Source organism: Mirounga angustirostris, unplaced genomic scaffold (assembly GCF_029215605.1).
Source record: "Mirounga angustirostris isolate CCGP_5_RB_7025 unplaced genomic scaffold, mMirAng1.0.hap1 SCAF_1, whole genome shotgun sequence".
Taxonomy (NCBI): domain Eukaryota; kingdom Metazoa; phylum Chordata; class Mammalia; order Carnivora; family Phocidae; genus Mirounga; species Mirounga angustirostris.
The window spans coordinates 95,626,220-95,770,398 of NW_026991709.1; the positions used below are offsets into that span (position 1 = coordinate 95,626,220).

A 144,179-nucleotide genomic window follows, 5' to 3' on the forward strand; every position below is an offset into this window, starting at 1 on the left:
TTTGTTCTCTCATTCATCTATTCTCCTCTGGACAAAATGACAAGATGGAAAAAATCACCTCAACAAAAAGAACAAGAGGCAGAACCAACTGCCAGGGACCTAATCAATATGGACATTAGTAAGATGTCAGAACTAGAGTTCAGAATGATGATTTTAAAGATACTAGCTGGGCTTGAAAAAAGCATGAAAGATATTAGAGAAACGTTTTCTGGAGAAATAAAAGAACTAAAATCTCACCAAGTCAAAATCAAAAAGGCTATTAAGGAGGTGCAATCAAAAATGGAGGCTCTAGCTGCTAGGATAAATGAGGCAGAAGAGAGAATTAGTGATATAGAAGACCAAATGATGGAAAATAAAGAAGCTGAGAAAAAGAGAGATAAACAACTATTGGATAATGAGGGCAGAATTCGAGAGATAAGTGATACCATAAGACGAAATAATATTAGAATAATTGGGATCCCAGATGAAGAAGAAAGAGAGAGGGGGGCAGAAGGTATATTGGAGCAAAGTATAGCAGAGAACTTCCCTAATTTGGGGAAGGAAACAGGCATCAAAATCCAGGAGGCACAGAGAACCCCCCTCAAAATCAATAAAAATAGGTCAACACCCCGACATCTAATAGTAAAACTTACCAGTCTCAGAGACAAAAAGAAAATCCTGAAAGCAGCTCAGGAGAAGAGATCTGTAACCTACAATGGTAGAAACATTAGATTGGCAACAGACATATCCACAGACACCTGGCAGGCCAGAAAGGACGGGCATGATATATTCAGAGCACTAAATGAGAAAAATATGCACCCAAGAATACTATATCTAGCTAGGCTGTCATTGAAAATAGAAGGAGAGATAAAAAGCTTCCAGGACAAACAAAAACTAAAGGAATTTGCAAACATGAAACCAGCCCTACAAGAAATACTGAAAGGGGTCCTCTAAGCAAAGAGAGAGTCTAAAAGGAACATAGACCAGAAAGGAACACAGACAATATATGGTAACAGTCACCTTATAGGCAATACAATGGCACTAAATTCCTATCTTTCAATAGTTACCCTGAATGTAAATGGGCTAAATGCCCCAATCAAAAGACACAGGCTATCAGATTGGATAAAAAAACAAGACCCATTGATATGCTGTCTGCAAGAGACTCATTTTAGACCAAAAGACACCCCCAGATTGAAAGTGAGGGGGTGGAAAACAATTTACCATGCTAATGGACACCAAAAGAAAGCTGGGGTGGCAATCCTTACATCAGACAAATTAGATTTTCAACCAAAGACTATAATAAGAGATGAGGAAGGACACTATATCCTACTTAAAGGGTCTATCCAACAAGAAGATCTAACAATTTTAAATTTCATAGCCATCTATGAAAACCCACAGTGAATATCATTCTCATTGGGGAAAAAATGAGAGCTTTCCCCCTAAGGTCAGGAACATGGCAGGTGTGTCCACTATCACCACTGCTATTCAACACAGTATTAGAAGTCCTAGCCACAGCAATCAGACAACAAAAAGAAATAAAAGGCATCCGAATCGGCAAAGAAGTCAAACTCTCACTGTTTGCAGATGATATGATACTTTATGTGGAAAACCCAAAAGACTCCACCCCAAAACTGCTAGAACTCATACAGGAATTCAGTAAAGTGGCTGGATATAGAATCAATGCACAGAAATCAGTGGCATTCTTATACACCAACAATAAGACAGAAGAAAGAGAAATTAAGAGTCGATCCCATTTACAATTGCACCCAAAACCATAAGATACCTAGGAATAAATCTAACCAAAGAGGCAAAGAATCTGTACTCAGAAAACTATAAAATACTCATGAAAGAAATTGAGGAAGACGCAAAGAAATGGAAAAACGTTCCATGCTCATGGATTGGAAGAACAAATATTGTGAAGATGTCAATGCTACCTAGAGCAATCTACACATTCGATGCAATCCTTATCAAAATACCATCAACTTTATTCAAAGAAATGGAGCAAATAATCCTGAAATTTGTATGGAACCAGAAAAGACCCGCATAGCCAGGGGAATGTTGAAAAAGAAAAGCAAAGCTGGTGGCATCACAATTCCAGATTTCAAGCTCTATTACAAAGCTGTAGTCATCAAGACAGTATGGTACTGGCACAAAACAGACACATAGATCAATGGAACAGAATAGAGAGCCCAGAAATGGACCCTCAACTCTATGGTCAACTAATCTTTGACAAAGCAGGAAAGAATGTCCAATGGAAAAAAGACAGTCTCTTCAATGAACGGTGTTGGGAAAATTGGACAGCCACATTCAGAAGAATGAAACTGGACCATTTCCTTACACCACACACAAAAATAGACTCAAAATGGTTGAAAGACCTAAATGTGAGACAGGAGTCCATCAAAATCCTAAAGGAGAACACAGGCAGGAACCTCTTTGACCTCAGCCGCAGCAACTTCTTCCTATAAACATCACCAAAGGCAAGGGAAGCAAGGGCAAAAATGAACTATTGGGACTTCATCAGGATAAAAAGCTTTTGCACAGCAAAAGAAATAGTCAACAAAACCAAAAGACAACCGACAGAATGGGAGAAGATATTTGCAAAGGACATATCAGATAAAGGGCTAGTATCCAAAATCTATAAAGAACTTATCAAACTCAACACCCAAAGAACAAATGATCCAATCAAGAAATGGGCAGAAGACATGAACAGACATTTTTCCAAAGAAGACATCCAAATGGCCAACAGACACATGAAAAAGTGCTCAACATCGCTCGGCATCAGGGAAATCCAAATCAAAACCTCAATGAGATACCACCTCACACCAGTCAGAATGGCTAAAATTAACAAGTCAGGACAAGTCAAGAAACGACAGATGTTGGCAGGGATGCGGAGAAAGGGGAACCCTCCTACATGTTGGTGGGAATGCAAGCTGGTGCAGCCACTCTGGAAAACAGTATGGAGGTTCCTCAAAAAGTTGAAAATAGAGCTGCCATACGACCTAGCAATTGCACTACTGGGTATTTACCCCAAAGATACAAATGTAATGATCCGAAGGGGTACATGCACCCCAATGTTTATAGTAGCACTGTCCACAATAGCCAAACTATGGAAAGAGCCAAGATGTCCATTGACAGAGGAATGGATAAAGAAGATGTGGTATATCTATACAATGGAATTTTATGCAGCCATCAAAAGGAATGAAATCTTGCCATTTGCCATGATGTGGATGGAAATGGAGGATTATGCTGAGTGAATTAAGTCAATCAGAGAAAGACATGTATCATATGATCTCACTGATATGAGGAATTCTTAATCTCAGGAAACCCACTGAGGGTTGCTGGAGTGGTGGGGGGTGGGAGGGATGGGGTGGCTGGGTGATAGACATTGGGGAGGGTATGTGCTATGGTAAGCACTGTGAATTGTGTAAGACTGTTGAATCATAGACCTGTACCTCTGAAGCAAATAATACATTATATGTTAAAAAATAAAAAGAAGAAGATACCAGGAAGGGAAGAATGAAGGGGGGGAAATCGGAGGGGGAGACGAACCATGAGAGACTATGGACCCTGAGAAACAAACTGAGGTTTCTAGAGGGGAGGGGGGTGGGGGATGGGTTAGCCTGGTGATGGGTATTAAAGAGGGCACATAACTGCACGGAGCACTGGGTGTTATGCGCAAACAATGAATCATGGAACACTACATCAAAAACTAATGATGTAATGTACGGTGATTAACATAACATAATAAAAAAAATTAAATAAAAAAGAATAGAAGCAAGAAAAGGAGCAAAAACAGTTTATCATGGGGTTGCTTTAGCTTCCCTGTCCCAGTCACTCAGTGAGACAGTTCACTTAATTCATTACTGATAATGGAAGAGAGAGAAGGAAGACGTGTGTGAAATAATGCCTGCCCAGGGCTGAGTATTTTACTCTCCTTTTTCATTGTGTGATATCAACTCACTCCTTATAGAAAAACAGATCTTATGATCAGGGATATATTCAACAATTTTAAAACCAGCAAATGAGTAGAAAGCATCATTATCCTGAAGAGAAAAGATTTTCATGAGTTATTGAAAATATCCACCTTTTCCCCGTCTTAATCTAATTACTTAAAAGTAGCAATATATAACAAATTATTTTTTCCTTAAGCATTTTAAGATGATTGCAATAATATTGTTTATGCAATTTCACATTTTCCTTTTTTCATTTAATGTTATGAAGCATTTGTAAAAGTCATAAACTACTAAGTAAACATATCTAACAGTTATACATAAAAGGTTTTAAATGGACCAATTACTGTTATTCAAAGCGGAGTCCATTTTTCTTTTTAAATAAATACATACTGTTTTACAGATTCTCTATTTGGGATATTATCATACAACAGTGCCCATTTTGGGGGGTGTGCACATTTAATCAGAGTGAATTAATACAAGTACACACCACCTTAGGCCCTCAAACAAATTTCTTTTTCAATTAGCCAGGCAATCTTTTCAATTCTCTTCCTCTTAGTGACTCTTAAGACCATTCATTCCATAATTTATTGAGCCTCTAAAATGGAAAATGAACTATAATAGGGCACTGCCTTAAGAAGTAACGTTCCAGACATTCCAATGTATTTAATGTGACACTTCAAATCTTTAACCTATCCCTCTCTACTAGCTCCTTGAAGAAATTCTTGTGTGTGCTAATCCAAAAACAAAAGCCCCCACAGCAAACTTTCCCTCAACCCCATTGTCTCCCCAAGCTCCACCCAATCTATCTTCCTTTGCAGGCAAACTATCAAAAGCAGAGTTCACCCTCCTACTCCTCTTCCCTTATTTACCTGTCACCCATTTATTCCCCAGCCCACTGTAATCTTCCACCCCACCCCAATCAGTTCCTTCTACAGCCTCCTTGTAGTCTTTATCCCAACTTCCTTTTGGTAATTCTACCAATAATGCTCAAAGTTCTCTTCTTAATACCTTTGGTTTCCCTGTTACTTCTTTCACATACCTTTTCTTGATCACCAGTTCTTCCTTTTACCTCACTAGTCATTTCAACGTATGGTAGAAGCCCTTAATTCCACTTAACCAACTCACTGGATGACAGGAGGCCTTCCCCCCTGCGCACTTCAGGGCTGAGGACTCCTGGCACTTAAACTAATCTCCGCTTGGCCTGTGTTTGCCCCCTTTATTGAATGCTTCATAGAAACTAGTGGTTTGTTCTAAAAGCTGTTTATGCAATTTCACTTGCTATTTTAATTATGTAATTTAATCAACTGTTATGTAAACTAATGAAATATGAGAGTGAAAAAAATGAAAGAGTTGTTTCTATGAAAATTAAGATAAGTGATTTGGAAAAGCTCCATAATGGCTGGTGTCCGAAAGAAAAATTGCGGTCAAATTAGGTGAAAAACAAAACCTTCCTTTCTCGATGTATTTCTAGAAAGAAAAAACTCCTTCCAATGTAGACGTATTTACATTGAATGAGTTTACCGTACAAATATCCTGAAGATCTTGCCCCACTCAACGAAGCTGAAACTGGAATCTGAACGATGTTCTTTGGCTTAAGTGGCTAAGCTGAGCTCCAACCAAAAACAGATCCCCACACAAAGCCAAGACCTTGCCCTTCATCAAAAGAGAATGAAAGCAAAGTAACATTTCTATGTTTGGAGGGGTCTATGCATCACTTTTCTTTTTCCCAGCTTGAACTGCCTCTACTGATTAACCGATACCATTGCTTTCTCTAACAGGCCTCCTTCTCTAGAAATCATGATTACATCATGAGGCCTCCTGTTCTCTTGCTCTGCTCTCTCCTTGCGTAATTTAATTTCCAACCAGAGCTCCAATTTAGCCTTTAAATCAACAAGTACCAAATACACAAGCTCTTCACCAAAGGGTCCATGGTTCGTTCATCATTATATCCTCCACCTTTCATTTCCCTCCCCGCATTGTGCCTTGCATACAATAACTACTTGAGAAAATTGTTGACATATAAAGCCTAATGAAAACATTAGTCCAGGGGTGCCTGGGTGGCTCAGTCGTTAAGGGTCTGCCTTCGGCTCAGGTCATGATCCCAGGGTCCTGGGATCGAGCCTCGTTTCGGGTTCCCTGCTCCGCGGGAAGCCTGCTTCTCCCTCTCCCACTCCCCCTGCTTGTGTTCCTGCTCTCTCTGTCTCTCTCTGTCAAATAAATACATTAAAAAAGAAAAAAAGAAAGAAAACATTAGTCCATAAATTATAACCCAAGAATTAGAAATCTAGCTTGAATAAGCGGATTACAAGAAAAGTCCCCTAATGTCATAATTCATCCCTTCTCAACTATTAAAGAAGCTCAATTAATAATTATGATTGGAAAATTATCATTTTAAAATGGGTAGCTGATTTTTTTTTAATCAACTGTTAGTTTTCCAGAAATGTACAAACAAATTTAGGTCGACAGTGACAGTATCACGACAACATTCAATTTTATTTCAATGAAGTCCAGAGTTTGTCTTGTTCTCTTGAATCCTGTGGGTTTATTCTCTCTGAAGCTAGCCAGCACAGATATGATTATCCCTTGCATTTTACAGATGAGAGAATTAAGGTCCTAACAGTTCCTGACTTACTGTTGACCTCATAGATAGTTTGTAACTTAAATGGGATTTGTATCCTGGCAGTAGGCATCTTGAGTCACCTTTGAATGTTCCTGAATCCCTTTTCAATTGGGCAGGAGAATCAGGGACTAAGTAGCAAAAAGTGAAACTCTTCTATCCATAATTATGACTCATCTGCTCACCAGCCTGTCTAGGATTATGCCATTAGAGTTCAGTCCTTTGGCTTGATATATTTTCTCACAAAATTCTTGAAAGCAATAATAAGTTAATAATTCATCTGTTAATATCTCCCTATTAATTAATATATTCAATTTGCTTTCCTTTGAATAACTGATTACTTGAAGGACAGTAATAGGTGTTTTGAGGAAGATTATTTTAGATTTTTATCCTTTGTCTTCAAGAAGGGAAGGACAATGTATATGTATGTGGGTGGGTAGTAGGGAGTGAGGGTCATAGTCATAGACAAGGATCCTGGGAAACAAAAGGAGATTACTGGGATGTTGGATGCCAAGATTTGAAGAGTTGCACTAGAGAGTAGAATGAGAAGGAGCAGAATGAGGGAAGACATGTGTTTTTATTTCACAATTTTAATATGAGCTGAACTTAATGCTGAGGTAACTCGACTCTTATGATCTTTTTCTTTTTTTGAAAGTTTGCTCTACTTTATTTCTGAGTAAAACCATTGATAGTCCCTTTGTTTTGACTCAAAATATTCCTGAAACTAGAGCATAAAAAATATTTATGGAGCAGTTATGATTTCCCTTAGGAATAGTTCTGAAATTGAATGTTGAATTTCTGACCCAGGACTTAGCATTGGATACATCATAAATATGATCAGCCATGTCTCATGACAATTAAGAAATTACTACACATGCCTATCATATAACATTAAAATTTTAATACCGATTCTATAAAATGGTCATGGATAAACCAAGCACATCTTTTATACAAAGCAATCCAATAAACTATACATTTTGGGGGAACATTAAAAGTGTCATGTTTCATTGACTACTGATCTTCCCACCCTTTGTTTGTCTGAAATCTCTGAGTTACTGAAGACAGTGAGCTGGTGAAAAGCAGCCTGAATGAGTCAATGGAAGATTTGGGAAGTCCAGTTTACCTGAGTCTCACATATGGTCCTTTTCCATACATTCAAATATTCTATGAAACTAAACTCTTTTCGGGGCGCCTGGGTGGCTCAGATGGTTAAGCGTCTGCCTTCGGCCCAGGTCAAGATCCCAGCATCCTGGGATCGAGTCCCACATCGGGCTCCCTGCTCCTTGGGAGCCTGCTTCTCCCTCTGCTTCTCTCTCTCTCTCTGTCTCTCATGAATAAATAAGTAAAATCTTTAAAATATATATATATGTTTAAAAATAAATAAATAAACTCTTTTCTAAAAGTAATATGCTAGCTATAATAAACATTAAGCAACAAATTCAAAATAATCTCTTATGCCACCTTAGAATTTGGAAGAGTTTATGGTATGCTAGACTGTCCTCACTTGGAAGGATGTTAAAGACATTTGAAATGAGAGTTCTTATTTCTTTAGTCTAGCTACACATCTACACATTTAGGGGCTCCTAAATAATTTTCATTTTTTAATTATGAAATAATTTTCATACTTTGTTAATCTGCTAACAATTACCAACAGGTTATTAGCAAAATTTTGTGGAAAAGGAGTTTCAAAACATTTCTCACAGAGTCCTCAAAAAAACAGAGTACCTTGAATGTAGCTTCCTTACCTCTCAAAACAGAGTATATATAAGTGGCAAGCAGGAAGCCTTGTGTTAACTAGGTGATAGCAAATGGGTGAAGTGGCAAAAAGGCAGAGATGGAGAGTGTAGTTTTCTACACAGGAAAAAGGATAGTTGATTTCTGCAAGATTTACATGAAAAGGTTAAAGCTGTGCTTTATTAATACTGAAACACCATTTACAATTTTATTTTTTTACTGATATATAATTAACATATAACACTATTATTTTTAGGTGTATGAAATAATGATTCAATATAAATATTTATTGCAAAATGATCACCACAATAATTCTAATTAACATCCATCACCACACAGCTACAAATTTTTTAAAAAATTATTTAACATTCATCACCTTTTCTTAGGTGTTGATGTCTCTTGCAAACTATTGAATTCAATTTGTAGTAAAGAGATTTAATTTAAAAATTTCACAGACAATGGAAACTACTTACTCTAGGGTGGGTCATCTATTTTTATTAATTATACACCTGCAGTATCCCTCAACTATATTTTTCTTGCCTTCCCCTATTTTGAAAATGAACAAATTTTATTGAAATGATAAATTTAGTAAAACTGGAAAGAATGCTAAGGTTTCCAAATACTACCTTAGTCCTTCTCAAATGTAAGACCTTGAATCTTTAATTTCTTCCTGCCTTAGAAATAAAATATTAAACTGGTAAAATACCTCAGGATATATAATTTTAAAATTATATATATTGTTAAATATATGGCATATAGAAATATAATTATATAATACTATTTAAAAAATGATAAATAAAAGTAAAATAGAACTAACAATGGACCTCACAAGACCAGTAGAAATAGCTCATCTATTACAAGTTCTACCCAAAGGCAATGTTATGTAAATTAAATTTATAGGCCCTGGATAGCTTCCCCAATGTTGGCCTCTCAAAAGCTTTATACTGATATTTTTAAGAAACTAGCAGCATACTTCACCTTGGAAAAGTAATTTTATAAAGACACTGCCATTAGTGATTTTATATACTTCTGCATACTCTTCCTGAATTGGAAATAATGGATAAGTCCAGGTAATAATTTTTGTTCTCTTTCAAATTTTATGACTAAAATATTGAGTTGTGTTTTATGGCCTACATTTATTATATTCTGTAGCGTCAGCCAGCAGCTTTAGGCAAAGAATACCTTTGGATTCTGAAATCAGATGCAAAGGAATCAGATTTTTAAAATGAGTAATCATGTATCCTAGAAGCATAGGATTTTCCAAAGATTCTGAAATACAACTAAATATTGCATACTGTGTAATGTAGGAGTAATAATTTTCCAATCCTCTGTACAATTTCTTCCTTCCTTTCTCTCTCTCTCTTTCTTTTTTCCTTTGTCTGTCTTTCCTTCCCTCCCTCCCTCCCTTCCTTCCTTTTCAGTTAAGGTAATTTTCTCTCCTATTATGGGCCAGGATTGTTGCTATAAAACTTCATTTCCAGAGTAGTTTTGGTAGTACTTTTGGAAGAAGTGTTTATTTAGCAAATTGTACACTGATAATACTAAGGACTTTTTATAAGGAATTTTAACAAGGTTGCAGGAATTACCCAGTCTCAATTTTTAGAAGTAAAACTGAACGAGGGAAATTTAAACAGTGGTAGATTGAATAATGAGTAAGGCTATATAATATCTGTATGACAGAACAAAATTCTAAAACTTCCTTAAATAATTTTCTTTTTAAACCAGGTTCTCATTTTAACGGAGCAGACACAGTTTGTTAATATCATTTGTTTAAAAAGAATGAGAACTTGGCTTCCACAGGAGAAAGAGATAAAAACAGCAGGATTCTAACCTAGATCTACTGCTGAACTCCTTTCTGCATGTGGAATGTAGGTCCTAGAGCTATCACAGTCCCTTTAATAAACTTTAGTTTCTTTACCAAACTGTGAGGCTAATACTTAATCTGGGTGTGATAAGTGAGATAGTGTATTTGTAAATGAAAGCATTTTGAACAATATAATTATTGTTATATTGTAAGTTATTGTTTATTAGGGAAAAGCAGATGCCAGGCAAACTTAGTTTTCATGGTAGTATAAATGTCATAGGCTTGCTAGGTTGTAATGAGGTTTATTTTATGGTTTAGCATTCTCTAATTTCAGAGTCTACCTAAAAAAGTTCTGCACCAGAGACCACCTTTATGTTTAATTGGCTATGCAGATCTACCCTCATTTTGAGCACCCATTGGCTATTATTGTGATAACTAAAGTCTGGTTAGAATATCATAAAAATTATGCAGCATAAAATAAATTCCATGACATTTCTGAGGCATTTGAGAAATAATTTACTTTCTTAGATGTCAGGTCAAGAGCAGAAACAAAATGATCATTTATGCCTAACCTCAATTTTTCCCCCTCAAGTACATAAAAAGAACAAAAGCACTGTTTTCTTTGAATTTGATTTTCTTTGAAGAGGTTTGTGGTTATTAAGTTTTACTTTGTTTTACATAGGGAACCTTTGTTGGCCTTTAAAATGTAATTTAGCAATGTAACTGATGTACAATCCAGCAAATACATATGACAAAATGTATGCATACTTATTTCAGCCTCTGAGATTTGTTTTTAAATTACTCTGTTTGGAGCCCGGGGAAGAATATGAGATCATTTCTTTCCCCTCTGCCAAAGGCAAGCTGATTTCCCCAACCCACATGGACAGTTGAGCAGTAAGTCTACCGTGTTAGCGTGGCTGACTCTCCCGACTCGCGTCCTGCCATCAGTGAGCACACACGCATTCACGCTAGCACGCGGGATGGGGCAAGAGTCCATTGGCAAAAGACATCGCCGGTTCGGCTACGCAGCTTATGCTGACTGTGTAGCTATGCTACGTGTCTGCCGCATCTGCCCAGTGGCTGGGGTAAGAAAGAGAGAAAGGGTATTTGCTAGAGTGTAAGCAGTTGCTCCCACCCACTCTCTCCCACTTATATACACTGTACTCCTCTCCCCACGTGCATTCCGAGTGCTGGGTCACGCACACACTCACTTGCACTCACACACGTGCGCACCGTAGCTCGCCCAGCCGCAAGCCGGGACACGTCGCCCGGGCACCCCAACCTCCCCGCCCCGGCTTGGCGACCTCTCCCCATCCACCCGCGCTCCACGTGGGCGCACCCCGGCGCCAGGCGGCCGCTCTGCCCACGGAGCCCCCCGCGGGCCCCCGCGGTGGGAGGGAAGGCGCGGCCCGGGGTCGGACGGACAAAGCGGGCGTCCAATCGAGCTCCGCACTGCCTCCCCGAAGGGAGGGAGCGGCGGCTCGGACGGGCCCAATGAGCGGGGAGCCCGAGTGGGACTTCCTCCCGGAATCCCGTTGGCCAGAATAGCGGGGCCGTGGGTGACACGTAAGTTGGGTGGGAGGCGGCGGCGGCCGAGGTTCGGCAGCCCCGTCAGTGACACCGGCCCGCCGTCCCCCAAACCCCGCCGGGCCCGTCGGCCCCCGCCCATCCACCTACCCCCGCAAGCCGCGCACGGAGGCGCCGCCGGGAGCCGGGTCCCTTTGTTGGGCGCGCACCCCCTCCTTTTGGTGGCAACAAAGTCGCGCAGTGGGGAGCCGCCGCGAGGGGGCGGGGAGCGGCCGGGGCGGGACTCCGAGCGCCGCCGGGGGCAGCCGAGCCAAAAAGTGGGGAGGAGGAAAAAAGGCAGGCGGCGTCTGGGGACCGGCGCGGGCACAGCCCGCTCGGAAGTATGCGGAGGGCCCACTCTCGGGCCCGTGCACTCGCGGAGAGCCAGCCTCGCAAAAGTTTGGCGGCCGCTGCCCAGGCGGCGTCGATGGCTGTGCGCCCCGCGGCGCGCGGGGGCTGAGCGGGCGCCACTTCCCCTCGGGCCCCGCTTTTGTGTCTCGCGTCTTCTCCTCATGCTGCGCCCGGCCACCTCCTGCGGCGGCCGCTGCTGAGGCGCTGCGCTCGGGCAGAGGGGAGGAAGGGACGGCGGCGGCGGGGGCGGCCGCGGCGCGGGGTCCAGGCGGGACTATGGGAAACGGGATGTGCTCCCGAAAGCAAAAGCGGATTTTCCAGACGCTGCTGCTGCTGACCGTGGTGTTCGGCTTTCTCTACGGCGCGATGCTCTACTACGAGCTGCAGACGCAGCTGCGGAAAGCCGAGGCGGTGGCGCTCAAGTACCAGCAGCACCAGGAGTCCCTTTCCGCCCAGTTACAAGGTACGGTTAACGGGACGCGCGCGGCCGGTGGCCAACTTCGCCCCGCGCCTCCCGCCCCGGCTGGAAAAGTGGCATTGGTGAAACGCTGGCACTGCGGGTGCCACTTGTGACCATCACCGACATCAGAGGCGAGCCCTGCAGGGCCGCCGGGTCCCCGAAGTGTCAGGGGAGATGACATCCCCACCTCCCACTTCCTCCGGCGGTTACGTTTGAAATGGGTAGCACCAGCGGCCGGTCGCGCCGGGCGTTGGATGGGACGGTGCCCACTGAGCGCTTTACCCCAGCACTTGTCAGTGGCCCAGCTGTAGTCTGGGCAGGCCGACCAGTAGCCCTTCCTCCGTTTCTGCCAGCCCATCCCGGGGTGGGGCGGGGGGCATGGTCTCCGTTGCTGGGTATTCGCTTTGAGTTGACTTTGTCAGTAGCATAAGAAATGGAGATTGGCCGCGATTATTCAAACTATGCTGTTTTTTCAAGGGAAATTTAGCCATGACCTAGCTGCCCAAACCATGGCCCAATCGAATGGAACCTAGACCTGCTAGTTTCTGTTAACTTAATAGGGTGACTTTAGCGATGTTGGAAGTGTTGGAAAAGCCCACACTACTACTGTTCACCATCCTGCAGGTATGTTTTTTTGGGGAAAAAAAAGTTTGTCTTCCTGAGTAACTTTTAGTTTATCGCAGAGGTAAGGGTGTCTGTGTGTTGTGTATTTTACAGTTAGCCTTGAGAAGTCCAAGGGGAGAAACACAGTTTTTCATTCTATCAGATACAGTGAACACAACTTGAGCAAGACCTGCAGAAAGATTTAAAATTCCTATCCTTCTATTTTAGAATCTCATTTAATGTAAATTTCAGAAACATAAATGATGCAGGACTGCAAACTAAGCACCATGTGGTCTTAAGAGCATAGTCATCCTATACATATTTTTTTGAAAGCTTTTACTTGTACTTGTGTCTAGTTTTCAGCAGTCATGCAGTCTTCTCCCCAACCAAAAAAAGTAATACTAGAAAGCTGTGAGTAGTGAAATGTTGACAGTCTTTGCTGATAATGCAAATATAGCTTATTTCATGTTACTGGGAAGATACAAGCTGGATGGATGTTTGTGTCAGGGTATGTGTATACAAATGGAAAACAGATGCCTTTTCGTTGCTTCAGCTATTTTGAGTGTTTTCTAGTAAAAAAAATTAAAATGAGAGAAAATGACATGCGGCTGATTGCTTGGTCTTATTTTCTCTTCCCAACTTAGAAGAAAGGGAAGTATTTTTAGCTTACTGAAGCTGCATAGCCACAGGCAGTGAAAATATGTGAGCTGGGTTTGGTTCAAAAGGAAAACCTGTTTTGATACAGACTTAGGTTAAGAAAGTTTTTCTTTAAACTTGTTGAAATTTACCCATGACTTATTGTTGGTATACAAATTTTGGGTATTTATGTATTTACTTATTTTACTTAGAAGACATTAGTGGTTTCCCTATGAAGTTCAGTACAGTTAGACAAAGGGAAAAATTTGCCATCTAATACTACAAGGGCAGGACTGGATTTTCCCATATGTGGCTGGCAGGGGCGTGTATGGTGGATGATATGAGGTTGGTGCCTTGGTGTCTTAGTTTAGGAGACCCAAGCAAACAGACACGGTCAAGTTCACCAATACATCCTCAGCAGTGCACAGTGCCTGACACTCATGAAGGAATCAATATATATTTATTCAGTCAACAAACGAGCTAGTTATCCTGAACTGTGGTGAGAAGATTAATTCTGCACTCTTTTGTCTGCTTTCTCAGGCTTCACTTCCCTGTTTCTGCTTTTTGAAAAGCAAAACAAAACAAAATAACAACGAAATATTTTGCCCAAGTAGAGCTTCTGCCTCAGCAGCCAATGCTGGAACTGACTGACTGAGGCCCTGATTTCTGAGTCATGGCCTGTATTTGCAGTATTTCATCTTGAAAATCAATCTCAATTTCTTTTCTCCTTTTATTTGCCTTCTTTTGGTGGTGGTAGTGGGGGAGACTGGTGGCAAGTGGTAATAAAAGGCCATTAAAATATACAACATTTGTTTTGTAGCAGGAGATGAAAAAATAGCTAGTTTGAGTGGACCTAACGTCCGTTTCTTAATGTATTTTGCCATTTCCTCTTGAATTGTGCTGCAACAATTATAATACGGTTATGCATGAAGAATTATTTCCTAAGCAGGCTATAGTTTCTTTTTTTAATGGATTCACGATTGACTTCTAGAGCATGTATTTTGTATTTCACATCTGCAGGCCATTTAATGAAGATTTTTCTGATGGTATGCAGCTTTTGCTTCCCTTTTCCAATGACAAATGACACTTTCCTCAGCAGCGCTATGTTGTACCATGTGCATAGATTTGTTTTGAGGGCATTAGGCTCTCCATTCTTAGGAATCGTTTAGTTAAGTGAGATCTCTTGACCTGGGTTGGATTAAGATCAGAGTTAATTATGAGTGGCCTTCTTTAAAAAAAAAAAAAATATGACTCTTGAAATGTTTAAGTAGTTTGGCCCTGTAATTTGAAGGTATACATTTGTTAAGTGAGCATATTTAGGTCATCTTCAGTTTAAGAATGGGTTGTACTCCAGAGATTATTTTGAGAGTAGGTTACGTCTAACTGCACGTGCCTTTTGTAGTAGACCCGTTCCATAAATAGGAGATGGTGAGGGGTGACCTGGGGCAAGTTCCAAGACTAAGCAACGTCCTCTCCAGTAAAAACAAATGTCTGTCTGCCAGCCAGTATGTCTCTTTCCTCCACTATCTCCCGCTTCTGCCGCACATTAATTCTACTGAGTAGTGGGGCAGAGGTTACATATAGGTGGCAGAGGCAGTGGTTACAAACCTTTGACCAGCACAGTGTTTAGTTAACCTCTTAAATTTTTTTTAAAACTGCTTTCAGGTGGGCCATGCCCCACCCTCTGTGTCTATACACAGTGGTTCTTAGCTCTGACTGCCCCTAAGAGTCACGTGGGCAGCTCCCAAACCCAATCACTCACAATCTGTGGGGGTGAAACCCACATGGTGTCTTCCCCAGGTGATTACGATATGCAGCCAAGGTTGAGAATTGCAGCCCTGTAATCTTAAAACGGAGCCACTTCACACATTTACTTTACTTGCTTGGCCGCAAAGACGTCCGAGGGTTTTATTGTTGCTTTTACCCCAGCATGTGATTCAAATTCTAGTTCTGCAACCTTCTGTGTGAACTTGGCCCTCATTTTTCTGATTTAGACGATGGAGATTAGAATGATCTATTTCGTAGGGATAATGTGAGGATAAAATAATGAATACCTATGAAGCTCCTAGCACATACCTGGCACACAGTAGGTACTGCTCATTAAACATCTTTAATGATCTGTTATTATTATCATCATGGTCCCTGTTTGAGGTAAGATAGTTCACATCTTTCTCTTCCCAGGTTTGTCATGGGTAAAAGTTTTAAAACTGACAAAATTTGTTTTTATAATTAGCTACCTCCTCTTATTGTACCTGATTGAACATCAAAGGAAACAGGTAAACGGACATGAATCCAAGTACTTTCCTCTGGAGAAGGGACCTTCATTGACAATTTAAGCTTAAAAAAATAAAGTAGGGTTACTGATTAACTCTCTTCTGTGTCATATCAGATAAGAAGAAGGTGTAACTCCTAGGGTAGGCAATAACCTTGTGTAATAGGATCTGGAATAGAGATAGAACTATTTAAATTTTTTAAAAGTAGGGGCAAATAGCCCCTCATTCCTGAAACACTGTATTACATTTTTGCAGTGCTTTTGGTCCTCCCAGTGATGGCCAGAAACCATTAAGAAAAGGTTTATATAATGTTTCCTACGCTCCTGTTCCAGATAAGTGTATTACAGCTATTTAAAGTAAAAAAAAAGTGGGCGCCTGGGTGGCTCAGTCGGTTAAGCGTCTGCCTTTGGCTCAGGTCATGATCCCAGGGTTCTGAGATAGAGCCACCTGTCAGGCTTTCTGCTCATTGAGGGGGAGGGGGTCTGCTTCTCCCTCTGTCCCTCCCCTGCTCATGCATGTGAGCTCTCTTTAAAAAAAAAAATTAAAAAGTTTGGTGCTTCTAAGGCTCATACTGTTATTTAAGTTAGTTGTCCCTTGCATTGTGTTCTCCTAACACAGGATGGCACGCTAGCCTGAGCGTGAACCTATCACATTGGAACTGGTGACTTCTTTGTTTTTAACCTACCCTGAATCTGCTTAAAAAAGAGTTAAGAGTCTCCTTCAGCTCAGGGCCAGGCTTTCTTTCATCTCCAGCGCGTGGTGCCTGGCATATAGTAGGCGCTCAGTAGAGAGTAGGTCTATAGCTTTGTGGTATTCTCTGCTTATGAATGTGCTTCTATACAGTAGGCAGGGAAGTGTAGTGGCTACAGGCTGAGGGGTCAGAATACTTGGGTTTCAAGTCTTGCTGTCTTTTTTTTTTTTTTTTTACCGTCTGTGTGATCTTGGGCAAATTACTTCTCTGTGACCCACTTTTATCATACGTAATAATCAGAATAATAATGCTTATAATAGGTTGTCATGAGGATCAATCATGTTACCCGGCATACAGTGCTTGGAATTATAAGGCTTACATTTTGGACTGTACAACAGAGTGGTTCACAAAACTCAGTGATTTAGACCCAGGAGTGTGGGCTGTATGTGGTTAGGTGTACTCATTTTCAAGTGCAAAGTTAGGCCTTAAAAACATCAACTAGATACTGTTCATTAGATGAACATTTTCATCTAAAAAATAGAATTAAATATTCTTTAACTTCAGTAGTTTTTATTTATATGTAAACCCCTGCCTTAAAATGCACTCCCTGAATAAAAGATGAAAGCTTCTAGGTACTTTGTGAAAATCTGACTCAATTAAGCGTTCTGTTAAATATATATGATTTGCACAAATTTGTAAGATTCTACATATTGTGTCTGCCTTAGTCATCTGTATAAATTGGAACATGCCCATATTGGTTGACCACATAAGAGAATTTCTCATTATTTGTGAGCCTTTAGTTTAAGTCCCAGATAAACTGGAAGACTTACCTTGACTTTATTCTCTTCTGCCTTTCCGAGGACAGTTTCTTATAGGGCTGGGGCACAAGACAGGTTTCAGCAGCTGTCAACGAATGAGTGACTTGGCGTTGGAGAACTGATATGCAACAGATTTGAGAGAAACTAAAAGAAGGGAAAGAGGGAACGAACGGGACTGCTATCAGTTTATGACTTTTCAAAGCACTGAGGAATATTCTTGCTCATGTGTTTATGTCTAAAAAGAGAGAAACGAACTAGTGAAGGGAGGTTGGTTTTGGCATCAAGTACTGTTTGAATACAGCTCTGGTGTTCACAGGAAGAGGCATTGAACAGGCAAGAAACGCCTCTGGGCTTCAGTTTCTTCATGTTGAACTGGGGATAACAATGTCTATTTTGCACACTTGTATAGATTGTAAATAATACATCCAAAATGACTAGCACGGGTCCCAGAGCACTACTACATTTATTAGGTGACCAGGACTGCTGTTGCTGGATTAGCATTGGACTGCTTTTTATTTTGCTCATTGTTTACTGCATCTAGTAGGCAATAGTGTTATTAGTTGTGGTCTAAATGTGGCTCTTTTCAGAATTAAGTGCCCAACTTGGCTGAAACTTTTATTTAAGACATTGTCACTCTGTCTTTTCTACTGTATTGACCCTTTCTTTTCTTTTTCTTTTTCTTTTTTTTTTTAAGAAAGAAAAGGCCTGTGTACACTTAGGTGGGATCAATTAAGAGTGCTCTTTTTCTTTTTGACAAATAAGTGTTTTTATTTTATCATTGAGGACAAAATGTTTTTGCTACTTTTGCCAGTCAGTGCTTTATGGATTTTGTAGCTTCGGAAGTAAAAGTTATATATAATACAACTTTATTATAAAAGAAAAGTGGCAAACTATTTTTTTTTTCCCTTTCAAGCCACTGTTATTTAAAGGGAATGTATTTTGATAGAATTTTGAAAATTTATTTGAAGAAATTAAATTATTTTATTTTTTTATTTTTATTTTTTTTAAGATTTTATTTATTTAACAGAGAAAGAGACACAGTGAGAGAGGGAACATAAGCAGGGGGAGTGGGAGAGAGATAAGCAGGCTTCCCACCGAGGAGGGAGCCCGATGCAGGGCTCGATCCCAGGACCCTGGGATCATGACCTGAGCCGAAGGCAGACGCTTAACGACTGAGCCACCCAGGTGCCCCGAAATTAAATTATTTTAAATACATAATATTTGTTGAATGTCTACCAGGTTCAGGTGCCGTGTTAAGCATGTTACATGCATTTTTTTTCTTTTAACAGTGACATAAGCACGTTAATGTGAGTGAGCATTCTGAGGCTCAGAGGGGTTAATTAACTTGCTAGTGTCAAGGTCAAATCTAATGAAACTGAGCTTAGAACCCTAATGTAACTTCCCAGCCATGTTCTTTTCACAGTACTCCATTGCCCTCAAAATTATTTTCGTGTGTCTCATGACAATATCGATGGCTTGGGAAAGTAGGTTAGGTGGGTCGTATGAAGAGTCAAGATAAAATTTAGAATCAGAAGTAACAGGGTGATTATTTGATGCAGAGTGTAGGACATTTGCTGCTGTTACAAAAGGTAATTTTGGTTGACATGGAGTTGATTTTGGTTGGTATGCAGATGCTGCATTAAATAACATTGAATCATATAATAAAAACCTTAAGCCCTTTTGATTTCCCTTTCACTGTTTTCTTGACAAGTCAAGGAGAAACTCTCAGTTTGATGCTAGAATCTCTCTCTTAGATATAGTTACTCATTTGTTTTACCAGAGAGCTGAATAAGGTCAGCCCACAGTTTGATAGCTGGAATTTAATAATTGTTTGTTGTTTTATTGCATTTTAAATTTACAGTCACTATATCCATTAATACCATGTAAATCATATTTTCCATTTACAAGGTAGTAGTGTACAGGGTTTTTTTTTTTTAGAAGTTTGTTTTAGGGGAAAAAGTGAAATTTGGCAATCCATAGTACCTGTGCAGGTTTTGCATACATAAAGTAAAAAGTCCTGTTTGAGTACCTGCATGTCTGTAGTTCAGGAATGCGTTAACTGAATCTGAAACAGACATTGAATTTTATAGCTAAAGAAACAGTTCTGAAGCGGATTAATCATTTATCATATATCTCAAGTCCACGTATCCTGACTTCCAAAACAGCATAGCATTCCTCTACTGTGCTCTGCCCTCTCTGGAGACCAGTACCCTCTTCTCAGTTCCAGCAGAAATGGGTGTTGCTATTTTTAAACAATGCTATGTATTTCTGAATGGCATATTTGAGTTCTTTGTTTTTATTGGCCAGTGAGTGCTTATTCAGAGGACATGCCAGTCATTGCCCTTCACTAATAAACCTCACTAAATAGACTCATAGCCTGGAGGGATGTGGGCATGAAATAAATTGTTCTTTAAAACAGTATGACATTTTAAAAAATATTGCCTTAACTATTTTTTTCATATATAAAATGTCACAATATGATAGATTGTGAATAGAAAAGTAAAAGATGGGCTGTCATTCTGAAAGATAAGGCATTATAGCACATTTGAATGACACTATTTCCTTTCTGTTGAGAGCGAGTTTAAGAAAAATATATAATCATTTTAGGAGAGTCGAACATTTTATTTCCCATTTCACATATCATTTAAACCCCTTCTTTAAGTGGAATTTTTATTACAAACAACAACAAAAAAATCTGCAAATCAAGATATTTAAGAGAGCTTTGACATTGCTTGTATGATCTTAACAATAGCTATGATGCTATATAGTAGATATTCTAAGCAGATTAAAATTGGGTGGCTGTTAATTACTTTTTTACTTAACTTTGTTATGTAGAATAGTTTAAGTTTTACATTAGTGAGATTAAATCTATAATCTCTCAACCTATTAACGCATTGATTTTTAAAAGAATTTTATATCCTTTTTAAAGGTTTGATGCTATAAAACACGTTAATTTGCACTGATGTCAAGCATCACTTTCATGAGAAGATGAAAAATAACTTGTCTTCACTATGTAGGTGAGCATCGGCTCTAAATCCAGAAGTCATCTAAGTTTGATCTGGGTGTGGGTGAGGCTCCTTGGGTATAGTTCCTCAAGTACAGTTCCTTGTCATCTCTATATCTGTGAAAATAGAGTCAAGATACTGACCTCAATACAACCAGCCTACAGCAATGAGGCTGGCATAAGATACCTACGTGTTCTTGTTCAAAAAAGGGTAACATGCATGGTATGTAGGAGTCACTGGTCCATAGCAATTCTGAAATCCAGCTAGGCAGATGTTCCTTGACTAAGTTTCCAGACCTGGGGATAATTCTCCATGGCTTTTGATTCTACTCCTTGGGCTTTTGGCTCTACTCTCTGAGTCATCTTTCCTTTTTTTCATGAAAGGTAGCATGTGTTCTGCAGCCGAGTTTTCTCAGCCTGCTGCCTGACAGTAGAATTGGGGGTTATATGGCCTTTTTTCATTTAGTACAGTCTCTGGTCCTTTCATTCTAAACCAGCAGGGTTTCTGCTGATCAAATCCTCTCAAAACTTTTGTCAGTCTCCTGTGAAACTTGGGGTTTACTCTATTAGACAAAAACCACACCCACATATTTCTTGGAGATAAATCCTTCTCTACCTGGGGCTTCTGCTGAGACAAGGGATAGGCAGTGACCTTTCCCTTTCCAAAGGCCTGTTGATAGGCTCTCTGTGTCATAACCTTAAGCTTTTAGGAGACTTATAGTCTGACTGAATAGCTCTTTAAGAGGCCACATTTCTGGGGCGCCTGGATGGCTCAGTCGATTGCACCTCCGATTCTTGGTTTCGACTCAGGTCATGATCTCAGGGTACTGAGATCGAGCCCTGTGTCAGGTTCCATGCTGGGTGTGGAGCCTGCTTGGGATTCTCTCTGTCCCTCTGTCCCTCTCCCCCCCCAACTTGCACATGCATGCTCTCACTCTCTCTCTGAAAAAAAGGGGGGGGGCACATTTCTAAGGTCTTAACAAGGATTTCTGAAGCCACATCTGTCTCATCTTTAGACCATGTATTCTCTGACAGTTTTCTGGAATTGATCTTTGCGTGGAAGCTGTTTCTTAATTTCAGCATTGTTTGCTGTCCAGAGACGCTGAGAATTTTCAGAACTATCAAGTCCTGCCTCCTTTTTGTTCAACAGTCCTTCCCTCAATTTATCTTCTCACAGTTTACTATAATCAGCAAGAAGAAACCAGGTAGCATCTTCAGCACTTTGCTGGGAAATCTTAGCTAAATTACCCAGTTCATTCAGCACATTTTTTTTTTTTTTTACTTCTTATATAACTGCAAGTGACTGTAGGTTATGTAACTCTGCATAAGTGTGGGTATTGTTAAACCTTTTGCCACTACATAATTTCCAGTTTCCAATAAAATTTTCCTCATTTTCATTTATGCCCTTCCTTGCAATCTCTTCAAAGTCCAAAATTCTGTGAATATGTTTAAGGCACTTTGCATGTTGACTCACACTCTTCTTAAGGCCCATTGCACAGTTCCAAAGCTGTTTACTTTTCAGATTTTTGTGATGGCAGCACCCTATTCCAAAATATGTATTGGTTATCCTATTGCAGAGCCAATTATCCCCAAACTGAATTGGCTTAGAACAACAAATGTTATCTCACAGTTACTATGGGAAAGTAATCTGGGCTTAGCTGGGTGATTTTTTTCAAGATCTCTCATGATGTTGCAGTCAAGCTGCTGACCAGGGTTTTAGTCATCTTAAAACTTGCCTGGGATTGAATGATCTGCTTCAGAATTCACTATTGTGTTTGTTGGTAGGCCTCAGAAGATCCGCTTTTAATCTCAGTTATCTGGGCCTTTCCCTAGGACTTTCTACAGTTCCACCAGGGAACTTAAAAAATCATAGTGGGCTTTCCTCAGGGCAAAAGATCCAAGGGAGAGCTAAAGAGAGAGTATGCAAGAACCTAAGATGAAAGTGAAAGTATTTTAATAACCTCAATCTTGAAAGTGATAACCCATCACTTCTGCCATGTTCTGTTCATTAGAATTGAATCACTAAGTTCAGTCCATGCTCAAGGGAAGGGGTTTGTGAGGGCCCAAATAACAGAAGGTGGAGGTCATTGGGGTCATCTTAGGAGCTGCCTACCACAAAGTGGCAGGTAATAATGTCATTATTGTCATTGTTGGCAGTATCATCACCAAGGTCATCATAAACTAACATTCACTGAGCACTTGCTCTGTAGCAGGCACTGTTCTAAATTATTTTCTTGGATGATCCAACATAATACTTTCGTAAAAATGTGTTACTACATATTTTAATGTGATTTATTATTTAATTTGAAGTGTATTAGCAAAAAGTGGCATTTGAAATCATGGCACTTTAGAGAGAAATTATCTGGTATTTAAACCATTTGACCTGTAAAGATTGAAATTAAAAGAGTCCCATGCAACGCTCTGAAATATAAACCCAACTAGTAAACTGCCAAGGGAGATCCCATAGTGGAAAGGATCATGTCCTTGAGGAATTTCAAAATCTATTGGCAATATGTGAAAAGGTCTCACTCATACAATATTTGACTGTATTTTTTTGGCAAGTACATAAGAATGCAGTGCAGTGTGTTTGTTCATATAATATTTTTACTTCTGACTGTTCCTTCTGATTTTATAGACTGCAGTCCTTGGTGAAGACCTTGTTATTTGATGGTCAGAAGATAAATTTGGAAGGGATGGGTTTTACTGGTCTTAGAAAGATAATATCTTTCTATTATCTTTAGATAATAGGGGAGGGGGAGAGGGAGAAGCAGGCTTCCCTCAGAGCAGGGAGCCCTATGCGGGATTCGATCCCAGGACCCTGGGATCATGACCTGAGCCAAAGGCAGACACTTAACGACTGAGCCACCCAGGTGCCCCAATATCTTTGATTTAAAGAAAGAACATTAATTGCATGACTGGTGATTTCAACTTGTTCATTGGTCTCTTTGAAAATCAAGTTTAAAAAACTACAATAGAAGAGTATTCTTTCATAATATTAATAAAAATAGATTATAAGAGCATATTATGAAAAAGACATTAAATGTTTTCTAAACAATTGGTATTCCAAATTCATGATATGACCTCACCCTTCTTTTTTTTTTTTTTTAAAGATTTTATTTATTTATTTGAGACAGAGAGAATGAGATACAGAGAGCATGAGAGAGAGAAGGGTCAGAGGGAGAAGCAGACTCCCTGCTGAGCAGGGAGCCTGATGCGGGACTCGATCCCGGGACTCCAGGATCATGACCTGAGCCGAAGGCAGTCGCTTAACCAACTGAGCCACCCAGGTGCCCTGACCTCACCCTTCTTAACATATTTTAGTAATTATAAGTAATTTAGAAATTACGAGTAAATACGAGATCAGTATTTCTCACAACCCTGAGATCAAGATGGGAGCTGTGATCAGGAGTGAGACAATTAACCAACCGAGCCCCAAATATTTCTGTTTTCCATTTGACTTCTGTTATACCTTCCTAAATGAATTTCTATGAGAGATAGGATTGGGAAGTGGATAGGGAATATCTTGTCAAAATGTGTTTGAGGCCATATGCCATTCAAGAATCAAGAAGAGTTCTCTCCTTGTTAGTGAAAAGTTGCTGTGAATTTCTGTGAAATTCTGTGAATTGCTTCCTTCTGCAAAGGAAGATGATTCTCTTCCTGCCCCACTGATACCTTTGTGGGTGCCAGATTGCTGCCATCATATTCACTGATACTCTGGGCTGCTGTGGACATCTTTTCCTTTGTGATATTCACATGGATACCATTAAGTCCCTTGTGATATGTGGTCATATTTCAGGATTTCTTTTCCTTTAGTCATGCCACTTTGAAGAATGAAGAGGTAGACCAGACAGAGTGGTGGGGAACAAAGCAAAGTTTGTTGAGTGATAGTACAAAGCTCCTGAAGAGGGAAGGGACACAAGAGAGTTGCCACTGGAGTTTCTAAGTCTAGGAATTTTTTTTTTTTTTTAAGATTTTATTTATTAGTGAGTGAGAGAGCACAAGCAGGGGCAGAGGGAGAGAGAGAGAGAGAGAAGCAGACTCCCCTGCTGAGCAGGGAGCCCGACGCAGGGCTGGATCCCAGGACCTTGGGATCATGACTTGAGCCAAAGGCAGATGCTTAACTGACTGAGCCACCCAGGTGCCCCAGTCTAGGGGCTTTTATGGGCTTGTTGGGCTGGTTTAATCCTGTTAACCCTCCATGAGCCTGTTACCCAATCAGGTTTTTGTCATCTATCACATGGGAAAGGGTGGAGTTCTCCTTCCAGGGTGTCATAAAATCCTTTTAAGGGTGGTTTCCTCTTAGGGTTGGGGTGGGGTGGGGCAACGGGAGGGCCTTGTTCCTGCCTGCCTTTCTTCCAGCTATCCTTCATCAGTCTTCATTCTATGTCCCCAAAACCAAAATGTAAAAAATTCTCTACATGTTCTACAATGCAGTATTAACATGTGCAGTGTGGTTCTTAGGGAGACTTAATAGGTTGCATAATTTTTTTTCTCATGTATCTTTTGCTCCATTGGTTGATTAGTACCCATTTGGATTAAGCTAGAGGATGTGCTCTGTTGTTAAACTGTCCAAGGAAGTAGTAGCTACTAACCCGGTTAGCTAGAATGATGCTTTTGTGAGTGATTATCAGACTCCTTATTTAGACCCTAAGAAGTCTTCATCTGAGGGTCCCATGGTAGCAGTACTTTGAGTAGAGGCTGAGTCTTTAAAGAAAGACTACTTTGTTTTATTGTAGGCCTCCAGCTGTTCTCAAAACTGCCTTCTACCCAGCAATAGCTCATTCCTAAGGCCATATTGTGTGTCTCATCTGTGACCCTCTCTTCTTTAAGGGTGGCATTTTCAATTTGGGATCCATGGGGGTCCATGAACTTCCTGAAAATATATGTCAGCTCCTTAAATGTGCCTTTTTCCAAGACAGAAGCCATAGCTTTTATCAGCTCCTCAAAGCATCAGTGACCTAAAATAAAAAAGGTTATGGTTTAGGGCAAATTCCTTCTTCTGAGGTCTTTTTAAGTCCATCTTGGAATTTGAGCTCCCTTGGTCCTACCCCATGAATCCTCTAGAAAGTGGCTAAATTTGTAATGGGGTAGTCAGTGGCTATTTCCCTAAAGCCCTAATCTACTCCACCCGTCTCAAATTTGAGATTCTGATTAGGGACTTAAATGGCACTTTATATACTGCATTCCTAGAATCCACTAGTAATTGCTTAGTAAATAATAAAAAATACCTTGTAATTACATGAGAAATTTATATCTCCCAAATTTATATTCATGATATCATTTGGTCCTGGAAGCAAGATATAGAGAAAAGCAATACGCTGTATTATTACCATTTTAAATTTGAGGAAACAGAAGTCACACAGCATGACAGTGACACACTTGGGATTAATGTTCAAATTGCTTGAATCCTAACTCAGGGCCCTTAGTTATCCTTGGTTTCCAAGGTCCTCTCACCCTGGAACCAAAATGAGGTTTTAACAATATTCACAAAACAGAGTTTCTGACTTCACCTCTTCAGAGGGAACTCTATCCTTTTTCGATTCTGATAAGCAGTTAAAAATATTCCCAGATGGTGACTCACCTGGCTAGAGGACTGGTCTCCTTGGAGTCCATCTGCCACGGTAACCAAACCAATGAGAGTTTGTCCACCTGATACACAGCAAGCCAGTATAAACTGACACTGGGCTTCTGCAGTGAAGAAAGATAGGCTGTTCATTGGTGTGGCACCACCCAGGAGAATGGACAACTAATGCTCAGAAGCCTGGAACTCTCTGATTGCTTGCATGTGAGGGTTTTTAAGGACAAAATTGGGGACAGAGGTCTTCTGAGAAGGTGGATGCTGTTGATTGGAGGCCCATGGGGTCATGGTAGCACATGTTCCTTAATAACTTATGGCACCACTTCAGTCTGGTCCCCCCATGGTCTGTTCTGTCTCAAGAGACTTGGAATCTGAGAAATATCTTTTGTTCCATATGTGAGAGCTTTCTTTAGTGCTGATTAATTACTTGTCCTACAGGTTCCTTTGAATGATAAGCAAGCATTCCTATCCCTTGAGCCTAGGCCTATGTGTTCCTTGGTTGTCAGGTCCATCCTGGGGGTGATAGGACCCCTAGTGTTCATTCTTACATCTGAACTGGTGAATTCCAGCTCCACTCCCTGCCCCTCCCCCCTTTGTCCGCAGAAGGTACCAGTAGCTGCCCAAGCTGCTACTTCCTGCTTCACCTCTGCAGCTTTCCAAAGTCAGTGGCAAGTTTACCTTTTTTGTTTTTTGGATCTTACATGCCCTGGAGGATCCAAGCAGGCTCCATAGGGACTGGGCCCCAGGGCAAGAAGAGTGATATTCACTGTGATAAACTTGGCTTCATTACCGGTTCCATCTATCTCTGGCACATTGCCCTTGACCCAGAAAGTAGGGTGTTAGGCTGTCCCTTACCTTAATAATAAGTAATTCTTTTTTTAGACTCCTCTGCATCCTGGGGTGTAGACAGAGCTTAAGCTCACACTGGGATCCTGCTTTCACCAGAGGCTGTCACCTCCTGCTAGCATCTGTAGCTTCACCTTGACTTCACAGGGGGCCTTTGAGTCTCACCACTCAATTGATTCTCCAGCTGTGCTTTTTAGCTTCCAGATGTAGAAGTCAGATCACTCCTAAATAAATCATAGATTGGTAGAGCAGGAAAGAATGTTTATAGAACCCAGGTTGCAAAGAGTAGCATATGGATATGTTTTGGTTTGCCCCACACAGTGCTCTGAAAAATTTCACAGTAATTGTCTACATGGAAAAAGAAAGATATTTTATGTAAACATCCAGATTTCTGACTGTATTTGAAAAGGCCAAAGATCCCTTGACACTGGTCTGCATTCCTGCATGGTGAGTGGCCCACATTTTGATTGGGGCATGTGGGCTTCGGTTGGCAGAAATTCTCACTGGGAATTCTGTATGTTGGACAATAACTTCTTTAGTTGATCAATGAAGAAAGTGAAGCTTCAAGAGATGGAATGATCTGACACTTGTGCTGTCCAATATGGTAGCCCCTGGTCATGTGTGGTACAGCATTAAAATGCAGCTGGTATGACTGAGAAACTGAATTTCAAATTTTAGCTAATTTAAATTCAGTAGTTAAAACTAAAGCATTGTTGGGGTGCCTGGGTGACTCTGTTGGTTAAGCATTAGGCTTCTGATTTCTGCTCAGGTCATGATCTCGGTCCTGAGATCAAGCCCTGTGTCAGGCTCCACTCTCAGCGTGGAGTTAGCTTGAGATTCTCTCTCCTCTGCCTGTGCCCCTCCCCCTGCTCGTGCTTGCTCGCCCTCTCTCTCTCTGAATAAATAAATAAATAAAATTTTTAAAAAATCACAAAACTAAAGCATTGTGAAATATTTTTCTGGAAAACACGACCTTATTGTTTTGGTGGCACTACATTTTGGCGAAGTGCTGTGTCGCATTCGATATTATTGGTATATTACAGTGCACATATACTTCTTACTTTTTAAAATGTGGCTACTAGAAATTTAAATATCACAAATGTGATTCACAGTGTGTTTCTATTGGACGGTGCTGATCTGACAGAGTTCACACAGACCCCCCGGTCTGGAATTTGTCAGCAGATATCCACAGTTCTAACCATACTTTTTCTCCATTACTAAAGTAGTGTCCTTTTTTTTTTTTCCATAATTCTCAAAACCTTTTTTCATTATAACATATACTCTCACAAACTCCTATGGGAATTTGTTTTTCCTAATTTTTACATGGTACATAATACAGAAGTGATTTTATGTAAAAGAAAATTTAGCTCTGTATATTAACAATTTTACAATAAAGCTAAATTTAAAGATAATAAAACTAATATTCATGACATATAAAGACTATTTTCAATTTTTTTCTCATTGTTAGTGACACATTTTCTCTGAATTATTTGTGTTAGAAAACATTTTTTTCAGAGGACAATTTTTAATACATTCAAAATAATACTGTGTTTGATTTTGGCACAGGTGTATATTAAAATGTAGTCTAAAATTAGTTACCTATTGTAACTTTAAAATAAGGCAAAATTACTTTTAGACCTATTATATTTTCTTATATTTGACATGGTAAGAAAGAATCAAATACTTTGCATATAAAACATTGGGCATGTGAATAGCTCAGTCAAATCTAACACTTTTTTTTTGACATTTTAGTTATTGAACCATGAATTTTAACTTATATACATAAAAATGCACAGATTGTAAGCATACAGCTTCGCAAACTTTCACAAACATGTTTATGTCACCAGCAACCAGATCAAAACACGTAGCAATATCAGCAGCAGGTAGTTTTGTTGAGCCCCTTCAAGTCACTAACTGCCCCTCCCTCTGTGGATAATCACCGTGGATTAATTTGCCTGTTTTTGTACTGTACGTAAATGAATTCAAACGATAGATACTCTTGTGTCTGGCCTCTTTTGTTTAGCATTGTTTGTGAGATTCATCCAAGCTGTTACATGCAGTAACAGATTGTTCATTTCTCTTAGTATGCCATTAGAATTTATTCATTCTTCTATTGATGGACATTTGGATAATATCAATTCCTGCTGCTATGAATGCTCTGGTTCTTTTGCCTTATTTAGGACTAGCAGCTTCTCGATGTGCTTGATGACTATTTTGAGTAAGATGATGCCACTTAAGGACTATTTTGAGTGTATTTGTAAAATCATTATTATTGCCCCTCTGCTAGTGCTAATTTAATATTCTTACGCATCTTGTCTACAAATGCTGGTCTATTATCAGTACAGATTTAAAAATATAACCCAAGTAAGAACAACTATAACTTAATGTTCAAGACACAAGCAGTGGTATCATTGTCCCGCCAAGTATACGCTGCCCATGGGACTGCCTGGGTATGAATTGGCCTATCGGTTCTCGTGTTAATTATCATTCATGCTCATTTGGTACATTTTTTTTTCCCGTTTGTATTGTGTAAAGGGGTCATCTAAAATTAATGAATTTTTTTTTTAAAAAAGTAGAAATTACAATAGGCCCAATTACTGCCTTTTGCTAAATTAATTTACTGAAACATAGTGGCAATCCCACTAGTTTGGAAACACTGCCTCTCACTGGAAAGGTCCAAAGTATAACCGAGCATTCCGGAGGAATGGTATGGAGTTAACTCACATTCTGGTGGGTAATTGAACTAACCTTAAAATTCCTTCTAAGTGGGGCGCCTGGGTGGCTCAGTCCTTAAGCGTCTGCCTTCGGCTGGCTCAGGTCATGATCCCAGGGTCCTGGGATTGAGCCCCACGTCGGGCTCCCCTCTCTGTGGGAAGCCTGCCTCTCCCTCTCCCACTCCCCCTGCTTGTGTTCCCTCTCTCGCTGTGTCTCTCTCTGTCAAATAAATAAATAAAATCTTTAAAAAGATTCCTTCTAAGCTAAAATTTTGTGATTTTTAAATTCTGAGATGCTAGCTTAAGTGAATAATAATGAAAATAATAATTACCTGTAGTGACTCCTACTTACTAATACACAGTTTTCACAGTATCGCCTTGCTTTATTATATATAAATGGCAGAAAGGGCAATGACATTCTTGGAATTGATCCCTGAAAATCTCATTAATATTACTTTTATAATGTGATAACTGAACTTCATTCAAATTCAAAAAATTCAAAAAAAAGAAAAAATTAATAAAATATCTGTGTAAACAAAAATCTGCCCCATTTTTTAAAACAACAGATTTCTAAATCCTTTAGGAATATGAAAAGATATCCTCCTAACCCAAGAATTAACAGATGATTCCCTTCTAGTTTCAGGCAGGCCCTGAAAGTATTAGTCCTCAAAAGTAATAAAATTGCACATACCAAAAACTTCTTCAAGACTTTTGCTAATTCATACTAGCTTCTCCTCCCAACATGAGTTAGTTTGCACATGAGGTTTTGAGAAACTGCTCAAACAAAACAAAACAAAAAACAGGCAAAAAAGTTCTAGAGTATATCAGACATTTAAGGAGGTGCTTTATGTTCAATTCACTTGGAGGACTGCTTGGTAAATTAGAGAAACATCTGAGGTTACAAAATTATAACTTGAATGTCTTAAAATATAGTTTATTCAGTTTATTAAAGTTTATTTCTGGAAATTACACTTCAGTTATAGAACAAATGTCTTTCTATGACAATGTTTTTCTTAAAAAAATTCCTTTATTAAAAAAAATCTGATTTTCTGAAATGGAAGATAGCCCAAGAAAATGACTATTTGAGATAGGTAAATCACAAAGGTGTGGTTCAGAGCAACTAATGTTACATGAGTTGTCATGTAAAGATACTGAGAGTCAGTACACTAGTTTTAGTTTTGTATTGATTGCAAAATCTTAGTGTCTTATAATAACAAACATATTCATGTTCAAGTTCTGCAGTTTGGCTGTGGTTTGGCCATCAGGGATTGGGCTTGGCTGGGCCTGACTTGTGTGAACCTAGGCCTGGGCAACAGGTTTTTGGTTAGTTTCAAGTAGACTCTGAATGCTTCCTTTCTACAGCCTGCTAAAAGGATTCCATCTACCTGGGGGTGCCTTCCTCAGTGGATTACAGGAGCACAAGAGGGTGAGTGTTAACATACAATGCCTCTTAAAGCCTGGGCGAGGAGCTGGCGAGCGGTCAGTGTTGTCCACTTCCCACTGGCCACACAAGTCACGTGGTCAATCCCAACATGAGTGGATTGGGATGCAGAAGAATCCTCTGCCTGTGGCAGTAAGTGCATAGTAGGGTGTGGATATAGTGCAGTAGTAAGGGATGAAGGATTTAGAATAATGACTCCATCTACCCCATCAGTCAATTTCAAAATTGGTACAATGTGAGATAAAGGAAGAAAGCTGCTTTTATTTGAAGAGTCATTTTGCAGTGATTTGATGTAGACTTTTTAAAAGAGTAATGTTAAATAACAATTTTAGTTATTTTTGTGTATTTCTTAGAAAAGGATATGTTTAGGGGCGCCTGGGTGGCTCAGTCGTTAAGCATCTGCCTTCCGCTCAGGTCATGATCCCAGGGTCCTGGAATCGAGCCCCGCATCGGGCTCCCTGCTTGGTAGGGAGCCTGCTTCTCCCTCTCCCACTCCCCCTGCTGTGTTTCCTCTCTCCTGTTTCTCTCTGTCAAATAAATAAATAAAAATCTTTAAAAAAGAAGAGGGAGAGATAGAATATATGACTGCTCATTCACTGACATAGAGTAAGTAGAACTTCTCTACCAAAGCATTTCAACATTTAATATAATGATTTTAGCAGCAAAAGCAGATATGATAAAACATAGAATTATTTTTATATACTAATTTATGTGGGTTAAAAAAACTAAAGCAATTTAGAACATGGGCCCATGAATAGGATTGGGCATTTCAATTTTTTTGTACACTCCTTATGAACATATGTAATACTTTTTTTTTTTTTAAGATTTTATTTATTTATTTGACAGAGAGAGACACAGCGAGAGAGGGAATACAAGCAGGGGGAATGGGAGAGGGAGAAGCAGGCTTCCCGAAGAGCAGGGAGCCCGATGCCGGGCTCGATCCCAAAACCCCGGGATCATGACCTGAGCCGAAGGCAGACGCTTAAGGACTGAGCCACCCAGGCGCCCCCATATGTAATACTTTAAAAAAAAAAAAAAAATTGGTGCATATTCACTGAGATTCTTTTGTAAAAAAAATTAAATGAAAAAATATTCAATTATTACTTATTTAAAGGTTCTAGCACCCACTGTGGTAACCATATATGTTTATACCCAAGGCCTTGGGAAAAAACTACAGAAAATTCATACATACAAATGTTCTTTTTTGTCTGTCTTTTAGAGAACTTACCTGATTTTAAACATTTCTTTTAAAAAGTTGCACATTCATGGGGTGCCTGGGTGGCTCAGTCAGCTAAGTGTCCAACTCCTGATTTTGGCTCAGGTCATGATCTCAGGGTTGTGAAATCAAGCCTTGAGTCCTGTGGGGAGCCCTGTGTCGGGCTCTGTGCTGGGCATAGATCCTGCTTAAGATTCTCTCTCCCTCTGCCCGCCCGCCTGCTTTGCTGGCGTATGCACACGTGTTCTCTCTAAAAAAAAAGTTGCACATACCTTCCATTTAATGTGAGATTGTGTGTGTGTATATGATTGTATATATGTGTGTGTGTGTGTAATTGTTAATTATATTGTCCTCTTCAGTAAGCTAATCCTAATAGCAATTTGTTTAGGTTTTTACTTTTTAAAGCTTGATTTTTCATGTCTCAGCCTAAGAATATCAGAACTCTGTACTAAAAAAGGGAAGCTGAAGGCTGGTCCCTAGGTATACAAATATGGCCTTGATTTGGAAGTGGATATTTCCTGTGAGTCGTCCTGACATGCTTTTTGTGCACATAATAGAAGAAGCAGTAAGAAGAGGCAAGGTTTTTTTCTGACAAGTTCATTTATGTACTTTTTGTGGACATTGCCCGCTCAGAAAATTTGCAGAGTAGGAACATGTAGATTCTTGTTAAGCTCTAATAAAGCTCTAAGGCTCTATGAAACCACTGAATAGTCTGCAAGTTACTAGTTTAAGTATTCTCTTACTTAAATACTTTTCGTCATTAACTTTGTTCCTTTGGAAATACGTTGATGTAGAAGGAAAATCAGGCTTTATTTTTGGTCTTCCTCATCTCTTGTTTTATTACTTTTTTTTTTTCTTTTTAACCTCACTAGTGGATTGCTTAAGCAACTTTTTTTTAACAGTCTGGTTGGCACCAATCAGAATAGACACTGAAAAGAACATTTCGATTGACTGCTTAATTCTTTCCATGTCTCACTAAATTTTAACTCCAAGAGGTTAGTTTTTAACTACCCCACCTAAAATTATTTTTTGAAATTTGAGTTATATTTCAAGTAGGTCGTATCTCTGTTACCCTTTTTCTGGGGTGGTTCTGGTTTTATCCAGGTCACTCAAAAACCAGAACCTATTGGCATGGTGTAATCTACATGGATAAGTTTTTCATATAGTTGTGTTGACTCTTCTTTCAAAATATATATCCTGAATTGTGGGGCGCCTGGGTGTCTCAGTCAGTTGAGCATCCAACTCTTGGTTTCAGCTCAGGTCACGATCTCAGAGGTTGTGGGATTGAGCCCCACATTGGGCTCTGCGCTCAGTGCAGAGTCAACTTCAAATTCTTTCTCTCTCTCCCTCTGCACTCTCCTGCTAGTGTTCTCTCTCTCAAATAAATAAATAAATAAAATAACATATATATATTATATATATATCTATATATATATATCTATATATATATAGATATATCTATCTATCTATCTATCTATCTATCTATCTATATATATATATCTATATATATATCTCCTGAATTTTACCAATCTAGACTATTTCTAACATCCTAGTCTGACCATCATCTCTTGACTGGACTAATTGTAGTAGGCTTCCACCTGGTTTTCTTGCTCCCACCCTTACGTCCCACATAGTGGTCAGTAGTTTACAAAGGTTATTTATTTATTTATTTTTTAAAAAGATTTTATTTATTTATTAGACAGAATACAAGCAGGGGGAGTGGCAGAGGGAGAGGGAGAAGCAGGCTTCCTGCTGAGGCTCCATCCTAGGACTCTGGGATCATGACCTGAGCCAAAGACAGACACTTAACCAACTGAGCCATTCAGGCGCCCCAAAGGTTATTCTTTATAAGATATAAATTATGTAATGCTATCTTCCATTTCTCTTTGGAGAAATTTCACCTCTTACTACTTTATTGTACTTTACTAACAAAATTCTAGCCACGTGGGCCTTTTAGCTATTTGAAGTGACACTGCAAGCTCACATTCTAATTCTTAGGGTCTTTATACTTGCTGTTTTCTCTGTCAGGAATATTCTTCCCTGAGATCTGTTCTTCACTAGCTCCGATTTATTTAGGCCTCAGCTCAGATATCAAATACTAGAAGGGTAGCTGTGTAATCTGTTGCTACATAACAAATTACCCCCAAACTTAGCACCGTTAAGCAACAAGCATATAAATATTAGCTATTTCACAGAGTTCCCTGAGGTCATGAATCCAGGAGCAGCTTTGCTGGATGGTCTGGCTCAGAGTCTCTCATGAGCCTATAACTAAGCTGTTGGCTGGGCTTCAGTATCTAAGAATCAGTTGGGGAGGATCTACTTTCAAGCTCACTCACATGGTTGTCGGTAGGCCTTAGTTTCTCCCTATGGAATACCCTTGCATAGATTGCCCAAGTGACCTCATAACCTGGCAGCTGGCATCCCACAGGGTGAGGGATCTAAGAGAGGACGAGCCCAACGTGGAAGCCATAGTCTTTCATAACCTAATTTTGGAAGGGAGATAACATCGCTTGTGCTGGATGCTATTAGTCACACTGACCAACCTATTACAGTGTTAGAAGGGAGTACACAGGATTTGAGTACCAGGAGGTGGGGATCACAGGAAACAGTCTGAAAGCCTGCCAACTACTGCAGCCCTGCCTCCCATTGTGATTTCCCTGGTTACTTTCAAGAAGCCTGCACCCTTCATATTTTTTTTTTTTTAAAGATTTTATTTATTTATTTGAAAGAGAGAGACACAGCGAGAGAGGGAATACAAGCAGGGGGAGTGGAAGAGGGAGAAGCAGGCTTCCTGCTGAGCAGGGAGCCTGATGTGGGGCTCGATCCCAGGACCCTGGGATCATGACCTGAGCCGAAGGCAGACGCTTAACGACTGAGCTGCCCAGGCGCCCCATGCACCCTTCATATTTTTTACCTCTGAACAATCTATAGAAGTTGTAACTACATCTCTTCCTTGATATAAGGTAATACCCCATATAAGCAGAAAAATGATAATAGTTCTTCTACCCAAGTACTCTATCCCATTCTCCATGATTTTCTTATTTGTGCTGATGACTATCTGAAATGTTGTATCTCCAAGTTGTCTGTCTTCCTCTGTGAGATTATAGGACCTTGAATTCAGAACACTGGTATTTCATGTCTGCTGTTTTAATCCTTGAGCTCAGAATAGTGTCTGAAATGTAATAGTTATTTGATAAATGAACAATAGGTTTGCCTTTTCAAGCCCTAGAAGTGTTTTTTTTTTTTTTTAAGATTTTATTTCTTTATTTGAGAAAGAAAGAGAGCAAGAGCGAGAGAGCACAAGTGGGGGAAGGGGCAGAAGGACAAGCAGACTCCCTGCTGAGCATGGAGCCCAATATGAGGCTTGATCGCAGGACTCTGAGATCATGATTGAAGTCAGATGCTTAACAGACCGAGCCCCCAGGAGCCCCTCAAGCCCAAAAGTTATGTTAACCATTTTATATGGAAATGTTTCTACATGCCTCCCTATATTCTAGAATTGAGTATATTGTATTGTGCATAAATTTCACTAGTTTAATATTTGCTGAGTTTACCTTATGTAGAAGGCACTGTGCTAGATACTCTGAAGTTACAAACACAAGTAAGACATGGTCCCTGCCCCCACAAGAGTCCCGTTAGTAAGGAAGGGCAGACTGTGGTGTGGGTCATATGAGAACAAGTAAACTAGAGGAGAGGGAAGAACTATAGGGCCCAGGGAATGATGACACTTGGAGGAGGCTACACAATGGAATGCCCTGTAGGTGTCTGAGGGTCAGTCCAGTTATTTTATGCTGTAATACTATGTTCCTTTTAGCACATTCAGAAGGTAAGAAGCAAAGAGACCATATTTTTTTTTTTAAAGGTTTTATTTATTTATTTGACAGAGACACAGCAAGAGAGGGAACACAAGCAGGGGAGTGGGAGAGGGAGAAGCAGGCTTCCCGCTGAGCAGGGAGCCCGATGCGGGGCTCGATCCCAGGACTCTGGGATCATGACCTGAGCCGAAGGCAGACGCTTAAGGACTGAGGCACCCAGGCACCCCGAGACAATGACAATTGTCATTGTCCCAATGACAAATTGAGAAATAGAAATAAATAGAAATGGTAGATTTATTTATATATTTGTAACAATCATCTTGCTGAAATGACTAAAAATATATGGAATTGTGTTTCATTCTATGTGGTCATATGTAGAGCAGTGTGCCTGTGCATCAGGTAGCTCTAGACCAGTGTATCTGTGGAATTAGTTCTCTGAATAGTGATTATTTTGATAGTGTTCTCTGCTGTTAGCGTGTTCCTGTCATCCTTCTGTCTCTGTCTTCTTAAAGTTGCTTCACCTCATTGCTGTGGATTTGAAAGCCCAGTAACCAAACTTGATAGAATTATATATAAGAAGAATAAATAACTCTCAAACTTTTCTTTTCAAAGAAGTTTTCAGGGAGGTGTTAATTTTTAGTTTAACCATTTGTGGCCCATTTTTACATCTTTCTAGTACTCTCCTCGTTCAGTCCCACTTCCCTTAATAGGAGGTTATCTTACCTTAGGTTTTCTCTTAAACTTTTTGTCTCATGTAGTATATCAGAGTTGGCTTTAAAGTCAGACTGACTCATAGTTCTGCCAGATTTTAGCTTTATGTCCTTAAGTAAGTGTTGGATCTTTCTGAGTTCCATTAAAAAAAAAAAAAAAAAGTCAGATCTTCCTCACAGGGTGAGTGTGAAGAGTAAATGAATATGGCCAGGCCCTAGAATGTGACCTAGAATGTGGCAGTCTGTTTCCTGCTTTCCTCCTTTGCCAGTTATTTCCCAGCAGGTTGAATAGGTTTCATACTCCATCACCTAGTGCCTCATGACAGATACCTTGGTAAGCAGCATCCATAATGCATGATCCCTTTCACAGGGATGTCCTGGCTTATCTCTGGCAGTGTAGGGCTGGGCCAGGAAGAGCAGGCCTGCAGGCACCTTTGTTTCCTAAGACTGGCAGCATAACTCAGGGAGTGATCCAAGGTTGAGGTTCACAGCAGAGTGGTACCAGTGACTTGGCCCTATAGAAAATCCAGTCTGAGACTGGCCATAAAAGTAAACATGCTCTTTAGGTATCCATCAGAGATTTGATCCCCATAAGCAGGTTTAACTGCTGTTTGGTATTTTATTCCCTACCCTGGGTTTACAGCAGTGGAACTCAGAGGCATCTCAGCCTTTGAGAAGAGTAATGCCATGGAGGTTTTATGGGAGGATGAATCACTCACGGTACATACTCAAAGTTAACAAAGCTTTTAGAGCAAGGAATTTTTTAATTAAAGTAAGTTCTACAATATCCTTGTAATTACTTACATTTTTCTACTCCCTCACATGTTTTCTCAGCTTACCCACCCTTGTGACTCATTCAGTAGCAAAATCAGTGAAATCAGCATTCTCTTCTAGTCATCAAGCAAAAGTGGGTCATCTCCCTGGCCTACTGGATTGTCTGGTATGCCCCAGAGAAGCTCATTTCGGCTGAGCCTCTCCTTGCTTCCATGTTTCCTTGCTTTCCGCTTGGACTGGCTTCCACCGACCATCAAGAACTCCTCATCATGGCCAGCTCCTTCACTCCAGGTTGCTCTTGCCTCAGTGTTGCATTTCTTGTATTCATTTACCTCCATGCCCTGAGAAAACTGCTAAGATTCAGCCTTTTTCTTGTTGTAAATTCAGCTGAAATTCATTGGGTACCTATTATGTGCCACACGCTGAATTAGGTCCTGATACTTACATTATGGATTAGAAGAATGAGGTTCAGAAAAGTTATGTGTCCAGAATGACAAAAGTAATAAATGGTAGAAGGAATTTGAATGCAAATCTGCTGACTCCAAAGGCAGTTTTACTTCTAATTTAGCACACCCCCTGCCCCCCTTTCCTCCAGGCCAACGTTGAGAAACACTGATGATGTGAGCTGGAAGACTTCATTAGGTCATGCTTGAGTCTGTACCACTGGCCATCACCTCCTGTCCAGCTTTGGCAACTGCTGTAAGCGGCATGTGGCAGGTGTGCAGGGGCTAGGTCTATAGAATGGAGAGAAAGATAGCGTCACCACTGATTTGAAAAAAAAAAAAGGTTGGTCTTAAAAGTAGATTTAGCAATTCAAGATAGAAAACCTCCACTCACTAAGGAGAGTAGACTTAACTAAATTTAAAGAAGTTGGGAGAACTCCTTGACTTCGATTTATTCAGAATATGGATTTAATCTTTAATCAGAAAAGTAGAAAGGTGTTACCTGTTACATTGAGTAAGCATTCCCTTTCAAGTTTTAAAGCTATATGCCTCTGTCTAGACTGGTCACAGAAATTGTTTTTTCTTTTTTCTTTTTTTTTTTAACTTCTTACATAACCTTAATGAAAATGAAGGTGGTTTCTATGAGTTGAAAAATAGGTAGTTATTGATTAATTGCATTATTAGAGGGCAATATTAAAAATAATTGATTTGGGGTTTCACAATGTGATTTTTGAGTTTACCTTAGAATCTGTATTTGATGACATAGAAGATTACATCGGAGACTTTATTTTTTATTTTTTTAAAAGATTTTATTTATTTATTCATGAGAGACAGAGAGAGAGAGAAGCAGAGGGAGAAGCAGGCTCCCCAGGAGCAGGGAGCCCGATGCGGGACTCGATCCCAGGACCCTGGGATCATGACCTGAGCCGAAGGCAGACGCTTAACCGTCTGAGCCACCCAGGCGCCCCTACATCGGAGACTTTAATGAAGCCACAGTGTGAACACCCAGCTCAGGAAGATGAGGAAACTATGCACTTCCCCAAACTTTGGAATGAATATAAACCTGGGTTGAAATTTGGACTCCATAATTAAATATTTGGATGACCCTTGGCAAGTTACCTAGCCACTTGGGCTGATTCATTTGCCTATTCAAATAAGGGCTACACCTGCTTGCTTTCTGGAGTTAGGAGTCTGATGAAGGCATCTGTCTTGTGCCTAGTACATGGTAGACATTGCAAAAGTCCACCATTTTGATTAGTTGATAAATGACAATTACTAGAAAAACAAAGTATTTGGCTTACTAATGGTGAGTTGGTAATTTCATCTTGAAGGAAAGGCTTCATAGTTCAAAATTTGCTACACTATATCAAAGGTTTTATGTAACACTAACTTAGGAAGTGAAAATAGAGACAGCCTAAAGCTCTAATGACACCCTTTTAAAATTCCCATTAAGGAAAGTAAGTTTAACATAAGACATGATGTTTTTAACAGGCATTTTTATTTTTCTCAGGAAATATATTTTGGAATGATGTTTGAAAGGCTTCCATTTCAATCGTTAATTCATTTTACTCAGAGACTTTGAACATCAAAGTCCCAAAACTCAATTAAGTGAAATAGTCAGGAACTAGAATATTCTGGTGAATTTAGTTGTCAGTGTTAAATAGAAAACTTATTACATTCTCCACCCATATGATTTCTGGTCTCTGTATTTAAATCATTCTGTTCAATTTGAGTTTATATTGAAAGGTCTGTGGCAAGTTTGTTTGTTTGTTTTTCTGGACAAAGGAAGGGAAATCAAAGAAAATCCTTTTTGTTTCAAGTTATATTACTGAAAAGCATTCCAAAATACACTGATTGCTTTACTTCATTGGTAAGAATGGTGACCATTGGAAACATCAGTTTTCTTCCAGTGCCAGAAATATAGATTAGATATAAAGAAGATTCAACTTAAATGAGCATAGCAATGAACTGACTTATCAGTGAATTTTGATCTTTCCTTTCCTTCTGGAACTTGAGTGCCAAAAAAAAAAAAAAAAAAATCCACTCAGTTAAGTTACAGTGAAATGAGCATCAGCATAATTAATCGATAGGCTATAGACTTGAAAGAGTAGCTTATGTTTGTGTAGAAATTTGGAAAGTGCAGAAAATTTTTAAGAAGCAAAAGAAAAAAGTCATTGATAATCTCAACAACCAGAGCAATCTTGTAATACTTCAGGTTTAGTCTTTTTTTTTTTTTTAAGATTTTATTTATTTACTTGAGAGAGAGAACACAAGAGCAGGGGAGAGGGGCAGAGGGAGAGGGAAAAGCAGACTCCCTGTTGAGCAGGGAGCCTGACGTGGGGATCAATCCCAGGACCCTGGGATCATGACCTGAGCCAAAGCAGGCACTTACCTGACTGAGGCACCCACGTGCTCCCAGGGTTTAGTCTTTACCTATAGAATCAAAGGCAAATGGATGTGCAGTTCTTCTTCTTTTTTCTTTTTTTTTTTTAACAAGTTTAAGTTTTTTTAAACCTCCTTAAGTTGGTGTTTTGCTTTATGTATTCTTATTTCTGAGTTTTAAAGAAATTATAAGAAAAAATGGATGAAAAGAGCAGAAATAAAGCTTTCCTTTTATGCTTAAAAAAAAAAAATATCTGTCCTTAATCAGCATTGCTGTATCTTAATGGGTATACAGAAAAAGATAAATTATTTTTAAAAGTTTTTTGTTCTGGGGCACCTGGGTGGCTCAGTCGGTTAAGTGTCTGACTCTTGGTTTCAGCTCAGGTCATGATCTCAGAGTTATGAGATGGAGCCCTGCATCAGCTCTGAGCTCTGTAGGGAGTCTGCTTAAGATTCTCTCTCTCCCTCTCCCTCTGTCCCTCCTGCTCATGCACACTCTCTCTCTCTCTCTCAAATAAATAAATGTAAAAAAGTTTTTTGTTCTACAAGAAGTTGATATGTAAGTAGTAAATCATATACTCCTTTCAGAATTCAGTGGGAAAAAAATGTTCTAAAAAATAGCATTCAGAACCCAAATTTTAAGATTTTTTGTTTTGTTTTGTTTTTTTGCCTTATTTTCTTCCTCAGAGTGTTGAATGAATTGTTTCATCATAGTAATTTTTTGTTTGTTTACTTTCAAGGTTTTTTTTTTTTGATAGTAGGAAATGTAAGCTTGACAGAAAAATGCATCCATGAATTATCAATATATCTTAACATAGATTAATTCCTGATCATTGACTTTGTGAGGAATATTTTGTGAAAGTTATTCTAATTCTATAATGCAGTATTATCAGATATGTATTTTTATCATCTATCTAGTGATATTTTATAAACTCATTTAGATTTAGAATAGAAATTAAGCTCATGGCAACCATTATTTCTTAGTTCTATAGTTAAGGAATTATAAAATTATTTTTGTATATTCCTGGTGAAATAGCAGGCCAGAAAATAATATGCTCTGTAAGATTTCATCTGTGTTCTTTTCAGATTCATGGAACTCTGGAAGAAAGATGATAGAAATACTCACTTTCTGCACTTCACATAAATATCATGTATATTTCCATATTGATAATGTAGAATTGTTCTTTCTGCCTTTTTTTTAGAGTCTTGGCCTTTTTTTCATTTCTTGAATGGCTGTGTTGTATTCTCTGGTGCATTTAGTATGGGGATGATTTACTGAATTCTGTCAGTTCCTTGGCAACTACATTTCAGATCAGAGGTTGTTTGGTTTTGGTTTTGCTATGTCACTTGTGTGTGTGTTTTGTAGCCTTGGAGGAAAAGCTAATAACTATTTAGTTCTGTTTTTTGTTTGCCTACATATACTACTAATTATATATTTATTTAGGTAACAGTTCAATGTGTATTCCTAGGTTTATTGCTTTGGATCAAAGGCTAGAATTCTTAATTAATAAATTTGTGGTGCTGAAGGGATAGGCTACTTGTAAGTACTGTAGTTTTTTCCCCCGCCATCGAGTAAGTAATAAAGTAGGCACACAATTATCTTCATTGAAAGTAGCACTCAAAAATGGGTTCTTTAAATGTTAAGCAAAAAATTTACCTAATGTGTTCTCAAGATTCTAAAGCAAAGATGAGAGAACCGAGGATGAATATTAACTAAAAATTGTCCTAATTTTTCTGTGATGATTTGTACTCAGCATAATTACAAAATTTTTTTCTTTTATCTGTATACTTCTATTCATACAGCTTGATGGGGGCCTATGTTGTATAAACGATTTTAAGGTAAATTTAAAGATAATAGTCTCTTTTCTTTCCCACAATCTCTTGAATGACACCCACAAAATTACCATAGTAAGTGGATTCCTTTTCTAATGAAGTAACTCTTAAGGAATTCAGAATAATGGAACAAGACTATACCAAATCACCAGAAAGTTTAATACTTTTTAAGTAAATCATTTTTAAATACTGTAAATGTAAGATGAACTAATGGCTAAAGAAAGGTCACTGTATCTTCTAATGAATAGATGGGAGTAATTTCTTATTAGCACCTTGTTCCCTCACAAATTACACGTGATTGGATGTAAAAGCTCTTTGTATATAAACTGTAAAGGGCTACACAAACATAATTTGTTATGATTGCTATGAAAGTAGGTTTTAAGAGACCTTTCTTCCCCCTGAATATATGAACACTCATTTACAAATATTTTTAACCTCTTAGTGACAGTTTTATTTACAAGATGATAAAGAATAGAACTGAGATCTTTAGTGAAATAACTGTTTGCTCTTCCTGAGAAATTCTGATTTACACTTTGTCAATGGAGAAATAACATAAAAATGAGAGGCGAAGTGTCTAGTATGCTAATGAGTTTTATTTTAAGGGCTGTGGTTATAATTAGTTTTGTTCTCTACTGCTTGAAAAAAACTATTATTATTTGTAATAATAAATGTCAGTTACTTAAGTCCAAAGTATTATAAATATTGAATTGGTTGAATCTGGAACTAGTGAGGTTATTCTGTGCCTGAACTTCCTGTTTTCACCTACCTCCCAATTACTTGCAGCTGTCAAAATAATTTTAATTATTTTCAGATACTTTGCAAAAGAAAAGGGTCTTAAGCCCTTCAGCCAAAAAGGTGTTGCCCCTTCTCTTCTCCTCTTCCTTTAGAGCCCTGCTGGGTCCCTCTGTTGTAGTCAGGCCAGCATTCTTTCTGAACATCACCATTACTCTCTAAGATCTTAAACATTTATCCAGGTCATTCCACAGTTCTGATCCCATGTCCTTGCCTGCTCAACCACATCAGAGAATCAGAATTTTAGAGCTAGGACAGGCCTTAGTAATCAGTTGGTAAGCCCTCTCATTTTGCCAATGATGAAACAGAAGACATTAAATAAATACTTCTCAGATTAAAAATTAAACCCAAATCTCTGGACTTCTAGCCTTTGGCCCCTTCCACCATCACCTCTTGCCTGCAGATAAATGCAAGTAGGCATGAACAAAGTAACACTTGCAATCTCCCATCTCGGTGTCCAGGCTGTCCACCAGATATGCCTGGTTATGTCCCAGTATGTATAAGAGCTATTTTGGGGATTAAAAAAAAAGTTATTGTGGGAGACCACATTGAAACATATATTGGGCAGGGGAAAAATGAGCAAGCCCACTTCTTAGATCAATTTGCGATTAGAGTAGCAGTTGTACTTTGCTGCTTTTATTATTCATTCATTATTATTCATTCAGTGTCAGAAAAGGAAAACGTGTTTGTATTTGTCACAGCCAAATCTATGAAAAAGGAGAGCTCCACTATAGGACACCTTAAGTATGGCACAGGGTCTTAGCTTGTATATATATTTTCAACTTTTTGAAAGTCGTGGGAAACAGATAAATCTGCAATTGTGTTCTTCTGTCAAAAGCTTTTTCCTAAAAAAAATCAGAGCCTTTCTCAGCATTTTGCTAAACTGGGTCCTTTCTCGCTTGTATTTAAATTTAATATATTGAAAATATACAATACCAATTTGAAATGGTTTATGTATTGTCAGTGTCACCACTCTTCTAGTAATTACTGCAAATACGCATGGTTAGAATTTTAGCACTGGAAGGACCTTGGCCACTCAACTGTCCAACTGCATTTTATTGCTGAGGAAATAGAAAGGTGAAGTTTCTTGGTTGTGAGCATAGAACTGGTTAGTGTCAGGCAGCATGGATCTCAGGAATCTTGGCTCAGGCCAGTGGTATTTTCCCTAAATTATTTGAAAAATCCTCTAAATTATCTCTTGTCTCCATCTAATTCTATTTGTCAGCCTGTCTCCTTTTTCTTTGTTGCTTTTTTCTTTCAGTAGAATTCATCTCAGTCCTCTTTATTTTCAGTGGATTTAATCTGAATTCTAACTATGGAATGAAGTTGAGAAGAAAAATCGGAAGTCTGACTCTAATTAGAATGCTGATACCATCAAAGATTTTTTCTTTTTTTCTTTCAGCATCCAGTCATGCTCCTTACTACAGATCAGGACTGTTTATTGATTTTTCTGTGCTTTCAAAAGTCCCCATGTACTTTGTTAATTTAAACAATATAGATATATTTTTTTCTACCTTTGATAGAGAAACTTTAGAGGTTGCCAGTGAATTCCCATGCTTCTTTTGGTGCAAGTCAGCTGTATCAAATTTAAAGTGTCTTAAAAGAGGGCTCTTGGAAGTCCACCATGATATGTAACCATAAGGCTTTACATACATAAATTTTATGGAACAGTTGATATGCAGAGTACATTATTAACGTCACGTGCAGCCTTTGACCCTGACATTCATTTGTCTGCATTAGTTCAATCACTTAATAAACATTTAACAGGTACCCATTTTGTACCAGACCCAGGCTAGTGTCCAAATAGTAAAGAGACCAACTCCCTCATAAGTAATCCACAGTGCAATAGAAGTGGCAAATCTATATATAAAATGATAATAAGACTGTGGGTAGAACTATGCCTAGGGCCCTGTGGGAGGGAGAAGGAAGGGCATCCATACTGCTCAGAGAGGCCTCCAGGGATCACAGTGAAGGCAGATGCTGATCATCTTGAGGGTTGGGTGTCATGTCATGCATGACCTTATTTACATGACGCAGACCAGTATGATGGAAGTATCCCAAGGACTGCTCACCAGGATATGCTTTCACAAAACCCTCTATATCCTTCTTGTATTATACCATCATCAAAAATCTCTCACTGTCACCTTCAAGCCCACAGCTCCTAGTAAGTAGTGTGCCTTTTCTTAAAGGCTGAAGAAAGGATAACACTTTTATATTTGACCTTTGAGGGTCTCACCCAGTGATCCCAGCCCTGCTCTAGTTTAAGGACTTCTACGTAGTGTTCAGTGATTAATGACTAAATGGTAACTCGCTGCCCTAAGTTGGGCAGTGCCCAACATCTCAGTGCAGAAGATATTCCTGTTTAGAGCCACATGTGTTCTTCTTAAACCACTAGGAAAATACTCATTTTCTGTAGCAGAAAGTATAAGGAAATATACTTAATTATATTTTTATCCCAAAGGAAAGCTTAAAAATGAATGGCCAAAAGTGAAAATAGAATTCAGGCTATCAGTAGGAATTCCAGTGAAACTGGTAAAGTAACTTTTAGACATTGAGTGCTGACTTTATTCCCACAGTCCCTTATTTTATTATTATTATTTAAGTTCCTTCAGTTGTAACCATAAGTACTCAGGCAGTTTGGTGGCAGTAGGACAAAGATATGTTAGGAAGAGTAGGATTGGCTGTGGGGAATAGGCTGAGGTTCGCCTCAGAGGGATCCTTGTGTTGGTCTTAGACCTGTAAGAGATGGTGAAATGGCCCTTCCCAGCAAGGGACTTCTCTCTGCCAGCAACACGGGAATTTCTTAGATTACTCTTTAAATTTCTCTGTGCTATCTGGATATTCCTGTCAAACATTAAACATGTCCAACAGGTGACACATGATTTGCCCCACCCCAGGCCTCCTTGATCCTGGACCCATCTTTCACACGGTAGCCTAAGGCAAAAATATTTGTACCATCCTTGGATCCACTCTCATGGTGCACTTTGAATCAGTCACTCAGGCATTTTGATTTGATTTCCTTAAATATATTTTGTTTCTGGGCATTCCTTTCCCTGTGTCAATGATTATTGCATATGCTTGAATATTATAACGCAAGGTTCCCTTCATCCTGCAAAATTACTCCTCAGAAAAAGAGGGAGTGTTGTTGTATTAGAGTGAACACAAAGCCTCTGCTATTTCTGGGTGCGTTCCCAACTGCTTTATTTTAAACAGCAGAGTACTGTGTGAGGAAGACACATTAGCCCAAAATGACCTCGTTTGATGTGGTTAGATATTTATGGAAGGCACCTGACCAATTTTTTTTTTTTTTTTTTTAAGGATGAAATAGCACTTAGAATGGTCTATTTATTCCCAGGACTGTGTCCTCCAATTGCAAATGCAAAATGTTTTTATAAACAAGTCTTTTTACTACCAACCCCCCAAAAGCACTGCAGTACATTCGAGTTAACGATACAGAAAGCATGAATGTACACCTATAGGACAAATGAAACTGTCATCTCTCCTAATTTTTACCAGATGTCTGCAGCTTAGGATGTTTCCTGTGATAGCATCAGACCGAGATTCCACAAACGCTGTGTCTCCAGTGAAGTTGGGTATGCTTCAGAAAACTCAGAGGACTAAAATTCTGACTTGTGATACTACAGACACGGACGTCAGACAAACGCATGAAGAGTTTGAATCATGGTGTTTGGAGAGATGTGGGTCGAAAAAAAGTGACATATCTAAATGTGTTTGATATTTCATTGTGACTTGAACTGAAAATAACAAATACCCTTACCTTATATAAACAAGTATACATTCAGAAAAGTAGAGGAATCATAAGTATAGAGCTCAGTGGATTTTCACAAAGCAGACAGTGTATCCAGCACTCAGACCAAGAACCGGAACATTTCCCTCACCCAAAAATGCTCCCTCTTGTTCTCTCCCGGTCCCTGGCTGCCCGCCTCCTCCTGCCATATGCACACTGTGAACAGCATCCCATCTCCTAGCACCACGGATTAGCTTTGCTCGTTTTTGAACTGCTTATAAGTAGAATTATTTAGTAAGTACCACTTTGCTGCCTGGCTTCTTTCCTCAACATTATGTCTGTGAAATTCATCTATGTTCTTACAGTTAGTTTGTTCACATTGCTGAGTGATACTTAATTTTTTTCAACAACCGCAACCTATTCATTCTCCTATGGTAGGTGATTGTGTTATTTCCAGTTTGGGACTGTTAGGAATAGTGCTGCTCTTAAGACTCTAGAGCTATGTGACTTCTGGTTAACTAAATTAATGTATTTGGTTGGGGACATGCCTAGGCATGGGATTTATTGGCCACAAGGTCTGTGTTTGTCAGCTCTGGCAGGCACTGTCAAACAGTTTTCTGAAGTGGTTGGACTGACTCACACATCCATCAGCAAAGTCTTGCCAACCTTTGGTATTGTCTGTCTTTTAAAATTTTAGCCATTTTGATGGGAGAATGGTGGTATTACATTATGATTTAATTTGATTTCCCTGATGATTAATTTAGTTGACCACTTTTTTGTACATTTAATCACTGTAAGAATATCTTTAATCACTTTAGAATATCTGTAAGTGTTAGAATATCTTTCACTGCTCTAAAATTTTGTATATTCCAAATGGGAAAACAATCAACTTTTTTTAATTGGATTGTCTTATTGGCATAACTGGAGATCATCTCATATTCAGGCAATATGGAATTTTAACCTTCATGTTACTTTATTTTAGGTTATTGCAATGACCTCCTAAACTAATCCATCAACCTCGACACTCTCTTGGATTCTCTATCTTCTGCACCACCCATAAACTTACTTTTTGGCAACCATGCAGATCTGATCGAGTCAATGGCAGCCCTGCCTCGCTCATTCTCTCCCCACCTGCCCACTTCCCTAACATCCCTATGCTAAACAGCATTTCCAGAACTCCCTTATAAAAGCAATGGAGTAGGGGCAGGTGGTACACACTTGCTAGATATTCAGATTCTTGGGTATCTTCCCTGGAAATTCTGATTCAGTAGATGCAGGTTGGGCCCCAGGAATCTGTGCTATTAAGAAAGTTACTCTTATTCAGTTTGAGTAATACCATAAACAGATTTTTTTTTTTTTAAATCTTATTTCTTTATTTGAAAGAGAGAGAGAAAGCAGAAGCAGGGGGAACAGCAGATGGAGAAGGAGAAGCAGGCTCCCTGCAAAGCAAGGAGCCCAATGCAGGGCTCGATCCCAGGACCCTGGGATCATGACCTGAGCCGAAGGCAGAGGCTTAACCAACTGAGCCACCCAGGCGCTCCCAGATTTTTTGTTTTTGCCTCAGTGCTCTTGCATGTTCTTTCTCCACTGTCTGTATTTTTCTGTCTTCTTTCCTCCATTGTCATCTCTCAACATCCACACAAGATGTTACTTGTAGGAGTCTTTCCTGCAGGCTGAGTAAATCACTCTGTAATCCATAAATTGCTTATTCCAGATCTTCCTCACAAACCTATTTCACTAGTAACCTTCCGCATCTCAGCTGATAACATGCACTGGTTTTATTCTCAGTATAAATGCAGAATCTGCCATAGCCTGCACATTGGTCCTATTCTCCCATTACCTCATGCCTGGATTACTGCAGAAACCTGCTAATAACTGCTTTCCCTGCTTGCATCTTGCACCCATGCGGTCAGAGTGATCATTATTTTAAGATCTAAGTCATCACTCTGTACTCCTGCTCAAACTCTCCAAAGCGTTTTAGAGTAAAAGCTAGAGTCTTCACTAGGTTCTATGAGGCCCATCCCAATTTGTCCCCTTTCCCACCTTCGCCCTTTGATCTTCCAGCTCACTCTACCTCAGCTACCCTGACTTTGTACTTTTCTTAGAACATCCCAAGTATGCTTGCCCTGTAGAGCTTTTGCCTTGCCCATTCCTTATATCTAGAACATTTTCCTCTAGATGTCTGTAGTAGTAACTTGCACTTTTATCAAGTCTTGGCTCAGATGTCTTCTCCTCAGTGAGTCATGCCTTGAATACCCGATTTAGAAATGTGACCCATCCTCCCCATACCTCCAGTCTCTTTTACCCTGTTCCCAACCCCCTCCCCTTGCCGCTGACACTCATTAGCTCCTAATCATTTATATATCTGCTGGAATATGAGCTCCCCAAAGGCAAATATTTTTTTTACTGTTGGGTTCATAACGTATTTCCCAAATATCAGAACCAGTGTCTGGTACATAATAAGTGTTCACTGAATACTTGTTTGATTTGTTGAATGAAGTATTCAGGATGCAATAGATATGTAACCTTAAATAATATCTCTGTATAAGCCAGATTTTTATGAAACCTTTTCCAAGATATATTGCATAATTTCACATCTTGAGGTGAAAATGTGACATTGGGAGTTTGGATGAAGATGGGGTTGCTTGTGTACTGTTGTGTTGATTTGAAGAAGTCCGTTGTAGCCTGGCTCATCCTGCCCTCCTCGTGCTTATGCTCTGCCATGCAGGTTTGTACAGAGTAAAAACCTCTTAGGGGTTGATACTTGAGTACTTTACTTTAGGTTGTTTCCTCTTTGCTGGTGTTGGTGGAAGTGTCCATGGAGACAGGTTCCCATGATGAAATCAGATCACTTAGGAAAATGAAATGTCTTTTCTGGTTGGTTCAAGCACATCGGTTTTGAAAAGTATATGCATAAATGCATAGTCCTTTATAAAACCAATGTGCTTTTGCATATTTTAGCCCATCTAAAGGGCATTCTTCTACATCCTTGCACCAATTTGGGATGACCAGAAGCCTCTCTCCCTCTTTCTCTTTCTCTCATTCATTATTTCCTGAAACACTGGGATGCTGTCCTGCTAAAATCTGACTGCTAGATAAGAAAAGTATTACTGTACAGGGTCTATTTATATACATCTAATTTTAGAATAATTTTGTTTCTATTAACTGTGAGTCCTTAAGTTTCTAATATATATGCATATGTATGTATAATTTATATATATAATTTTTGCTTTGTAGAGTGCAACATTTTCATGGGACAGGAGGATATTTTTCCTCTCCTCTTACAAAGAGAGTCTGTTTAAAAATCTGCTGGAACAGCAAGTCATTATGTCAGCTCACCTAACCTTTGGTGAGCTCTAATTGTCTTCTTACTGTTTTACCTGACTTTGCCTCTTCTCACAGCCCGAATTTATTGATTATAAGCTTTTTATAAGAGTCAGTCCTACACTTTTGTGTTTCCCAAGGTGCCTGGAACACTGCTGGGCTGTAATATAATAGCTCTGAGGACCTAAGAGAAGAATCCTTTCATGAGAAGTGAATAGATTTCATCTAATAATAAGAATGATTATTAGTAGCTCACCACTTGAAAGAAGACTCGTATGAAGAAATATATCTTAAGTCAGCTAATGTAATCCTTATTTGAAAAAGCCAAATCTCTGATAGTGTCATGAGGGAAAGCCTGGGTATAGTTTTATCCAAAATAGGAAAGGCAGTTAAGCACCACTCAAATCATGGTTAAAATTTCCATTTGAACGACTTCATAAACTGTATGCATTAGCAAACTTAAAAATAGACACTTGTGTGAGCTATTATAGGAACTTTATTGTGCAGCAAACAAAAAACAAAACAAAACAAAAAAACCCCCAGAAAACCTTCAATTGCCATGCAGTAGAAAAATACCTAATCAGACTGTCCTTTTTTTCTCTCAGCATTCTGAAAGCGTCTATATTCCAGGGCTATGATTTAACTAATGCTAATCTTATGGGCCTGCACATCAACAGATAAATTTATATTTAATCTCTATTCTGTTACTTCTCTCTTCTCTGCGATACATGAGTACTAATGAGCCAACAAATGTGGAAATTTAGTTTAAAAGTGCCTGGACATAAAGGATGGTAGACAAATGAGCAAAAGTATGAAGTCTCTTCTAAATGCACTCATTCATTTAACAGCTATTGAATACCACTAGATATTAGGAACTGGGGTATTGGGACGGAAGTAGTAATGAAGGTTTGGGATATAGAAGAGGAAGTTTAAGGAGATAGCCAATCCCAGCCTTCGAGGCACATATAGTTCATTCATTCATTTCTTATCTATCGAATGTCGAATCCAATGTGCCAGGGATATAGGAATGAAAGAAGGCAAACCGGCAATTCTTACCCTGACTAAACTTATATTCTAGTGGGATAGAAAGGCAATAAATAAGACAAATTAAGTAAAAAAAAAAAAAAAAAAATACCGTAGAGTGTTATGTGCTAAGGAGAAAAATAAAGTAGGAATGGAGACCAAAAGTGTTGAGGGTGGGGAGCAGGTTGCAGTTCTCGGTAGGTTGTCCAGGAAAGGACTTGGTGAGAAGGTATCCTTTTAGTAAAGATATGCAGGAAATGAGGGAGTCAGTCGTGCAGGTGCCTGGAGAAGGAGCAGTGGAGGTTCCAGCAAGAGGCAGTTCAAGGTGCTGAGGTGAGAGGGGGCCTGGCCTGTTCAAGGAGGGACAGGCTGGAGCAGGACAACAATCTGGTGAACCCTGAGAGGGGGTTGGGTTTCACTCAGAGTGTGATGGGAAGCCACTGTGAGGTTCCCCCCCCCCCCCCCCGGCGTGGAATGTGAATATGTAATTTAGTAAAGGGAGCTAACCATAGGAAAAGGTTAATTAATAATTGAATTCAGCTATAAATTGTCAAGCAGACTGGAAAGGTTAAATTGTACTAGAAGATGTAAAACTAGGATGAGTGAGAAGTAAAAGCTGGACTTAACTGTGAGAGATCATAGTGAAGTTATGAAGACAGTGCAGGAGTCGGGCTAAGCGCCGACGGCAGACTTAGGGTGCCCTTGCCTGCCCCCTGGGGGCTGGAGGGAGGATCCAGTGAGATCCTCAGAATGTCGCCACACTCTTATTTTACTTAGTTGTTTTATATGGGTTATTTTCCAAGGAGATCTCCTCTGTTCTTTCTCAGACTCCTTATGAGGTAAAATGATGAAGGAAGGAAAGATAATTGGAAAACTGTGTCTATGATTTGTCTTCTTGTTAATTACCAAGTCCTTGTTCTACAGAAGAGGGGGAGGCTGTCCTCCGTCCCATGTCTGGTGAGTTAGAACCACAACAGAAAACTGTTCTTAAAGACTGTAATAAATATCTGCTATTTTAGGCCTAAAAACAAAGACAAAACAAATCTTCAAAAGTATTATGTTCTGGCAACTAAGGTGATTTCAATTTATCTTCCTTTTTGTCATTCCTCTTGCTATCCTACTTAAAAATCTTCAACCACAGGGGCACCTGGATGGCTCAGTCAGTTAAGTGGCCGAGTCTTGATTTCATGATCAAGGTGATTGTGATCTCAGGGTTGTGAGATTGAGCCCCGCTTCCGGCCCCTCATTCAGCACAGAGTCTGAGTTTCCCTCTCCCTTTCCCTCTGTCCTTCGTCCTGCTCTCTCTCTCTAAAATAAATAAATAAAATCTTAAAAAAAAACAAACCTTCAACCACAATTGTCAAAAGCACAGATTTTTTCATTTTAATCTTTATCCTCTGTAAAGTGATAAAGGTAATTGCAATTCTTAATGTTTTCACAAGTTGAATTGTGTGACTTTCATACGGTTGTTTGTTTTTTATAAAGCTAAAACCTTTTGTTATTGTCAAGACTGAAAGCAAAATTTTATGGGCTGTTGCTTCTGCCAAAGAAACATTGCCCTCTCTTGGCTTAAGGTGTTAAAACACTTAGCAATGTTTTCTGTCTAATTTTGGAGTGTTGCTTTTTAATTCTGAATTGGAGCAGTTTGCCCTGAAATGTCATGGATTTGTATTTTGCCCATAAGTGGATGTATACAGCTAATTTCTCTTGTGACTTTCAGAGGAAGTCAGAGTTAAAATGGAAAATTGCTGTGGGAAGCTGGCATGATTTTAAACTCTTGAGTGCTTGGAGGAGGAGTAAAACCTCTTTTGACATTCTCCACTGCATGGAAAATATTAAACTCCTTTTCAGGAAGCAGGGGAGATGATGAGTATTACGCATTTTCATCTTTTTCGCATGGGTTCTTGTGATTCAAATCCTATCCCCATTGCAGTGTTACTCTGCATTAAAAATCTTGAATGCCAAGATTGAATCATTATTTTTGTCCTTAGTTTTCCTTAAACTTGTCTGGTGCTTTGAGAATATTCATTATGTACCTTTTTTGTTGTAGAGATTCTAGCAGTATTAGCTCATCTTCACTGATGCCCTTGACTTCAGAGTATAAATAGAAAAATAGAGATAGGTGACAAGGATTGATTAGCGGATCCTCCTTCTAAGTGAAACAGTAAACCTATCTAGATAAATCACTAGCTCAAAGGCCTGGAAAATGCATGTTAAAAGAATTAAGGGGAGTGTGGGTGTATGTGTGTGTGTGTGTTTAGTTGATAGGGAAGTTTTCTAGAAGAACTAAAAGGACACGAAAAATTCTATCTGGTCTGTTTTACTGTCTTTCAGTTTATATTAAAAAAAAGGCTTATGGGTTTTGGAGCTGTTGGACTGATTATTTACTTCTTTTTTTTTTTTTAAGGGAAAAATTTCTTCTAAGTAACAGGGAACCGAGATTAATATTTTATTGCCTTTTCGAGTCCCCCGCCCTCTCTCCATATTATATATATATATATATATATACACACACACACACACACATATATATATATATAATTACTTCATTATTATTAGACTTTAATTGTAGGTTTGAAAGCCTCTGATTCCTTCTCTGGCAATCTTAAGCCACCACAGATAGGAGAAAAAAGTATTTTAGGATTTTCTAGCATTTACTCTGTGCCAGGTGGTGTTCTAAGCACTTGGCACATATTAACTCATTTAACCCTGACTTCCACCCAGAGACATAGATACTGTCATTATTCCCATAGACGATGTCAGGAAACTAAAGTACAGAGAAGTTCAATAGCTTGCCCCATAGGGAATGGATCTGGGATTTGAGTCCAGACACCAGACTCCATGCTCTCAACCACTATGTTACCGCCTGCCTCTTTCTTTCTCTGCCTTTCTTTTTCGAATTTGCAATTCCAAGGGTGAATTTTCACGCCCACTTTCCCTTCCCTAATGTGGTGTCCTCAGCTTATCTTTTAAGGCTCCTTTTGGCTTTGTTTTCCTGAACTTGAGGAAGGAACGGCACTTCTCCCACCTCTCGCCTCTGCCAGTTGCTGCTGCTCCCTTTTCTCCCCTCCCCCTTGCTGGTGGTCTTCCACCCTGACACCATTTCTGCGTTCTTAAGTTATTTTACGTCAGGACTAGAAACTGGTGCTCCACTAATGGCTTGACCAGTTCTGAGTAAGAAAACATGAATAGTACGACTACCTCATGGTTTGTGTGTATATCCTCTCTTCCTGTTGACCGCATCTTTGTTCACTGCTTTTGCAAAACCATATTCTTCATGCCTTAGATGTTGCTACTAGTGATGCCATCTTATTCATCCGTGAATATCTCAAGATTTCTCAAGACCTTTGAATTTTGACTGGAATCCACAAACATGTCCTTCTCTTAGTGGACATTGTGTAGCATCTGTTTAGGTTATTGATGAAAGTTTGTAACTGTGTATCCAAGGATTTTCTGGCTTTTGAGACAACACTGCTATTAATATGTTGAGTGTGTAAATTCCCATTGAGCATAAAACTGTCAAAGACAGTTGTATGAGTCAGTATGATAAATGGGTACTTTGGACCAGCTGTTGGCACATTATCTACGTGACCGCATTGCTGGCAAGAGACTAAAGAATGGAGCACTGTCTCCCACCCTCTCATGGCATCCCCTGTACTCCCTCTCTACTTGCTGTAATCTAGTGGACCCTCCACTCTTACTGAAGATGAAATAATACTGATGAGTTTTCTGCTTCCCAGTGCAAAGACAGTCATTACCTGATTACCGAGTCCCATACAAGCCTGACTTTGCAACAGCAAGATTGTAGTGATTGCTGCTGTATCTTAAGTAAAGAATTTCACCAGATTGTGATTTGCAAATGCAGCGTTCCCCTGTATTATTTCCCATCTATCATTACCATTCCATAACAAGATTTACTACTTAGAGTCTGAGGTGCCTGGCCATAGGTGGTGAGCAGTCCTCTCCTGTTTGTCTTGTTGATTATACTGCTGTCTTTTAAAATCATGGATGTTTCTAGGCTGGAATCGCTTCCCTCTAGTGGTCCTGACTACCAAGGGGTCCTTGGGAGCCCCTAAACTTGGGCCCTCCCCACCCCCACTGCCACTTCAGTTCCATTGGAAAAAAGATCTTGACTATTCTTCCTGTTCCTTTCTTTGAAAGTGATGCATGTGCTTGCTAAAATCATCTGTGATATATCCACTTTGTGCACCACAATTCCATTTTAAGTGGCATGTTTATGTTTCCATGACCCTACCCAGACCTGGGAACTTTGGCCAGTGGATTAGAGGAGAGGGAGTATATTTCCTTCCAGCTGGGGGGCTCAGGTGTTCCTCTGCCATCCTATTCTTGCCTCTGGGATATCAGGATAGCATTGTAATAGACCTGGTTCCCTGTACATTTTTCCCACCTGACTGAAATTCTCAAAGACTGTAAGCATGCATGCAGTTTAGGGCGTGGCTTAGTGAGATCCTTAAAGTGCTAATCCTTTTTTCCTCTGCCGTGTTCCAAACATCATTCCAGATGATACTGTTCGTACCAATTCAAGGAACTTCTTGGTTTTAATAGGCTTTTAGAAATCGGCAGAGGGACTTATATACCATACAGATTGGTTTGGAAAAAAATGTAATTTCTCAACAGTGGACTTACAACCAAGCTTTTTGGAGTTCAGCTACCTTTAGCCCAATTTCCGACCTCTGTGCCTTTGTCCCTGTGATGTCTTCCAGAGATGCCTTTCTCCCGTGGCACCCTTTTCTATCAAATTGCTCTTCATTCTCAAAGCCAGCCAAGAGATGAGTACCTCTGATGACTACCTCACCCCTCTCCCATCCAGAGCTCATCCTTGTCTTTCCTTGGGCTTAAATATACTTTTATTATGCTAAATGTATTTAGCTCTAATTATATAAAAATTACCTAACCTATCTACTGTGTTAGGCTTGAGCTGCTTGTGGCCAAGGCCCATGTCTATTCATTTTGCATTTCTACACATAATGTGGTTCCAGATACATAGTAGGGGCTCCATAAATGCAGACTTATATTGGATCCTTTATAATAAAATAGCACGGGGAGGGGGGGTAGGGGTCATCTGGCAAAAGAAATTGAACCCGGACGGAGAAAAAGACTGGGACAGGGATTGTTAGGATGACTTGTGGGAGGCTGAGGCTGCGGGGGAAGCTGAGATTGGGGCACACATGCTGTGGGGGAGGACACCATGCCAGATCGGGTGGTGGCAGGCATTCTAAGGGGGTGTGCACAGAGAAGTTAGCAGAAGTGTGAGTAGAGGTAGGGGCTGTGGTAGTTGTAGAGGGAGCCCTGGAAATGGAAAGTTTCTGTGGGATGGCAAGATGAGACATGCAGCATGGGGAGAGGGTGGAGGACCCAGAAGATGCTGGGCATGTTGGAAGGAGGACAGCAGTGGCTGGTAACTGGCAGCTGGGACACTGGGGAAAGGGCAGGCAGCAAGGAGTTACAGCAGGTGTGAGGGGGGGAGTGGCTGTGACCTTGGCCCTTTGGGATGGCCAGTAGTTCTGGGCAGCTGGATGTGTGGTACCTGGCAAGTCAGTGATTGATGATTAAATTGTATCTTAGGTAGCCAAAGGCAGCTAAAGACTGGTCGAAGAACCAAATGACATCTTGGGCTTAGTCTGGCAAGGAATGAGATCATAGGTGACCATAATGCTGCACAAATAGGATTCAAAGCATACCTCAGAAATTCAGTTTTTGCCTTTTTTCCCCTTCTTTGCCTTTTACAAACCACTCTGTGAGGCTGGGTTTTCTGTCCCAGGACGAAAACACAGACTTGGATACTTCTCAACTTCTCTCAGATTAAAAAAAAAAGTATTTGTAACTTTTATCCATAAACACGGTCTCGGTCTAGTAAGTATTATGTCTGGTCTAGTCCATATGCATGCATTTTATTATATAAATAAAATACCTATTTTCTTATTTTATTCATTCAAAGGCAGAGCTTTTCCCACTCTCCGAGCTCCTGTTTGCTGTAGATGTGAAGCCAGAGGTGGGGAAGAGAGTTCTGATAAGCTTCTCCTCCCTGTTTTTCCCCTAGGACATCCACACTTCCTCTCTACTCGCCAGGCAACGCTGGCTTTTTCAGAGTAGACAGGGCAGGTAGGGGGAACCTTGGTACCATGGCAGATGTGAACCTGACCTTCATAGGTTCTCTGTAGAGTCCCTCCCTCTTCATTTCTCTGGCTCTCTCACCTGTGTTTTCCTTGATGTGGGGGAATACACCATCTCTTTCATGCCGATGGGGTGCTGAGGTTTTCTCAGGGGTCCAGCAGCCTTAGTTCCGATTCAGATCATGGGGACTTGGCAGTACTTAAGGGATACCTAGGTGGAAAAATCCTGGAGTCTTTAGGAAATGCTGTGCTAGTACCTAAGAGAGAGGTGGGAGCTAGAAATATAGATGTGGGGCTAACTGCTGTGCAAACAGTGGTAGAAGTCAAGAGAGTGGACACATTTACCCAGGAAAAGACATGGAACCTCACAGAGAAGGTTTTGAGAAGCAGGAGAAGGAGCAGGGGCTGGTAAAGAAGATGGAAAGAAACTTCTTTCAGAGTATTGCTTAGTATTGCTTCTATAAAGGGGCAGACCGTGCAGAAGTCAGCTCAGACTGTTGTGGCTGTTTTTTACCCAGCATGTGGAACTTATAAACGCATACATTTTTATTTTAATTGTGAAGACCCTAAAGTGTTTACCCCCCATTTTGAAAATTGATGTGAATCTTACTTTAGAATTTCTAATTCTTTGCAGACAAATTTTAACTTTTTTCTTTCAGTTGTGTATGAACACAGATCAAGATTAGAGAAATCCTTGCAAAAGGAAAGACTTGAACATAAGAAAGCAAAAGAAGGTAAATAGAAAATGCAGTTTGTATTCTGTGTTTTTATCATACTTTGAAACATCATGTGCTTGCTTTACTTTGTTGTTGTTGTTGTTGTTAAGAAATGTCTCAAATCAACCCTAAGTCACTCTTACAGGTAGACAGAGAAAGTCAAGCCCTATGTTTTGCATTGTACAACACAGTAATTCCTGCTTAAGACTGGGTTCTGAATCTTTCATTCCGTGTGCTGCAACCTTGGGGTAGTTCGCATTATTAGTTACACATATTCTATGAAATAAACAGCTTTTCATCTGGATATTACACACATACGTTACTCATACCTGAAAATTCTGTCCATAGATAGTAGGGGTCCATGTTGTCCAGAATATGACAGATTTTATACATTCATATACACACATGTGTACATACATACATACATGTATGTACATTTACAACATAATAAATTGATCACATTGTATGGCGTCTCTTTTTTTCGTATGGTGTCTTTTAAGTTACGCACTTATTTTCATCTTGTGAAGACTTACTGGCACAGCTGATCGGTTCAAATTGAAAAATTAGCATCTAGCACAAGCATTGGGCAATGCTATTGATTTTTCTATATCGCATAGGCTTTATACAGCTTGTTCTTTGAAATTATCCGCTTACTAGCTCATGTTTTGTGAAATCTTGTGAGGAAATATAAGTTAGGTATTCTGTCTGACTATGTTGGTGTGGGGTAGAGAGAGGGAAACTGAGAGGGCAGTATGGGTTAGGATGTTTTACTGACCCTTGGATTAAGCCTGTCTGAGGAATAGGAGTTTAACATCATGAGAATGCTTTGATGGGATTTGGATTTTCCTTGTCTTTAAATGCAGAGTGATTTTATAGAGCCATCTAGTGGATAATAAAGCTTTAAGAGCATTAAAGATGGTTTCCACTGTTTGCTTTCTCTTTTCGAGTCCTGAATGATTTTAGCGTGCCATCTAGCGGACAGCAATAATCATCTCTGTCTTTAGGTATGCCTCTTTTTTTTTTTTCTCCTAAATTTCAAGGAGAGTTAATCACAGAGTGCACATTCTAAATTCACTTCTAATTAATTGGTTATAATGTGTATTTTCCTTATTCAAGATATACAGCTTTAAAATAAAGCTGAAAATTATGTAATAGTTTTTTTTTCCAGCTCTTTCTAAAAAGGCCTTAAGAGGCAAAATAAAGTATGTTACCAAACAGATTGCTTTTATTTTTTTTTTTTTAAATATTTTATTTGTTTATTTGACAGAGAGAGAGACAGCGAGAGAGGGAACATAAGCAGGGGGAGTGGGAGAGGGAGAAGCAGGCTCCCCGCGGAGCAGGGAGCCCGATGCGGGGCTCGATCCCAGGACCCTGTGATCATGACCTGAGCTGAAGGCAGACACTCAACGACTGAGCCACTCAGGCGCCCCCAAGCAGATTGTTTTTAAAACTAAAATATTTTTCACAAGTCTGAACAAAATTTGCTTTTATTCTTTTGAAAATTCCATGATGAGTTAATCACACCCAATTTTCACAATTTTTTATTTTCTAGATTTTCTTGTTTATAAGTTAGAGGCACAAGAAACACTAAATAAAGGAAGGGTAAGTTTTGGATTTTTTCTTGATTATTTTATGAAACTTAAGGAGAGGGAAATAATAGTGGCAAAATCTTTTACTATGTTGATCGTTAGGACTGAAAGGCTGAAATATACATACATATGTATATGTATATGTGTGTGTGTATACACACACACACACACACGTACGTATATATGTATGTATGTATTTATTGCTGCCAAAAAAATCCTGCAATGTTACTGTCACTTGCACAGTCCAAATTCACTGGAGAAAAGCAAGTTTTTCTCTTACTCCAAGAAGAATATATAACCATGAGTTGAATGAAACACTGGCATTTTGGAGTATTAAAACTGAGAAGAGTCAGTTCCTCGGATAGCTGGGAGACTGTCAGCTTTCAACTCTTACCGCCTTTAAAAGCCCCAGCCAAAACTGTGTGCTTTCTGTTGTGCATTTCATAATGCAGTTTCTTTGTAAAGTAAAAGAGTAAAGCAGTAAAATAAAGCAATAGAGTAAAAATGCAGTTCATCTTAGAAATGGTAAAAAAATGAAAGAAACAACTGGTTGCAGGTGTGCTTGTGCTGGAGCCAAAGCAGGGGTGTGGGGGTCAGATAGAAGAGCCCCACATGGGGAGAGAAGATGGTTGGGTGTCTCGTGTACACACTGCTCCCGGCTGCCCAGGACTCTGCACCTGCGTGAGGTCCACGTGTCAGGCTGTTCTGCTGGGACACACATGTACACCACTGGAACATGGCTTAGGCTCAAGCGTCAGTCCTGGCTCTTCTACTAAAGGAAGTGTTTGCCCTCAGCTTATTCCTTATCCTTTCTCCATTTCTTCGCTCTGTGAAATGGGAGTCTCATTTGGGTAAAGTAATATATGGAGAATTCCTTACGCACTGAAGCTCAGGGAAAGAAAGCGCCTTTTCTCTTGCAAAGCTTGCGAGGCCTGGACCTAGTCCCCTCTGAGCACCTGGCACAGTGTATCAGCCATGCACAGTGACAGTGGCTCAGTGTGGCTCACAAGGTCCTTGTGCATCGGAGCCTCGGTTCTTCTCAGCTTGAGAGGGGAAGTAAATCATTTCCAGGGCCCCTGCTAAGCTGCTTTTTTACAATTCCATGTCTTGCTTTTTCTTTACTAAACTCTAGCAAACTTAGAGGAATGTTAAGACTTCATTCCAGCCATTAAATAAAGAGATGGCTCTAGAGACATCCTGGTTCAAGCATAGAATTCATTGTAGCTTATGTAAGTGAAATAAATGGAATTCTTCTGTTAAGTGCATTAAGCTATGTTTAGCAAGAGAGCCAGATTCATTATCTTTGTGTTAACTATTTTCTTTTCAATTTACAGCAAGATTCCAATAGCAGATACAGTGCGTTGAATGTGCAACATCAGATGTTGAAAGTGAGTAATTTAAAGTTGTTCCTCATGAATGCATGAATGAAAGAATTAACTGAGTAACTTAAGTGATTAAGGAAAGCTTACGAAAAATTGATCTGTATGGTAGGATGGTACATTAAAGTCATATTTCACTAAAAATGCTGTAGAATTGTAATGTTCCCTCCTCTTACCACCCAATTACAACAATCCTAATCATCTTATTATACATTTTCTTATAAATCTGTCTGGTCACCTAATTTTTAATTTTATTCTCTTTCTCTTTTAAGGCTTTCTTGTTTGTGTTTGCTTGCTTAGTTTCTCACAGTGGTTTTCCTCATATGTTTCTTTTTATCTTAGGCACACTGGAGGCAGTAGAATGATTAAACGCCTCCTTCATGTTACTAATATTTCATGTGTCCTTTTACCTACCACAGGAACACAATTTATGTTTAAAGATTCTCCTTCCTTGGTTCTTGGGTAAAACTCATTATTGTGTGTCGAGAAGACTTGGAACGAGAGAGAGTGGAGGGGAGAGAGTCGTGATTTCTGTCAAGCTAGGAGAGAGGAGTGGAGCCATCAAGCGTTCTGCACAGGAGGAAAACCCTGCCACGATCTCCGCACCTCCAACCTCCCTCCCTTGCCCGCCTCGCTTTTTGTTTGGTGTTGTCTTTCCTCCTGTATCAGGAGAACAAGTGCTTTTTATTGAAGCCAGAACCGTTCCTAGTATCAAGAAAGTAGTGCGTGGATTAAAGCAGACCACCCTTTCACATTAGCATTTGGAGACTGTGGGTTTTATCTAGATTGTGATTCCAGTGTAGGAGTATGACGAGGAGTAAGGTAAATAAGAATCATCCTATAAACAATGTATTACTTCCCCCAAAGGGAAATAACTCTTTTTTTTTAAACTAGGTTACCAGGAAGGCTGAAAATTAAAGAAGGGAAATAAAAAAATGTTGCTCGGAAAACATCAGATTGAAAGAGGAAGTCTGGAATAGCCGTGGAGGGATAATTTTTCCATTCGCTTTACCTTGTTTCCACAGCAATTTGAGCCCCTGGGAGTTTCCCCAATCCTTCCCCTTTCCATCTCCCATGGCTAACTTCTAACTTCTTGTTGTTTTTACCGATGTTCAAAATTAAGGAGAAAATTATTTCTGACCATGATCCCAAACCCTTGATTTGAAATGTAAGGGAAATGCAGGGGAGCTGCCCCAATTCAAAGCAACCTGAGGAAAACAAAGCCTCCTGCTGCAACTGTTCTTTCTTGAGAGAGAAAGGCTCTAGACTGTGGTATAATTTAGAGAATGTACATCTCTGCTCAGGTTCTCGTCTTTGCAGAGTCAACACGAGGAGCTGAAGAAACAGCACAGCGACTTGGAGGAGGAGCATCGCAAACAAGGAGAAGACTTCAGTAGGACGTTTAATGACCATAAGCAGAAGTACCTGCAGCTACAGCAGGAGAAAGAACAAGAACTTTCTAAGCTAAAAGGTATTTGGAAGTCTGATTAGCTAGTTTATATGGAAATAACTACTCAGTGTAATGTTTCAGTAAAGCAATAGAATCGTGTTTGTTTGCATGGCAATTGATTCACATTTACCATGTGGTGCTTTACCAGCCACTTACTTCTTTGTAACATTTCACAATTATCCTTATCTCTTTGGGTTTGTTTAGGAAACAGAATAGAATACTTGGTGTTTCCCAATGGGGCACATTGGCCACATCGGGCAAGAAAGTTCTCTTTTTATGTGTGTTGTAAGATATTTAGTATCTCTGACCCCTACTCACAAAATGCCATCAGTGCTCCACATTCAATGTGATGATCAGAGTTGCCCCATGCATGTCCTAATCTCCAAGGGGCTAAAAAACTACCTGTTGATCACTAGTAGTAGCTTTGAAAAGCTCAGGATCTAGAGTCAGACTGCCCTGGTGAGTCTTGGCCTCTTCAATTTCTAGTTACAGGACCATGGACAAATTGTATGATCACCACAGGCCTCATTGTCATCATCTGTAGAATTGGGATATTCATAAAAAGCTATTCAACCTCGTAGGGTTGGATTAAATAATTTATGTAAAGCACCTAGCACAGTTACTGATATGTGATCAGTGTCAGCATGAGGTATTTTCATAGTATTATGAAACAAATTGTATCACTCTGAGTATATGTAAATTCTGAAAAAGGGAAATATTCTACAATCACCTATTCAGGTGCTAAATAAGTTTGAAGTGTGAGAATTGGTTTAAAAAGTCACATGGTGCTTGCGAAAAAACAATGGTGAAATCCGAGGAAGGTCTGTGGTCCAGTTAATTATACTGTGCCAAACAATATTTTTATTTTATATAAGATATCATCGTAGAAGGAAGCTGAGTGATAGGTACTTTGGTCCTCTCTGTATTTTTATTTGCAATATTTTGTCTATAAGTATTTCACAATAGTAAGTCATAACAAAAAGGCACATGAGAGTTAAGTAGCCATTGAGGCAGAGTATTAAGGGTTAGGGTGGTCTTGAAAGTGTTGGGCCAGGTGTCAGCAGATGATACCCGAGAGCTGTAGACGTGCAGGGGCGTTGGTTGGCTGTTGGTGATATGGCAGATGGTGGGGGTCATTAAGATAACAGACAGAGAAACGTCCTCACAAAGGAAATATAAAGCATGTTTTCTTGCATCTCCTCTATATTCCTTTCTTTGAAACAAAGTGCATTTAGAGCAAAATTTTAACAAATTATATGTAGAAGTAATAAATCAGAACCGTGGAAAATAGGAGGACACATGTATGCGAGTTCTGCGTACTGAGATAATTTCAGCCTCATAACCTGGTCTGAACTTCCTGGTAGCCACGACCGAAAGGGAAATGCAGTAAGTTTTGGGGCTCTTATCATCAGAAAGAAAATATACCTACCCTGTGCGTGGGGCAAGGCAGGGAGAAAGACAAGAAGAAAGAAAGAGAAGGGGTGAGAGAGAACTGTATTTCTGGTATCAGTTAATTTTTGGAAGAAATTTCTCAGAGGCCTTAAACAATAGGGTGTGACAGTGCCTTTGACACTTTACTGAGCAGTTTCTACGTCAGCACTTTTGTTTGATTATGATCCTTTGGTAAAAGCTTCGGATAGTGAGTTAAAGCACATGGTGACAGATGCAGGTCAGTAGTGACAACTCAGACGTATAACCCAGGTAGTCTCGGGTTAAGTTTAATGTGATACCAGGAGGGAATTTAGAATTCCTGGGAGATAAACTGGTAACGTAGAAGCTTAGATAATTATTCTTTTTCATTTCTGTTCTAATAATAGCTGACACTCAGGACATGTTCACCATGTGCTAGTACCAGGTGAAACTTTTCATGCAATTGTTTTATTTAATTCTCATAACAACCTGTAAGCAAGGCATTGTGTTTAGCCTCATTTAACAACGGAAGAAACTGAGCCTTCATAAAGTTAAATAACTTACTCAAGGCAATACAGTTAAGGCACAGAAGCAACTGCCATTAAGTTTATGACCTCAAACTCCTTTAGAAGCTAGCAGTTTGGGTATTTGTGTGTGTGTGTATGCGTGCGTGCATGTGTGTATGCATATGTGTGTGTGCGTGCGTGCATGTGTGTATGCATATGTGTGTGCGTGTATGTGTGTGAATGTGTGCATGTGTGTACGTGTATGTATGCATGTGTGCGCGTGTGCGCATGCATGTGTGTATGTGTGCGCATGCGTGTATGTGTATGTGTGTGAACGCGTGCGTGCATGTGTGCGCGCATATGTGTGCGCGTGTGTGCATGCATGTGTGTGCGCGTATGTGTGCGTGTGTGTATGCGTGTGTATGCGTGCGTGCATGTGTGTATGCGTATGTGTGTGTTTGCGTGTATGTGTGCATGCATATATGTATGCGTATGTGTGTGCGCATGCGTGCATGTGTGTATGCGTATGTGTGTGTGTGTGTGTGTGTGTGTGTTTACTGAAGCCCTCTCCAGCCAACAACACACTGACAGTCCCCTTGGATCTCCAGTGGTGTCCTATTTTGACCTTTGCATCAGAACCTTTCCCACCTTGTTCTTGACCTCTCCCTTACACCTAGTCAGCCATCCAGAGCTCAGGGGTGAGGCAGGGATGATAAAGGTGTAAAAGTGGACAGAAAATAGGGTGAGAGATGGGGGCGGGCACTTTTTTTCAGTGCTGAGTGCCACGTCGGAGAGCTCAGGTTTTGTCTGAGGAGGGTGGCTGCCACCCAGGGATAATTTGCCTGGCACACTGTAGACCCAGACCTGCTGTGTCAGCATCATTATTAACAGCCTCCCCTTTCACTTTCAAAGGTATCTCCCATTGAAAAATGAATTATATTGTCACCTGCCACCATTCAACTTCTGCTGATTCTTGTCACATGAGAATTGGCCTCATGTTGCCAGATCTTAGTAGACCCAGATCCTTGATTTTTAAATGGTGCCAACTATTCATATGTGGAACACTCTGCATAGGCCAACACTGCAGGGGCCAGGAGAAAAAAAAGAAAAGAAAAAAAGTGTGAGCTGGATTCAGCCCCGGGGCTGCCAGTTTATAACATCTAATGGCCAGATGCAGCGAAAGTAAGAAATTCACCCAGTGGGTAGGAGAGGTGGGCCTGGAATCTTTAAGTCACTGAGGCTGTTCCCTGAACAGTAGGCTTAAGATTGGAGAGATTAGAGGGCTTCACTGAGACAGCTACAGCCTCACATTGTAGGCCTGGGAAAACTGTCCTATCGCTATTGGAAGGGGGAATTTGTATCAGGCAAGAACTCAGTACCAGGGGAAAGAAAATATACTTAGAATTTTTAAGCAGGTAAGTGGGGTTTCTCTCTGTCTCTTCTTTTATTTCTTGAGTTGTCTTTGCAATTGAAATACCTTTTGGGGTCCATGGAAATTATTCATGCCATGAGAAATAGGGTTTGTACTAATTTTGATAACTTTAATTTGTGGAGAGACTCAAATCTTATACCATCCCTGCCTGTTACATTTTATTCCTGAGGACTTGCTTACTACAGAAATACTTCATTTTTAACTCCTGAGTAATTAGAAATCCTTAACTTCCACACTGTGTAGCTTCCTTAAAAGTATTTAAACTACCAAACCAGATTGTATTGGAATGGCAAGCTGAATCCATGTCACATCCCAAAATGATAGAATTTTTGTTGATTTGGCATGCTATACTGTCAAAATTCAAAACAAATCCTAAAAATAGTTATGTGAAGTTGTAGATGTGACAATAATGGAATCAAAGGCCAGAAAAATCTCAAGGCTTTATGCATGATTTTTTTTCTCCACAAATAGAAACTGTGTACAATTTGAGAGAAGAGAATAGACAGCTAAGGAAGGCACACCAGGACATGCATACACAGCTTCAAGACGTCAAGGTAAAACAAACCCGGGCATTTGACTGCTTAGTATTGGCCTGCTTTACTTTGTAGAATAGCTTTACAAGTCATTCCCTAATTGACCTGCATTCAAATCCACATTGTTATTTTGGACTTTGCATAAACTGGATTGTGCCCACTACTTCTACCGCATCTGCATTGTAAGCTAAAAGATGGTCTGAAAATCCAAACATTTTCATTAGTACCGAAATGATTCTTTGGCTAGATGGTTGCATTTTAATAAGCTTTTTATTTATAGAGGTTTATTAATAATGAAGTATTTGTTTCTTTGGTTTTGATTTCATTGTAAGGGATTGTGATATTTAGGTAGCACGTTTTAGATTTCAGAATACTATCTTATTATCTATCGTCTTCTCTCTACAATGATTTTTAAACTCAGCAAGTGCTGCAAGAACAGCAAACAAGCAGGCAAGCAAGCTACGTTTGGGTGCTCATAGCACTGTCAGCCGAAGAAGAATCTGTCTTAGAATGTTAAATCTCAACATGTAAAATTCTTTTTTGTGTAGCAACAGCATAAGAATTTACTCTCCGAGCATGAACAACTTGTAGTGACTTTGGAAGACCACAAGAGTGCGCTAGCTGCTGCACAGGTTAGAAGGGTAGCAGCCTCTATGGGTTCTCCTTACAATCTGCTTAACATTTCCCAATTCCTTTATGCATGTAATCTCTTACAAGCCAATCTTCAGTGAGTTCTTAGGACAGAGCTCTCCTGATCCTGAGGATCATGCATGCTTTCAAAATTCAATCAAGAGAATATTAAATAAGCCTTTGATTATTTTTTTGCACTGGTAGTGTGGTTGGTACCTATGACTATTTCTACCCTCCACCAGCCCCTACATGCAATGGTCAAATGCTTGTTTAAACCACAGAAATTATCCCATATATATGGTCTTCCGCCACTCTCTGACCTGTGGTAACTCTTCTTATAGGATCTATAGGATTTTATGATGCTAGCTACCAAATAAATTATTGTCAGACTTTTTCTTCCATCCCTCCCTCCCTTGCTTCCGTAACCCAGCCTACACACACTCCTTTTAGGACTAGCCTTATGTGTTCTTGGCCAAATTACAGAAAATAAGAGATCTCATGTCAATGGAGAAGGAAAAACAAGAGTCGTAAGTTCCGTTTTTCAAAGCCTAGAACAGTCCCTGGCACAAAGTAAGCCCTCAGTGGTTATTTACTGAATGTACAAACGAACGAATACAAGTGTTGGAGAGCCTTTTAAAGAATACCATACTGTGTTTTACAGCTTTCTAGGAGAAGCAAACAAACAGGAATGGCTAGCTTAGTCACTAGGTTTGTACTTCTCTTCAGTTGGAAGAATTAAGAGGAAAACCAGCTATCTGTCTTTACCAGGAGACCATTTTTTTTTGTATTATATTTTGTCTTTATAAAATTAGGAAAAGTATAACATGCTGGGCCTTGACGCATCTCATTGGCTGTAGCATCTGTATTTGTGGGACTCCTTTTCAAGGTAGTCATTGATTATCCCCCTATGAAACTGTGCCTGTGTGGTAATTTTTTACAGGTGTACAGATTAAATTGACTTTAGGAGATTATTTCATTCAAAACCCTCTTTATAAAATTTTTACCAAATACTATTTTATTTGAGGCTGCTTTTCATGCTGAAAAATGTGACAAACCAATTTGAATATTCTGTGTGCTATGATGGCCACAAATATTAGACTAAGCAGCAGTTTGAAAATCCAGAGAAATGTAAATTAAAATAATGCATTTAATGACCAAGACTGAATTCTGTAGTAAGCACATCGGCAGTACTATGGACAAGATTTTGTAATGGAAAAAAATATTTTTATGTAACTTATGTATAGTATTCTATTTCTTTAAAAATATATTCTGCTCCTTTGAGAAGGGGCTCAAGTTGTCCTGCCCACCAACCACCCCCTTTAAATCATTATGCCAGAACTAGGTGTAGTACTTAGAGTCCCACCTCAGATCTCCATATTAATACTGCTTCAAGCATCTACATTTCTTATGTAAATCATCTTATGAGACTGAGACTTGACATCCTGATTTTTTCTTAAAGATTTATTTATTTATTTGAGAGCATGCATGGTAGGAGGGGCAGAGGGAGAGAGAGAATCTTGAGCAGACTCTGAGCTGAGCATGGAGCCTGACACGGGGCACGATCTCACGACCCTGAGATCATAACCTGAGTCGAATCCAAAAGTTGGACGCTCAACCGACTGAGCCACCCAGGTGCCCCAACAACCCAATTTTTAAATGTAGTTGAGTGGGGGGACAGCAGGAACAGAATAGAGGGACGTGTGGGTGGCTCAGACAGTTAAGCGTCTGCCTTCAGCTCAGGTCTTGATCCCAGGGTCCTGGGATTGAGTCCCACATCGGAACCCGGGCTCAGCAGGGAGCCTGCTTCTCCCTCTCCCTCTGCCGCTTCCCCTGCTTGTGCCCCCTCTTTATCTCTCTGACAAATAAATAAATAAAATCTTTAAAAAAAAAAGAAGAGAATTTTGAGTTTACAGTGTGTCAAGGATCATCATAAGAACTTTTTATACAGGACTTTAATGTTCACAGTCAACTGAGTTATATAACATTGTGTCCTTTTTATTTTTTTAATTTATTTTTTTTAACATTGTGTCCTTTTTATAACTAAATAAAAGGAGGTCAAAGGGAAATAAAACAGCTGGCCCAAGATCAGCGACCAGACTGAACTTAGAGTTTAGGTGCTCTTGACATCATGGTCATGTGTAACTCTTAAACTGTTGTTTTTGGAGACTATCCTGCATCACAGTTACCTGGCCTTGCCCCAGACCTACTGAATCATAATTTCTAGGGTGAGGGGCCCAGGAGATTGCACTTTTAACATGATCCTTTCGTGGTTCTCAATTCACACTAATATTTGAGAACTGAGCATAACTGCTTTCAAATATAATATCTCTAGGAGGAGGAGAAAGAAGAAATATTTATTAAAAGTATCACTATGTGGATGTCTTTTTAAAAAATTTTCTTTGGGGACGCCTGGGTGGCTCAGTCGGTTAAGTGTCTGCCTTCGGCTCAGGTCATGATCTCAGGGTCCTGAGATCTAGTCCCGCATTGGGCTCCCTGCTCAGTGGGGAGTCTGCTTCTCCCTCTGCCTTCTGCTCCCCCTGCTTGTACTCTCTCTCTGACAAATAAATAAAATCTTAAAAAATAAAAAAATAAAAATTTTCTTTGACCTCCAAAGTTGGTTTGCAAATGTTTTGATAGATTTCTGGGATAAGGGCCACTATTAGCCATATGACATACCTTTGTACAAATTACAAGGATGCACTCCTCTGAGATAGATTTAGCAAGAAAACTTCTTCACCTTTGTGTGAACTGGAAAAAAATAAAAAGGCCCGCCTTCGTTGGGGTGGAAGAGCACTCTGCCAGGGTGCACGGCTAGGGCAGTGGGGGTGCCAACTGGGTTCCAGCCTCCACTCACCCGCTCTGCTGTGCCCACTGGCTGGAAACTTGTCCAGAATGGATTTCTGTGTTTCTTGGATGTGTTTATGTAGGTGTGTGTTTATACACACAGCATTTCTGTTTTAGGATAACAGTGTTGGTGCATATGATGAGCTAAGTATGAGCAGTGTCTATTGATTTTCTTAGTGAAGGTATTTGATTTTTTTTCTGTCTTTCTAGCTCCTTGTATTAAAAATACCGTGCATGCACACACACATACACACCACCACCACATATACACAGATACACCTGGATGAGTGTATTGTAGTTTAATACTTACATTAGCGCCTTTATCACCTTACAAGAAAGGAGGTTCACAATTGAGGAATAAAAATCTAGGCTCATTTCATGCCTATGCTATTGCTTTCCTAAATCTTCAGAGCACAATACCAAAAGCATTCTGGAAAGTTAAGGACCCTATTTGAGCACAGGTTGATGGTGGCGGGGGGTGGGGTGGGGGGGTAGGTGGCCTGAGTGATTTTATAAATAAATAACTAAATATATATATACTTAGTTACTTATTTTGAACTTATGATTCCTTTTCACTGAAAAACATTACTCAGACCATATTGGTAAAAGATATCTGCACTTGTATTTATATAATTGTGTGAATTTTTAAACAGATTTTTTAATGCTATAAAACTGATTGCAAACTGTGTTTTAATAATGATATTTATACCAGAAAGTTATTTATAAAAATTCTGACTGTTTAACATAGCATGAAAAGCTAACATCTGTCTTAGATTTTTTTTTCCTCCGTTCCCTTTATATCTAATTCTCATTTGCATGTGCTTAAAAATGGTTAAGCATGTCCAAGTAAGAATAGCTAATGCATGGAAATAATCTGCATATTTTTCCTAACTTGTACTTAGGTATAATATTTTAGTCTAGTCTTCCAGTGAACCCTAGTGTCCATCCATGAACGATATCTCTTTCCCTCCTCAAATTGTACAATTTGTATCCAATTGTGCAATTTATACACAGACACAAGTTGCAGAATATAAACAATTGAAAGATACTCTGAATAGGATTCCAAGCCTTCGAAAGCCAGAGAAAGCAGAGCAGCAGAATGTTACCCAGGGGACACATTCTCCACGAGGTGACAACACAGCGAGGGAGGTCGCAGCCGGAGAGCCAGAGGTAAGAGGCGTGAACTGGTATTCTGTGATGGGGTCACCTTCCCCGTCAAGCTGTTATCAGGTGAACTGCTCTAAATATTGCCAACTCTGCCTCCAGAACAGTGGTTCTCAAATTTTAGCGTATATCAGAGTCCCCACCAGAGCTGTTAGAATGCAGATAGTTGGGCCCTAGGCCAGAATTTCCAGTTCAGTTATTTTGGGATGAGGCCTGAAGATTTGCATTTCTAACTGATTCAGCTGGTCTGGGGAGGACGCTCAGAGAACTACTGCTATAGTACTTTCTGGGAAAGACTTTACTGGCTTTATTTTTTTGGAAGGGGCTGTTGTATCTGAATTTTTATATTTTCTTTTTGTTCTTGTTGTTTGGCTTTTTGGGGGGTAGAGTGAGAAGTTTAAATGATCATGAGGCTGTTCTATAACAGCCCACTCAAGTATTACAGTTGGTAATATAGTTGAACTTGATGCAGTGCTAGGTCCACACAGAACAAGCCAAAATTGTATTTAAGAGGTCTTGATAAAACTATCAAAGGTATGAGTGCTAGTCTCTTAATCTACTTTTTTTTTTTTTTTTTTGCATTCCTGCTCTTCATAAAAATTGAGCCTTGCTTAAGAGTGTCTCCTAAGTGGGACATCAAAAGTAGGGTCACCCTTATCCTCAAGTCTAACATAGTTGTTTTAATCACATGCATAATACAAATGGCAAATATGGGTGTCTTTCTCCCTGAAAAAGTTGTTTTTAACAGTGAATGTTTGAGAGTGTGTGTCCTGCATGACCATCTTACGGGAGTAATTAAGTTGCTGTGAGTAGACTTGATTGAAGTCCCTAGTCTTGCAGAGCATTCCTTCACAGACAGAACCTTCTGTGTCTTCATGGACCCTTCTTTGTTACTATTAAGAAAACATGACCAGATCCCTGGCCTGGGAACTAGTCCTCTTCCCTGTCCTAGTCTGACTACCTGTTTCCTGGATTAATTAATCTTTTAATGACTCAGACCTTTAGTTTTTCATCTGTGAGGTGGAGATAGTAGTTATCTGCTATAACCTTTCTCGCAGGAATTCTGTGGAGATAAATGGCAGGTATTTGAAAGCACTTAAGGCTCTTTAGAGAAATATAAAATATTTCTCTAAGTCAGAGCAGTATTATGTCCAACCTGCCAGGTATGTGAGGACGTTGGTAAGACATACATCTCCAGAAGTTGTCTTCAGATGTCTGAGAGAGGACTTTCTTCCTCCATTTATTTATTTACTTACTCATTCATTCATTCATTCATTCATTCATTCATTCTGATTTCTCAGTTATAGTTCTGTCAATTTAAGAAGAGGGCTTCCCATTTATTTCAATTTGGAGGAGCAATCTGACCAAATAAGTTATTTTTCCCAATAAATAAGGTTGGAGGCGGGAAGGAGTGATAAATTTTCGTGTGATATTATATCATCTTTTTTTTTGCCCCTCTTTTCTAAGTAATGAAGATCACGTGGAAATCTCTGAAATTTTAAATCCAGGAACACCAATTTAAACCAACCAATTTTAGAAGAGGAGTTCTCTGTAAAAAAAGACATTTTTTTATGTTGAATTTTATGTATTAACAATACAAAATATTTACAAAGGATTCCCTCTGATTTATGAAGAAATACTACTCTAATGTGTTAAAAAATATTTTATTGTATGGGGCACCTGGGTGGCTCAGATGGTTGAGCGTCTGCCTTCGGCTCGGGTCATGATCCCAGGGTCCTGGGATCGAACCCCACATCGGGCTCCCTGCTCCTCGGGAAGCCTGCTTCTCCCCCTCCCTCTGCCACTCCCCTTGCTTGTGTACCCTCTCTCGCTGTGTCTCTTTCTGTCAAATAAATAAATAAAATCTTTGAAATATATATATATATATTTTATTGTATCTGGTTTAATGGGCACAAATATTTTTAGCTAACATGGATGCCTATTAGTAATGGCATTCTTTTTTTTAATTAGTCAGTAAAAAATAAACCCAACTCATCTTCAATTTGATCTTGTCCTTCTCTTTCCAAATCATTATATTTTTTAAAAGTTCTATTCTTAATTGAAGTAAGCTCTACACCCCTCCCCCACCCATGGGGCTCAAACTCACAACCCTGCGATCAAGAGTCGCATGTTCTGGGCGCCTGTGTGGCTCAGTTGTTTAAGCGACTGCCTTCGGCTCAGGTCATGATCCTGGGGTCCTGGGACTCTCAGGTCATGATCCTGGAGTCCCGGGATTGAGTCCCCCCATTGGGCTCCCTGCTCAGTGGGGAGTCTGCGTCTCTCTCTGTCTCTCCTCCTCTCATGCTCTCTCTCTATCACTGTCTCTCTCAATAAATAAATAAAAATCTTAAAAAAAAAGATTTTATTAAAAAAAAAAAGAGAGAGTCGCATGTTCTTGCAACTGAGCCAGCCAGGTGTCCCACTTTTCAAATCATTATTGAAAACAAAATTTACATTGAAGAAAATTACATAAACACCTCATCACTTGAAGGTTGAGGGGTTTTTCCTTTTTGTTTTAAGGGATAACAGGAGTTAGATTGCTTTTGAGGAACGGGTCTGCTGAGATGTGGTCACGTATAGACTTTACTTTTAAATTACTTACTGTATTCTTCCCGGGATGAAATTGTGCTTATGTTATCTCTATTTTATAGGTGAGATTACAGAGTGAGAAGAGTTAAGTGACTCCATTGCAGCCATACTTTTCAGTCAGGACTCTGTATTTCTAGACTCCAGGATTTTGCTTATGTTGTAACCCCATAGACATGGTAATAAAGAGATTATATCACTGCTTTCAAAATGGAAGAGTGTCATTTCCAGTGATGTGCTTGGCCTAGGTGTCTCGAAATAGTGTTGGGTGGCAGACACATGAAGCAGTTCCTAGAAGAATGGAAGAAACAAAACTTTACCGTCCCACCCGGAAGGAGGCGGAGTTTCAGGCTCTGGCAGAGCTGAAGCAGCATGAAGCTGAAGGCAGAGAGCCCGAGGAGCGGCAGGTGGAAGAGGAGCATAGAAAGGCCCTGGAGGAGGAGGCGATGGAGCAGGTCGGGCAGGCCGAACGTCTGGAGGAGGAGCATGATCCATCACCCGAGGAACAGGATCGGGAATGGAAGGAACGGCGTGAACCTCGAGAAGAAGCCAACCTTCCGGGAGGGCACGCGCCCAACAAAGTACGAGGTCACCCGCTTCATGTCCACCAGGGTTATGTTTTGTCGGCTGGGACGGGGAGCATGGCTTTGTTCTTAAATATTGAAAAAGCCTCCCCATAGATGACAATCCCTAAAATAAAATCTGAGTGAGTTCGCTAAATGTTATATGCACGTATTTTAGTTTTCTATTGTCATGCTCATAGCATAGCTGCCCAGGTACCTCAGAAAGGTGCCTGGGGGAAGGAGAAGGCTGTTGGTGTGTGTATTTTCTTTGTCAGTAGTTCCAAACAAGGGAGCTCCGTGCTGCCCTCCCTTGAGCAGTAAGAGGAGGGATGAGCGCCTGATGGGGCACTTCCTGGAACATGCTCAAGTCCCACGGGCATCGTGAGGCCGAGAAAGGTCTCATTTTCTGTGATCATAAGTCTCCTTCTCCCTGTTCATTTACCATCAAATGGTAGGTTGGCTTTTGCACATTCATCTTCAAGGTGGTTATTGTTGTCAAAAGTCTGATCTTATCACTTAAGGATGCCCCACTGGGAGAGTATGTATGTTTAACCAGGCTCTGCTCAGGCTCCCCCTACAGAGCACACCCCTCTTACATAAATAAGGTTTTTTCCCTTTAAAAAATCCATTATTATTAGAAATCATACTCATAAAAGAACTTGAAACAACCCTGAACGCAGAAGCTGAGCTGTCTCTTCTTCTGCTATCTCTAAACGGATACCTAACGGTGGGCTACTTAGCCTTTCCATAGATGCTGATCACCTTTTATTTATGACTCTGAAGTTGTGTTTGGCCCCAGACTTTCTAAGACTTCAAGCTGGTTGAGGCTTTAGGCTGAGTAGATGTGAAGGCCTCTATCGCACTTCTATATTGTTGCAAACTTAGCATGGAGAAGCCTCTGCCGGTCTTGTGTCCCTCATAGCTTTCTTCAAAAGTAATCCCCCTTGTGGGTTTGATTTTCCTTACCCCTGCACCTTCTTTCTGTTGGTGAAAATTGCGTGTGCTTATGTTGGTTGAGAGAGAGGGTGGCAGAGGAGAGAGCAGTGGGTAGCTCAGTGGGAAGCAGAGTTTAAGAATTCCTGTATCAGTTTTTCCTTTAGTTAGAAGGTATTATGTTTGCCCTCATTCTCTTTTTCTTTGAAGAAAATGGTTCTCTGCCTCTCCACCCTTACCTGAAATTTGGCTTTTTTTGCTTGCTTGCTATGGTTAACCTGAGGCTGGCTGTGCATTCCTAGAATTAATTGGTGTCCCTGCATCTTAAACTCTTCATGGAAAATCCTTAGCCACAGCTTTAGCCCACAAATTGCCCCAACTAATGGTAGGTCACCAAGTGCCCCCTTAGGGCAGAGCCTCTTGAACATAACATATAATTAAGGCCCCAAACTGATTTTTTTCTGTTGTGCCCTCTTCCACGTGAGAGGGAGCACATTGAAAATCTGCCACAATGCCAGGAAATCAGGAAGATCAGTAGCTGAAAGAAGCCAAGGGCGAGTAAGGGAGTTGGGAAATAGGAGTTCTGGCTCTGGGTGACCTTGGAGCCAGGGTGTAATCACAGTTCACCCGACAGATGGGGATTAAGGAAACAAGCCAGCCCTGCCTCCCGAGTTTGTCGTGAGAATCAGAGGAAGAGAGAACCCAGAGGTCCCGACTACCCTTGCTCAGCACCTGCTCGTTTTCCCTCAGGTATATCCTTCAGCCAAGCCGGTCACCAGGGTCCGGTCGCCGTCTGAGGAGCAGTTGGAAGCGCGGAGAGTGGCCGCCAGGCGGGCGGAGGAGGCCCAGCCGCGGAGGGAGCAGCAGGAGGCTCTGCACCAGCAGAGGCTGCAGGGACACTTGTGGAGGCCGCAGCAGCAGCTTCTCGCCAGAGAGGTGGCCCGGCAGAGGCAGGCCGGCCCACAGGAGGGGCGGCCGCAGCCCCCAGAGCAGCCCCGGTAGCCTCCTCCTGATGGGCGCAGACAGCCCCTCCTCTTGTTCTCTTTGGTTTTATTTATTTATTTATTTTTATTTATTTTAAAGAATTTATTTATTTGTTTGACAGAGAGAGAGAGAGACAGCAAGAGAGGGAACACAAGCAGGGGGAGGGGGAGAGGGAGAAGCAGACTTCCCGCCGAGCAGGGAGTCCGATGCGGGGCTCGATCCCAGGACCCTGGGACCATGACCTGAGCCGAAGGCAGACGCCTAACGACTGAGCCACCCAGGCGCCCCGCTCCCCTTGTTCTTATAAGCAGGTGGCAAGCAGTTTTGTGTATTTATTACCTGTGAGCTTGGGTGTCTCCTGTGGCTGGGGCAGAACAACAGCTTGAGAATTAAATTTCCAAATATTTAATTTCTAAAATAATCAACATTTTTAACCCCTGATTAAAAATGTTAGGTCTCCCAGCTTAGTTTAGGTCTCAAAATAACTAGCAGATTTTGTGCTAACTTTATTGTACTTTATCACACATGAAAGGTGTTTTATCTCTTTTAAAGTATCCTTTGAAACTGTATCTGGAATCTTTATGAAACCTAATAGCACAAGGTTGAAAAAAAATTTATGACTTTTTAAAAAACGTTGAAAAATTTGTTTATCGCTACCTTTAAATATAAATTACTTATGGCCAGTTGTGCCACTTAATCTGTCACTGAATTGATAACATTTGTGTCCCTTACAGGCAGCAAGCTCATTATGATGCTATGGATCATGATATCGTTCAGGGAGCCGAGGACCAGGGCATCCAAGAAGAGGAAGGAGGTGGTGAGGCTTCTTAGATGATGGATATGTTAATAAGATTACTTGGTAACATGTAATATCAACTCAGAGTAGTGCGCACGTCTGAGTACACACAAAGGAGATCTGTGTACTGTGTGTCTTTTGTTGTTGTTGCTGTTGTGTTTTTAGTATTCCTCCCAACCAGTGCACATTGGTGGCCCAGACAGCTCGAGATCATCTATTTCCTTTCTAATGTTTTTCCCGTCGTTTAAGCTTTTTTGTATACTTTTTGTATACTGAATTGTTACTTCTGACACATTATCATAGGGCTGTTATACTCTGGGAAATGGCTCCATTTTCACCTTACCTTGGAAGCCTTTGGATCATTGCCTTTAAAAGTTTTTCAAATTAAGGCAATAGTAGCTTTCACTTGTGGTGAGCATTTCCGATGTAATTTATCAAATATCACTTACTCTATAATAGAACTAGAGAGTAACAGTCTCTCTGGCAAATCTAACACTCAGATATGTATCCTTTTTTTAAAGAGCCTGAAAGAAGATGATTACCCAAACTCCCTCTATAGCCTGTTCTGATATTTTATAGCCCTTCTAGTCAAGAAATTGTTTTCCTTATGTCCCCCTGCACAGCACTTTAAGGTTTTTTGTTCCATTATCAGTAAGACGAGAGAACAGTTTGTTCTCTTATTTACTTAATGAATCCCTTGGTACACTTGAACCTGATGGTAAGTTACCTTGCATCCTTATTTTCTTTTTCTTTTTTTTTTTTTTTTAATTTTATTATGTTATATTAGTCACCATACATCATTGGTTTTTGATGTGGTGATCCACGATCCATTGTTTTCGTATAACACCCAGTGCTCCATGCGGTACGTGCCCTCCTTAATACCCATCACCGGGATAACCAGTTCCCCCTCCCCCCTCCCCTCTAAACACTGTTTGTTTCTCAGAGTCCATAGTCTCTCATGGTTCATCTCTCCCTCCAATTCCCCTCCCACATTTTCCCCTTCATTCTCCTAATGTCCTCCATGTTATTCCTTATGTTCCACAAATAAGTGAAACCATATGATAATTGACTTTCTTTGCCTGACTTATTTCACTTAGCATAATCTCCTCCAGTCCCATCCATGTTGACATAAAAGTTGGGTATTCATCCTTTCTGATGGCTGAATAATATTCCATTGTATATATGGACCACATCTTCTTTATCCATTCACCTGTTGAAGGGCATCTTGGCTCTTTCCACAGTTTGGCTATTGTGGACATTGGTGCTATGAACATTGGGGTGCATATGGCCCTTCTTTTCACTACATCTCTGTCTTTGGGGTAAATGCCCAGTAGTGCAATGGCTGGGTCATAGGGTAGCTCTATTTTTAACTTTTTGAGGAACCTCCACACTGTTTTCCAAAGTGGCTGTACCAACTTGCATTCCCACCAACAGTGTAAGAGGGTTCCCCTTTCTCCACAACCTCTCCAACATTTGTTGTTTCTTTCCTTGTCCATTTTTGCCATTCTAACTGGTGTAAGGTGGTATCTCAGGGTGGTTTTGATTTGGATTTCCCTGATGGCTAATGATGGTGAACATTTTTTCATGTGTCTGTTAGCCATTTGTATGTCTTCTTCAGAGAAGTGTCTTTTCATATCTTCTGCCCACTTTTTGACTTGATTATTTGTTTTTTGGGTGATGAGTTTAAGAAGTTCTTTATAGATCTTGGATACCAGCCCTTTATCTGTAGTGTCATTTGCAAATATCTTCTCCCATTCTGTGGGTTGCCTCTTTGTTTTGTTGACTATTTCCTTTGCTGTACAGAAGCTTTTTATCTTGATGAAGTGCCAAAAGTTCATTTTTGCTTTTGTTTCACTAGCTTTTGGAGATGTATCTTGAAAGAAGTTGCTGTGGCCAATGTCAAAGAGGTTACTGCCTATGTTCTCCTCTAGGATTTTGATAGATTCCTGTCTCACATTGAGGTCTTTCATCCACTTTGAGTTTATCTTTGTGAATGGTGTTAGAGAATGGTCGAGTTTCATTCTTCTACATGTGGCTGTCCAATTTTCCCAGCACCATTTATTGAAGAGACTGTCTTTTTTCCATTGCATGTTTTTTCCTGCTTTGTCAAAGATTATTTGACCATAGAGTTGAGGGTCCATATCTGGGTTCTCTATTCTGTTCCATTGGTCTAGATGTCTGTTTTTGTGCCAGTACCATGCTGTCTTGGTGATCACAGCTTTGTAATATAGCTTGAAATCGGGCAACGTGATGCCCCCAGCTTTGTTTTTCTTTTTCAACATCTCCTTGGTGATTCGGGGTCTTTTCTGATTCCATGCAAATTTTAGGATTGTTTGTTCCAGCACTTTGAAAAATGTCATTGGAATTTTGATCGGGATGGCATTGAAGGTATAGATGGCTCTGGGTAGCATAGACATTTTAACAATGTTTATTCTTCCGATCCATGAGCAGGGAATATTTTTCCATCTTTTTGTGTCTTCTTCAATTTCTTTCATGAGTGTTTTGTAGTTCCTAGAGTATAGATCCTTTACCTCTTTGGTTAGATTTATTCCGAGGTATCTTATGGTTTTTGGTGCTATTGTAAATGGAATCATTTCTCTAATTTCTCTTTCTACAGTTGCGTTGTTAGTGTATAAGAAAGCTACTGATTTCTGTGCATTGATTTTGTATCCTGCCACATTACTGAATTGCTGGATGAGTTCTAGTAATTTGGGAGTGGAGTCTTTTGGGTTTTCCACATAAAGTATCATGTCGTCTGCAAAAAGAGAGAGTTTGACTTCTTCTTCGCCAATTTGAATACCTTTTATTTCTTTTTGTTTGATTGCTGTTGCTAGGACTTCTAATACTATGTTGAAAAATAGTGGCGAGAGTGGGCATCCTTGACGTGTTCCTGATCTTAAGGGAAAGGCTCTCAGCTTTTCCCCATTGAGGATGATACTCGCTGTGGGTTTTTCATAGATGGATTTTATGAGCTTGAGGAATGTTCCCTCTATCCCTATACTCTGGAGAGTTTTAATCAGGAAAGGATGTTGTATTTTGTCAAATGCTCTTTCTGCATCATTTGAGAGGACCGTATGGTTCTTCTCCCTCCTCTTATTAATGTGTTCTATCACATTGATTGATTTGCCAATGTTGAACCACCCTTGCATGCCGGGGATAAATCCCACTTGGTCATGGTGGATGATCCTTTTAATGTATTGTTGGATCCTATTAGCTAGGATTTTGTTGAGGATTTTGGAATCCATATTCATCAGGGATATCGGTCTGAAATTCTCCTTTTTGATGGGGTCTTTGCCTGGTTTGGGGATTAAGGTAATGCTGGCCTCATAGAGTGAGTTTGGAAGTTTTCCTTCTGTTTCTATTTTTGGAAACAGCTTCAGTAGGATAGGTATTATTTCTTTGAATGTTTGGTAGAATTTCCCAGGGGATCCATCAGGCCCTGGACTCTTGTGTTTTGGGAAGTTTTTGATCACTTCTCCAATCTCGTTACTGGTTATTGGCATATTCACGTTGTCAGTTTCGTCCTGTTTCAGTCTTGGCAGCTTATAGGTTTCCAGGAAGGCCTCCATTTCATCCAGATTGCTCAGTTTATTGGCATATAGTTGTTGATAATAATTTCTAATAATTGTTTCTATTTCCTTGGTGTTAGTCGTGATCTCTCCCCTTTCATTCATAATTTTATTAATTTGTGTTTTTTCTCTTTTCTTTTGGATAAGTCTGGCCAGTGGTTTATCGATCTTATTAATTCTTTCAAAGAACCCCAACTTCTAGTTTCGTTGATCTGATCTACTGTGTTTCTGGTTTCTAATTCATTGATTTCTGCTCTAATTTTAATTATTCCTCTTCTAATGTGTGGCTTAGGCATCATTTCTTGCTTTTTCTCTAGTTCTTTAAGATGTAGAGTTAGTTGGTGAATTCGGGATTTTTCTATTTTTTTGAGTGAGGCTTGGATGGCTATGTATTTCCCACTTAGGACTGCCTTTGCAGTATCCCATAGGTTTTGGACCAATGTGTTTTCGTTCTCATCTGTTTCCATGAATTGTTTAAGTTATTCTTTGATTTCCTGGTTGACCCAGCCATTCTTGAGCAGAGTGGTCTTTAGCTTCCAAGTATTTGCATTTCTGCTCAATTTTTTCTTGTGATTGAGTTCCAGTTTTAGAGCATTGTGATCTGAGAATATGCAGGGAATAATCTCAGTCTTTTGGTATCGGTTGACACCTGATTTGTGACCCAGTATATGGTCTATTCTGGAGAAAGTTCCATGTGCGCTCTAGAAGAATGAGTATTCTGTTGTTTTAGGGTGGAATGTTCTATATATATCTATGAGGTCCATCTGGTCCAATGTATCTTTCAAAGCTCTTGTTTCCTTGTTGATTTTCTGCTTAGATGATCTGTCCATTGCTGAGAGTGGAGTATTGAGGTCTCCTACAATTAACGTATTGTTATCAATATGACTCTTTATTTTGGTTAACAGTTGGCTTATGAAGATAGCTGCTCCTATGTTGAGGGCATAGATATTTACAGTTGTTCGATCTTCTTGTTGGATAGACCCTTTAAGAATGATATAGTGTCCTTCTGTGTCTCTTATTACAGACTTTAGTTTAAAATCTAATTTGTCTGATATAAGAATTGCTACCCCAGCTTTCTTTTGAGGTCCGCTGGCATGGAAGACGGATCTCCATCCCTTCACTTTCAGTCTGGATGTATCTTTAGGTTCAAAATGAGTCTCTTGTAGGCAGCATATGGATGGGTCCTGTCTTTTTATCCAATCTGCAACCCTGTGCCGTTTTATGGGAGCGTTTAGGCCATTCACGTTGAGAGTGATTATTGAAAGATATGAATTAATTGTCATCATGTTGCCTGTGAAGACGTTGTTTTTATAGATTGTCCCTGTAAATTTCTGTTGTAGATCACTCTTGGGGTCTTTCTCCTTTTATAGAACCCCCCTTAGTATTTCTTGCAGGGCCGGCTTAGTGGTCACATATTCTTTCAACTTCTGCCGGTCGTGGAAGCTCTGCACCTCTCCATCCATTCTAAATGAAAGCCTTGCCGGATAAAGTATTCTTGGCTGCATGTTCTTCTCATTTAGTACCCTGAATATGTCTTGCCAGGCCTTTCTGGCTTGCCAGGTCTCTGTGGATAGGTCTGACATTATTCTGATGTTCCTCCCTCTGTACGTAAGGAATCTCTTCCCCCTAACTGCCCTTAAGATGTTTTCCTTGGTTCTAAGATTTGCAAGTTTTACTATTACATGCCAGGGTGTTGGCCTGTTTTCCTTGATCTTAGGAGGGGTCCTCTCTGCCTCTAGGATGCGAATGTTTGTTTCATTCCCCAGATTAGGGAAGTTCTCAGCTATGATTTGCTCAAATACATCTCCTAGTCCTCTCTCTCTCTCCACTCCCTCTGGGATTCCAATGATTCTGACATTGGAAAGCCTCATGGTGTCACTTATTTCTCTGATTCTATTTTCATGGATTCTGAGTTGTTTTTCCCTGGTCTCCTCTTTTCCCTTTTTATGGATTATGTTGTCTTCCAGGTCGCTTATTCGCTCTTCTGCCTCAGTTACCCTAGCTGTTAGATTATCTAGATTGGATTGGATCTCATTGATAGCATTTTTAAGTTCTGCCAATTCAGCTTTCATTTCTGCCCTTAGAGACTCTATGTTGCCATTAATTGATTTCTCCATTCTAGCCATTGTCTTCACAATTGCAAGCCTGAATTCCATCTCCGACATCTTAGTTATATCTGCATCCATTTGTAAATCTGCAGCATAAGTCATAATCTCTGAGTCTTTTCTATTTTGGGGGCTCCTCCTCCTAGTCATTCTGTTGATGGGTGTTTGAGGGAATGTATAGAGTCCAAATTATTGACCAGAACCCAAGCAATATGCACCTGTTTTCTTGGGACCTTAGGGTTGCTGGCCTCTTGTTTTCCCAGCCTGACTTCTGTGGGAGGGGCCTGCCGCGCTGTTATTCAGGCAACCCTGTTCGGGCCGAGTTGCCCTGCGCCCCTGTGGCGGGGGATGGGCTCAGTGAGAATCAGTTTTTGGGGCTTTTGTTCTCTGGCGGCTTTTCTGGCGGCTTTCCGCGTCTCTTCCGCAAGTCAGAGCAGAAGAGACCGTTTCCAACCCTCTGCCTCAGAGCAGAGATCGCAGTCTATTCTTCAGTGAGCTCTCCAGGCCACACTGTCTCTGTTTCTGTCCGTGCTGTTAGAAACTGCAGCAGCCTGGGTTGTGCGCTCCTCCGCAGCGCTCCCAGTCCTGCCTCCAGTTCGGAGCACGTCTCTGCCCTTCGTGCTCCTAAAATCGCCAGCCGCCCCCAGGTCGCACGCACGCGACCCTGCCACTCCGGGTTTCCATCCTGGGGGCTGCCCTAACGTCCTTTACCCACCACTACCGGTCTGTGAGTCTGTGCCCATCTGCAGCACGCGAGGCTGTCGCTCACCGGTGGTGTAGGATCCCCATGTCCAGGCACCCTCCCGCTGCCGTTTATCCTCTGATATCTGCCCGCGGAATCACAGCTCCCTGCTTCGTACCTCACATCCAACCGCCTGCGATATTCTATTTGTAGAGATCCAGATCTTCTTACACCTCAGGCTGGTTTCATGGGTGTTCAGAGTGGTCCAGTAGATATCCAGCTCAATTCCGGGAACCAGTTGAAATAGGGTCCCCTACTCCTCCATCCTCTTTCCCCCTCCTCGCATCCTTATTTTCTATAAGCTAAATACTCTCCATGTACTTAACCTTTCCTCTTACATCTTACTTAAAAAGTTGTTTGCTCTTCTCTTTGTATGCTCTTATCTAAATTCCCTTTATGGAAATATTTTTTTCCAAAAGCTGCAAGTAAACGTCTGTGGGAGCTGAAATGTGAGATATATGTCTGGTGGCAGCCCTCATCAGTGCCATATCAGACGACACACGATCAGCTGGATTTGATTTGAGCTCCACAGATGGAGTTGTTCTTTCTTTCATTTCCTGAGACGTTTTTGGTTTCTTCTTTTGGTACCTTGCTATTTCCTCTGATATTACCAAATTTTAATAATTTTGGCAGCGTCCAGTTGACTGGGCTTTCTTTTATTGGGAAAGTTTTGGTTATTGTTTTTTGCATAACAAGGGGGAGAATGCAGCTGCTGTTATAAACATCTGTTTCAGAAGGTAAGAATGGTGTTACTCACCCACGCCATCTCCTTAGACACACGGTCTGGGAAAAGGACATAGGTTCCTTCAGAAAAGCTGAGATATATGCCACATGGTAAATTAACCTCTCTGGAGGAGAGATTGGGAGAAATGGTCTGGAGGAAAGCCCACCAGTGGCTTTTCTTTGAGTGAAAGGGCGGAATCCTGTCTGGTTCATCTGCACTGATGTTAGTTCCTTCCATTTGCTAGCCTATGAGAGAGACAACCAGCACCAAGATGAGGCAGAAGATGACCCAGAGAATGGACATGAGCCTCAGGATCAGGGGCCCCACGAAACCGATCCGGAATCTGAGGCAGATGTAAGTGTCCTCTCTTTTGGTCACGACACTTGGAAACCCCCAAAGCGGAAAGGAAACTTGAAGGTTTGCCTGACGCCAGGCCTCTGGCTCCAGCTCTGGCTCCAGATGTGTCTGTTACTTGGTCAGTGCCAGAGGAAGGTGGCTTGCATAATTACATGAGCAGTGTTGTTAACTGTAAACCGGGGGCATGTGTGTGTGATGAGACCGGCTCAAAAGTTGTTCTGGGAAAACATAAAAGGAGTTTCCCTTTGCCAACTTTAATAAAATTAAAACTGAGAAAAGCAAAATTGAGAGGCATTGAAATATGTAGTCATTCTGAAAGATGGAAAAAAAAAAAAAGCAAGTGTGGGAGTTAGAGAACCGGAGAAAGGAAATGGACCATTATGGAGCCTGTTGAACAGTCCACTAGCGCGTTATGTATGTCTTGTGACTCTGTCATCTCCCACCAGTCAGGCCCAGCAGTCAGGGGCCATTTTAATCAATATGTGGATGGATAAGGATGCGTGGCTTGAGAAGTAAAAGAAAAATCTGCTCAGGTGCCATGGTGCTATAGAAAAATTAGAATATAAATTGGTAGAGACCTACTAACCGAGAGTGTTCTTTGGGTTTACCGAAGGACCCTGGACTCTCAGTTCAGCTTCCGTTAAGTGTTCTGTTGGTGACCCTGGAGGCATCGGGAGGCTCCTGCAGGCATTACCGTATCTGCCCAGCTTGGGCTTTAAACTCTGAATCTTTATGAGAACATGTATTATTTTGAAAGGTGCTTCGGGAGTTTGAGTGGAAAATAGAGATAATTCTCAAGTTGATCATATGAAGGGCATTTGTTGAACCCCGTCACTGAGAGCTGCCGGAGCAGGGTTAGGGAGGGATTTTTCAAGATATACTGCCGGAGACTGGGTTAGCCCCTTCTTGTCTCCTTCACAGCCCCTTTCTTAGGTTCTTTCCAGTGGGGCCTTCTCACTCTTCGACGGTTGTCCACCCACTTAACGTGAGAAATCACTGGCAGAGGAAGGTTTGTCTGTATAAAAATCAACATACTCATGAAAGAAGTTACAATTTGCCTATCTAAATCTCTCATTTTAATGATTTCTCCTACTTGGTCTTTCGGCTTTTATTAGCTGTTTTTCTTGTTGTCTATTTAGTTATGCTCACATTTCTTGTGACAGAATTTGGAGGACTGTTTTGGAATTGCTTGCAGAAAACAAGTGCTGTTTGTATTGCATTCTGATTCATTCAGCCTCTGACAAATAAAGCAAGTTTTCTCTTTTGACAGTGGGATGTGTACTTGCGAGTCCTGGCAAGGATGGATCTGCACAATCTGGTGGAGGACGATTTCATTTTCTGCCAGTGTGTGTGTGGCCTTTCAAATGAAATTAAGTTTGATCCTGGATTTTGAAGTAGTGGTTGCTTTTTATTAAAATTTTGCAGAGGGCAGCTGTAGAGGATATAAACCCAGCAGATGACCCTAATAATCAAGGCGAAGATGAATTTGAGGAAGCTGAGCAGGTGAGAGAAGAAAATTTGCCAGATGAAAATGAAGAGCCAAAACAAAGTAATCAAAAGCAAGAGAATGCAGAGATGGAGGAGCATTTGGTGGTAAGCAGACGCTAGTGCAGAGGGTGGTTTTAACTTGGGCATCTTAAGAACTGCCTGGTTTATGCAAAAAGTTAGTCCTAACGCACGCTGACAGAAGGTTCGCCTCTTTGGTTGGGGTTTAGGCCATTATGTGAAACGATATGCCCCCACTCAGAGAGAGAGGGTAACACACCTCCTAGGTTTTGTGTTGGAAAGGATTATTCATCATTTCCTGGCCACTGATGCATTGCAAGTACATTTTTTATGGCTGCGAGCTTGCTCTTTGTCTCGGTGTACTGTAAAACACATCTCCAGTGTTCAGTAACCTGAGCTTCCCCTTTTGTTTCAACAGATGGCAGGAAACCCAGACCAGCAGGAGGATAATGTTGACGAGCAGTACCAGGAAGAGGGAGAGGAGGAGGTAGGGAGGCGGAATGCAGGAAACTCGTCAGGATGCTTGGTGCATCGCACTCCCCTTAAGTGGCGGCATCGGCTTTGACACGCCTTCTGTAGACACCTTCAGAAAGACATAGGCGGGATGAGAGAGGGTGCTTGCAAGAGGAAATGGACCGTGGAAGTAGAGACATTTGGTTAGGAGGGGACAAAAACAGGGTCATAAAATCCTTCCTTCTGGTTCTCATTAGAAATTTTGAACTGAAAGAAGACATTTGGCCTTCTAGGAATGGTGGACTTAGGTCTATGTGATCTCTGTAAGAATATTTTCTCCTGTTTCTTTCCCTCATAAAAGGTAGAAGAACAAAGCTTTGCCTATTGAGGGGGGTCTGGAATGACCCCTGTAACTTGCTCTGTAGACATTGCCACAGTTCTGCCTCACAGCGGTATCCGGCCCCACAGTGTCCGTCAGAATACACTTAACGCCTTCCAAAAAAGTTTTTGAGTCTCTACTTTTTGCCTGTCTTACCTCCTAAGAATTTAGTGTCATAATGAAATTTAACAATAAAGAAAAGGAAAAAAACGTAAGAAGCTCAGTTGAATAAAATGCATTTGGGTGGAATTTCTTTTCTTTTTTTTAAAGATTTATTTTATTTTAGAGAGAGAGAGCATGGGGTGGGGAGGAGCAGAGGGAGAGGGAGAGAGAATCTCAAGCAGACTCCATGCTGAGCGTGTAGCCTGACACAGGGCTCGATCTCACAACCCTGAGATCATGACCTGAGCCAAAATCAAGAGTCGGCTGCTTTAACCAACTGCACCACCTAGGCACTCCATGGGTGGAATCAATCTTTCTTTCTTTCTTTCTTTCTTTCTTTCTTTCTTTCTTTCTTTCTTTCTTTCTTTCTTTCTTTTCTTTTCTTTTCTTTCTTTCTTTCTTTCTTCTTTCTTTCTTTCTTTCTTTCTAGATTTGATTTATTTATTTGTTAGAAAGAGAGAGAGAGAGTGAGCACAAGCAGGAGGAATGGCAGGCAGAGGGAGAAGCAGGCTCCCCACCGAGCAAGGAGCCTGATGCGGGGCTTGATCCCAGGACCCTGGGGATCATGACCTGAGCTGAAGTCAGATACTTAACCGACTGAGCCACCCAGGCATCCCTCCATGGGTGGAATTTCTTAAATTTCATTTTAGTTTACTTTTTATTGTAAACTTCTGGCAGATTATTGTTAATTAGATTCAAGGAGCACCTATCATGGTGACACATCTGTGTAAGTGATGGATGAATGCGAATGGTTGAAGCTGGTTAGTCACAGTGCTCTGCTGTGTGGACCACTGAAGCTCCATACCTAGGGATATGCTCTGAATGAGGCCCTGTGTTTAGTCTGTCTCTGGCCCAGTAAAGCTCTGGTTCAGAGGGGTTTGTCAGCCAGGCTTCCTGCCGACATGGGGCTTTAGCCCCAAGGGGGACTGCATGAATGGATGGACAGATACCCCCACCCCTGGGAACCCTGCTCAGAATACATGTGCTACTATACTCGTGTGCGTAGTTCCCTGCGTTTTCAGTTTTGTTGAATTTGTCCTCCACTTCTCAGAGCTAATGCTAAAATTTGCACTTATACCAGAGAAACAGAAAGGGATGTTGCTCTTTACAGCCATTGGCAATGTATAGCTCTAGTCATGGGCACTCTGGCTTGATCTTTTTATTCTTTCTCTGTTCTCATCCTGCTGTTCATCCTGATCAAGATCCTGAGCTGTGGTATCACAAGAGAGCATTAGGAAAACTGGAAGCCTTGAATATTAAGACATTTTGCAAGAAAAAGGTATTCATCTGGACTTGTCTTGTAACAGGATGTCTGGACAAATATTATTGTTTCATTATGTCAGATGTCACATTATCTGTGAGGGATTAAAAGAGAGGAGGTTCACCTTGGCTTCTTTTTAAAAATGCAGAAGGGTAAACATAAAATTTTAATCCGTATTTACTGATTACTTTTTTACCTTCATATTATGTCAGTTAAAGTGGAGAGAGCACTCCTGTGATCCAAGCGGGGTCAAGGATAGGGAAAAAACAAAGAGACAGGAAGGGAAGAGAGTGGTGACAGGCTGAGGTGAGGACTGCTGCTCTTCGTGTCCCTCAGGTCGGCTGAGCCCACCGGAGCCCTTTTTTCTCCCCGCAGCAGGGCCTGCGTCTCTTTCTCTGGTTCCCTGCTCTGAATTCCTGTCTGGCGTCTCTGCCCCTCTTTCGGACCTCCTCTTGCGTAGGCTCGAGGTCGTGCACCCTGCCATGTAGGAGTGCTCTCAGCCTGCCTTTCTCCTTCCTCGGGTGACTCCCCTCTCTGCCCCTGAGTGGCCCTTACACAGACTGTGGTGCTTCCTCGGGCAGTTCCTGCGATGCTTAGCTATTGGATCTTCCCACCTTTTCCCATTGTTCCCAGTTCTTCCCTGGAGGAGGGAGTGGTTCCCGAATACCATTTAAGGACTAGTAATAGAGACGAAGTTCTCACCAGACTGCAGCAAAATGAGAAAGAAAGGAATGCAATACGTGAGAACCCATTTCATGTTTATAAGTGATGCACGTGAGACATTTGTGGGACACTCCGAAAGCCATGCAGGGCCGTGTCATACATGTCCTTCTTCTCTGCATTGAGCCTCAGAGTACACCGACTACAGGCCCATTGCTGTCGTTGCTTCCCCTCCCATGAGTCCCACGTCACCTGACTTCCATCAGCATTTGCTCCTAGGGAGGAAATGCATCTTGCTGGGGTCCTCCCATCAGACTTGTGACTTGAGCTCAGACAGTGGGACCCGAGATAAGTGGGCTTTTTGGACATTTGCACTATCCCTGCCTTCTTTTATCTTAGTTCAATAGCGTTACCCTTCTATGACATAAAAACGATGGGTATGAACAAGTGTTCACGGCTCACTGCTTGGGACATTCATGTGGGCATCCCATCCCCGTGTTGCTTACTTTCCAGATTTTTTTTTTTAATTAAAGATTTTATTTATTTATTTGAGAGAGAGAGAGAGAGAGAGAGAAACAGCATGAGAGGGGATAGGGTCAGAGGGAGAAGCAGGCTCCCCGCCGAGCCGGGAGCCCGATGCGGGACTCGATCCCAGGACTCTGGGATCATGACCTGAGCCGAAGGCAGTCGCTTAACCAACTGAGCCACCCAGGTGCCCACTTTCCAGATTTTTTATCTACTTACGAGCAAACAAGACAAATTAATGGCATTGCCAGAAAGTGCTATGGGTGCTTAAAAGTGGTTTAAATGTTCAAAAAGATATATGTTACATAGATAGATAGATAGGTAAGCTTGAAAACTCTGAGTGCTCATTTTCTCCAAATACAGTTGAAAATAGGTGGATCTGCACACTCGTGGGAGAGCACACACAGGGTCGCTCAGCTGCTGGTAGGGGGACCGCCAGCCTGTGAGTCACCACAGCACGGAGTTGGTGAGGTGCACAGCTCCTGCTAACTGAGACTCAGCCAGCTATGGTGTCCCTCACGAGAGCTGCTGGTGCCGAAGGCCTTTCCTTTGTCCCACTCCATCCACATCTGTAGATTCTAGCAATATGCACTACTTCAAGTTCAGTCTTCTGGTTCCTGTCTCATCCCATGACATCTTTGATGTGAAAGCCAAAGCCCATTTCGGACTCAGTAGATCCGTCTTATTTTGGCGATTAAACTTTGCTACATCACATAGGGACCATTTCTAAAATGCCTAAGACATTAGATTTCAGTGACTAAAAATGAGTAATGAGGAACAGTATTGGGAAATCTTTGACAAAATGTTTGCGTCAGCTTTATCAGGGTACTAAAGAGGGTCGAATGTGGAAGACATAACTGGTGTGTCTCCATTATAAAAGAGTAACATTTGGCTTCTGTTATTAGTCTAAGCATATCTGAAAATTAGAAACTCCGTATCATTTTGTTTCTTTTCAGTAATGCCTTTTAAGATGAGTTTGCATTACTTTGTTCCAAACACAAAGAATATATTACCAGAATAATAATGTATATCTATAAATTTGAAAATTACAAAATTTTCATTTGTGGGTTTCCTAGATTAAAGAGTAATTTACATCAGGGTTTCTTACCTCAGATTCTATTGACAATTGATAAACAACCCAAATTTTCTACAATAGATCTCCAGGGAAGAGAAGAAAGAATTTAGGTAAGGGTGTTTATCTCTCTAGCCAGAGACACTCTTAACCCTGCACTCACTGTCACTCAAGCTAGTAGCTCTCAGTTTTTGCTGTGGCTAAGAATCACCTTGGAGAGAGTGTGTGAAAGGTACAAATTCCTGGATCGGACCTTACCCTTGGAGATTTTGATCTTATCTGTGCTGGGGACTAGGAATCAGAGCTCCAGGAACACACTGTTTGGAGAAGCATTCCTAGAACAGGTGGCCACAGGTGGACTCGGGAAGTCTGAACCTCCTGAAAATTCTATGTTACATTATGTGTATCTGTGCCTATTTGCTTAAATTTGCATTTCTTCCCAAGGTCTTAAAAGGGTTTATGACTCCCCTCCCCCGCCACAAAATTAAAAATCACTGATTTTTATCAAACCCTTTTATTTTACAGATAAGAAATTTGAGCCTTAGAGAGGTTAGCTAAGTTTCTGAAAGTCATACAGCTTGTTATTTTTGCAACCATGATTAGAGCTCACCTAGATCTTTAACTTCCTTTTATAAGAAATGTGGGGGCTGTAGGAATGAGTTAGGTGATACCTCAGAGAAGCCAATGAATCCAGAGTGTGGGTCATTCTACAGGAAAACAAGTCAATAGCATTAAGGGAAAAAGAGGGGAGCAGAACTGCTGTTAGGTATAGCCTTTGTTTGGATGATGATTAGGCCAAACCAAATGTAAATAGACAGTTTTGGGGGTTTTTTGTTTTGTTTTTGTTTTTTGTTTTTTATTTTTATTTATTTGACAGAGAGAGAGAGCAATGAGCGGGATGGGGGCAGGGAGGAGCCAGAGGAGAGGGAAAAGCAAGCTCCCCACCGAACAGGGAACCTGATGTGGGGCTCCATCCCAGGACTCTGGGATCATGACCTGAGCCAAAGGCAGATGCTTAACCAACTAAGCCACCCAGGTGTCTGACATGTTGATAATCAGGAAAATATTAAGTCAGAACTAGACATTAGATGATACCATGGGATTATTTATCAGGCGTGATAATGGCATTGTGGTTCTATAAGAAAAAATCCATTGTTTTTAGGGATACATACTGAGATGGGTAAGGATGAAATTACATGATATCTAGAATTTTTAAGAATAGGTCATCAAAAAAAAAAAAAAACACACTGATAGGTGATGCAAGGGTGGCAACATTGAGCTAACTTTTGAACCTTGGTAATGGCTGTAAGGAGTTCCTGAATTATTTGCTTTATTTGTATGTGCTGGCAAATTTTCATAATAGATTTTTATACAGCTAGCATTTGGGAGCCATGGTTTAAATCCAGGTCTCTCTAAATCTACAGCCTGTGTTAGGGTTTGGCAGATTATAGGCCTCGGTCCATTTTGTAAGTCAGGTCTCATTGGAACATGGCTTTTTGTTTACGTATTGTCCAAGGCTGCTTCTGCACCCCAACGGTAGGGTTGAGTAGCTGCTCCAGAGACTTTATGGCTGAGCAAGCCTGAATATTTACTAAGTCTGGCCTTTTATAAAAAAAAAAAAATCTGTGGACCCTGGTTTATACATTCTTTCCCACCATATTGCAGTTTCAAGGCAGTTCCTTCCCAACCCCAACTAAACCAAGTTTGGTGTTCACTAGTATATTTTCATTATTAAGACTACATAAGACGTGCCTTTGTTCACTGAAATTGATGGGGATACTTCGGCAATTTAACGATGTTTCAATTAGTGAGGCTTTAATATATGTAGTCTGAAATTAGTAATGCAGTGTTTTCATCTCAAGTGTTGTCATGAGATTCTTTGACAAAGGGCAGAAGAGATGTCACGGACCACTGATAAGAGCCTGTAGGTGAGACTAGGGTGTCTTCTCTTTAGCTCGCACCACTGGGACATGTGAATACAAAAAAAGCCTTATGCCACCGTCCCCAGAATGTATTTATTTGGTTCTATTGTAGTTCAGGGGCTGTGAGTCAGGCTGACGTTGGGCTGATTAGAAGAGGTTCAATAAAGCTGGGCTTTGTCTAGGCCTCTTTGAAGGGTCATCTTTGTCAGCTCTTAACAAGCCAGGTTCCTACCAAAGCTCGTGTGGTGGGTTGTGGTTCATTCCTCTCACACCTGGGCTGGACACTTTGAGGCAGCCTTAATTTGTTCCTCTTTAAGTGTAACACCTGTGTGCTTTCCTTCCCTTGCCCATTTCTGGGATTTTTAACACCCCCTTCCCCACCTCCACCCCCAAACTGGTAATTCTGTGTGTTATTCAGGAAGACCTACTCTTATACCACTGTCCTAGGACAGGTCAGGTTTTCTTTTAGTCCCAGGACACTACTTGATGCTTAATGGATGAGCAGCAATTTTTTTGAAATTCAAGTGACTTCAATCTTTTGGCATGCGTACGGTTTTCAAAATAGTTAAGTTAGAAAATATATTTTACCTTGTATTTTTGTGGAATGTAATCACTAAATAGAGGTTATTTTGCAAAAATATTTGGGTACTTTCTTTGATTTACATTTTGAAAAAAATAATTGGGATCAGTGACAGACACGTAATAGTAATAGCACACACAAAAGAAAACTACTTGAAACAGAAATGTCATGTTAGAACATTGAAGAGATGTAGGGATTTGGGGCAGTTTAGTAACTATTTCATGAAGAAATTGAAATGATTGTGTTCTATGTTCTAGATATTTTAGCCAGAGAACTTTATTCTTAATTATAGGATTATATATATACATTTTCTCTGTTTTCTACTACATCATGTATAGGTAATGGTGTCTGTTTTCTGTGCCTTTACAGAGCAGGTATTTTTTGCATTGATTCACTTATTCATTCATTGACTGATGCATTCACCAGTATTTATTAAGCAATTGCCATGTGCCAGGTACACATCTAGGTACTAAAGACAGTTGAGTAAGACAGATGGTTCCTGTCATCCTGGAATTTACATTCTGTCAGAGCCTTCAGACTTCTGCAGTTCTCGCATCTTTAGGTTGGCCTGTTAAACTGCTCCCATTTTAATTTTATAAGCTGAATTTCCTCAGGTGTTATACTTGCAGGGTTAACACTTATTTAAAGAAATGAGAAATTCAGACACAAAAGTCCTAGCTCTGAATCAATGGCATTGATTTTTTGTAGGAGGTGTATCATACATCTCTTCGTAGCTAATAGACAAGTTAAATCTTTGACTCAAAAAGACTTGTTTTTTTTCAAATTTATTTTTAGTTTAATTTTGTTTCTGCTATTTTTAATGAGCTGTTTGGAGACCAAAATATGTCGTTGCAAGTGTTTAAATGATAAAAAGGGTCACCTAGTATCTCTGGTTTCTTTCAGGTTCAGGAAGATTTGACTGAAGAGAAAAAAAGGGAGTCGGAGCATAATGCTGAAGAGACCTATGGTGAAAATGAGGAGAACGTACGTATGGGCCGGAGGTGGCGCCTGCTCGTGTGCGCGTGCGTGGGAGACGCGTCTGCCCAGTGGGGTCGAGACACCAGCGGGCACGTCTCAGGTGCCGAGCAGTTTCACGGGCCAACCTAGAGTTAGGAAAGCCTGTGGCGACGTGAAGATTAGGGAAGACTAGCGCCATGGCCTGCGGAACTTACTCCTCCGGTCGCTTCCTTTCTCTAAAAATGAGGGACTTCACTTTTTTTCTGAAGGGGGGAATTATTTGTATCGCTAGCTCTACACCCTACCTCTTCGTTTCCCCTTTTTCTTTTACCTTTAAGGCCGATGAAAAAAACAATGATGGCGAAGAACAAGAAGTTCGAGATGACAACCGCCCCAAAGGCCGAGAGGAACCCTATGAGGAGGAGGACGAGGAGGAAGAGGACGGGGCCGCCGCTGCGGGGAAATCGCGGCCCAGAGCGGAGATGTAGCGGCGCCCGACCGCGCGGACGGTGCGCCGCCAACCGAGTCTTTCCGAGCTGCTCAGAAACAAGTCCGCCTACTGAACTCTGGGATATGTAATTACAGAATTAAGAATTTAGGCTTTTTTTAACTTTTGTATTAGAAGTGCTCAGACGTTTGTATGAATATATTTTGATAACCTGGGTTAGAGCTTCTTTTGTATTCAAGCTGCACACGAGCACGAAGACAGACGATAAAGCAACCCTTAGCCTTTGAATCTCATTTTGCATAGATTACGTGATGCTGGGAAGGGCACCGGTTTTGTATATTTCAGCTTCTTGCTTCTCTATCTTCTCGTTTCCGGGTGTTCTGTTGTTTGCCTTTGATAAGATACAGGATTTCAAACAGGGAATACTGCAAAATGCCGCGTAGCCTTTAAGGAGAATGGCCGGTGTCTTAACTGCTGCCTTTCTGAGGTTCTTGTGTATAGTTCGGATGGGATTTTCACCCCTCTGTCTCTCGAATAAGATCCACGTACAGACTGACATAAATTGGAAAGGCATTTTGGTTATAAAGGCAGTTTTTCAGGCTTCTCCTATCAGTTAGAAAAATGTCTGGCTTTACTTCAAATCACAGCTGTTCTCGAATTAGATTTTAAAATGAGATGGTACTAAAACTCATGACACAGCCTTCTGGACCTTGATATTCCAGTCTTCAAACAAGGTAGGACACATCAGTGTATTAACCTTCTGAAGGACTGACGCCTTGTTTAGTAACTAATTTAGTGTGTGGGGGTGCTCTTTTCTACGTGAGCACCCATTCAGTTCTTTTTTTTCTGAAATCGTCTCGTGATATCCTTGTTTCAATATCTAGTTCTCTACAGTAATACAGATTTCCCCCATAAGCTCTGTTCCTCAATATGTAATCACTTTGATGACAAGTATGAATATGAAGGCATTCCAAATTATACAGTTGAATAGGGTTATTTTTCGAAAACTATACAGTGAAATACCCATGGTGATATGATAGACCATCATGACTTTTGTGTTTGCTGGGATCGGAGCCTGTGTTATGCCCATGTATGGCATTTTAATGACTGCAAAAGTCCCCTAAAATAAAAAAATTAAAAATCAAAAATTTCTTTTGGGATCAAGACATATTTGTCTCTCTACATAAAGATTTTTAAATATATAGAATTAGGTTATATAATTCATATGTGTGTGGTTTTGTAATAATACTCAAATTAATAAGGACATTTAATTTCTACCATTGTTGTATGAATGTAATGTTAGTTTTTAATAACCACACTCATGTATGATTTTGATTATCCCAGTGGAGTGATTATGTATGTATGCATAGGAATGTTTTGTTCAAATGTATTTTGGATTTTCAATAATCATAAATCGAATTTTACCTTTATGTATAAAAACCCTTTATGTAATGTAAAATGTATAATATTGTACATAATATTCAGAATACAATTATTTTGGTAAATTAGTTTGTATTTTTAATGTCCCAGTTGCAGTATTTAATTATTTGAACCATATTGAAACTTCGTAATAGTCAATAAAGCTATAAAATGTGGTAAATCTCTTGAAGTCTGTGATTTCTTATTAGTTTCTGATCCTATTGTTCAGTCCTCTTTTATATAAGGAGAAATTTTAGGAGGTACCAGTATAGATTAATGAATTATAAAATGCCTTTCCAACCTTTTCCTACTTTCCTTATCTCTCTCTCTCTCTCTTAACTGGATTGGTACTTGATTTTCTTTCCCCCTCTCCTAAAGAAAGAGCTAAGAATTGTCATTTTATGTGAGCTAGTTCTTGGGGAAGAAAATATAAATAGATAGAGAAATGTAAGAGACTGTCATGTGAGCACACACGAAACAAGGAAACACATTTTAAATTCCCCCTAGGAAAGCAACCAGCCCAAACCATTCTACTCTGTATGGCACCAAGTGTTTAGAAGAGAACTAAGCAGTCAGAGTTGAGCTATATTAATGAGATGTGCAGAAATAAAATGTCACTTGTATTTATCTTGCCAATTAATCTGTGACTTTTGGTGCAGTCAATAAATCAAAGGATTTGGGCCCAGTGACATAATCAGAAGGGGGGGAAAAGGCACATTTATTAGGGACAAGGACAGTGGAACACAAAAAAACTACCTTAGTACAATGTAAGGACTATGTATTTGTAAGCGTGATTTTAAAAGATCCTGGAGGAAGGGTATATTCTGAACCACAGGTAAGTCACAGCAACTTACTTTCATAAAGGAAAATTACTGACATTTATTGAATGCCTTCATAATGCAGGCAGTGTGTGAATAGAACCCACTTTATCCCCACAGCGATCCTTTAATGTTGATGGAATCCCCCTTCTCACAGCTGAAGAACTCTGCCCTCCTGGAACATTTGACATTATGTAACTGCTTTGAGTTCTGTTTTGTCTTCAGTCCTCTCATGATGTTGCGGTACATCTATACTGTGGCATGTTGCACAGCTGTTAAAAAAGTCAATTTCTAGTCTCGAATCTTCGTTTGCCTTCTATTGTACTATCTCTTCCTAGTTTTCCTCTTACCATCCTGGCTACCTTATCTCAATCTTTTTTTTTTTTTTTTTTTGCAGGATTCTCTTCTTATGCCTGCCCTTAAATATTAGTGTTCTTCAGCTTTTGTCCTAAAGGTCTTTCCTCTACAGCCCTCTCCCCATCGATGCCTTAGACACATGTCTCCCGATTTATTTCTTCAGCCTAGCTTTCTGTGACTCATTCCGCCTCAAATTTATAATTTTCAAAGCTGAATTTGCCTTTTTTCCCCGCCAAAAACCTGCTTCTAGGTTCAGTATCCCAGTTCGCTAAGCTTCCCAAAACAGAAACAAAGTTTGTCCTTAATTCTGTCTTCACTCCCTACAGATGCTACCAAAATATCTTTAAATTTGCCCCCTTTTTTTTTTTTTTCCATCCGTACTATTCTGGTTCAGGCCACTGTTACCTTTTACCTGAACTATTACAACAGTCCCTTAACTCTCTCATTTGCTCTTTCCTACCAATCCCTAAAATCTGTGCCAGTGTGATCTTTCTAAAGGTAACTAACACTCCGCCATTATAAAATTATTTAATAAATTGCTCTACCACGTAGGGAAAATTCCCAACTCTTTAATAGAACCTACATAATCATGATCTGGCCCCACCTTATCGCTTCAACCTTCTGATTTACATTCTAGTACTGAATCATAAATCTGGCTCCTTTTTATGAAGCACATTCCTCTCTTAATGTCTTAGTAACCAACCTTTACCAACGCCAAAGCTATTGTGTTGTTAATTTAGGATAGCTGGTGTCCATTTTCTCGGTTGTGTGGAGTCTATGGAAGTAGAGAACAAAACTAACCTACAAAGAGAAACCAAAAGCACAGACAGAGGTGAGGGTTGTGCCATTTTTTCAGTCCCTATATCTTGCCATCCTTGATGCCAGCCAAGTCTACCCATAGCTTGATTAATGAGCAAATAAATCCTACTTTTTCATTTGAGCTAGTTGGGAATAGATTTGTCACTTGCCATCTGAATATTCCTGACTAATACTTAATATTCAGTTCTTTTAAATCATGCTTTCTTGTATCATGGTAAATTTACTACCTACTCTCCCCAGAAACACTGTTCAATTGCTATTCACTCTCTTTGCCTGACTCATTGCTTTAGGTGTCCCCTTAGATACCATTTCCTCTGGTAAGCGGATACCTTCCACTCACCCCCCACCCCTCAGTCTAGGTGGCATACCTTTTCTGTGTCCCTCTGTAACATCCTGTATTTCATATCCCAGTACTTACCACAGTGAATGGAAACAGCCTATAACGTAATCTATACTCTTCTTGACATACATGTTCGGTGAGGGTGGAGACCTTATTTCTCTTGTTTATTGTTGCAATCAAACACCGATACCTTCAAATATTCAATATTTACTAGATGAATGAATATCTTACAGTCCTCATCTAAGAATATTGATTATTTCGAGATGATACAATGAATAAGTGGCAGAGCTAGGATTCCTTCCCAGGTGAATCTGATTCCAATGTTAATTCCAAATATAGCCGGGGTTGAATGGATCACTATCCAGTGTCACATTCTGAGTTTCATATATTAAGAAGATGTGCTTTAAATTCTGTAAAAACAAATCTAGTGGGAGTCAAAAATTTTAAAAAATGAGCAAAATCTCAGCCATAGGGTCTTAAGGAGGAACCAAGAAATTGGAATTATTTGATCAGAGAAAGATACATGGTCAAAGGAAAATGTAACATTGTATGTCTATCTTCTTAGAAGCATCCACTGTAGTGCGAGGAATAAAGAATTTTTTGAGAAACAGGTTGGTGGAGTTACGAAATCTAGAGGTTTTCAAATCAGAATACATTAATCAATTAAGACCTAAAAGAGCCCCGCCCAAGCCAAGGATTAGATGCAATATTCTCTTAGAATGTCCTTGGGTCTTGTGACTGCCTGCTGCAGAGGGCCAGTTGGTATGATGGAGTAGTCCATGTGTTCATCCGCTGGTTGTCCTTTTGTCTGCATACCATTCCCCTTCTGCTCTTCATTTGTAGAAAGGCCTAATCCTGTAACCACAGAATTGGTCCCCAAACCAACCATTGTTCCTTCTTTTTTTTATTTTTTTTAAGATTTTATGTATTCATTTGAGAGAGAGAGAGGAGACAGAGCACAAGTTTGTGTGGGCCAGGAATCCAGGAATGACTTGTCTGGGTGGTTCTGGTTCTGGGTTTCCAATGAGGTTACATTCAACTTGTAGTCTGATGGCTAGACAGAGCACAAGCAGGGGAAGAGGTAGAGGCAGAGGGAGGACAGACTCCCTGCTGAGCTGGGAGCCCTATGTGGGGCTCGATCCCAGGACCCTGGGATCATGACCTGAACCGAAGGCAGGCACTTAACCCTCTGAGCCACCCAGGCGCCCCCTTCTAGGATTTCTATATGAGGCTTCATAAGAGAAATTCTCTCTGGCTGCTGACGGTGGAAGGAAATATACATTTGGAGCTTCCAGGAGTCATCATCCTCATGACCTGGAGAACACCCAGTTGCAGAAGGAAGAAATGAAGCTAATACAGAATGAGGGGCAGGACTGGATATCAGGGAGGAAGAAGAAAAGTGGGAAAGGGAGAGAGACAGAGACAGAATGATAAGGAGAATGGTATTCAAATTCCCAGGTTCTGACTTCCTTTGGTTTCCCTCCCTTTTTTTTCTTCAGCAAGTTTGAGGTTCATTTCAATCACATACAACCTAAAGAATACTGATTACTTCAGCATTATATATAAATTACAGTATTCTGTATCAGCTTTATTTCTTCCTGCTACAACTGAGTGTTCCCAGGTCACAAGAAGTGAGACTCCTGGAAGCTCCAGATGTATATTAAATAGATGATAGATGATAGATAGATAGATGATAGATTAGATCGATAGATTAGATAGATTGCTAGATTAGATAGATAGATTGATAGATTAGATTGATAGATTAGATAGATTGAGAGATAGATTGATAGATTAGATAGACAGATAGATGGATAGATTAAATAGATAGATAGAAGATTAGGCTGAGAGAAAATCCTTGGCATTAACTTTTAGTCATATTGCCCTAAAGGTAACAAGTTTTAATAAATAATGACATACTTTTTGCCAGTCTCTTGATCTTCTTGTTTTCTCTTGAATCTGTCTTTAAGTCCCAGAGAATCTGTGTTGAAAGCTGGGGATTATTTTAATGACGTTAAGAATACTCATATATCCTCCTTCTTTAGTCTACACCAAAGATTGGCAAACTTTTTCTGTAAAGGACCAGACAGTAAATCTTTTAGTTGTTGTGGACCAGAGACCCTCTTCTGAAACTACTCACCTCTGCCATTGTACTGTAAAAGTAGCCAGAGACAGTACATAAAGGAATGAGTATAGCCGTATTCCGATAAAACTTTGTTTACATAAACAGAAAGCATGCCAAATTTGGCCTGCAGACTGTAGACATCTGTTATATATGATCTGAATGCTTGCTGTAAAAACAATTATTTCAATAGAAAATAGAGCATTTTGGATTTTCAGGTATCGTAAGGCTTTCTATTTCTTTCCTATAATCCCTTCTATTTTAAGTTGGCAAGCATTCAATATTATCTCAGCTGCTGCATTTGTACACTATTTTAAGTAATTGGAATGAAATACTTTTGTCCTTCACCATCTTGGCTGACCTTGTTCTTACCATTCCCTATATGTTACTAATGGAGCTTGAAATTAAATGTCATTTCTGTTTGTCTGTTAACACATACACAGAATTCCGTATAAGGTACATGACTTTAAAAGAACTGATCCATTGGAAAACATGGGTTTGAGCAAGATGAGATGACTTCTTTTGATCTGTGTGTTCTTTCTCCTTTTAAGACTTAAGGAATGAGAACCAATTACCACAACTGCCCATTAATACATTAATGATAATCAAATTTGTGATCTCGACTCCAAATGTTTTTTGGGGGGATGGGGGTTTCTGTAGGTGCTCTGATTCTTGTTAAGTTTATGTATCCTAATAGAATTAGACTTCTTTTTTTCCATAAAGGCAATTTGAACACCTTTACCATCCCTTAGCTCTGCCAATTACCTCCTGTGGTGGTTTTAAGGTTTATCCACAAAATCTGTAATAGTCATCCCTTTAAGAGCTGGAATCTAGTTCCCGTACCCTTGAGCATGGACTAGACTTAGTCACTGACTTCTAAAAAATAAAATTGAAGGAAAGTGATGGTGTGTGACTCAGAGATTAGGTCACAAAGACAATGCAGCGTCCTCCATGTTCTCTCTTAGAAGCCAGCTACTGTGTCATGAGGATATTTGAACAGCCTTATGTTGAAACCTACGTTTGTGTGGCAAGAAACTGAGGCCTCTAGCCAGCCAACAACCAGTGAGAAACTGAGGCCTCCTGTCCACAGCCACCTGAGTGAGTTTGGAGCAGACCCTCCAGCCCCAGTCTAGCTATCAGACTACAAGTTGAATGTAACCTCATTGGAAACCCGGAACCAGCACCACCCAGACAAGTCAGTCCTGGATTCCTGGCCCACACAAACTTGAGATAATAAATGTTTATTCTTTTAGGGTTTGGAGTAATTGGTTACACAGCCGTAGATAACTAATACATCTTCTAAGGAGTGTTTATAACTCCAAGTGGAGAGACCAGTGGTGGATATGATGTGCAGCTTCATGGTGGAACTGGGCATCTAGCCAGTTGCTTTGCTGGAAGTCAAGTCTAGATGCAATGGTGACAGAAGATGAAGTTCAACTTACTGAGTTAAATAAATTTAACCGAATTTATTTGTTCGAATTATTAGATTATTTTTTAACACAGTGTTACTCAACATGGATTCACAGCCGAAGAATTTCTAAACTAGTGATACCTGGGCTCCACGTCCAGGGACTCTGAATTACTGGCCCTGGGGTGTAGTCTAGGCATCAGAACTTTAAATTTCCTCAGGTGTTTCTAAAGTGCAGCTAAGATTAAGTTAAAAGTAGGAAAGGAATATTCCCTCCCCAACATCTCCCTACCAGATGATAAATTACAATTTAAATTCTTGGATTTCTATATGAGGCTTGATAAGAGAAATGCTCTCTGGCAGCTCTGATGATTAAAACAAGTCTCAGACCAAATCTGCAAAGCACATATTTATAGGCAAGCACACACAGACATTAAGCTTTCCTGAATTCTCCATGAAGCACAGATCCTTATCCTTTTAGACATTCTAGACAGGCAAAAGGTGTGAAAGAATTGCTCAGGACAGATTCTATAATATCCCAGGCACAGAATTCAGCTAGATTTCTGGCCAGATCCTGCACCTGACAGACTTCCTTAAGAGGCCCAAGTCCTCTTGCAATGGGTGCTAGGCTTACCAGGTGCTCAGACCTCTCTTGGGGGAGGGGGAGGGGCCAGTACCTATACAAGACTTCCTCCAGTTCACCCACCGATTTTGAAATACAATTCATTCATTTCTAGAATGAAAAAAAAATGTCTTTAATACCCATGGTATCATCTAACAAAATAGGGCTGATTTAAGTGAAGAGTTAAGTAAAAGATATTGTGATAGTGGCTTCTGGAGGGTGGGCCCTGATGAGACCACCAGTTCCTCAGCCCTGGTTGCATATCAGAGCCACCAAAGACACTTTTTGTAAAGAGTCCTGTCCTGACCCCAGTCTAATTAAATCAGAAACTCGGAGGGTAGAGCCTGGGCATTGGTCTTTTTAAAAGGCCTCTCAATAAGTCATGATCACGAAGGGTTAGGGTGGCAGGGAGGTGCAACCCTAAAGGGGTAGTACACCTAATGGAGTGTTTTGGGTGATGAAACTCTTCTCTATTCTGACTGTGGGAATGTTATGCAAATCTATACAGGTATGAGGACTCTCAGAACTGTACAACAAAAGAGAAGCTCAAGCTTATTGTATGATTTTAAAAATATATAATTCTTAAATTCTTTTTTTAATCTTTTTTTTTAAAGATTTTGTTTATTTATTTGAGAGACAGAGCATGAGAAAGAGAGCACACGCAGGGGGAGCAGCAGGGAGAGAGGGAGAAGCATAATCCCCACTGAGCAGGGAGCCTGATGCAGGACTTGATCCCAGGATCCTGGGATCAGGACCTGAGCCAAAGGCAGTTGCTTAACGGACTGAGCCACCTAGGTGCCCCACTATTAAATTCTTTTTAAAAACCTCAGATGATTCTAATGTACAGCCAGCCTGGGAGATCACTGGATTAGATTCCTTCAAGGGATGATCCACCATCTTTGGGACATGTCTTCATAGTTAGGGCACCAGCAGCGGGTGAACTTCCTGCCGCCCCTACCCCACATATGCACGTAGATGAGCACACCATACTGTCTATGCTGAAGTATTCTAAAGTAAATTTAAAATGCTATAATACTGAGATACAGCTGTCTTTCCCACCTTCACACTGGGGAATGTCAAAACATGGCAGTGGAGAATTGCTCGAGTCAATAGTTCTATTAATCTCTGCTCTTGGAGAAAAAATTCATAATGCAATTGCTTTGCCTCAAAAAACAGTTTCTCAAACCCATAAACTATGGTTTTTATAGAATAACAAAGAATCCCAAAAGGAGAGTAGTTTGGCAGTTTAATTAGTTTCATTCCTGAGTAGGATCATAGGAAGAAATAAATACATTTTATATCACAAAACAGTGCATGAATATGTGTGTGTATATCAATGACATAAAAGTTTCAAGAAACAGCTCATGCCGTTCCTATTTTATTCTATTTCATGGCAGTGTCAGTCAACACTCAGTCTCTTGATATCAAGATGCACTAATGGTGAGAAAATCACAGTTAAAGTACTCTGGGAGAAAATAACCATGTGTCTGTGCTTCTTCCTGCCTCGTGACAAGGAAACAGACAGGAATTTGACCTCTGGTTGCACCATTCTCTAGTTTTCTGAAATGAGGCAAGTTTCTTGATCTTTGTGCGCCTCCACTTTCTCACTTATAAAATGGGAACAATTGTAGCAGCCTTCGGGTTGTGGCTGGGACCCCTGAATTCTCATCTGAAGCGCTCTATTCCAAAGTTTCTCTTCCCTTCTTTACGTTTAAGACTCACTGAGAAAGAGACAGGACATGGAAGCCGTGAATTGTTTCTTAGCTTAGAGGCCAGAAGACTAAACCTAACCTTTTTTTTTTTTTTTAAAGATTTTATTGATTTATTAGAGAGAGAAAGCGAGCATGAGCAGGGGGGTGGAGCATAGGGAAAGGGAGAAGTAGGCTCTCCATTGAGCAAGGAAATTGATATTGCACTGAATATCTCCGTAAAAATATTTTTACATGCATTATAATTCCTTCGGATAAACCCCTAGAAGTGGAATTATTGAATCAAAAGTAATCTACATTTTCAACGTCTTTGATAAATTTTGTAAAATTGTCCTTCAGAAAAAGTGTGCCAGTTTTCTCTCCCATCTTCAGGGTGTAAGAGAGTTCTGGGGGCGAAGGGTCCTCAAAAGCCAGTGTGTTGCCTATGTTTTAACAAGTTCATTATTAAGAGAGAAAGCCAGGGCACCTGTGTGGCTCAGTTGGTTAAGCAGCTGCCTTTGGCTCAGGTCATGATCCCGGTCCTGGGATCGAGTCCTGCATTGGGCTCCTTGCTTAGCGGGGATCCTGCTTCTCCCTCTGCCCCTCCACCTGCTTGTGCTGTTTCTCTCTCTCAAAAAAAAAAAAAAATAAGTAAAATCTTTTAAAAATTAAAAAAAAGAGAGAAAGAAAGCCAGAGAAGCAAATTATGAGCTCTGAATTCACACATCAAAATTCTAAATGCCATATTACCCCAATCCTCAGTATGCAAGTTCTTTTTATTTTTATTTTTAAAATTTATTTATTTGAGAGAGAGCATGCAAGTAGGGAGGAGCAGCAGAGGGAGAGGGAGAAGCAGACTCCCCACTGAGTAGGGAAGCTGGACCAAAGCTGAGGTTGATCCCAGGACCCCGGGATCATGACCTGAGCCAAAGGCAGATGCTCAACCGAATGAGCCACCCAGGTGCACCTGAGACTAAACCTAACCTTATTGTTGTCTTTTTATGTTGAAAAATAATTTTTGTTTTTTTAAATTATTTTTAAATAATTTTTAATTCCAGTGTAGTTAACATACAGTGTTAAATCAATTCCTGGGTACAATATAGTGATTCAACAATTCTATACATTACTCAGTGCTCATGGTGATACATGTACTCTTAATCCCCAACACCTATTTCACCCATCCCCCCACCCACCTCACCTCCCCTCTGGCCACCATCAGTTTGTTATCTAGAAATACGCAAACAATGAATCATGGAACACTACATCAAAAACTAATGATGTCATGAATGGTGACTAACATAATAAAATAAAATTTAAAAAAAAGTCTATTTTTTGGTTTGTCTCTTTTTTTCTTTGTTTTGTTTAACTTCTACACACAAATGAAATCATATGGTATTTGTCTTTCTTGGACTGTATTGTTTTTCTTTTTTTTTCTTTTTTTTAAGATTTCTTTATTTATTTGAGAGAGACAGAGAGAGCACAGGAACATGGAAGAGCAGAGGGAGAGAATCTCAAGCAGACACCCTGCTGAGCATGGACCCTGATGCAAGGGTTCAATCTCACGACCTGGAGATCATGATCTGAGCCAAAACCAAGAGACACTTAACCAACTGAGCCACCCAGGTGTCCCTTATTGTTTTTAATGACGGTATGTGGTAATAGGTCTTATCAGAGCTTTCAATATATTAAATATTCAAATATCTTAAAAATAGTATACATTCTTTAGTCTCCAATGATTCAGGACACTCTGGCTAGAGTCAGAAAAACAAGTTAAGCAGTTGTTCTGGCCAAAGAGGATTGAGTAGTTAATACAAACTGATCAGCCCATCCACATCCTTACTTTAACCAGAAAAGTTTTACTTTTATGGGTTTGCCTTATGGAAAACTAGTAGTATAGGAGGGAAAATGAGATGATCATCCTAGCTAAGGAAAAAGTTGTGCCAAGAGTCTCAGTAGAAGTTCTGGGAATGGCCACACAAAACAGCCCAGTTGAATTCCTCATGGTTAACTCACCTCCACAGCATCTCAGGGCATTTGAGGACCTAGCAAACTAAGCAAAGTATATTCAAATAGTCACAAGGGCACTTCCTAAAATTTAGAGATTGGAAAATATGCGATATGTACAAAAATATAAGTCATACAAAATGCAAGTTAGTGCCATGAAGTAAACCACAAGACAAAGCAGCTACTTGGCTCTCTCTTTTTTGTTATTTGGGGCGGGGGCAGGGCGGGGGCGGGGCAGGGACTATTTATTCACAGTGCGGACTGCCATACTAACTCCTGAATGCGTGCTGTTTAGTTCAGTGTCTACTCAAGCCAAGACCAGAAACTTTTCTGAGACAGGGAGGAAAACATAATGACCACGCAAATTTCGTGGTACTTAGGGTAGTTCAATAGATTTCAATCTCCAAGCTGGCTTTTAGATCGCAAAAGCTATGGAAAAGGCTGCTGATCCTGAGAGAAAAGCAGGTGTTGGTTCACGACCTCGGGAGTGCCCCAGTGAACTCTGTAATTGGCCCCTGCATGGGGAGGGCAGGGAGGGCCGGAAGAAAGAGGCAGGCCGTGTTGGTCGGTGGCCGGTTTAATAAGCAAGGGAACTTCCACGGGAGGCTTGTGTTAGGCGCTGCAAGGGAAGGAAAGCTCCACACCTGCCCGCCAAGTCCTAAACGTGTATATAGAGGCCTTCACTGACTCCAGTCACGCACACGGTCCAGGTGATGCCAGCAACACATCACATCTCCCCGCGGCGTCCTCGCGAAGGGCTGGGGCGGTGGGAACCGCGGGCAGAGGGAACATTTCCAGGGCAGCGGCGGGGCGCGGAACCTCCGCCTGCCTGGGTCCAGCTCGAGGGTCAACCGTGGTCACCTCCTCTCGACGACTTCCTCCAACAGCAGGTGAAATATGTTATTTGAAGTGCAACAAAATCACCGAGGTGGATAAAGAGCACAGTGCATGTTTAATAAGAAACTGGATTGGGAGGAAAATCAGCTATTACCATACATTTGGAAAGGGAAGGAACCTGCACCCCGTAGGTTTAATCTGCTTGGAGGCATGCAGGAGAGGACTGCAAAATGAAATCTTGGCTTCTCACTTTGAAGATGCATTTGGATTTCCTGTGCACCTCTACATTGAAGTTTGGACTTTCTCATACTGCCAGTTGGTTACACCGCAAGACAGCCTGTGGTCAGGAGCATCTCCGTGGGAATGCCCTGGCAACCTTTTCCTGGCCTCTCGGAGCCTCACCTGTACGTTATCTCCCAGCGTTGCTGGAACGTCAGTGAACCACACCAGGTACTCCCTGTTGTCCTCTTCCTTCTCGTTGTTGTTTTCTTCTTCTTTTTGTGCTAATCCGCTTACTAATGTTTGAAATGCCTTAACGCTAGGACTTGAAGTTCTCAAGGAGGTTTGAACGATTTGGCGCATGGTTCTGGATGAAGTAGGTTCTCTACCTGCAGAGAATCTCAGGTAACTAAAATGTGTATCACATGTGTATGTGCATCTTGGTGGTGTGGGGTTGGGATGCTGCTGGGGAATGAGCCAAGAGTCTGCTGGCTGCCTCGGGCCTGGGGAAAGAGGAAAGGGCACCGCAGACCCATTTGCCTAGAGCCTGCCCACCTTGTTTGTCTTTAGCGGTGATGAAAGTAATGAAAATATTTTTCATTACAGTTCAAAGATGATGACCCTTTGCAAACTCTAGGAGTAGTTACTTTCATCCAATGGATTGCTGACTTTGATTCCTTCAGTGGTTTAGTAATTCTGTTCTGTACCTCTCTATGGAATGAGTTTTCAGAGCCCGTGGGAGCCTCTTCTGTGTTCCCTTTTCATAGTATCTTGGCTTCCATTAGCTCAGAGCTGTAGGAAGACACACAGGTACCATCAAGGCCAATGGGATGGAGACCATGATTCCAATTCCTTTTCTCTGCTGTTTCTTCCCTCAGCTTCACGTCTATAAATATTCTTGGTTTTTGAGGACGGACAGCTGAATTAACAAACAGTGCATCTATGCAAATAGCACAACAAGGACCCGTCTGGGCTTTAACCCTTTCAGCACTTCCCTGTGCTCTGGTCTCAGCTCTTGAATTCACGTGTGCTCCCCGCTTACAGGCAGACTTGGCTGTGGCCCCCTAGCCTCTCTATCCCGCTATCCATTCTTCTTTCCCTAGCAATCTGGGAAAGTCAAGATTTTGTGAGTCAGGATTCCCTGCAAAAGACCAGTTGGCCACTGACCAACATCCCGTGGCTTCCTGGCCTATTTTTTGTTTTATTTGATATCATAAGAGTAATAAGTAAGACAGAGTTTACACTAAGTCAAAGAACTGGCTTCTGGAAGGAATCTTAATGTTATACTTTTTCTTTTTAGATAGCTTAGAAAAGCAAATATTCTATGGCTGGATATCAGTACTAATTTTTTTTTAAAATTATTTATTTATTTGAGAGAGAGAGTGTGTGACTTCACACACATGCATGTGGGGTGTTGGGGGGGGGGGTGGAGAGGAAAAGAAGCAGGCTCCCGGCTGAGCAGGGAGGCAGAAGCAGCAGCAGCGGGTCTCCATCAGAGGACCCTGACTGAGATCATGACCTGAGCCGAAATCAAGAGCCAGACACGTAACCAACTGAGCACCCAGGCGCCCCTCAGCACTAATTTTTATATAATGTCTATGTTCTAGAGAGGGTCCTCATTTAATATAAAATGCTCAGCCACTTAAGATAGCCATAGACATTAAATATATTCTATGAAAACTTCAAAATATAGCATTAATTTTATGTATATCTGAGAGCCTGATATAAACACATGATCTATTTTAATGGAGAGGTAACTCAACAACCTCATCCATATGTAGAATTGTTGAATTAAGAGGGAATATAATATTGTGTATATTCCCTAGCCCACAAATTGAGGAGAAATCATTCAATTATTAAACTCCCTCTCTCATACTTTTTTCCATTTTAGAAATTACAATTACGCCTTTACCTTACATATGAAAAATTAATGAACTGTCATTTATATTTTGAGGGCTAGGATAAAAAACTAGTCAGCACCTTCATCTCATATTCTCATCTCATATTCTTGTAGCTTTCTGTTATTTCCCCAGGGATATAGGGCCAGTATATCTTTAAATCTATAGGTGATGCCAACAGCAAGTAAGCTTTTCTGGTGATTCAAACACTCTCAAGTCCCAAATGTAAAATTTGAAAAAAATATCCAACTGTAAATATTACTTTTGTGCCAGCTGAAAATCATATATGTCTCCCTGTTGCTTAGAAACGTACTTAGCCTTTTAGGTGATACTGCTTAGAAAGTGAAGAAATTGCTAAAATTAAAAAAAAATTAGTTCTAGGTTCCAATTAATATTGTCATTATTTTTAAGTATATTTGCGTTGTGTTTTCAGAATTTAATGTACTTGCCAAGTGATATCAGAAGCAAAGTCTAAATGAATGATTTTTCTTTGTCCTTCTTGTTTCAAACTGAAAATATTCTTGGGGTAAAAAGGGAGGGACATGAGTGAGAAAATAAAAGGTTCATGTGTTTTTGTATAATCACAAATGGCTTCATATATTTAGAACTGACTTTAGCAATTTTTTTCTGTTGTCAACTTAGTAAAATTATTGCCAAATTCATTATTCAACAATTTAACAATTAATTAATGGATTAACTGTAGCTTTTGAAATTATTTCCAAAGCTATTGTATATTTTTATGAACAACCAAGAAGGAAAGGTCATCATTTTGAAAAGATAATGGGAGAAGGTCTGACTTGTCTTTTCCTAAAGGTTCTATCAAATTAATTGTACAATATGAGAAACCTAAAGCATCATCTGTCAGGCAGGAATGAAATGGTCTATTGTTAATGGAGAAAATATAGTATTAGTTTCACATCACCATATAGCAACAAATAATTGGCAGAGGTAGGTTATTCAAAAGCTTAAATAAGATACTTACATACTGCATTGAAAAGTGATCATTTTAGATAAATGAAGATCATGTATGTTTACAAGAGAAAAGAGTGATATCGTAAAAACAACAACAACAACAACAAAATACAGTAGTTTTCCTGGTTAATGTTAAAACAATTAAGGCATTAGCAAATTTCTATCTAACGATGAACCGTACCAAAATTTGACATTAGTGTCTCCATTAGCTTCCTAGGGCTGCCAATAGCAAATTAGCACAACAGAAATGTATTCTCTCACAGTTGTGGACGCTAGAAGTCCAAAGTCAAGGTGTCTGCAAGCTTTGTTCCTTCTGTTTTGAGGGAGGTTCTGAGGGAGAATGTGTTCCAGGCCTCTCTCAGCTTCTGGTGGTTGCCAGAAATCCTTGGTTTTTCTTAGCTTATAGGTGCATCACCTTCACATCTGTCTCTGTCAACATGTGGTGTTTTCCCTGTAAGTCTCTGTGTTGTCACATGACCTTTTTATAAGGGCATGCACCTTTGGGGCCCTGTGTGTTCTAGTACGATTTTATCTTAACTAATTACTTCTGCAAATACCCTATTTCCAAATAAGTTCATATTCTGAGGATCTGGGTGGACATTTTGGAGGGACAATCCAGTAGAGAATCTTAACTGTTGGAAAGAAAAAATGAGCAGTTTAAAAAAGTGGCTCAGAATGTTTTTGGTATTCATGGGCTTAAACTGACAGTTAAACAATTTTATTTGGGAAGTATGTTATTAAATTTTTATTCAATTTTATTAGACTAAACTAAGAAATAATACTATTTGGAGGAAATGTTGGCATAGTCTCTATCCACATTATCAGAAAGAATCAATAAATATTTATTGAACATTTACTATGCCCCAGGCACATCTTTGTAGAACATTGGTCTTTCATCTATCTGAAACATACTACTATTGATTAAAATATTTATTATATCCATTCTTGATTGCTTGTAATACATAAAGTAGGGCATGAATTGTTGGAAAAAGGAAAACAAGATAGACCTAGTACTTGTCCTCAAAAGTTTTCAAATAAAGACCTACTCTATTGTAAAGAAAGGTGCAGTTTGGTAAGTGAGGGCATGACAGGCTGTTACCTACTAGCCAGGTGATCATAGGCAGGTTAGTAAACTTCTCTGCATCCACTTTCTTTATCTGTAAATAGGGATGGTGATATTTGTATCTCAGGAGATTGTTAGGATTGAATGAGTACATGCATCAAAAGCGTTCAGAACCATGCCTGGACACAGGAAGCTCTGTATAGGTGTTAGCTACTATTACAAAAGAAAAACAACAAAAGCTGGTGCATACCAACATTTAAGGATGATGTGGGACAATGTTGTAAAGTCTTTTTGGGACCCAAATATTCTCCAGAAAATGGTTTCCAGAGAACACTGAGTAACTTGGTGGCTATAAATAATTTATTTGAGGTGGCAGTTGACTTTCTTATTGGCAGGAGTCATTGGTCTGTTTTAATGCAATGAGTGGGATTTCCTTGGATAATATAATGATTTATTCTGGAGGTGAGCTTGCTGTTAAAAGTGAATCGGGTGGAAAACTTAAAGTACTTGAAGAATTTGAGTTCTGTTGGTGTGTTTTTGATATCTGTGGGTTTGAATGTTTCCTGCTGTGATGTCCTGGGACAATGGTTGTGACAGAAATCTGTACTTGCCCTCGTTCCCCCCATCAAAAGAAACACTGGCCCAAGCAAAATAGGACAGTCGCCTTGAGCTCACACTAGTCATGGGTTCCTTTCTCCAAAGCTGCTATTCCCCTCTCAGACCGACTACACTTCCTGGGACATGTATTGCCACTGACAAAAACATGCCACCCTAGAGCACCCTAGAGCAGGTAAATTACTCTGGTTCTGATGTTTTCTTCCGCCAGCCCAGCTAAGGCTGGTAGGAGAATTGAATGGAGACTCGGTGACCACAAAACTTGTATGAGTGCAGTCCTACCATTGACTACGAGGCAGTGTTTTTTTGTGTTTTGTTTTGTTTTGTTTTGTTTTGGCATTAACCAGCAATATTCAAGGGGGGGTTATAGGTGGTAAGTAGTGCGAGGAAGTGAATTTAGGTGCTTAAGATAGTGGCAAGCAAAATCTAAGGATTGCAGCTCTGAACCCCCCAGTGCATTCATTAATGTGCAGCTGAGTTGAGAAAGCTATGGTAGACTTGGTTCCACAGCCCCCTGGAGGATGGCAAACTAGATGATCCATAGCTACGATTTCACAATGTCCATAACCTGGAAAAGAGGCTGCGCAGTGCGTCCTTCTCCTATATGTTTAAATGTGTCTGCAGTTTCTTCTATTATGCCTACTTCCTGCAAGTGATTTTTATGGTTCCTACGAAGAAAAGGATAAGAATAAATTTTCACAAAATTAAACTATGTCAGATACTGTCTTATGTATTAATTAGGAAAGCTGTAAAATATTTTTAGGGGGTTGATACATGTTCTAGGTTAAACGGATTTCACGGTAAAGTAAGTTTGGGAAACAGGTTAAACTGTGTTAAACTAAAATTGTTAGGGTACCCATATAATTTGTTGTCCAAACTAAGATACTTTTGAGAGAGAAGGGGAACACTGTTGATAATTATGCCAGAACAAAGGCATAAACCAGGACTGTCCCAGGCAAAAATTGATGTATGGTCACCCAACTTATCGTACATCATATTAGAACCTTTAGAGTAATAGTAAACATTTGCTTAGGAAGAAAATAATCCAGGATATTTCCCCCAAAATATGTACAGAACATGTTGACGGTCTGGGTGGAATAGTATTTGTGAAATGTCAGTTTTAAATACGTACTTAGAAACAGTGGATTCTGCATCCCCATCCTCATTTCAAATTTAAAAAGAAACTACATAAAAACCAAAGGGAATTACCATCTCTATATAAATTTAAATGTCTATGGATGATGTTAAATTCTTTAATGAGGACTTTAATTGTGTAATATAAATCCTTGGGATTAAAGGCTTCTAAGGATGGCTGATATCCTATTAACTTTTTAATAATGTTATAATGCCCCAGGAGGAAATTAGGTTTGTCCCTAAAGAGCATTGAAACAGTCTGCCTATTTTGCCTACATTTTTATCATGGTGACTTTTGATTCTGAGAGTCTTTTACGGTTGTTTCAGGAAAATGCTTTATTGTAAGTCCCATTCATTTATGGGCATAAGATCATTTAAGTGCAGATTTCCTTGTTGCTGGAGCTATCCCTCTTACGGTCCTAGCAAAAGTTTCCAACTTTATAAAATGATAATGAGAGTTTAATGGCTTTCTTCACCCTCCAGGAAAAATGGTTTCTAGCACATGAGAGATAGAGGACTTCGCTTTCTCTGGGAAGACAGAAACCAAAATTGACCCCAGTTCTCAAGCTTTAATTCTCCGATGGTGAATTGGATACTATTCTTTGCATGTTTCAATCTGTTTTCAAGGAGCCCCAACTCACTGATTAAAAACTAGCAAGTGGAAGGAAAAAGCAGAGATTCATGGCCTGAAGCATGAAGAAATTAGGACACTGTAGTTCAAAAGAGAATTAACAGTCTTTCAAACGTTGGAACAGCATGAGGAGACTTGTGCTATTAGCTATACCTAGAACACTGGCTTAAAGCAAGGTAGGCAAAGGAAGGCCACCAGGGTGGTGAGAGGCAGGAGCGTGGGAAAAGTTAGAGGGTACTGGGGCAGAGTACAAGTTACGGGGAAAACTCAGCGTGCCTTAGATTAGCAGCGGGAACATTGCAGGCACTCCACAAACAGGTCAGTGTTCAGTGAGTGTTTGTTGAATGAATGAACGGCTCACAGTAATCAGATCTTCCCTCAGTGTTTTGCTAATGTTGACACGTTGATTAGGAAATGCTGTTTGAATATAGAGATAAAATGATAGTTTCAAACAGTTATTCTGACTTTCTTAAGATCCTGAAATAGAGAAGATAAAATGTGCATACCCTTCTTTTTCCCTTGAGCAAGTTATTGAGATTCAGATTCTTTGCAGTTTTAGAGATGGTAATATTTGCTATATCTTCCTCACCTGTTTGTTTGAGGATCAAATGAGATAGTTGTAAGAACGTGTTATGAAAGCATATTGGATTTTTACTCTAAGGGGATATCAATGATTTATTTTAAAGAGGCTTTTCTCATCCAGCAAGTGATCAAATCTCTGCACACACAGGAGAGGCAAGGCAGAGCTTTCTGGTTGGCGCATGTGTATATGCTGTTAATGGAGCAGCATGAACCAGTGGTTCTGAATTTTCCAGCATGCGTTAGATTCACCTGGACAGCTTTTACAGCATACCTGTGTCTGTGTCTTGCTCCAAGAAATTCTGATTTAATTAGTCTGAATAGGGCCCAGGAACAGGTATATTTCTAAAGCTCCCTAGATAATTCTGTTTGTAAGCAGAGTTGAGAACTACTGTTTTAGACCAAAGCTGGGGGTGGGGAGAGAGAGAAAGGAGAGGGAAATAGAACCGATTGTTTTTTCCTATATTAATTCAGCAAAAATTTACTGACTATCTGTTATGTGCCAGACATTGCTCTAGGCATTGGGCACATATTAATGATTAACATAGAATCCATACCTTCCTCTTGAGTTTATATTCTAGCTGGGGAAGGCAGACAATAAATACCTCTTTCATTGATTTTAAGACACATCTATTTCCCATAATTTAAAATCTCTAAAATTATTACGCAGTTCACAGTGGATATGGTGATAAAGCATTGCAACGTATAGTTATTATTTTTTTCTTCGTGGTAAATAGAATAATGGCACCTTTTTTCATTTTTGAGATCTTAGTTCCAATGGAATATAATTATATAATAAAACTTTAGAGTCAAGGAGACAAACCTCTCCATAATCAACAAAACATCATCATATAATCCAAAAGTTGAAAATCTTAATTAACATAAGTAAATAATCTTAATTATTAACAAGGCAATCATTAATAAATTATTAACCTAAAAAAACACTGCGATCTCTTCAACAAGGTTTTACTTCTCTGGATCAGCATTATAATGCTTTCATAAATCTTACATATTTTACTGAACAAATATTGTGAACCTTTTCAACGTGTGTAATCAGTTTTGGGACACAATTATCCATGAGTTTCTCATGTTCTCCACATCTTGAGAAGTGAGGCATTGACTACCTCTTGTTTCAGTTATCTTTTAAAGGATGTTTGTATAGCAAACAGCCTTGGAAGATAGAGGTAGTGTTCCTCTCCAAGGGAAAGGGCAGGCTTCCTTACTGTCTAGTGTAATAAAGATAATGTCTCTCTCTAAAACAAGGAATAATTCTCTTATTTTTCACTGTAAAATATTCAAGTTCCCTAAGCTCAGGGTTCCTCTCCTATTGCACATCCTGCTGCATGGTCAGGCTTCATCTTACTTCTTTTGCATTCCCTTTTGGGAGATGGGGTTTAAGGAACCAGCACAAAAGATGCTTATATTCTGGCTACTACTACTGTTGCTATGAATAACAAACCATTCTGTGTCTCTGACCAAGAAGTCTTACATCTTCAATAGACACTCATGAAATTGTGGTTGGTTGATTTGTTAGCATGCAAGGAATAAAAAATTGCCGATTTTCCTAGCTCTTATCAAGTAGTATCCCTTTCAAAGAGCCTTTTTGAATTTTGCTAATTTAGGATATGGAGATGATTAATAGAATACAGTATCCTATGGGGCAAGATAGAAGGCAGCCAACATAGATACTACAAAATGTACATAGTCAAAAGAAATCAACGATAGGAGACTGAGGGCAGTCTCCCCAGTAAAAAATCATAATCTCTTGCCTGATTTCCAGAAATGAGCCAGTTTTCAAACCCAGAGCCCATTTAGTAAAATGAAGGTTGAGTTCCCAGGAGAAAGGGCACTGAAGGACATGTGGTAACAATGCCCCAGTATTGCCCCAAAGGGACCCACAAAGTAGCAACATATAATTTCCCTGTTACAGTTGGGCTAGTTGGGAGTCAGACAATAAATGGAATCTTGGCCCAGGTCCTACTCATAATAGTCCCTAGAACAACACATGGTCATTTTCCCATTCCCAGATGAATAATTATAACAGGCGTACTCAGCAGTTGGAAGAACCTCCATATTGATTGCTTGGTCTGTGGAATAAGAGTTGTCACAAGGGAGAAGGCCAGTTGGAACTCTCCTATCCCCTGCCAAAATAGTAAGCCACAATTATTTTAAGTTTCATGGGGGAATAGCAGGGATTATTGCTGCCTTTCAACTAGATGCAGAATTGATGGTCCCCATCATATTCTATTTAAACCAGAAAAATCCTGAAGAATGAGAGTACGTTGTGCCAGATGTGTGATATCTTTGCCAAAGCAGGATACCTGGCATAATGTAGATAATGTACAGCTTTTGATATGGTGAATTTATCCTTTTTCAATCCTTTAGGAAGAGGGTCAGAAATAGTTTGCATTCACTTGGGATGGATAAGAGTATACACTTATGATTTTGTTCCAGATCTATGTTAAATTTTCTCTTCTGTCATAATATAGTCAAAAGGACCTGGGCTGTTGAGATGATCTGCAGAACATCACATTGGTTCATTATATCAGTTACTTGTTATTTTGACCAGATATGCAAGAATCAGCAAATGCATCCAATACCAGAAAGGGAGGAAATAAAACCCTTTAGGGTCTTGTCCTCAACAGTGTAGGATATAAGACTTCTGTATTCTGGGGCATGTTGGGATGTCCCCTCAGAAATAAAGAACACATTTTTGTACCTCCCACCATTTAGAAGGAATCACAGTGCCTGGTAGGCCATTTCAGGTTTAAGGACAGTATATTCCAGGGTTGGAAAATGGTTCTAACTTAGCTACCAAGTGACAAAAAGGCTGGGAGCATTGAGACTAGCAGAGGAAACACTTCAAGAAAGGAAGGGAAAGGAGGGAAGAGAGGGGAGGAGAGCAGACGAGAGGGAAGGAGGAGGAGGAGGAGAAAGACCCTGAGGAGGAGAGGATTTTACACTTAGACATTTCTCACAATGTATTTTTTTCTCTCAAAGTGTCCACTCTCCTCCTCACCAAGGCTTTGCCAAGGCTATCCTTTTACAAATTAAAACAGGCAAGGTCAGTCTAATATGGGCACATGACAACATTTCCAGAGAGGTGAGCTGCTTGGCCCTCAGGCATAAATAGTACGTTCAATTTAAATATGGTTGAGAGTAGGAAAGAAGAGTTAGATTAGTTTTATTAAGTAGATTTTTATTTTATTTTTATTTTATTAAGTAGATTTTATGAGCTGTATCACAGAATTGTTTCTCACAATATTATTTTTATTATAAAAATTTAAAATAACTTAAATGCCAAGGAAAGGAAAATGGCTAAGCAGATTGCTTTGACATACCATGTAGTAATTAACAATAGTGTCTAAGAAAAATGCTCATGTTTTTATCTCTCCCTATATATATATACATATATACACACACACATACATATATCACACCATGTATACAGAAGGTACATAATAAATCATCATCAGCAGTAGCAGCCTCAACATATTCATATCAGTAAAAAAGAAAGATATCAACCATTTACTTATTCTGCAAATAGTTTATTGAGAGCACTAATTGTCAATATAATACCCATGAAAGCAGAGATTTTTCTTTTTCATTTCCATATTCCCAAAACCTAGAATAGTGCTTGGTCCATTTTTAGGAGCTCAATAGTATTTATTAAGTGATTTTTTTGAAAATTTATGATGGTATATGACATAGTTTCAATTGTTCATAATCTCTTTAAAATACTTCATCATGGGGCTCCTGGGTGGCTCAGCCAGTTAAGCCAGTTAAGTAAGTGTCGGACTCTTGACTTTGGCTCAGGTCATGATCTCAGGATTGTGGGATGGAGTCCTGTGTCTACTCCGCATTGAGCATGGAGCCTGCTTGAGATTCTCTCTCTCCATCTGCCCCTCCCTGCTCTCTCTCTCACACTCTCTCTCAAAAAAACGACAAACAAAAAACTTTGTCATGGACAACATGATATAGATGTGTGTATATCAGTTTTTATTTATAACCCATAGACATTTGGTCAACAATTCAAGGATTCTAATACATATTCCAGAGGTGATGGGTAATATTTGAAAGACATTGACCCATACTCCAGGAGTATCTACACCAGTGTTTCAGATATCACTTTGTGATTTTTTTTATTAGAATTCATTATTTAACATAAGGGATGCTAGAGGTATTTTCTCATTGGTGGAATGAATGATGTTCCAACTATGTTGATCAGATAGAAATACTTTATAGACACATGCAAATTTGCCTGAATGGTGTATTGAATCTTCAAATTTTTATTTAAATTTTAGTTAACATAAAGTGCAATATTGGTTTCAGGAGTAGAATTCAGTGATTCATCACTTACATACAACACCCAGTGCTCATCATCACAAGTGCCTTCCTTAATACCCATCACCCATTTAACCCATCCCACCACCCGCCTCCCCTTCAGCAACCCTCAGTTTGTTCTCTGCCTTAAAGGGTCTCTTACAGCTTGTTTCCCTCTCTCTTTTTCCCCCCCTTCCCCTATGTTCATCTGTTTTGTTTCTTAAATTCCACATGTGAGTGAGATCATATGGTATTTGTCTTCCTCTGACCGACTTATTTCGTTCAGCATAATACACTCTAGATCCATCCACATTGTGAAAGGCACGATTTCATTCCTTTTGATGGCTGAGTAATATTGCAGTGTGTGTGTGTGTGTGTGTGTATACCACCTCTTCTTTATTCATCAGTTGATGGACATTTGGGCTCTTTCCATAGTTTGGCTATTGTTGATAATGCTGCTATAAACATTGGAAAGCAGGTACCCCTTCAAATCTGTATTTTTGTATCCTTTGGGTAAATACCTAGTAGTGCAATTGCTGGGTCCTAGGGTGTTTCTATTTTTGACTTTTTGGGGAACCTCCATATTGTTTTCCAGTGTGTCTGCACCAGTTTGCATTCCCTGAATGGTGTATTAAATCTTGAGACCCCATCAGCCTGATACCTCTGGAGGAGGGCTTTAGACTTCATGACCTATTCTATCACTGCTCCCCACCTTAGCATAGGGTGGCTATCTCTGCCTTAGAGTGACACTTCCATGAAGATTGCTGTGAGGTTTCCTGGAGATAGAGAACTGATGGTCCTGAAAGTTGTGGAATGTTTTCGTGTCTGGCAGAAATCACTGAGACTCGCTCTCATCATTACAGATCCCGACAGCAAGGTAGCCTGAGAGGAGTCCTGGTTACTGTAGGTCACCAGTATTCACCAAAAAGAACCCGACCATTGTGAAGACACACACTCACTTGGGTTAGATCATGACAGATGAACATCAGCATCATCCCCATTTTATAGACAAAGAAGCTAACGGTTAGAGAAATAAGTGATTTGTCAAAGTGATATAAACTTGTCGGCAGGAGAGGTGGATGGGAATTTGGGTATCATTCTAATATCCTTTTCCTTTTACTTAAAGCCGGTGGGGAAAAGATACCAAATTGTGTTCTTACCATAGGAGAAAAGTAACACCAAACCAAAAATTATGCATTAAAAAAAAAAAAACCTAAGAGAAATTATAGCAAAATATTACTAACAGTCAGTGGGATGATGGGCAATTGTTTTTCTTTCTACTTTTCTTAATTATATAAAATTTCTGTAGCATTTTTGCATTTATAAAGAGAAAGGAAACCTAAACTTTATCTGATTTCTCTTGAAAACATTTTTGGCTGAAGCAAACTGTTCTATCAATGTTCCTCAAAATAGAATATGTAGAGATAAATATATATTTATAGGCTAAATAAAGTTCTTGTGTCATAGCCCTAAAATATATTTATGCTGTTGACAGAATTTTTGAAATACACAGAATCCCAGCCAATGTATTACTTTTTCTATGAGTAGAGTATTTTTTAATTTTCTATAATTCATTTCTTAAAAGCAGAATATTGGTTTTATTGACTAAAATATAGTGTTACTCATTATTTTAGAGTCACATCAGAAGAAATGTTGAAAAGGAATAGAAATAAATCAAACCTCTCTGTTTTGCTGTAAATTTTCATCTGCATTGTTTATGTGAATATAATAATAAAATGCATTGCAAATGTTGCTAAGGATACCCTGGATGAAAGGAGGTTATATTTATGTTTCCTGTTGTTAATAATGGGAGAGCTGTAGTCTGTTTCACTTATATGCTGGCTGGGTTTTATAAGCTGATAAATTGGGACATTACAAATGTGTATATGCCTGACACCACAGATGAATAACTCCAGTGTAGTGACAGTCATTATCCAAAACTTTCATTAGAGCAATTACTTGCTCACTAAGTTTTGTGTTGTTACTTTTCAATGTGCAAGATATTCTGAAATGTAGGTTTTAAATATGTGAAGAACAAAAACGGAAGCCAATACGATAGTGGGATTTTGTCTGTGAAGGAAGGGGGGATGGGATGACAGCCTTTGATTCTCTGACCCCTCTCTCTCCTTGTTTGTGTTCATCATCATTTTGGTTTACACATGTGTGCTTGAACCACACTTTTGTCATATTTTGATTAATTTCAGTAAACATACTGCCTCATGTTTGAGACATGTTCTGATTCTGGTGACAAAAATCAACAACAAAAATGTCATAACCCCAATTGCTAAGATTGCATTATCTTCTCACATAGTGGACTATTTCTATTTCTTTTATACAAAAGTAAATTAATACATTGATTATGTTATTAATGTCATATATTGATAGGTGTATGAAGACCTGTGTTTTTGGAGGTGATGGTTAGAAGATATGAAAGAGCCCATTTGAGACTGACAGATGTAAATGAAACTGCCATTCAGCACTGCCAGGGCAGGAGACTGTAGCTTCAGTAGTGGTCCAGCTGACTGATGAGGAGCACAGCACTAGCCGAGGTGGGCCACTAAAGTCTCCATCAGAGTTTAGATTCCAAAGATTTTAAAGCCGCCTGCTCTACAATGTGGGACTATATGCCAGGGAAAAGGCAGTCGTTTGGCTTGGTAGGGTCAAAAATGTGTACAATGGAATATTATGCAGCCGTCAAAAGGAATGAAATCTTGCCATTTGCAATGATGTGGTTGGAACTGGAGTGTATTATGCTGAGTGAAATAAGTCAATCAGAGCAAGACATGTTTCATATGACCTCACTGGTATGAGGAATTCTTAATCTCAGGAAAGAAACTGAGGGTTGCCGGAGTGGGCGGGGGGAGGGATGGGGTGGCTGGGTGATAGACATTGGGGAGGGTATGTGCTATGGTGAGTGCTGTGAATTGTGTAAGACTGTTGAATCACAGACCTGTACCTCTGAAACAAATAATACATTATATGTTAAAAAAAAGAAAAAGAAGATAGCAGGAAGGGAAGAATGAAGGGGGGGGAAATCAGAGGGGGAGATGAACCATGAGAGACTATGGACTCTGAGAAACAAACTGAGGATTCTAGAGGGGAGGGGGGTGGGGGGATGGGTTAGCCTGGTGATGGGTATTAAAGAGGGCACGTACTGAATGGAGCACTGGGTGTTATATGCAAACAATGAATCATGGAACACTACCTCAAAAACTAATGATGTAATGAATGATGATTAACATAACATAATAATAAAAAAAAGATATCAAAAAAGGAATGTGTACTGGACTACTACGTATGCTAGATAACTTCTCTCCATCTCACTGTAGCATTCCCTTTTTAAATCTCTTTCATATAAGGCAAACATCACCTTATAAATATTGTCATAGAGCACTTGGGGTCTATTAAAATGCTGCATAATACCTATCCAACTTGAAAAAGCAAACCAAAAAAAAATGAAATAAATTTTATGCTATAAATGAAATTAAGCTAATTTTTGCTTAAATAACTACAGAAGAAAGTCACTTTATCTTTTCCATATAAATGTAACTGATTAGTTTTTGAACCAACAATAACAATGGACTTTGTTTTCTGTTTCATGAAAGATGGAAGAACTTTTCATAAATTATAACTCATTTGTATCTTGGGTTCTCTGTTAGTAAAACTAATAATATTTTTTAAATGTTATGTTTCTTTTTTTAAGATTTTATTTATTTGAGAGAGAGAGTGAGAGAAAGAGAAAGAGAAAGAGAGAACATGAGTTAGGTGAGGGGCAGAGGGAGAAGCAGACTCCCTGCTGAGTAGGAAGCCCAATGTGGGGCTCGATCCCAGGGCCCTGGGATCATGACCTGAGCCCAAGGCAGACGATTAACCGATTGAGCCACCCAGGTGCCCCTAAATGTTACAAGTTTCTTTAGTTTGTTTTTAAGATAGGTTTTGTGTGTGTGTCTTGCATTATTTGTTTCAAGTGAAGATTAATCTCCAGTTCCCCAGGCATATCTTAGTCTGCATTGTGTCATTATTAGTTTTTGCAGATTTCTTTCTGAGTAGATTGCTAGTTCCTTGAGGAGACAGATTGTTCTTGATTTTTTTTTAATCCTCTCTCTCTTTTTTTAAGATTTTATTTATTTATTTATTTATTTATTTATTTATTAATTATTTTTGAGAGAGTGGGAGAGACAGCGAGCGTGAGCGGGGCAGCTGGGCAGAGGGAGTAGTAGACTCCCCGCTGAGCAGGGAGCGGATGCAGGAGTCCATGCGGGACTCTATCCCAGGCCCATGGGATCATGACCTGAGCTGAAGGCAGACACTTAAACGACTGAGCCACCCAGGCACTCTTTTTTTTTTTTTTTTATCCTCTCTAATGCCAATGTCATAGTACTATAGATAGCTGGACTTCAACACACACTGGCTAAATTAAATTGAAATTACACATTTAAAAAGAGAGGAAGAAGAGGAGGAGAGGAAGGAAGTGGAAGAGAAGGAAGAGAAGGAGTTGAGGAAGAGGAGGAGAGAAAAGAGATGGAAGAGGGAGAGCAAAAGGAAGTAAGAGGGAAAGAAAAGTTGGAGAGAAGCAGAGAAAAACAACCAAGCTATTTAATGGGGGGGGGGCGGGGAGGGGGCCGAGAAATGCCCTTTTAGGAAAGCTCAAAGGAAGCGGGGATTATTTTGCATGTTAAATAAATAAACTCATTATGGGCTTCATAAAAAAAGTCAGCTTCCAGTGTAGCAGGCAAAACTGACCTGAGATCATGAAAAATCTCCTGGCCAGAAAAATAGAAGGATAGCACAAAATAAATGAAATGGCAGTGATCTCTGTGCTCTTGACTTCCATTACCATTTAGGGAAAGAATTAAACCAGACACAAGAAAGAATACTTCCAATAGGGGAAGAGGAGAGAACACGGGTGGAGTCCTAGAGAGGAGGCAACTTAAGTGGGACCTGAAGAATAGTATAGCTTTGGGCCCTCAAAGTAGAAAGGGAAGGAGGACGTACTGAAGGCAGAAGCTTCCGCATGAGCAAAGGCACGAAGACCAAGGCAGCCATGGCGGGGGGGTCCATGATGGAACTAATATGAACATAGGGCAGCCAGGGGCTGAACCCAGGTCTGGATTTGAACCAGATCTGGATTTGAACCTCAGTGAGACAAATGTTCGCTCTCTTCTGGAACTTCAACTCTTGCTCTTAAATGCTCAGAACTCCTTCTCAGCTGTGAGCTATTTTCCCTGAGTCTTGTAGCATCAGAATATAAGGGGGTGAATAGAGATTTCCCCGGATGGAATTTCTAAACCAAGAGAAGGAACGGAGCGGGGCAGTTGGGTGGTAGAAACTCCCAGGGTTGTCCGTGTGTTTAGAGACCATCTGGTTTTCCTCTTTTCTTTACAAGCGTTGCCATGAAAGCTCAGAGAGGTTAGACAACTTGGATAAGACAAACAGCCGGCTAGTGCCAGAGCTGATCCCAGGCCCTGGTGGTCTGCCCTGTGCTTCCAGGGATCATTCTTCAGGGAGGGGCGCAGTGGGGTCGTGGGAAGAGCCCAGCTTGTAGAAGGCAGACGGGGCTGGATTCAAGCCCTGTCTCCATTACTCCTTACTATATGAACCAGGGAATTTCACTGAGCTACTGTCAGCTCTTTAAAGTTGGGGATAGGGATGCCTGCATGGCTTAGTCGGTTAAGTATCTGCCTTCCGCTCAGGTCATGACCCCAGGGTCCTGGGAGCAAGCCCTGCATTGGGCTCCCAGCTCAGTGGGAAATAAATGTTTGTTGTTAAAGTCCACAGAATAGGGTATTCTGTTACAGCATCTGGAACTAGGAAAAATACCCTTCTATCTCATGGGCGTATAATAGTACCTACTCATAGAATTTTTGTTAAGGATTAAACTGGTCAATCCCTCAAAAATTAGTTAATCCATGGAAGTGTTTAGGGCAGTGCCAGACACATAATTACTGTTCAATAGATATTAGTTATCATCATCATTATTGGAGCAGAATCTAGGGTATGAATCTTCTTTCCATCACTTCTTATCTACATGACTTTGGTGAACTCTGTGCCTCAATTTCCTCACCTGTAAAATGATAATAATAGTACCTGCTTAATAGAATCATTGTGATAATTAAACAACCAACCAACCAAATAATAGCAAAGAGCTTAGAGTAGGTTTCACGTAGGCTGAGCACTCCACAAAACTGCGAGCGGCTTTCAGTTGTCTGAGAACCACCAAAAGATTGCTTTGTGCTTGTCATTTTATGTCCAGGTGATATAATTTTATGGAATCTACAAAAACTATTGAATGATAGTTTAGAATGAGTCTTTAAAAAAAAAAAGATTTTATTTATTTATTTGTCAGAAAGAGAGCACAGAAGCAGGGCGAGCAGCAGAGGGAGAAGCAGGCTCTCCGCTGAGCAGGGAGCCCGACGCGGGGCTCGATCCCAGGACCCTGGGATCATGACCTGAGCCGAAGGCAGATGCTTAACCGACCAAGCCACCCAGGTGCCCCTAGAATGAGTCTTAATGCAAATATTGAAATAAGCCAAGGAGAAACACTTAACACACAAAGGTCTGAGTAAAAAATGCTGCAAATCCCAACTATTGACCTTATGTAGAGAGATGGCATTTTTAAAACTTTAAACTGATATAGTTAAATGCTAGTCACCAGTAATTGCTTATTCTGAGGAACTACTAATAATTGCTTCTCTGTGCCCTGAGGCTCTTCTTTCATTAAAACTGAAGCAATTGTAGCTTCTGTGGAGGGAAGGCATTTCAAAGAACAAATAAGTAATTGCTCAACTTGGAGCAATTTCTAAAATATAATTATATAGTTTTCTCTGCATACATATTTTTAGGGGAAAAGGTATATTTAAAAAAATAAAGTGTATTTTTTAGTTAAAAATTTATAGGTATTTATAGATTTTACAGTCACATGGTTCAGAATCCAAAAAGTATAAAAGAATTTCTGGTGAAAATTCTCCCTTCCTCTTCTGAACTTTATCCACTGCTTTTCTGCATAATCCATATTACTGATTTTTAGTTTAACCCTCCAGATACATCTTAGAGATCTTACAGATCAGCACATAAAGAGCTACTTCATTATATTCGGTGTCTTCATAATAGTCCACCGTATGAATTTATCATAATTTTTATTTAACCAATTTCATATTGATGGATATGCAGGTTTCTGATTTTTCACTATTACAAATTATCCCACATGAATAACCTCATTAAAAGGCCATTCTGTGAGAGCATGATCATACCTGCAGGATAAATTCCTAAAGGTAGAATTGCTATTCAAGGCCATGTGTATTTAAAAGTTGCTAAATATTGCCAAATTATCCTCCATAGCGATGGTACTAAATTACACTCCAACTGGAAACGTATGAGAAGTCTTCAAACTAGATGTCTTAAAGTCTATACCAAACATCAGATTTTTGGCTTCCCCAGCTTGAGTTGAAATTCTGGAAAGGGATGGGGTGGAGACAATGGAATTATCACTCAACCTGAATATCTAGTTTGATGTGATTAGTCACCAGAAAATTCTGGTTTGACATGGCTCTGCATTCCACATGCCATGGTGGCCATACTTAGCAAGGGCAGGAAGAGGCTCCAGGGCTGTGGGACTGACAGCAGCTTTGGAAGGCCCCCCTCATACCAGTGAATCATGGAAGAACTACCTGAGAGTTTCTGGGTACATACAAGGCATGGACCATGCCATTTGTGGACTCTCTTATGCTTCAGCCTAGAAATGACACAGAGTTGCTCACAGCTAATTGGTCAGATCAAGTCACAGGGCTCCACCTTAGTGCAAAAGGGCTGGGATGCATGGAAGGATATTTGGGGAGTAGCACGATTTCTGCCCAGGATCATGTCAGACGGGATGGAGGAAATAGCCTTCCTGGTAATGTCTTTCAGCCCCATCCTCCTTTCTTTCACACACCCGGACGAGTGTAGAATCAGAGACCCATCTGTATGAGATTCAGACAGCTCCTCAATTTACAAATGGGGAAATTGAAGCCGGGAGAGGATTGATGACGGGCTCAGGTTGCACAAGCAGCCAGCCCCCTGCGAGGCTGTCTCTGCCAGCCACTTGCCCACATAGCAGTGACCCTGGAGCGTGGTTCCTCTTGGTCCCTGCTCATTTGCTTACTCGCTCTTTCTCCTTTGTAATTTTTATTTCATTATTCTGCCTCACCACATGTTTTGGCTGTGACCTTTATGTTGAAGAGTTCCAAAAATATATATGTGTATCTGAGTCTCAGACCTGCATTTTCGACTTCCTGCTTCTGAACTTCTCTTGGAGGTTCAGCTGCTCCAGACTAGTTTTTTAAAATACATTTTTATATGTAGAAAGCAGGAACTGGGAGCTTTGCCCGTGGGGCTGGACCATAGATATCTAGTCAGTGTGCCTATGAGCATGATTAGGAGAACCAGCAGCTAGGGTATTAATTTAAACAAACATGGAAGTGTCTTCAGATGGGAGAAACGCAGCAGTTTCTATTAGTGGATGCTATGCATAGCTTTGTCTCCTTTTTCATTTTCTTTTTTTTCCCCCTCTTTTCCCCCTTTTTCATTGTAACAGATACACACTTCCAAACCACCAAATATGGTTAAACTAGGGACACAACCTAAAGGCTAGTGGTGTTTAGGAGATGTTGACTTTCCCCTCTTTGCATTTCATCTTATTTCCATTTAAAGAAAATTTTGTGTATCTTTTCTTTGGTTTCCTGCCTGTAGCTTTTGAAAAGCTTATTCTAACAACTCCATTGGCATTTTGCCTGCTTGAAGTCTTCGAGAGAAATAAGACTTTATGAGATGCAGTTCTGTCTCTTGCTTTTATTTTTCTTGGCTAACATCTACTTTAGTCTTGACTATTTAGTAAACTTTGTGAAGAATTGTTCAAGGCTTTTGGGCATTAGGAATGGCGCATTAATTATTTCATTTTCAAGAAACAAGTGCTTTAAAAAAGTGGAACATGAGTAATTTTAACTTCTCATTATTCTTTTAAAGCTTCTCTAGAAAATGCCCTTTTTTCCCTTAGGCCCAGAAACTCGTTGTTTAAAGCTACAAGGGTGAATGATTTTATTTTTACTATGGGATTGCTCCTGCAAAACCCAGATATTGATTCTTTTGTTAGATGTACAGTAAAGTCATTTTTAAAAACTTGTTCCTTCTTATTTTTAAAGATGAGCATTTTAAATGCATGTTCCTGCTCTTTCTGATAAAGCACTGCTTAACTTAAGTTCTCTACATCATTTCATCCTTTTTTCTGTGTGTGGCAATAATGAGATAGAAAAGGAATTGGAGAAGTGAATACATAAAAGATTTCTCTTGTGTCAAGTCTTACGAATTTTTTTTCCCTAAGGGTTTGAGGGAAGCCATTTTGCACAAAGCACTCCTAGTGAGAATAAAGAATTCACAGAAGAGATTTTTAGTCAAGGGAGGCTTTTCACTTAATGAAACAATAGCATTCTATATCTGTCCTGTATTTATTGAGGAATGATAGAAAACAGTATTTCTCTCAGAGAACAACAACTTTAGATTGACTATATGATAAGGTGGTTATGATTTAATTATAAATGTTTACTTCATTTGCCACTGATAGGAGTACAAATAGTAATGTTTATGGAACATGATTTGGCATTCTCCATCAAAATTTAAAATACACATGCCTTTAGATGCAACAATTCTACTTTTAGGAATTTATTCAGCAGATACTTTTGCACGTGTGGGAAATGACCAATGCGTAGGTTGACCACTGAACATCCCTCCCAAGTTGAAAAACCATGTACCTGCTCATATGTTGGATTAAATAAAAATTGTAGCACATCTGTACAGTGGATTACCTTGCATAAAAAAATGAATGAGGAAGAAACACCATATTCACCACCACAAAATGATCTCCAAGGTAGTTTGTTAAGTGAACAATCAAAGGGCAGAACAACATGTATGAAATGTTACTATTTGTCTCCCAAAGAGAGAAATAAGTAGATACTCATTTTTGTTACATTTAATATGCTGCTGACACATGCCAAAACTATATTTGGAAAGACATTCCAATAATCCTAAATAATGTTAGTGCAAGTAGGGAGCAAAATTAGGCTGGGTAGAAGAGTGAGGGTGGGGGGAGAATGTTCTCAGTGGTGTTCTGGTGAATGTTCAACAACTCAGTAGAGGTGGAGGGGGGACTTGATTTGTAGTACTTGCGAATTTCCATGGTGTCAATACTCCCAACATGTCCTCTTTCAAGATACTAGTGTGGTGTCAGTGGACACAGAGTTGGGAAGAGATGTGTACAATGGCCCTTGTGGGCCAGGGAGAGCCATCTCCAGCACAACCCTGCCTTTCACTATTTACCATGTTGCAGCTTTTGAGTTTTGAACTGTATGAATTTATTCAAAAAATAATAGTTAAAAAAATAAGTAAAATTGAAAATCTAAGAGTTCTTGCTGAACCATTTGTTATCTAGTAGCCAGATATTTTTAAACACCAAAACCAAGGCTTTGTAATAGCAAGAACAAGAATAAATGGACCTAAGAAAACATTATGTATCTTTTCACCAAATTTCAAATATCACCATTAGTGCTGGAAAAAAAGTAAATCTTATCATAACTTCAGAAAGATTGTGAGATTTCTGGTTTTAAAATATTTAACATTATCTTTATTAAATTACTTCAGTATTCATCAGTGTTTGATGTAAACAATCTCTGCTCAAATGGAGAGAATTATCTTAGTGGGTAGACCACTAAGGAGCTCTTTCCTGTGCATTTCCTATTCCATTTCTAGGCCTGAAGATTGACACTTCCTGATACTTGATTACAGTTTCCCCTTTCCAAAGTTATTAATTCTCAGCCCCACAAGCAGGGGAGAAGCAGATTTAGAAGACATCTCCTGCACCTCACCCATAAGCAACTCCTCTCCAACCCATACTTTGTAAGCGCTCTTCACTAGCTTAAGGGTACAAGCGTGATCATGACTCTTTTTTTTTTTTTTCAATGAAATTGTCTGAATCACTCCTGTAATTGACTTTTCAAAGGTTTTATTATCCCGTTTTGCTCCCCAGATGAATCCAGAGCACCAAAGGCTTACTTGATCCAAGGAAGCTAGACTTGCTTCCAAATGTCTCAAGGAGAGACAACATAGAAACTGATTAAACCAGTTGGCCCCAGTCTGAGGATACCATTGTTTCTATTCTTGGCCCACTGTGTTAAAACAAGTTAAAAGTAATTCTGCACAATATAATATATCCTTATTCACTCCTGCAGCAATACTTATGTTAATGAGACTCTTGTCTACACCCAGAGTTGTATCATTTTGGGGCTTCCAAGATTACAACTCTTTGATTTACACCTTGTAGTAGAAGCTGTTGGTGTCTCACATAGCCTGTTCAAGGCTGTTGTACCATCTCACAGATGTTATGAGTTTTGACGGCTAAGAGCTCACAACCGCCACTTTCTCTAAATACTGACTGAGATCTGGAGCATCCTGTCTGGGAGGTGACACTGTGCCTTCCAACCCTGGGGTAACCCACAGCTAATCACCAACTAATGCTAGAATAAGAAGGCCAGCCCCTTGCCTTAAAATGGATTGACTCTGGAGCTAGCACAAAGCCTAGAATGCAGCAGGGATTCAATAAATATGTGTTGATGAATGAATGAAGAAGGAGATACTTGAATATATATTGGAGTATATACAAAGCGAGTATTTAATGAAGACAAGGTATGAACATTTTTCCTTGGTTTCTAAGTTGCAAATCATGGTAAGAAAGATCTTCCCATTGAAAGCTTCACAAAAGATTGTGTTCATGTTTTTTTCAAGTACTTTTTAAGATTTCTTTTTTTTTTTATGATCAATGCGCACTTGAGTTTTTCACTGTTGTGGTTAACTTGGGTCATTATACTAACGTAACTTTGCATTTAAGCTGTTGTGTCCTCCAAATTTGAAGCCAGTTTGAGCACAACTTAAACTGATAGCGTTTCTTCTTTCCTGGAGGCAGAGTGGGGCAGTGGTGGGTGAGTGGGAGTTGACCTATGTTGCCTTGCATGTGGAACTCCTATAGAAGAAGGTAGAATTTAAGCAAAGATCAACTTAAACCTAATGCTATCCCACATTTAAAAGGTAGAGAAGGCCAAGATTGGAATTTTTCAGGGATCAGGAATAGCATTATATAGAGTCTGATTTGGGGCAAAGCCATGAATATTTAAGAAGCCAAAAGAAGGCCAGAGCTGTGATAAGAGAAGATGCTAAGAGGCTACAGAGGAAACTTATGACACAAGCAGGGGTCAAATCATCCAAGGCCATAGCATGGAAGGCTAAATTCCAAAAGTGACATGGCAGCATTATTTACAATAGCCAAGACATAGAAACAACCTAAGTGTCCATCAGTGGATGAATGGATAAAGGAGAGGTGGTAGATAGAAATGGTGGAATATTATTCAGCCATTAAGAGAAGGAAATCCTGCCATTTGTGCCAACATGGATGGACCTGGAGGACATTATGCTAAGTGAAGTAAGTCAGACAGAGAAAGACAAACACTGTATAATACCACTTATGTGTGGAATCTAAAAATGCCAAACTTACAGAGAGAACAGATTGGAGGCTGCAAGGGGGTGAGGGGTGGGGGAATGGGTGGAGGTGGTTGAAGGGTACAAAACATCCCTTGAAGGGATGTACCCTTCTTTTGGCTTCTCAAATTGGAAAGTGGATTAAGTAGATTTTGAAAGTTCTCAACACACACACACAGTTGTAACCATGTGTAGTGGTAGATGTGTTAACTAACCTTATCGTGGTAATCATTTTGCCATATATGCATATATCGAATCATGACTTTGTATATCTCAAACTTACACAGTATTATATGTGAACTATATCTCAATAAAGCTGGCAGGGGCAAAGTAACATGGACCTATTTGAATTTAGCAAATGAGCTAGCTGCTTTGTTAAGGAATGAACTGGAGTAAGAAGAAATAAAATCCTGAACCAGTGAAGTTGCAGGGGGACTAGAGGATGAAGAGAAGATGCACAGCTAGAAAGAAGAGTAAAAGGTAACCAAATTTGGAGGCTGAGTTGGTTGTAAAAGAATGAGGAAGGAAGAGTAGTATGAGAGGAAAGTGGGTGAGTACATTTGGGGCACATGATGTTTTGGAGGCCTGGGGAATATCTAGGTAATTTGGAATGTGTGGCTACAATTCAGAAACAAGATAAAGGAGGAGATAGGAATGTGGGAGCCATCTACATAGATCTTCTGCTGCAGTAGCACTGAGATGGGAGGAATTCTCCCAGACAGAATGCATATAGAGAAAAGAAAGAAAAGGCTTCCAACAGGTTCTTGGGGATCTTCACTATGCAATTATAAATGGGAATGTCTGTGCCTTTTAATATGAATAACTGATAAAGTCTGAATATTTATTTCCCAGCTTTCCAGTTTAAACGGAGAAAATGAAATAATTATTTTAGGGTGTTTGCAAGTTGCAACGTGATCAGAACTGAAATAGTATATTTATGAGATATGGAGATATGTTTGGAGAAATGCAGAAAGCAGGTCAGACAGAATAAACATTGCTGTAAATAAGCACATACAGTAAGCAACCCCAAAGCATACTGATTTTGGAAATCAAGCCATCAGCCATCTAATACGTTTGGCAAGAAGACAGGAGGCTAAGGCCAGTTGAGAATTGGAAAGAACAGATTGTTGTCCTCAGGTGACAAATATTTAACATGAGCTGTAACAGGTATTTTTCAATAGGTTGAAAAGATCTTAATGACCTCAAATGTATTTTAACTTTCCCTGCCTTTTTTTTTTTTTAAAGATTTTATTTATTTATTTGACAGAGAGACAAAGTGAAAGAGGGAACACAAGCAGAGGGAGTGGGAGAGGGAGAAGCAGGCTTCCCGCAGAGCAGGGAGCCCGATGCAAGGCTCGATCCCAGGACCCTGGGATCACGACCTGAGCCGAAGGCAGACGCTTAACGACTGAGCCACCCAGGAGCCCCTAACTTTCCCTGCCTTAAGGAAAAGAACACCCATCTCCCCAGGCTCCTTGAACAGTTTATTGTGATAGATAAGCATTTGAAAGATAAAATATTGGCCTGAGCTAAATTGAGAAGGTAGAAGAGGGCTGCAGGCAGAGGTTGCCAGACTTTTTCTGTTCATGGGGCCTCAGTGTCTCTGGGTTTTGTTTTGTTTTGTTTTGTTTCATTTCTTTTTTTCTTTATCGTTTTCCACAGCATTCTTAGGACAGAAGAAATACCTGACAGTTCAGTGTATTAAGTAGTTAGATCCAAACCATTTCATAAGTGTTTATGTCCTCACAACTCAGTAGCCATTTGAAAAAATAATACATGTAAATTAAAATAAAAAATATCCTATATCATTCTTGAAATTGGACACCACTTCCCTTATATCCTGTTCCCCATAAATTTTTGTGTGGTGCTTGCTTTTCTTTTAATTTTTCTTTTCTTTTATTATGTTATGTTAATCATCATACATTACACCATTAGTTTTTGATGTAGTGTTCCATGATTCATTGTTTGCATATAACACCCAGCGCTCCATTCAATACATGCCCTTTTTAATACCCATCACCAGGCTAACCCATCCCCCACATCCTCCCCTCTAGAACCCTCAGTTTGTTTCTCAGAGTCCATCGTCTCTCATGGTTCATCTCCCCTTTTTATCACAGCAGCTGCAGAAAACCCAGCTTCTAAAAGATATGTCATTCAATGTTACTGGGTCTGAAAATTAACTCAGTCTATCACCTGATAGACACTAAGTATCAGTGTGTTTCCCTTAAAAAATATAGAATATCCATAGCTCCCCTGTGAATTTTCTGCCTTCCCTTGAGGTGACTTGGCACACAGTTGGGGAGCTGCACCTTTAGGGAATTTGGAGGTAATCAGACATCAGAACGGGATCAGAGAACAGAAGAACATTTAGGAGATCATCTCTTTGGATGACCAAGTGATTTTTTCACTGTGCAAAACTAAGATTCATTGAGTTGGTAAGACGCCTCATAATTTGTTCGTAGTTACACAACAACATGAGTTTGCCTAACTCTCTTTCTAAATAGAATTAGTTTTCAAGATAAAACAATCACCTCTTATCTTGAGATCCCACCAGGATTCTTGAGTAAAATAAGGTCAAACTACGTTACTACTTTGGTGGGCAGAATCCAGGAGCCATGTAGGTCAGACAAGATGTGATTTGTTTTCCTCTTGGAGTATACGAAGCTGTTCCTCTGGCACTTTGTTAAAAAGGACACAGGGTCAGAACTATTACCTATTAGAGGGGCCAGGAAATGACTCTGCATCTAATCACTACCAAGCCTGGTGATATTTTATTAGATGAATGAAATATTAGTCTCCTCCATCACCTTAATTGTGTTCCAAATTGGATCCCAAGATTAAATCCTTATTTCTTGTCTCTTATTGCTTAACTTGCTTTTTTAAATTTTATTTTTTTACTGTTATGACAACATATTCATTGTGTGTTATAATTTATCAACAGTCTAATGTAATCATTAGGGAGAACAAGATTACCTCTAGCTCCTAAGACAATTATGAAAAAACAAAACAAAACAAAACCTCATTGTCCTTCCCCCATTTTCCTCAGAATTTACCTGATTCTAGAATGTGTCATCTGTGAAAGGAAGAAGAAAAGGAAAATATTATTTTTTTTCCTAGTGCCTATTTTGTCCTATGCACTTTATATACCTTGAAAAATTTAGAACTCACAAAAAAGTCTTGAAGTATATAGAACAGTCTCTTTTTTACTGGTGAGGAAAACCTTCCTCAGAATTAGTAAGGGCTTAAGTGGGAATGCAAACACCAACATCCATGAGGTTTTTTTGTTTGTTTGTTGTGTGTTTGTTTTTTATTTATTTTTTTACTACATACTGTCTCTTTCTCTAGGGCACTTGGACAATGCAACTTGATAATTAGAATCTTACATCTGATCTATGTCTCTCCCCTCTAGTATCACAAGTCAAGTTTGAGCCAAGTTAGGGTTAGGGCCACAAGTTGGGAATGTCCCAACAGCCCATGTGCAGAAATCATTCCTGTTGTGCCGTCTCAGATTCTGGAGTTGAGATCATGAGGGTATCAACATTTAGAACCCTTGTCAAAGAATCCAAAGAGACATGAACCCAAGGAAGATTGGCTATGGTGCGGGAGAGCCCTTAAAAAGCAGTTATTTCAGTTCCACGATATTATAGATGAGAAAATGAGGACCAGGGTAGTTAAGCTACTGTCTCAAATTAGTGAGGAGCTAGGTTTAGAACCCAGGTCACCAAACACCAAATCTAGAGTTCTTTCTACTATGTCACCAAGCCTTTTGTCCATCATGGCTTTTCTCTCTCTCTTTCTTTCTTTCTTTCTTTCTTTCTTTCTTTCTTTCTTTCTTTCTTTCTTTCTTTCTTTCTTCTTTCTCTTTCCTTTCTTTCTTTCTACAACACAATATTATATGTTCATTACAGAAAAATTTAAAAATATAGGTATGTAGTAGGTAATAAAAATAGAATCATCCAAAATCCTGCCACTTAAGATAATCACTTCTGTTAAGACTTTTTTCTACACATGTCTATTTACATATATTTTAAAAATGTAATTCCATTTTGTATGGTGCCTAGTAACCTTTTTTTTTTGCCTAGTAATCATTTTTAACTTAATATTTTGTAAGTGCCTTTTTATCTAAATAGATATATCCATATCATAATTTTTTTATTGTGGCATAATATAATGTACAGAAACTTTTTTGTGATGTTTAGGCTCTTGCAATTTGTTGCTATTGTAGTAGTCCCATAAACCTCTCATTATAGAAAAGATACAGACATATACATCTATCTATCTATCTATCTATTGCTGATTAGTTTATCAAGATATATTCCTAGAAGTACAATTCCATTGACAAAGCCTGTGTATTAGAGTTCTCCAGAGAAACAGAACCAATAGGATGCACATAGAGAAATAAATTGATTCAAAGAAATTGGCTCATAGGATTATGGAGACTGAGAGGTCTCAAGATCTGTAGGGTGGCTCAGCAAGCTGGAGACCCAGGAGAGCTAATGGTGTAGTTCCAGTCAGAGGGCCTAGAGGCTTGAGACACAAGAATAGTCAATATTTCAGTTTGAGTCCAAAGGCAAGAAAAAAACGGATATCTTACTTTAAAGACCGCGAGACAGGAGGAATTCTGTCCTACTCAGGGGAGGGTCAGCCTCTCTGTTCTATTCAGGGCTTCAACTGATTGGATGAGCACCATCTTCACCCCCAGCCCCCATTAGAGAGAACAATCTGCTCTACTCCGTGTACCAATTAAAATGTTTATCTCCTCCAAAAACACCTTCATAGACACATCCAGAATAATGATTGACCAAACATTGGGATACCCTGTGGCCCAATTAGGTTGACACATGAAATTGATCATGTGAACAATTTAAAAATGTTTGGATTCCTCTTTCCAAGTTGACCTCTGAAAATTCTTTCCCAATTCAGAAGGCACATGCCAGTGGAGTACATCCCTGATGTACTATGTACAATGACTAGTCTTGTCATTCTTTTGAAATCTTGGTCAATATACAGTGGATCCTTAATTACTCATGAATTCTGCATTTGCGAATTTGCTTACTCATTAGACTTTATTTGTAACCTCAAAGTCAAACAGCACTTTCCTGGTCATTTGTGGACATGTGCCGAATAGTGAAAAACCATAGCCAGTTGAGGACAAGCAAGGCAACACTCTGCATTCTTGCTTCAGCTCTCAAGTGTCTTTTTTCATGGTCAATTTATTGCCACAGTTTTGCATTTTGGGGCTTGTTTTGGTAATTTTGTTGTTCAAAATGGCCCCCAAGCACTGTGGTAAAGTGCTATCTCCTTTTTGTTGTTGTTGTTTTGTTTTTTGGTTTTTTATGTGTATGGAAAGAAATTGTGATGTGCCTTCTGGAGAAAATACCTGTGTTAGATTAATTTCATATAGGCATGAGTTATAGCACTACAGGCTGTGAGTTCAATGTTAATGAAACAGCATGGTCTATCCAGAAAAAGGGAGAGCAAATTCTCTGATCTGTACATGAGGCTGCTGTGGAAAGTGCTAAAGTAACATCTACAGCTTATGATGAAGTTATGGAAAGGACGGAAAGGAGGCTAAATACAGGGATTCATGAGATGATGACTCATTAAAAACAAAACAAAACAAAACAACAGCCACCCATGCTTGATAGCATTGTTGTGAGGCTGAAAGCCAAAGATATTTATGTTCATGTTACCAGGGTGAGGATCATGGTAAACCTTCTCAGCTAGTGTTTTATTCTACAGAAATACTGCATATAATTAAACAAATATTGCATATAATTAAACATTATAAATTTCTCAGTTGAAGAAAAGTTGTAACCAAAAGCTTTCAGAAACCTAATCTTGTATTTTCCCTTGGAGCAATGGCTCAGTATTCACTAATTCAGTGTTCACACGTTCTTGATATAATGTAACTACTGCCGGGGTGTCTGGGGGGCTCGGTCAGTTGAGTGTCTGCCTTTGGCTCAGGTCATGAAACCAGGGTCCTGGGATCGAGCCCCATGTCAGGCTCCCTGCTCAGCGGAGAGTCTGCTTCTCCCTCTTCCTCTGCCCCTTGCCCTGCTTGTGCTTGCTTGTCTCTCTCAAAGAAAGAAAGAAAATCTTTTTAAAAAATTTAACTACTGGGGCACCTGGGTGGCTCAGTAGGTTAAGTGTCTGCCATTGGGCTCAGGTCATGATCCCAGGGTCCTGGGATCAAGTCCCGCATTGGGCTCCCTGCTCAGGGGGGAGCCTGCTTCTCCCTCTCCCTCTACCTGCCACTCTCCCTGCTTGTGGGAGAGTCAAATAAATAAATTGTCAAATTTATTGTCTCTCATTGTCAAATAAATAAAATCTTTTAAAAAAATGTAACTACTACAAATAACAAGAATCAACTGAGAACCATAATTTCCTCTTATTTTAATTTACATATTTTTTATTATACTTGCAATTGGACTTCTGATATTCAATAACCACACTTCTCCTTTGTTAAGAGGCAGTAGAGTGTAGTACTTAAGGACATGTATACTGTCTGAAATGATATTCTGGCTCAGTGTTCAACACCAAGATATCTGTGTTCTAAAATGTTTTCTTCCAGGGGGAGTGGGGAAGATGGTGGAGGAGTAGGGGACCCTGTTTCAACTGGTCCCCGAAATTGAGCTGGATATCTACCAGACCACTCTGAGCACCCACAAAACCAGCCTGAGGTGTAAGAAGATCTGGATCTCTCCAAACAGAATATCGCAGGTGGTTGGTTTTGAGGTACGAAGCGGGGACCCCTGATTCCTCGGGCAGATTTCGGAGGATAAACATCAGCAGGAGGGTGCCTGGACGTGGGGATCCTACACCGCTGGTGAGCGACAGCCTCACGCACTGGGGACGAGCACAGACTCGCAGACCGGTAGCAGTGGGAAAAGGACTTTAGGGCAGCCCCCAGGGTGGAAACCCGGAGCAGCGGGGTCGCGCCTGCGAACTGCAGCCCCCAGGACGGAAACCCGGAGCGCTGGGGTTGCGTGCATGCGATCTAGGGGTGGCTGGTGGTTTTAGAAGCACAAGGGGCAGAGACATGCACCGACCTGGAGGCAGGACTGGGAGCACTGCAGAGGGGCGCACAACCCAGGATGCTGCAGTTTATAGCAGCACAGACAGAAACAGAGATGGTGTGGCCTGGAGAGCTCACTGAAGAACAGACTGCGATCTCTGCTCTGAGGAAGAGGATTGGAAATGGTCTCTTCTGCTCTGACTCGCGGAAGAGACGGGGAAAGCCACCAGGGAAAGCCGCCAGAGAACAAAAGCCCCAAAGACTGATTCCCGCTGAGCCCATCCCCTGCCACAGGGGCGCAGGGCAACTCCGCCCAAACAGGGTTGCCTGAGTAACAGTGCGGCAGGCCCTCCCCAGAGAAGACAGGCTGAGGAAACAAGAGGCCAGCAACCCTAAGGTCCCAAGAAAACAGGTGCATCTTGCTTGGGTTCTGGTCGATAATTTGGACTCTATACATTCCCTCAAACACCCATCAACAGAATGACTAGGAGGAGGAGCCCCCAAAATAGAAAAGACTCAGATTATGATTTATGCTGTAGATTTACAAATGGATGCAGATATAACCAAGATGTTGCAGATGGAATTCAGGCTTGCAATTGTGAAGACAATGGCTAGAATGGAGAAATCAATTAATGGCAACATAGAGTCTCTAAGGGCAGAAATAAAAGGTGAATTGGCAGAACTTAAAAATGCTATCAATGAGATCCAATCCAATCTAGATAATCTAACAGCTAGGGTAACTGAGGCAGAAGAGCGAATAAGCGACCTGGAAGACAATATAATAGATAAAAAGGGAATAGAGGAGGCCAGGGAAAAACAACTCAGAATCCATGAAAATAGAATCAGAGAAATAAGTGACATCATGAAGCGTTCCAATGTCAGAATAATAAGAATCCTGGAGGGAGTGGAGAGAGAGAGAGGACTAGAAGATGTATTTGAGCAAATCATAGCTGAGAACTTCCCTAATCTGGGGAATGAAACAAACATTCCCGTCCTAGAGGCAGAGAGGACCCCTCCCAAGATCAAGGAAAATAGGCCACCACCCAAGCATGTAATAGTAAAACTTGCAAATTTTAGAACCAAGGAAACTATCTTAAGGGCAGTTAGGGGGAAGAGATTCCTTACGTACAGAGGGAGGAACATCAGAATAATGTCAGACCTATCCACAGAGACCTGGCAAGCCAGAAAGGCCTGGCAAGACATATTCAGGGTACTAAATGAGAAGAACATGCAGCCAAGAATACTTTATCCGGCAAGGCTTTCATTTAGAATGGATGGAGAGATGCAGAGCTTCCACGACTGGCAGAAACTGAAAGAATATGTGACCACTAAGCTGGCCCTGCAAGAAATATTAAGGGGGGTTCTATAAAAGGAGAAAGACCCCCAAGAGTGGTATACAACAGAAATTTACAGGGACAATCTATAAAAACAACATCTTCACAGGCAACATGATGACAATTAATTCATATCTTTCAATAATCACTCTCAACGTGAATGGCCTAAACGCTCCCATAAAACGGCACAGGGTTGCAGATTGGATAAAAAGACAGGACCCATCCATATGCTGCCTACAAGAGACTCATTTTGAACCTAAAGATACATCCAGACTGAAAGTGAAGGGATGGAGATCCGTCTTCCATGCCAGCGGACCTCAAAAGAAAGCTGGGGTAGCAATTCTTATATCAGACAAATTAGATTTTAAACTAAAGTCTGTAATTAGAGCACAGACATATATGATACAGAGACACTATATCATTCTTAAAGGGTCTATCCAACAAGAAGATCTAACAATTGTAAATATCTATGCCCTCAACATGGGAGCAACCATCTTCCTAAGCCAACTGTTAACCAAAATAAAGAGTCATATTGATAACAATACGTTAATTGTAGGAGACCTCAATACTCCACTCTCAGCAATGGACAGATCATCTAAGCAGAAAATCAACAAGGAAACAAGAGCTTTGAATGATACATTGGACCAGATGGACCTCATAGATATTTACAGAACATTCCACCCTAAAACAACAGAATACTCATTCTTCTTGAGCACGCATGGAGCTTTCTCCAGAATAGACCACATACTGGGTCACAAATCAGGTCTCAACTGATACCAAAAGACTGAGATTATTCCCTGCATATTCTCAGACCACAATGCTCTAAAACTGGAACTCAATCACAAGAAAAAATTTGGCAGAAATTCAAACACTTGGAAGCTAAAGACCACTCTGCTCAAGAATGGCTGGGTCAACCAGGAAATCAAAGAAGAACTTAAACAATTCATGGAAACAGATGAGAACAAAAACACATCGATCCAAAACCTATGGGATACTGCAAAGGCAGTCCTAAATGGGAAATACATAGCCATCCAAGCCTCACTCAAAAAAAATAGAAAAATCCCGAATTCACCAACTAACTCTACACCTTAAAGAACTAAAGAAAAAGCAACAAACGATGCCTAAGCCACACATTAGAAGAGAAATAATTAAAATTAGAGCAGAGATCAATGGATTAGAAACCAGAAACAGAGTAGATCAGATCAACGAAACTGGAAGTTGGTTCTTTGAAAGAATTAAGATCAATAAACTACTGGCCAGACTTATCCAAAAGAAGAGAAAGGACCCAAATTAATAAAATTATGAATGAAAGGGGAGAGATCACGACTAACACCAAGGAAATAGAAACGATTATTAGAAATTATTACCAACAACTATATGCCAATAAACTGAGCAATCTGGATGAAATGGAGGCCTTCCTGGAAACCTATAAGCTGCCAAGATTGAAACAGGATGAAATTGACAACCTGAATAGGCCAATAACCAGTAACGAGACTGAAGCAGTGATCAAAAACCTCCCAAAACACGAGAGTCCAGGGCCTAATGGATCCCCTGGGAAATTCTACCAAACATTCAAAGAAGAAATAATACCTATTCTCCTGAAGCTCTTTCCAAAAATAGAAACAGAAGGAAAACTTCCAAACTCATTCTATGAGGCCAGCATTACCTTATTCCCCAAACCAGGCAAAGACCCCATCAAAAAGGAGAATTTCAGACCGATATCCCTGATGAATATGGATTCCAAAATCCTCAACAAAATCCTAGCTAATAGGGCCCAACAATACATTAAAAGGATCATCCACCACGACCAAGTGGGATTTATCCCCGGCATGCAAGGGTGGTTCAACATTGGCAAATCAATCAATGTGATAGAACACATTAATAGAAGGGAGAAGAACCACATGGTCCTCTCGATGCAGAAAAAGCATTTGACAAAATACAACATCCTTTCCTCATTAAAACTCTTCGGAGGATAGGGATAGAGGGAACATTCCTCAAGTTCATAAAATCCATCCATGAAAAACCCACAGCGAATATCATCCTCAATGGGGAAAAGCTGAGAGCCTTTCCCTTAAGATCAGGAACACGTCAAGGATGCCCACTCTCGCCACTATTGTTTAACATAGTACTAGAAGTCCTAGCAATAGCAATCAGACAACAAAAAGAAAGAAAAGGTATTCAAATTGGCAAAGAAGAAGTCAAACTCTCTCTTTTCGCAGACGACATGATACTTTATGTGGAAAACCCAAAAGACTCCACCCCCAAATTACTAGAACTCATCCAGCAATTCAGTAATGTGGCAGGATACAAAATCAATGCACAGAAATCAGTTGCTTTCTTATACACTAACAATTGTAGCAACTGTAGAAAGAGAAATTAGAGAAACGATTCCATTTACAATAGCACCAAAAACCATAAGATACCTCGGAATAAACCTAACCAAAGAGGTAAAGGATCAATACTCTAGGAACTACAAAACACTCATGAAAGAAATTGAAGAAGACACAAAAAGATGGAAAAACAGTCCATGCTCATGGATTGGAAGAATAAACATTGTTAAAATGTCTATGCTACCCAGAGCCATCTATACCTTCAATGCCATCCCAATCAAAATTCCAATGACATTTTTCAAAGTGCTGGAACAAACAATCCTAGAATTTGTATGGAATCAGAAAAGACCCTGAATCGCCAAGGAAATGTTGAAAAAGAAAAACAAAGCTGGGGGCATCACGTTGCCCGATTTCAAGCTAGATTACAATGCTGTGATCACCAAGACAGCATGGTACTGGCACAAAAACAGACATCTAGACCAATGGAACAGAATAGAGAACCCAGATATGGACCCTCAACTCTATGGTCAAATAATCTTTGACAAAGCAGGAAAAAACATGCAATGGAAAAAAGACAGTCTCTTCAATAAATGGTGCTGGGAAAATTGGACAGCCACATGCAGAAGAATGAAACTCGACCATTCTCTAACACCATTCACAAAGATAAACTCAAAGTGGATGAAAGACCTCAATGTGAGACAGGAATCCATCCAAATCCTAGAGGAGAACATAGGCAGTAACCTCTTTGACATTGGCCACAGCAACTTCTTTCAAGATACATCTCCAAAAGCTAGTGAAACAAAAGCAAAAATGAACTTTTGGGACTTCATCAAGATGAAAAGCTTCTGCACAGCAAAGGAAACAGTCAACAAAACAAAGAGGCAACCCACAGAATGGGAGAAGATATTTGCAAATGACACTACAGATAAATGGCTGGTATCCAAGATCTATAAAGAACTTCTCAAACTCAACACCCAAAAAACAAATAATCAAGTCAAAAAGTGGGCAGAAGATATGAAAAGACACTTCTCTGAAGAAGACATACAAATGGCTAACAGACACATGAAAAAATGTTCATCATCATTAGCCATCAGGGAAATCCAAATCAAAACCACCCTGAGATACCACCTTACACCAGTTAGAATGGCAAAAATGGACAGGGAAAGAAACAACAAATGTTGGAGAGGTTGTGGAGAAAGGGGAACCCTCTTACACTGTTGGTGGGAATGCAAGTTGGTATAGCCACTTTGGAAAACAGTGTGGAGGTTCCTCAAAAATTTAAAAATAGAGCTACCCTATGACCCAGCAATTGCACTACTGCTTATTTACCCCAAAGACACAGATGTAGTGAAAAGAAGGGCCATATGCACCCCAATGTTCATAGCAGCAATGTCCGCAATAGCCAAACTGTGGAAAGAGCTGAGATGCCCTTCAACAGATGAATGGATAAAGAAGATGTGGTCCATATATACAATGGAATATTACTCGCCATCAGAAAGGATGAATACCCAACTTTTACATCAACATGGATGGGACTGGAGGAGATTATGCTAAGTGAAATAAGTCAGGCAAAGAAAGTCAATTATCATATGGTTTCACTTATTTGTGGAACATAAGGAATAGCATGGAGGACATTAGGAGAAGGAAGGGAAAAATGCGGGGGGTGGAATTGGAGGGAGAGATGAACCATGAGAGACTATGGACTCTGAGAAACAAACTGAGGGTTTTAGGGGGGCGGGGGGAGGGGGGATTGGTTAGCCCAGTGATGGGTATTAAGAAGGGCACGTACTGCATGGAGCACTGGGTGTTATATGAAAGCAATGGATCATGGATCACCACATGAAAAACCAATGATGTATTGTGACTAACATAACATAATAAAATAAAAAAATAAATAAAAATAGAATGTTTTCTTCCATTCAATGTGAATTTCTTCATACTGCTTTTACTTTCTGAACTTTTCACTTATAAAAATGAGGGCATACATTTTCCAATTCTAAGATTTTTGGTTTTATAATCAGTAAAATGAGGATGTTATATCCTACATCAACTCTAACTTTATTACCATAATGTACATTTTGGGAATCAATGACTACCGTAATCTTGACTAGTAGTAGAGTGTAACTGGATAGGATGGTCTCTTGAGATGTCTAGTTCTTTGATTCTGTCTTGAAAGGCTAATGTATCTCAAGAATTTTAAAGTGATAATATTCTTGGGAGTTGTTACATATATAATTTTGGATTGTTGGGCTAGTCTAATTTCCTGGTATTATGTTGACTCAGCTTAGTAAATGAAACCTTGACTCTTATTTCATCAAATAACAATTCCAATTCTTATTCTATATAATTATAACATTATCTATCTAGTTATTTATGTCTTCACCTGTCTCCAATTGTGCATAGGTTACCCTGGAGACAAATCAACATGTTTACTTCCTAATATACTTGACTATCACATAATTGCTGCTAAGAAGTGAAGAAATTTATGATAATTTCAGCTAAAGAAAAATATAATCACCAAAACATATACTTAAGATGCTCAAATTCCAACTGCAATAAAAATAATCTTCGGTGCGTAGTGTGTAGAAGAGGAAAAGTTAACAGTAACAGTAGAAAACCATTCTTGTGACAGAATTTGTAACTCTTCTCCAAGATGTTGAGTTTTTCACTCAGTCTTCTACACCTTTCCATTTAACCAAATGTTTCTCAGCTGCTTGTTCACACTTGCTTTCTTATAATCAGGCCTAGAATCTATACTCACATCTCTGTATAAATTGTGCTCTGATATATCTAGCTCCCCACAGTAACTGATAACCTAATAAATTCCCAGAAGTTTCTAATCTAGAATTATAACAACTTCTTAGAATTTTTTTTGGTA

At 39.9% G+C, this 144,179-nt stretch overlaps 1 protein-coding gene across 7 annotated transcripts; it reads left to right on the top strand.

The window, feature by feature from the left end:
• The first annotated feature begins 11,624 nt into the window (after positions 1–11,624).
• GOLIM4 (golgi integral membrane protein 4) lies at positions 11,625–95,803 on the top strand. Of its 7 annotated transcripts, none has more exons than XM_064585721.1 (17): positions 11,625–11,653; positions 12,326–12,467; positions 57,922–57,996; positions 59,531–59,580; positions 60,902–60,955; positions 62,267–62,417; positions 66,216–66,298; positions 66,826–66,909; positions 70,766–70,921; positions 73,750–74,082; positions 75,748–75,995; positions 76,716–76,798; positions 84,162–84,271; positions 85,700–85,867; positions 86,199–86,267; positions 93,698–93,778; positions 94,090–95,803. In XM_064585721.1, exons 2-17 carry the CDS (start codon positions 12,371–12,373, stop codon positions 94,237–94,239), a joined length of 1,992 nt encoding a protein of 663 aa, XP_064441791.1. In that variant the 5' UTR covers positions 11,625–11,653; positions 12,326–12,370; the 3' UTR covers positions 94,240–95,803. The 7 variants fall into 7 exon arrangements, with proteins under 7 accessions (XP_064441791.1, XP_064441777.1, XP_054360308.1 ...); XM_064585707.1 differs by lacking the exon at positions 11,625–11,653 and adding an exon at positions 46,550–46,731 and having other exon boundaries at positions 11,662–12,467; XM_045903432.3 differs by lacking the exons at positions 11,625–11,653; positions 12,326–12,467 and adding exons at positions 46,588–46,731; positions 50,019–50,130.
• Positions 95,804–144,179: the final 48,376 nt, after the last annotated feature.

Excerpts from the sequence above, each read along its gene's own strand:
- GOLIM4 (XM_045903430.3), top strand. The coding sequence starts at position 12,281 with ATGGGAAACGGGATGTGCTCCCGAAAGCAAAAGCGGATTTTCCAGACG. Across the intron at positions 66,910-70,765 it reads GTGCGCTAGCTGCTGCACAG|ACACAAGTTGCAGAATATAA; the intron begins GTTAGAAGGGTA and ends ATTTATACACAG. Across the intron at positions 86,268-93,697 it reads AGGAAGAGGGAGAGGAGGAG|GTTCAGGAAGATTTGACTGA; the intron begins GTAGGGAGGCGG and ends GGTTTCTTTCAG.